At 38.9% G+C, this 144,179-nt stretch overlaps 1 protein-coding gene and 1 pseudogene across 1 annotated transcript; one reads left to right on the top strand and one right to left on the bottom strand.

The window, feature by feature from the left end:
• Window positions 1-6,911: 6,911 nt before the first annotated feature.
• Window positions 6,912-120,256, top strand: TBL12 (trichome birefringence-like protein (DUF828)). Its single transcript, XM_089420693.1, has 4 exons — window positions 6,912-7,734; window positions 46,904-47,044; window positions 118,971-119,220; window positions 119,523-120,256. The coding sequence occupies exons 1-4, from the start codon at window positions 7,085-7,087 to the stop codon at window positions 119,829-119,831; spliced, it is 1,350 nt and encodes a 449-aa protein (XP_089276819.1). The 5' UTR covers window positions 6,912-7,084; the 3' UTR covers window positions 119,832-120,256.
• On the bottom strand, window positions 32,026-35,093 carry LOC149260415 (uncharacterized; annotated as a pseudogene).
• Window positions 120,257-144,179: the final 23,923 nt, after the last annotated feature.

Below are 144,179 nucleotides of genomic sequence, written 5' to 3' on the forward strand. Positions count from 1 at the left end.
GTCATTAGATCCAGTCCCCAAAAGTATCTAATTACTAGTGTTCTATCAAGATTGAATAAAATGCCCCCTTCTCTCCTTCTTGCCACCTCTTATGACAAAAAAAATTAATTTGGGTTATAAATTGTAAAAGGTTTTAACATCGAATAGAGAGATAGAGAAAGTTCTTATTCCATTAATAGGTACTTTCTAATTCAAGGCATGACGAAGATTTGTAATTCCTTCGATGTTTATATATATATATATATATATATATATTAAGAAATTCAACATTTAATAAAATATTAATAACAAAAATAATTCTATATACTATTTTTGAATATGAGGTGGCATATATTAACATTTTAATCTGCAAAATGTGAATCATAAATATAATATTTCAATTCCAACTATTTATATATTATCTATTATAAGTGAAAATAAAAATATTCTTATAGTTAAAGCATTTTATTAGTGTGTTGATCAAAAGCAACATAGATCTAGCTTAACATCTACAAATAGTTGAGAGGAATCAAATCTCTAGAGTTGCAAACCTTTCCTCAAGTTTTGCACTCATAAAAATTTTGCATCTCAAGATATTTCATCCTTCTCGAGGCTTGGTGGATTAAGAGTTAAGATGGATATATGTCGATTATTTACAACTACATTTTGGTTATTTGATAATAAATAAAATGTAAATAAAATATATGGATATATGTTGCTTATTTACAACTACATTTTGGCTATTTAATAATAAGTAAAATGTAAATAAAATATGTTGAAAATATTTCTCCCGATCGGGATGCGAGCCAACAAATTACCACATTAAGTTGGGATTAATGGTTAGTACTGCAAGGTACAGAGCCACTGCCCCCACACGCTCGAGGCGATGGGTGCAGTGGCCCTTTGCATGATGTCAATCACTGCATATAGGAAAGGTGGCAATGGGAGGAAGGGGAATGTTGGAGTTTGTAATTCTCTCGGCGAGAAGTTTGGTGAGTATCAGAGTGATTGTGGGCAAGGAGACTAGAGCAGTAGGTTGGTTCTGTGGTGCCACGAGCAACAATAACTCCATCAGCTACATGCGAAGGATTATAGGTATGTTATCAACCATCTCTCTTATCTCATTATGCTGCCCTGTTTCGGGTTTCATTTGAGGGAGAGGGCAGGAATCTTGGGGATGGATCGTATGGTTGTGGGGGGCTGGGGGCGTAGGCTGGTGGCGTGTGTTTGCTTTTGCTTTTGTCTTTGGCACCCGATAGGAACCCTCTCCATCTCGCTCTGCTTCAAGATTCTCCTCTCCCGTATGGGAATTTGGATGGCTCTGGGCAGGGGGCATAGTGTTGAAGCATGCAGGTGTATTGTTGGAGAAGCTGGGGGGTTGGGCTATGGGGATGTCTGCAAGTTCACCCGCACTACGAGAGGAAACCTCTATAACACAACCATGTGCAACTAGAGGGGGGTTTGCAAAAGCCTGGGAATGGGGGAGAAGGAGGAGAATTATTGCGGGTGGAAAACCTGGCAGGGAATTGAGATTGGCTATGGCAGGAGGGATGATGATGGCAGAGTTATGGGGCTCAGGGATGGGTGGATACCTATGTTGGGTCCTCTTTTTTCTAACTGGGTGGAGAAGAATGGGCATGCAAGCTAGGTTAGGCCGTTGACCCGTAGGTAGTTGCACCTCTTTACCTAGGACGTGGGAGACATTGCATGCTGGACAGCTGCTAAGGGGGGTGTCTTTTGCGAAATGCAACCTCTGGTGCAGGTCATGGGTTGGCCCCTTCTGTGGAACCCGCCTGCAACCATGAGGAGCATTGTATTGCAATTAATAGAGGGGGGTTGGAAGTTGGCGGTATGGAGCAACATAACCCTACCACCTGTGTGCATGCACCTTGTTATAATACTTTGACATTTAATTAGGTTGTAGTTTGCCTCACTGTACAAGACTAGGCCACATAGACCATGGCATGACCTGCAAAAATCCGAGGTTGTAGTAAGAAACCTCGCGCGACAAGGAAAGACACGGAACCAGGGCCATCAGGTGGTCGACGAGGTCGGAAGTTTGTTGAATGGTTAATTAGCGAAGCAACAGTCACTTACCAAGAGGGAACCAATGAAGAAATCTGAAATTTGTTAGAAGAATGGGAAGCATAAGTGAAGTAGGAGAGTGAGACATATATGGAATTTGAGGACTGGAGAGTCCTCGTCCCGGACCCTGGAAATAGAAGAGGCAGAATCACCTAATTCAAGTAGACCCTCTACCTATATTGGCTGATGAAAAACCTGTTGGGAAAGGCAATGGAGCAAATCTCGGTAAGCATGGCAGTTACAGTTCAAGGAATGCCGAATTACAGGCAAGAATTTCAGAAGGTGCAGTTTCAACCACAGAAACAGGATGTCCGCCTTGGCCGAAATGAGCGGCACTTGCCATGTATCTTGGTCCAGACAGCGCTGCTTGGTACGAATGCCAAAGATCCATCACTGGTGGAATCAACATCAACTAAACAACATGAATAACATGCCTACTTTCTAATAGTTTTGTTTTTATATGCAGATAGCTTTTAAATTTGCCTATGCAATTATATATGTATATAGAACTCTAGAGTACAGAAGTGGATAAGAATCTGAAACTTATATTGCTTGGATAAAGAAACTTCATTTTTTTTACTATTGGATGGCATATAATGCGGGTAGGTGGCCAACAAACTTGGTTTCCCATTGGGCAAGTTGAGGCCACTTAGCCAGTTCTATGTGGTGTAAATTTACTCTATAATTAATGAAAAAGGAGGATCTACCAAGCTTAACAAAAAAAAAATATGTTGAAAATATTTATAAATTATGATATAGTTTAAATCCAAAAATTTTAATATAATTATGATGAATACTCAAAATTTATACATTCAAATAATAGATATTTCTCTCTTCAAAGATTTTACTATATAAATCTTATTGTCTTTATCTTTGATTTGTGTGAGTTATTTTTATATAATATTTGTTCTTGTTATTGTCAATTTCAATAAAGATTAATTCAAAAATTAGAATTGAAAATTAACCAAAAATCAAAATAGTTACTACTCTGGTTTCAGGGGATATATATATAATGAAGGTAGTTAGAGCTTTGTTGACAACAAAAACATATCTTTCAAAGGTGTGATGTGTCATTGCAAGCTATTATTATATTGATGTTTCCGATGTATAATGCGGAGTCAACACATATATTTTGATCTTGACACTTATGATTACATGTGGTTTTTGCATACAAGTGATTTAGGACAACAAGTTTCATGAGGTTGATCTTTCTTTCAGACATTACAATTTTTTTTTTTCTTTTTTGGGCTGTGGTTCACGGACACCTTGGTCAACGAGTGGCCACTACATCCACAGAAAAATCTGGGCTAATCGACCCCGAAGGGAATCTAGCCCCGCGACCTACTAGCAAGGCCTAGCCCTAAGGGCTTCGGGCAGAATGGACCCTGTGACCTCCCGAACGACGAGGCATTGATTTTGACCAACTGAGCTAACCCTTGGGGCTACAATTTTTTTCTTCTATGTAACTAAGCATCTTACTTTCCAGTCTGTAGGTAAGGGTAATACATTCTTTAGGGTTCAAAGATGTACAACAAGAAGACTCAAAACCATTACAACAATATACTCAATATGAGTTCAACATATCACTTGAGAAAATATCACTTCGATAGAAAAATAACAATTATTCCTCACAACTACCCAAAATAAACCCAATTAACAAACATTACAACTCTACTTACATATCTTTGATATAACAATCACTATACATTTTCATTAAAAATATATTCCTATAATAAATATAATATTATATTAAACCACCCACCATAATATAATTTTCTAAAAACATATTTGTCACAACTTTAAAAAATACAAATTTGACACCACTTTAAAAAATAATACCTTTATATTATAACAACATAATTAAATGTAAACTTCACGTTATTGAAGAGTCCAAGATGAAGTAGTTTATATAAAACATTGTGATTCACCCTTAACAAACCTAAATACATTTATGACAAAAGAGCAAACCATGAAAAATCATTTAAAAAACACTATGCATCTTTTTACCCTCTCATACTTTTCTTAAAAAACACTATACATCTTTTTACCCTCTCATATTTTTCTCCAACTATCAAGGTTCTCAAGATGATGGAGGTGGTGGATCATTGTTACTCTTGATTGAGAGCAAATGGAAAAGTTGATAAAAATAGAGAACATGTCTACTACATGATAATATCAAGGAAATTGATTAATTATTAAGGATATTGAAAATTATCAATTTTAAAGGAAAATGTATACCATCATAAATGTAAATTTGGGTAAGTTTGATTTAATTTTTGGTAAATTAGTTTAAGTAAAAAATAATATAAATTTATGAGAAAAATTTAAATTTTGAATTTTATGGTTTACATAATATTTTATCACACACTAAATTGCCACTAAACTACATATGTATTATCAAACTTTGAATTTTATGGTTTACTTAATATTTTATAACACAACTAAATTGCCACTAAACTACATATGTATTATCAATCTTATGTTATTCTTTTAATAAATAATAAATAATATATTATATTAATTTATATATACATATATTTAAAAAGTGTGTAGTTTTTTTTTTAAGTTTCGCAAGACTACATCTTCATCATGTTTAATATATCACTTCAATTGAGGTGAGGAATTGAACCAATGACTTCACATCAAGGAGTGCCTTAACAGAACACCCAATCACCATCTATCCAAGACCCCATGGACTAAAAAACAATATTATATAGTTGCATGAAAAATGGAAGAACAGAAGAATGGAAGAACTTGAAATTCCTTTGCATTATAGAATTGTTGTCCATAGGCTTATGAAGAAGTGAAAGTCAAAATTAGAACTTCAGCAGGCATTTCAGAAAGTTTTAGAAGTGACACCGGAGTCAAGCAAGGTTACCCTTTATCCCCTACTCTTTTTGGTTTATATATTGATAAATTGGAAGAGTGACTAAATCTGCAAGGTGGGGATGGTGTTCGGTTGGGGGAGTTTGTGATAAAACTTCTTTTATATGTTGATGACCTTGTATTGATTGTTAAATCGGTCGAGAGATTGCAAATGCACTTATATGCCCTTGAGCATTTTTGTAAAATAGTGGGGATGCAAGTCAATACCAGCAAGACCCAAAATAATGATTTTCTCAAATAAAAAGAAGCAGAGCCAGCATATGTTCTTCTTTCAAGGCAACATTATTGAAGAAGTAAATTAAAACAAGTACCTCAGGATTGATTTCAACAACAAGCTTAATTGGGCGCATTGTAGAATGAAGAGAATTTTAGGAGGGTGGAAAGCATTATATGCTCTGCAAAACAGATGTAGAGAAGCAAAGTTATGGGATTGGAAAACAATTAAAGTGCTTTTTGGGCTCCTAGTTTGTCTAGTGATATTATATGGGTGTGAATTGTGGGCTAGCAACATCCCTGTCTCAAAAGGGAAGAAAGTTGAGAAAATCCAAAAACGCTTGACCATGAGCAAGTTTAAACTAAAAAGTTCAGTTTCTTATGAGATAACGCTAAGTGAAATAGAAGCAACTTCTATTGAAGCAATTGCTATGGTGCATCTCATAAGGTATCTACAAAGAATTAAGCAAATAGGAGAAGGTAGATGGCCTAAAGTTATCTTCAATGAAGGAATGAGTGAAAGAAAGAAATCATGGATGAGACAAAACAACAAATGGTTGCAAAAATGGAATATTTACCTCAATGCATGTCCCACAAATAGCAAGGATTTAAGGAGTTTTGTTATGGAGAAGTTTCGTAAGTGTATATGGGGAAAAGAGTTGGATAGAAAGAAGTACTACTTTGTTCAATAATTCAACCCCACTTGTGATCTCCAACAAAAAGAGTACATTTGAGCTAGAACTAACTCACATAAACTACGGTGCGAAACAGGTCGGTGGAAAAGACCTAAAGAAGCTGGGGAAGAATGAGTGTGTACTTTTTTCACTTATGGGGCAGTGGAATTGGAAAAACATTTCATTTTGGAATGTGATGCTTTCAGAGACATTAAAAAAAGTTACAACAATACGTTAACATCGATTCCTTGACATTGTCTTTTCAGTGAGGAGACTATTAGAAGGTTGGGTCAACTCATCATTAATTTGGATAATAAGAGGATTGAATTACAAAAGACAAAAAATATGGAAGCTAGTGGTCCCATTGGCTATATCTAATCTCGTAGACGTTAAAATTTCATTTCATTTCATTTACATGAAACAATCTTTCTCATTGGCATGAATGATACAATTTCAAGCAAGATTTGATATTTTGTTGTTAAAAATACATTTTTGAATACATAAATAGATTCAACACCCTAAAACTCAAATTTTTAAAAATCTTAATTAAAATTAACTAAGAAAAAATGCCAAAAAAACCATTTCATCTATTAAATAAACTATTATTTTAAAAATAATAAATTATAATAATTAAACCAAATTACAACATAAAATTCATTGATACTTTTGAGTAAAAAAACCCTAAATGAATTATTTTAGAAATCATAAATGCAGAAAATAAATATATGAAATGACTATGGATCCATTTCGAAAAGGCTAAAGGAAGTGTGGGAGGAAAGGGTATGCATTTTTTGTTCTTCCCGAAAAGTGGAAACAGAAAAACATTTCTAGCTAGCTCTGGGGATAATCTATTTACCGAGGGGTTTGTCGAGACGCTGGAAGCGTTTATTGTAAAACTTTCACAGAAAAAAGACCAAATACATCAGAAAAAGCGCCAAATCCCTAAAAATACAATTATTGTAAAACTTTCACAGAAAAAAAACCAAATACATCAGAAAAAGCAGCGAATCCCTGAAAATACAATCTGTCCCATAAGCTATCTTTTAACCGGTTAGACATTAAAATAATTTCTTCATCCTCACCACATTATGAATTTGTAATTGTTAACCCTGCTTAGTTACCGTATCTCAAACAGAAGATGACAGACACCCATTAATTCCATTCTTTCTCCCTACGTCCGTGTTCGGTTGATTAGATCTATGGGAGGCTTGAATGCTAACAATTCAAATTCCTAGTTATGGGATGCTATGGCTTCTTCATACTCAGGATCCAGTCGTCCTAAATACTTTCATTTCAACCCCAACACATTTCTGACTGCATCTTCCATCTCCTTGTTCCTCATGTGCTGTATGCTTCTCGTCTTCCTATTTCTCTCTCTTTCCTCTCTTTATGGATCCTTCCCATTTCTCAATCAAGTGCCAGAGGGCACCCAATTCATCAGACCGGTTCATGGCAGCAACAGAGATAAGCCCAAGTCCAAATCATGCACTGGGTTGCCTTTAAACCTCTGTAAATACCAAGAGGGCAGCTGGATTTATGACGGCGCGAAAAAACCTCTTTACAATGAACAGTGCCCTTTTCAGAGGAATGCTTGGAACTGTATAAAAAACTCCAGACCCAATATGGACAAAATCTCTGGTTGGAAATGGGTTCCTAAACGCTGTGAATTGCCTCAAATCAATCCACATCTGTTTCTGAAATCTGTTAGGAATATGAACATTGGGTTCGTTGGAGATTCATTGAATGAGAATTTGTTGGTATCCTTTCTGTGCATTCTCCGAACAGCTGACGAGGGAGCACGGAAATGGAAAAGGAAGGGTGCCTGGAAGGGAGCCTATTTTCCAAAGTTCAATGTCACTGTTGGGTATCATCGAGCCGTTCTCCTTGCCAAATATGAGTAAGTCCATTTTCTCTCTTCTTGTATCATGTTTTCAAAGAGTTGGTTCTGGAAGGCCTTACTGGTTTGGTCACGAAAGAAATTAATTTCTAAGGACAAGTCATTAATCTATTTAGCTTTTACATACTCTATGTAGAGGAGAAAATATATTAATCTTTTGGACTATACAAGTAAGATAGTTTGATCGTTGTATTTAGGTCCTATAATCTGCGATCTCCGCTGTTAAATTCACCTAGATCACTGAGCTTCTGAGTTCCTAGAAGATGCACAAGATAGTGTCATGAAGTTATTAACATTTTGAAATAGCATCTAGTAATTTCAAAGAGATCTTTTACATTGATTTATTTGAGCTGGGAAAATCCAGGGCTCAAACATAACTCCATGCTTATCGGAAGCCTCGTTCTCATCATGGCTGGGGCCGTCCACACCATCCACTTATGTACAGCAATATACACCTAGTTATCCGTTTCAACAGAACTGTTCAATGACATTGATCAAAGACTGCTAGAACAGAGTAGTGGTTATTCTTATTGTGATTCAAGCTTGACTACAGGATATACGAGCTAGATCTCATATTCATTTTTATAAAATGAATTGTATCCTTTACCTTTCCAGAATATACAGTAGAGCACAGAGATACAAAACTTTTAGAGAGCTTTTGCGAAATTGGTAGTTTCCCTAATTGGCATCCAATCCAACCAGAGTAGGTTTGATAAGAGTATCAAAAAGCTACATGACGTCAGAGATATTAAGACCAACTTCACTCGTCTCCATTTTGAGGTTAATATTGATTCATTAAAATTTAAAAATCGCACTTTGTTATCACACAAACTTGCACTTTTTGAGATAAACTCTAAAAGCTCAAGTGCAATCCGAGTGAAACTCAAGAGGGGGTCACTATCACCACACAACCCTCTTCTCAGTTCAGGCTGGGTCTCCTCCAACTAAAGTGGGGCTTCCCTAGGTTAAGATTGCAAGGATTTAAGGCAATGAATTCCAAGATGTTATGAAGAGTAAATCAGCGGAACGTTTTGATAAAACTTTAGGGTATTAAGGTTTGATGGGAGGATTAGAGACTAATGTCTTTTCATTATGTGCATAGGGTCAACTAGGTCTTGCTTGAGAATGTATGAATGGATTAAGGGTGATGACTAGGGTTGTCCACTGCTAACCCTAGTAAGTCCTCCTGTTGCTTCTTACAAGCTCTGAAATAACTTCAGGGTAATTTGCTTCACTAGAACACTTTCTAGGGTTTACGAGATAATATCTATCTAAGAACAATATAAAGATAATGCACCCTCACCACTAGATAAGTACATTTGTAGTTGATATATCCAACAAATAAATCCAAAAGACTTAGAGAGACTACTTACTCAGGAAATTGTCGATCATACATGAACCCTAGCTATGAAAATCAAAGAAGTTGCAAAAATCATCCACAATGAGGCACATTAGCATTCTATCCATAGGACCAGATTCATTACAAAAGTGCTCCAACAAGATTTAAGCGATTTTAGAATTTGCTAAAGGATTTCTTGCCTAATCCAACCACGAGAAAATAATGAGAAAGTGCATCTCTATTTATATGAGATGCTCAACTTCCTTTACATAAAAGTATTGATTTTTTAGCTAAAATCCACAAATCCAGTCTATGAAGAGGCAAAGGCCCTCTTCTTTAATTATTTAATTTAAAATATGAAAAAGGGTTGTTTAAGCCACATGTACAATGGTCTAAAAACATAAGCTCCCAATGAGTAAGACATCTCCTCAAATGAGGGAAAAATGAACTTTGAAGGAACTACATTGGCCTCCAAATGCTCTCCAAGTGTGGGCATTGTTGATTTTTCAAGTGAAATAGATAGAAGCACTAATTTCTAAAATAATATTAATTACATCGAATGATGTAGCTCTTCTTTTAACAATTCCAGTTTATCATTAAGCAATTATGCTTTAGAAATTCAACCATAAAAGCACAAGGACAATAAATATCACAATGCACAAAGAGAACATAATATTTACTTTGGGAAAACCCACTTGGGGGAAAAACTCATCAACCTTTTCCTTAGAAAAATTCTTCAGTGACTAATGGAACTAATTAACTATGTGGTCAAACTGACCAACAAGACTATGGTCAAACATGTTCAATCAACCCTCTTGTCAAGTCAAACTTCTGCCCTTCAACAATGGCCATCTTTGATCTGTGTAGGTTGAATTTAGACCTCCCATAATATGCCTAGAAACTCGGCCCTGCTGCCCAAAATTTCAGCCCTGTTGGCCATAAAATGCTGCCCATAAATTACACTATTGCCCAGAAAGTCACACGTGCGAAGTCAAGAGAGAGAGAGATAAATGCTAGCGATGAATTCGTCCTTCTTATTCTTTTTTGTCGTTCTTCTCCTTCATTTTGATGCCTAAGAATTGTCTTTTCTTGTGAGAAGTTGAATGGTGCCTTGAGGAGGAGGTTGAATGCTCTTTATATAGTGATTTGCTTGTTCGCATGGGTGTGTCTCTTCATTGGGGCTGACTTGACTTGAGGGGGGGCTAACTCGACAAGTTTGGAGCCAAAAATTCAAAATTCAAAATTCTCTTTTAAATCCGACATGAAGAACATGTCTTATAACAATTATTTCAAGGGCTAAACAATGAAAATGACATGAAGAACATGTCTTACAAATTCATTATACATTACAAGGGCTAAAATATAAATTATGAAGACTGACCATAGCTACAAAATTCAACACTCTCTCTTAGCTAGGGAGGTATTCATAATGACTAGACAAATGTTCTTTTGTTGACAAATTTCTCTAAGGTAAGGTTATAAGAAATCATCATCAATTACCATAATTGGTTCAACAAATGTGACACATGGTAAATCAGTAGCATCAATCAATTACCATAATCTGGTCAAACAACTTTGACACATGGTAAGTCAACAACATCAACAAGTTACCATAATTTGGGTTAGTACCTTAGACCTATGGTATATCCTCACCATAATTCATGTCGGTACTTCAGAGTCTAGACACATGGTACATCTTCTAGCATCAACTAATGACCATAATTTGGGTCGATACTTGAGACATGGTATCTAGACTAGTCTTGGTTCACCATCATTCGGGTCAATATCTTTGACACATGATGAATCTCCAAAGGCCACACTCTAACTGAGTAATTCGGGGCTTGATGCTAAATGAACCTGATGCTCTAGGACCATTCTTCCTCATTCGGGTCAACATACTAGACACAAGAAGAATGACTATCCTCTGTCGGACCATTCTCCCTAATTCAGGTCAATATACTTGACACAGGGAGAATGTCAGTCCATGATGCTATCTCATCAACACTCCCTCTCACTAAGAGAGGCATTCTCAACAAGTCCAAGCTTGTCCTTGAAGTATACAAACTTCGCTTTGGATAGAGGCTTTGTAAGAATATAAACTATCTTCTCATCAGTAGAGACATACTAGAGCTTCACTGCTCCCTTCTGCACCATGTCATGAATGAAGTGGTACTTGATCTCGATGTGCTTCGACCTGTCATGGAAAACTGGATTCTCTGTCAGCTTCACACAACTTTGATTATCACAATATATCACGGTCGATTCAAGCACATGATCAAATAGTCTTGTGAGTAACTTTGTTAATTTTAGGTATGTTCTATGCTGAGAGCAAATTTACTTCAATTTTCCATATTAGCTTAATATCAATTCCAGATTAGCAATCACATTTAGCATGATAGTAAAATGCAGATAGAACATAAACGTAAATCGCAAAAGACAAGCCAAGACAAGAGGACACAAGATGTGGCGCCAGCCAGGGACAAACCCCAATGTGGGGAAACCCTTGATCAATTCTTCTTATGTTCTTCAATAGTTCAGCAGAGAGAGAGATAGTACATATACATCAAAAGTCAACATTTTGACTTGTCAAAATAAGAGCAGAGATCTTCTCCAAGAAGATGACACAGGAGATAGCAGATCTAAACACGTGATTCCATCACCATGCTGTACCCATCACTGTGCTACACCATGCTACACTATACTGCACCATTCATGCTGCACTTTCATTACACTATGCTGCACCTGGCTAGCTGACTAATCCTCAATGCAATGATACCAATCCATGGCAATAGTTCTGTCCATATCATATTGCAACAACATCATACAGCCTTCTACTGGTCAGTAGTATGACAACTCCCTAGTTCAACAAAGAGAGAGATAGTACATATACATCAGAAGTCAACATTTTGACTTGTCAAAATAAGAGCAGAGATCTTCTCCAAGAAGATGACACATGAGGTAGCAGATCTAAACATAGGTGATTCCATGACTGTGCTGCACCATGCTACACTATACTGCACCATTCATGCTGCACTTTCATTACACTATGCTGCACCTGGCTAGCTGACTAATCCTCAATCCAATGATACCAATCCATGACAATAGTTCTGTCCATATCATATTGCAGCAGCATCATACAGCCTTCTACTGGTTAGTAGTATGACAACTCCATGATTTGAACCTTCAAAATACCCATACGAAATATTGACTGTGGTGTTATGGCCTGCGGCCTAACACACAGTTTTCCTGTAGCAGCTTATACTCTGTTGCTCACAAGGAAGCCTGCACCTTCATACATGATCAACTCATCAATCTGGTTTCTAACAATGATGGAGCTCCAGCAAGGTCACTGAACATAGACCCAACAAACATCAAATGCTGCTCCAAAAAGCATATATCAGTTCACTGTTTTAGGGCTCTTTGTTTGCTGCATTGCTGGACTGGTTAGGGCACTCTAACAGCAGTCCTGACAGCCTTCAAAATGTGGCCAGAATAGCCCTCCTCAACTGCGGCTGCCTTTCTAAGAGGGGAGGAAAGCCTTGGCTGCAATGCTGGGCTGTTCCAACCCCATTCCACCCTTCAGCCTCCTCTTATCCACTGCGGCTTGCTACAACAAGCTGTCCCTTAACTGCGACAACCCTTCTAAGGGCTATTCCTTCACCCAACCACCCTAAAACAATCCCCCTGCCTCTCAGCCTCCAAGATATGGGCTGCGGTCCTCTTCAACAACTCCTTGGCCTCCTGAAATAGCCTCCTAACTCTTCGCTGTTCTCTTCTTGGCTTGCTGCGGCTAGGCAGAGAAGTTTGAACTCTTTCCTTGTATTTGTTGCCCCAAAATGGATCCTAACTTGCTCAGAAAATACCCTAAGAAACTCGGCCTTCCTGCAAGGTTTACTTGGCATCCAAACAGTCACAAAGAGACCCAAACACAACCTCTTCTCCTTCGCTGGAATCAGCCCTAACCTGCGGCCCTAAAACATAAGTGGTCTCCTCCTCCTTGTGCCTCCATGACAGCGTTAGGAGTCTTCTTCATTAGGGCTTCTTTATTGACTGCATTTGGAGGCTTCTTCATTACTGTTAGGGCAGCGTAGAGGATTCTTCATTAGGGCAATGTTAGAGCTTCATTAGGACAACGTTAAGGAGCTAGGGCATCTCCTTTAGGGCAGCGTATACTCTTGGTGACTTCTCCTTCCACCAAAACCCAAACGAGTGGAGAGGAAGAGATCACAAGAGTGTGTGTGTATCTCAAATGACTTGCAAACCTCTTCTATTTATGGTGCAACGATGAGGATAAGTGGGGGTAATTTGGTTGCTGGCCGACCTTGACGAATTGTCACATAACACAATTAAATTCATATCTCCATGAATACATGTCGGAATCGGATGATCTTTAGATCAATCCTGCACCTCTCAACGAGAGGAATCCAAGAAAAATATCAGCTGCCATGAATAAGTAGACCCACATGGAGTTTGGTCCTAGTTACCAGTTTTAACAAACTTCTGAAGCCACACTTCTTCAAAACTCCCTAAATTGGCTACAATATATTCTGCCTCGATAGTGTTGATTGCAACAAAATGTCTGCTTCCTGCTCATCCATGAAATCATAACGGCTCCCAAACTAAAGCAACCTTCGGATGTACTCTTTCTATCTTCAACAATCCTTGCCCAATCTGCATCTGTATAATCCTACAACTGTATATCACTGTTTGAGACATATCTTAAACCATAATCAACTGTACCACACAAATATTTCAATATATGCTTTGCTCCAATCCAATGATCATGTCTTGGTTCCACTTGGAACTGGCTTAGAGTGTTTATAGCAAAGCAAATGTTCGGTTTGGTATTAACCAAATACATCAATTAGCTAATTAGCTTCCGGTACATGGATGGATCTACCAAATCTTACTTAGAGTTTCTCAACTTTCTTAGATTTGTCACCATTGGAGTTGCCATCGATTTACAGTTGATCATCTCAATATTTTTTTTTGTTTTTGTTTCTGGATCTTGATAATATATTTTCCTTGACCAAGGAAGATTTCACCAGGCTTCTACCAAACTTCTAGACCCAAATAGTAGTGCTTTAAACCAGTGTTGATAATATCGGTATCGGGAAAATATCGGCGAGGCTCCAGAAAATATCTTATCGGCAATATCGGCGAAAATATCGGCAAAATATCGGCAAATATCGGCAAGCATAAAAAATGCATAATATATTCATTTTTTAAAGATTTACAAACATATAAAGCAATAACAACATGAAATAAACACATTGGCACATAAATATGAAGAAAACACTGATATATATGATGTCAAATAGAAATGATACATCAAAGGCGATACCAAATCCTGCTGATCCCTGATAATTGTCCATTCAAGGACTCAAATGTGGAGAACCAATACAAAATAACATCACATATATAAAAGTATCTCATCATCATGAGTTATATGTAGCATAACAAATAAAACTAGCAGCTATCTATCTGAAATCACTGCCCTCTCCCCCTTTTACGGGAAAACATGATGGGCTGTTTGCCAGGCCTGCCCCTAGTAGTAGGAGGCCCTGACCCTGCCTCTGCACCTAATGTCAAATAATGAGTGCTAGGTATGGGGCTATGCTCTCCTATATCTATAGCAGATGGTGTTGATGCTGATGCTCCCGCAGTGTCCTCCTCCTCCTCCTCCTCCTCCTCCTCTGAGCGCTGCTGCTCCTCTGACTCCGAGTCCTCCTCTTGTTGCCCCTGCTCTAATGGATCATCTGCCACTGGCTCTAACCATGAAGGTGACTCCTCCAAGAGGGGCTCCTCAGACTCCACCCTCCACAGAGACAATACATCAATATTGTCTAAGCTAAGTCACATGACACGAGGACACGAGACACGGAGGACACATAAATATGAGTATTCAATACGAAACACAACGACCTGGAAACAAGACACAGGGGACACGTTTTATATATATATATATATATATATATATATATACCGAAATATAGTTTTTTATCCATATTAAATTGCAGGTTGCAGCTTATCTAATCAAATTAAAATATAATTACTTCTCAAAGTTCATAGTTCACTTTAAAAAAATAAATAGAATCAAAATTTACTATTTAGAAATTAGAATGTGAATATTCAATGTTCATTGTTCATGTACAACTTACAAGCACATAAGAAAATAACTAAAGTCTAATCCTATTGATTTCCTCTGCCCCTCTTGCGAGAAAATGCCACAGTTTTCCCTTTCCCTCTAGATGTAGATGCTGGTGCTGGTGGAGTTGGCAGTGGAGTTTGCTATGCTCTAGAAGCTGAAGAATTAGAAGTAGGAGCTATAGGAGGTAGACCACGTCCTCTACTGGTGGCAGGGGTAGCCCGGGCAGGTGGTGTCACCTGGAAACATTACAATCTCCCAATCCTGAAATCCTAAAAAACTGATAAGTCTGCTGCATTTTGAATGAAATCTAAAATTCTACTTTCTCCATATGAAATCCAATGAGGCCGGAACCACTCTCAAACATCCTGAGTCATTTCATGGTAATGTTAAAAATTTAAGTAAAAGGATGAAAATGAAGATTAAGGAGAATGTCACTTTTACTTTAAGAATTTAACATTACCATGAATAGCATATCAATACTAGGGCCTAGAACGCTCAAACCCTCCTTGGCAGCAACCACATAGCTCTCCCCTTCCTTCTCCAGCAATCAGAAATGAAAATGATATGAAAAAAAACCAAAATCAGATTTTTATAGGCCATGCAGAAATTTTTTACAGTCACCGGGTGATATTTTTGATCGTCGCGCGATATTTTCCGAAATATCGGCGATATTTCGGAAATCGCGCGATATTTTCAAAAGCCGAAAATATCGCGATATTTTGTCGGCGATATATCGGCTCGCCGAAAATATCGCGATATTTCCGAATATCGCCGATATCTCGGCGATATTATCAACATTGCTTTAAACCAATATCCTTCATATCGAATTCAGAGGCCAACTCCCTCTTACACTGAATAACGAGATGCTCCATACCTGTTGGAAATAAGTCATCAACATATAATGATAAAATGATAGGTTCATTCTTCTCAACCTTGATTACATGTTTGGATCAACATCTCTTTTGGAGAAACCAAGTCTTGTTGGGTAGATGCCAATTCAAGAGTACTAGGCTCTAGGTGCTTGCTTAAGTCCATACAAGGCTTTCTTCAATATGAAAACATGAGACTCTCTTCCATGAACCTCAAAACCTTGAGGTTGTTCTATGTACACTTCTTCCTCAATCACACCATTGAGGAAAGCAATCTTTACATCCATCTGATGTAAATTCCAACCCATAGAAGAAGCAATGGAAATAATAGATCTAATGTTAGTGTACCTAGCAACCGGAGCAAAGGTCTCATCGTAGTCCTTTCCTCCTTTTGGGAGAACCCTCTAGCCACAAATCTCGCCTTGTATTTGTCAATACTTCCATCCATTGCATGCTTGATCTTGTATACCCATTTGGAAGTTACCACTGACTTCCCTTTAGGTCTTGGCACAATCTCCTATATATCATTCTTCATAATCAATTGGTATTCTTCCAACTTTGCATCCTTCCAAATTTGCTGGCTAGCTGCTTCTTCAAAGGTGGAAGGTTCGTAATCAATGAGATTAGTCATTAATGTTGCATATCCAAAATACCTCTTTGGTCTCTTGTTTTCTTTGAAGGTGCCACGTGGTGTTGCATGTCCTTCTGCTTCCTGCAAAGTGGATCTAAGCTAGGTTGGTCTTTTCCTGATTTTAGGAACAACAACTAGGTCGACTGGATTGCTAAGCCCTTCTGGCTCTTCTTGATGATCTATGGGATGTTCTGAAGAATTGGATGGACTTGAACCTTCTTCCTTGGGAGCTTCATGTTCTTCGTCCTCATCAGAGTCCATAGGAACTTCTTTAGATTTCCAATAGGAAACATTCTCATCAAAGGTCACATCCCTGCTGACTTCAACCTATTTTTTTCTTGGAACATAAATTCTATAGGCCTTTGATGACTCACTATATCCAACGAATATTCCTTTCTTTCCTGAAGGCTCTAGCTTCTTTCTTTTATCTTTAGGTACAGGACAACCAAATATTCTTAAATGTCCAACCTATGGTTTCTGTTTGGTGAATGCTTCTTCAGGAGTCTTGTCTTCCAAAATTCGATGAGGACTTCTATTTTGAATATAGATAGCTGTCATAGATGCTTCACTCCATAGAAACATAAGCAAGTCTTGATCATGCATCATTGCCTTAACAAATTCTTCAATGGTTCTATTCTTTCTTTCAACAACTCCATTTTGTTGTGGATTGTAAGGGACTATCAACTCCCTCTTAATCCCAACTTCTTTACAAAAGGCAACGAGATCCTTGGAAGTATATTCTCCTCTATTATTAGATCTTAGGATCTTGATTTTCTTTCCCTTCAAGTTTTCCACTTCAGCCTTAAATTCCTGAAACTTGTTGAAGACTTCGTCCTTAGTCTTCATGAAGTAAATCCATGTCTTGCGAGAGAATTCATTAATAAAAGTTAAATAGTACAAAGAGCCTCCAAGAGATTTCACTAGCATGGGACCGCACACATCAGAATTAACTAGATCCAAAATTTCCTTGGATCTACTTTTGAGGCTTGGAAGGGGCTTCTTGACATTCTTCCCAAGCGCACATCCTTTACAAACTTCTTCATGTTCTACTTGCAAATCTGGAACACCCGAAACCATTTGTTTTAAAGCAGGCAAATCTCTATAGTGAAGGTGTGCATATCTATTATGCCAAAGTTCACATGTATTGATGTTATGAAACCAGCTCAAGAAAAGATAGAAAAGATAGATCAACGCCTTAGAATTCAGCCTCTTCGAGGAGGCAACCTCCTTTACATTACATAAATGAACAATTCTTGGATGATACAAATGAAAAGACCTCCTTTCTATATATAGGAGTCTAAGGGGTTATAACATAATCAGAGCCGACATAACAATAATAATGTAAGGGCACAATAATAACAATAGTGGGCTTCTATGGGGCACAATAGTAACAATATGGGCACTACATGGATACATCAATATAATAAGTGGGTTATACTAATAACAATAAGGGGTTACACTAGTAGTATAGGGGCCTAACATGCCCCTCTCCTTCAAAAAGTGTTGTCCTCAACGCTTGAGTAGTTCTTGATGCTTCTGTATAAAATTCTTGTCCTCCCATGTGGAATATTCAGCGGATAAGTTCTTCCACTTGATGAAATACTCTGAAATTGATCGATTTCGTAGCTGTCGGGTTCTTGTTTCTGTGACTGCTCCAGGTTCCAATATGATTTTTCCTTCCTCTTCAATTTCTGGCAATATTGCTTGAATTGGGATCTTTTGCAACTTTTGAATAAGTGGCCATACTTCTTCGTCCTTCTTCCATTCATCCCTTGCTTCGTTTATCCAATCTGGTTGGATAATATAAATAGCACAAAACAATGCTTCCACATCCTCATCCTTGAAGAGTCTTCCCATTCGGTAAGGTCGCCATTTTTTAAGTGCATGTAGTATTGCCAACATTTCCTTCTCATAAATAGCTTGCTTGAGATGTAGCAGTAAAAATACCCAATCACCTACATCAAAACATTTTTCACTACGATGTTGATCTACCTGTTGTTTCGTTTGATTTTGCACCGAAGTGGCGTTATCCTTTAAAAGTTGGAGAACTTGCTGTTGATGCTCGATGTGATCTTTCTCTGCTTGAACCTTTTTCTTCTTGATATGTCCTTCTATCTTTTGAGGAGTGTTAATTTCTTCCAGTCCTTTACAAGATATGGTCGGATTCATTTCTTGATGCTCGATGTGATCTTTCACTTCTTGAACATTTTTCTTCTTGATGTGTCCTTCTATCTTGATAGTTTGAGGAGTGGTAATTTCATCCATTGAATTACAAGATATGGTTGGATTCATTTCTTCTTTCTCGATGTGATCTTTCACTTCTTGCACCTTTTTCTTCTTGATATGTCCTTCTATCTTGAGAGTTTGAGGAGTGGTAATTCTTGCCAATGCTTTACAAGATATGGTCTGATTCATTTATTCTTTCTCTGGGGTGGTGTCCTGGCGTATATCCTCTTCTTTTGATGTTTCTTGATCCTTTTCTTCCTCCTCTTCATATTCTATGTAAAATAATTTCTTCTCAGCACACCTATGACCTTTAGTGCATTTGCTATCACAATTGTAACAAAGCCCTTTTTCTCTTTTTTCTTCCAATTGTTGTGGTGTAACCCTTGTAGGTTGTGAAAGGCTGGGAGAAACAACACTTCCATCTTTATAGTTGTGAGGGGTATGCTTCCTGGTTTCCATAATTTTGCTTTCCATTATGTCACAAAGCCCTTTTACTCTTTTCAATTGTTGTGGTGTTGCTCTAAAGAAGGTGTTGCTCTTTGTATCCTCATAATGTGCTATCATTTCCTCCGTGAAAATTGACCACGTAATAAGTTTTTTACGAGAACAAAGCCCTTCATACCATAAAAATTGATCTGGTTCTAAATATGAAGATGCAATACATACCTTTTGTAACAGTTGTACACCATGTAGATCAAAATATTGCTCCATCTGAAGTATCCAATTTACCGGATCCTTGCCATCAAACTTCCTCATCTTGCTTTTTCTTGATTTTAGGAGCTCGACCTTGAAACGACTGTAACTCTGTACTTTCAGATCTTTAAGTTCTGAAATTGTGAACTATAGTAGCCCTCTGTGTCCTCTTTCCAATGCCACCAGTCTGATCCAAATTGGATTCTCTAAGAAAGAGTTATGCACAATCTCCCAAGATGACCTGATTATAGACCTTTCCAGAAGAGCGAAATTGTATGAAGTGCCACGTGTCACTGTTTCAACCTTTAGATCTGAAAAATGCATACAAGAAACTACAGTTTATCCTCTTTCTGTACCTTCTTACGAAATTTCAATCCGATCCCTAGAGAGAAAGTTATGACGATTTTCCCCAGTTCACCTGTTTTGAATGTAATTCAGGAGTCTGCAAAAAGACCAACTTCCTCAGATCATATCTCCGAAAATATCGCGCGAAAAGCTTTGAAATTTGGACCGAAGGTTCAGTGCGATTTCTTCTCAAATGGGTTTTTTTTGCGACTTCTGAAACGTCACAGAAAAAAAGTTATATCGAAAATGCCACAATGACCTGTTTGGAGCAGCAAAACCCTAGAATCTAAAGCTCTGATACCAAATGTTATGAAACCAACTCAAGAAAAGATAGAAAAGATAGATCAACGCCTTAGAATTCAGCCTCTTCGAGGGGGCAACCTCCTTTACATTACATAAATGAACAATTCTTGGATGATACAAATGAAAAGACCTCCTTTCTATATATAGGAGTCTAAGGGGTTATAACATAATCAGAGCCGACATAACAATAATAATGTAAGGGCACAATAATAACAATAGTGGGCTTCTATGGGGCACAATAGTAACAATATGGGCACTACATGGGTACATCAATATAATAAGTGGGTTATACTAATAACAATAAGGGGTTACACTAGTAGTATAGGGGCCTAACAATTGATGTCATTATGTACTAATGCTTGAGCAAGTTGTTTCAAGAGTCTATACAACCTTCCTTCACAAACTCCAATTACTCTAGCAGAATCTATACTAGATCCCTTAGGCCATACAAGAACTTTGCCATCAACAAATGCTACTCTATCTCCCTTATCTTCCAAGCATGAAATGGAAACCAAATTCTTTTTCAAACTTGGTACATATAGTATGTTGCTAAGATGAATGTTTTCACTTGATTCTAGCTCAATGGAAGTCTTCCCAACGCCTTTTATTGCATAACTGTTGTTGTCTCCAAGTTCTACCTTTTGGGATAGTCTCCCTTCCATTAGACTTGTGAGGTTGTCACGATCTCCTGTCATGTGTCTTGAGGCACCACTATTTGCTAGCTAGAAATCTTTGCTATCTGCAATAGAACCTGTAAGAGAAAAAAAATAAAAGAAATCTTTAGGCTTAGTAACCTTATGTTTCACAATACCTAAGAGATGATTCTTTGCAAGGAGGAAATCAATCCTTGTTTTCCAAGCCCTAAAGTTTGTATGTTAATTTTAGGTATGTTCTATGCTAGAGCAATTTATTTAATTTTTCACAGTTTGCAATCACATCAGCATTAACATAAACTGCAGATAGAACATAAATATAAATCGCAGAAGACAAGCTAAGACAAGAGGACACAAGATGTGGCGCTAGCCAAGGACAAACCCCAATGTGGGGAAACCCTTGATCAATTCTTCTTTTATGTTCTTCAAAGTTCAGCAGAGAAAGTGAGAGAGATAGTACATTTACAACAGAAGTCAACCCTTTGACTTATCTAGATCAGAGCATAGATCATCTCTTGTAACGATGATACATGAGATCAGTTGAAGACATTCTGCTTCAACCGATTCTCCAAGATGACGGCTTCACTTATCGTTGCGTTGCATTTCGTCCATTTGCTGCACTTTACTGTGTAGCACCATCATGCTGCATCATGCATCATTATGCTGCTCATGATCACTATGTTGCCCATACATCATGCTGTCCATACATCATGTTGCCTATGATCTCATCTATCATGCTGCCCGTGATCATTATGCTTCATGCTGCGCATGCATCATGCTGCCCGTTCATCATGCTGCCCATGATCTCATACATCATGCTGCCCATGCATCATATCATCATACATCATTATGCTGCTCATACTCATGATCTCATTCATCATGATGCTGCCCATTATGACAGTAACTTTCAGCCTTGCTAACAACCCTTCAAGCCTTAAGGCTGCCTTATGTGCCACGTTGTCACCTACAATACTCAAGGGTTTACATGCTGTCCACTACCTCACGCTGTCAACAGGCTTCAATTAGTATAATGACAATTTCATTTCAATGCTTTGGCCCAGAACGTAAGATGCGTTCTAGCTGCATATATCTTGACAGCGTATATGGTGCTCTCCATGCGTATGACAACGTTATTCTCATGACTGCGTATAAGGTTTCATAATTGCATATATATGTCTCTATCAACAACGAATTAGGGTCTTCATGTAGTTGTGCGTTTGCTTCATTGCTGCGTATATTACATGCATTCTAGACAGCATATAGAGTCTTCTCTTCTACATCATTTAGGGCTGGCTGTAGTTTAGGGTTACATAGGGCTGTAGTTCACCATTGCGTTCATATTACAGTGGCTACCTTCATATTACTGTGGCTACCTTCATATTACTGTGGCTACCTTCATATCTGCGGTTACCCTTCATATTACTGCGGCTACCCTTTGTGACCTGTGTGGACAGCGTATTAGTATCAGCGTTTAGAGTATGGTAAGATATCCCTTAACTGCGGCTGTGGATAGACCCTTCTTCTTGCTGCGTGTTGCTTCTGCATTTAAGATCTAGGGCATTATTTGCACATAGGCCAGCGTATCCTCTATGTGTTTTTCCTTCTCCAAAAACCCAAGACGTGGAGAGGAGATCACACATGAAGAGGATGAGTATATCAAATGATTTCAAGTCCTCTATATTTATACTAAAACGTGGATGGTGAATAGACACGTCTATTGGGCTTCTGAGCCTACTCAAGTTGCTGGCCGACTTGACAATTTGATTTATAACATAAATAAATTCATAACTTCATAAATACTTATCGGAATCGAATGATCTTTAGATCAATCCTACACCTCTCGATGAGAGGGATCCAATAAAAATATCAGCTGCCATAAATAAGATGACCCACATGGAGTTTGGCCCTAGTTGCCAATTTTAACACTCCCTCCCAACTAGGGAAAACTCCTTCCGCTGATCCATATGTCTGCCTGTACTATCTCTACCATCAGTGCCCTGCACTGCTCTGCTCAGCTCTGCTGGCTTTGCTGGCTCTACTCTGCTCTGCTTAGTTCTGCTCAACTCTGCTAGCTCTGCTCAGCTCTGCTCAACTCTGCTGGCTTTGCTCTGCTCAACTTAGCTTTGCTGAACCATGAGAAGAAGAATTAATCGAGAATGTGTCATACCATTCTCCACTAACCCGAAGTCAGTCTCAGAGTGCGTACCACTGGTCCCAGACCAGTCTCAACCGACCCAAAGTCAGTGTCATAGTGGGTACCACTCCTACTACTGGACCCAGACCAGTATCATCAATCTCAGGGAGTGTACCACTGGTCCCAGACCAGTCTCAACCGACCCGAAGTCAGCGTCATAGTATGTACCACTCTCACTGGTCCCAGAAGTATCATCAGTTTCAGAGAGTGTACCATTGGTCCCAGACCAGTCTCAACCGACCCGAAGTTAGCGTCATAGTGTGTGCCACTCTCATTGGTCCCAGACCAGTATCATTGATCCCAGATCAATGAAGGTCATCCTAGCATAGGGAGTATGGTAGATACAACGATGCGTCCATCGGTACTACTATGGTCCCTATCCTCATTTCCCTGCTCATTGATCAGATGAGAGGTACTTCCCATGAGTCCCGGATTGCATGGGTAGGATGCCTCGACAGGAGAACTAATCAATCCTGTCCTCACAGAAGAACTAATCATCTTGCTACACAATCACCATGGAGAACACATCATCCAGGCCTCACAGGAGAGCTAATCATCCTGCTACATAATCGTCATGGAGAACACATCATCCAGACCTCACAGGAGAACTAATCATCCTGCTACATGGTTGTCATGGAGAACACATCATCCAGACTTCACGAGAATTAATCATCATGCTACATAGTTGTCATGGAGAACACATCATCCAGGCTTCACAGGAGAACTAATCATCCTGCTACACAGGAGAGCGAATCATCCTGTCCCACAAGAGAGCGAATCATCTTGTCCCACAAGAGAGCAAATCATCTTGTTCACAGGAGAGCGAATCATCTTGTCCCACAAGAGAGCAAATCATATTGTGCCAGTGCGCACCACCAGGGGAGGGTGAGTCACCCTGTGGTTGTATGTTGCTCCAGTAAGAACCGGAAGCCCCCAGAGCTCCCAGAGTTCAATGTATGCAACATGTAGGACCCTTTTACAAGGGTCTCTCGACGACTCCAAGTCGTTCGGGAAAATCACAAATTTGATCTTTCCCCGGGGCTCTGACAAAGTGTAGCGACTTGTACATCATCTCAGTGCGATGGAGCCTCCTTGCTCATCGACTTACCATATCCCAGATAAGGCAGTATCTGATGTCTATCTGCTGGAGCAATCATTGAATACTGGATTCCTCAGTAATCGAATCCCACCTCTGGTTGTCATAGAGAATCACAGTGGTATTCATCATGTGTACTCACTGAAGAGTTTCCATAACCAGGCAACTTCATACGAGGTCATACTCGTAGGTATGTATCCGGTCTCAGTGGTACTTATAACAACCGACTTCTGCTTCCTGCTCATCCATGATGTCGAAGCAGAATCCAAAGAGAACCAGCACTGAGATGTGCTCTAGGTTTCTTCCACACTGCCTGCCCAGCCAACATTCGAATAATCATGCAGTTTCATATTTTCGGCAGTGTATCTCAATCCATGAGAGATTGTGCCCTGAAGACATCTCAGAAGATTCTTGGCACCAATCCAGTGAGGCTCAACCAAATATGAGCTCCCCGTGCTAACTACAAAACATATGTCTGGAATCCAACTCCCTCTTACTTCTGCAAATGAGAGGGTCTGCACTTGTCAGAAATAGTTCGTCTACATAAGGTGCTGGTATGAGAGGTCTATCATCCACAACCTTCGGATAATGGTTTGGATTGGTTTCACTCCTAGTGAATCTCAACTTCATCAAACAGCTATCAATCCTCTCATACTACACCTGGGGTGTTTTGCTTCAAGCCATAGAGGGCTTTCTTCCACCTGTATACATGAGATTCCCGTTCATGAATCTCAAACTCCACGGGTTGTTCCAAACTTGTGGTCCTGCTACATGAGGGGAATGGTCCCCTTGTAAGATTTTCCTTCGGTACATCTCAGACATGTACCTTCATGCTCTTTTTGAATTCAGGCATCCCGGTCACCATCTGACTCACAGACCTCCGGTGCTGAGTCAATGGACATGGTCCCTAGTGGACTTGATACACCTTGAACTATAAAACATCTTTGAAAAATCTATTTTCAAACACGAACCTTTCCATCGATGAGTGCCACCCTGAAACCTTTGACTTCCATTTCCGAGATGGACACCAAGTTCTTCTTGTGATCAGGTACTTAAAAGAGATTCTGGGGTTCCTTGCTTTCTTTGAAGAGTCGACCATTTCCTTGATGACCTGCATTACTTATCATTCCTCTGATCATTGAAGATGTCCCTGGAATGATTATTATCTTCATCAAGAGATGTGTCCCTGTCCTTCGGACACTCCTTCGCATGATGGCCGAACTTATTGCAACCAAGGCATCTGCCTTTCCTTCCACCCTTAGATCCGAACTTCCCAATGAAGTGATCTTTAAGTAGGCCATCAGAAACTTCTGTTGCGCCATTTTGATAATATTCTCTACTTTGGTGATTGCTCTTTCACTCTTGCTTGGGCATTGTCTTCACCTCAGCTCTGATACCATGTTAATTTTAGGTATGTTCTATGCTAGAGCAATTTATTTAATTTTTCACAGTTAGCAATCACATCAGCATTAACGTAAACTGCAGATAGAACATAAATATAAATCGCAGAAGACAAGCCAAGACAAGAGGACACAAGATGTGGCGCCAGCCAGGGACAAACCCCAATGTGGGGAAACCCTTGATCAATTCTTCTTTTATGTTCTTCAAAGTTCAGCAGAGAAAGTGAGAGAGAGTACATTTACAACAGAAGTCAACCCTTTGACTTATCTAGATCAGAGCATAGATCATCTCCTATAACGATGATACATGAGATCAGTTGAAGACATTCTGCTTCAACTGATTCTCCAAGGTGACGGCTTCACCTATCGTAGCGTTGCATTTCGTCCATTTGCTACACCTTACCGTGTAGCACCATCGTGCTGCATCATGCATCATTATGCTGCTCATGATCACTATGCTGCCCATACATCATGCTGTCCATGATCTCATACATCATGCTGTCCATACATCATGTTGTCCATGATCTCATCTATCATGCTGCCCGTGATCATTATGCTTCATGCTGCCTATGCATCATGCTGCCCATGATCTCATCTATCATGCTGCCCGTTCATCATGCTGCCCATGCATCATATCATGATACATCATTATGCTGCTCATACTCATGATCTCATTCATCATGATGCTGCCCATTATGACAGTAACTTTCAGCCTTGCTAACAACCCTTCAAGCCTTAAGGCTACCTTATGTGCCACGCTGTCACCTACAATACTCAAGGGTTTACATGCTGTCCATCTACCTCACACTGTCAACAGGCTTCAATTAGTATAATGACAATTTCATTTCAATGCTTTGGCCCAGAACGTAAGATGCGTTCTAGCTGCATATATCTTGACAGTGTATATGGTGCTCTCCATGCGTATGACAACGTTATTCTCATGACTGCGTATATGGTTTCATAACTACATATATATGTCTCTATTGACAACAGATTAGGGTCTTCATGTAGCTGTGCGTTTGCTTCATTGCTTCGTATATTATATGCATTCTGGACAGCGTATAGAGGCTTCTCTTCTACAGCATTTGGGGCTGGTTGTAGTTCATCACTGCGTTCATATTACAGCGGCTACCTTCATATTACTGCGGCTACCTTCATATCTGCAGTTACCCTTCATATTACTGCGGCTACCCTTTGTGGCCTGTGTGGACAGCATATTAGTATCAGCGTTTAGAGTATGATAAGATATCCCTTAACTGCAGCTGTGGATAGACCTTTCTTCTTGCTGCGTGTTGCTTCTGTGTTTAAGATCTAGGGCATTATTTGCACATAGGCTAGCGTATCCTCTATGTGTTTTTCCTTCTCCAAAAATCCAAGACGTGGAGAGGAGATCACACATGAAGAGGATGAGTATATCAAATGATTTCAAGTCCTCTATATTTATACTAAAACGTGGATGATGAATAGACACGTCTATTGGGCTTCTGAGCCTACTCAAGTTGCTCGCCGACTTGACAATTTGATTTATAACATAAATAAATTCATAACTTCATAAATACTTATCGGAATCGGATGATCTTTAGATCAATTCAACACCTCTCGATGAGAGGGATCCAATAAAAATATCAGCTGCCATAAATAAGATGACCCACATGGAGTTTGGCCCTAGTTGACAATTTTAACATTGTAGCTCCTTCCAATTTGTTTTCTGCCTTCATATAGGAACCTATAGTCATAGATAAGCAATTAGATTGTAGATGAGGTCTTCAAGGCTCTTCCTTTTACAAGTATTATTCAAGAGTGATCTCAATTTCCTTTCCTTCACCAAAGCTCTGATACCATGTTGATTTTTCAAGTGCAATGGATACAAGCACTAATTTCTAGAATACTAATAATTACTTCAAATGATGTAGATCTTCTTTTAACAATTCTAATTTATCATTAAGCAATTACACTTCAGAAATTCAACCATAAAAGCACAAGGATAGTAAAGATCACAATGCACAAAGAGAACACAAGATTTACCTTGGGAAAACCCACTTGGGGGAACACATAGCAACCTTTTCCTTAGAGAAATTCTTCAGCTCAACAAGAGATACATCTAATGCAACTAGTCAACTATGAGGTCAAATTGACCAACAAGACTATGGCCAAACCTGGTCAAATAACTCTCTTGTCAAGTCAAACTTTTGCCCTCTTTGATCTGCCTAGGCCAAATTTAGGTGTCCTAGAATATGCCCAGAAACTCGGCCCTGCTGCTCAGAACAATCTGCCCAGAATTTCGGCCCTGCTGCCCAGAACAATTTGCCCAGAATTTCAGCCCTACTGCCCAGAATTTCGGCCCTGCTGCCAAGAAACTCACACTGCTGCCAAGAAACTCACACTGCTGCCTAGAAACTGCCCAGAAAGTCACACGTGCAAAGTCAAGAAAGTCAAGAGAGAGAGAAATAAATGCTAGAGATGAATTCGTCCTTCTTCTCCTTCGCTTGGATGCCCTTAAATTGCCTTGTCTTTTGAGAAGTCGAATGGTGTCTTAAGGAGGAAGTCTGATGCTCTTTATATAGTGATCTGCCTGTCCGAATGGGTGTGTGTCTTCATTGGGGCCAATTTGACTTGAGGGAGGGCTGACTTGACAAGTTTGGAGCCAAAAATTCAAAATTCAAAATTTTCTTTTTTAAATCCGACAGGAAGAACATGTCTTATAATAATTCTTTCAAGGACTAAACAATGAAAATGACACAAAGAACATGTCTTACTGTTAAAACTGGCAACTAGGGCCAAATTCCACCTTGGGACAGCTCATTTGTGGAGATGATGATTGCATTGGATTCCTCTTTTTGAGAGGTCGAAGATTGATATAAAGATCATCTCATTTGGACAAGCAGAAGTGTGATTTTGAATTTATTCCATCACATGTATGAATTGTTCAGGTTGGCTTCAGCTTAATGTAGGCTCAAGAAGCCCAATGGATGTGTCTCTTCACCCACAACACAGTGTATAAATAGAAGAGACCTCACACCTCTTTTGGACATTATTCACTCACAAATTCTTCTCTCTCTTCATCAGATTGGTTCGTGTAGCTTGGGATTCTGCTCTCTCTCTCTCTCTCTCTCTCTCACATGTGCATCTAGGAGGACAGATTTTCTAGGTTAAAATAGAACCAAAATTTCAGATTGTTGACTAGCGTTGACTGAGGCTGTTTTCACTGAATTTGACTGCGGTTTTAAGGGCAAAATTTCACTTTCTTAAGGCCGCATTGATTGGCACGGAAATTGAGAAGTTTGGGGTTGCTTGACTTGCGTTGACCATAGGGTTGACTTCTGTTTGACCAGAGTTTGTGGGACTATTGGGGGTCTAAGTTGCATTGAAATGGATACGGGGTTTGAAACGGATATGACAAATTTTCAAAAAATCTGGATATGATACAACAAGGAAATGACACACACACACACACACACACACACACATATATATATATGAATTTCATATTACCATTCATCCTTTAGAATCTAGATTCTATATCTAAAAATAAATAATTATTATCATTATTTCAACATAAACATATCGTCATCATCAATTCAGCATAAATATTGTCATCATCATTAGTGATTATTATAACATTCAACATATTGTCATCATCATTAGTAATGTAATAAAATATGTTACAGCCTAAGTAGCAGGAAACGCTGGGCAGGGGTCCGTTTCCGTACGGAAACGAAACGGAAACGGGTTTCCCCGTACCATACGGCGTGGAAACGAGTTTCCGTCCGTACGGGCGCGTTTCCCGAGATGGAAACGCGCCCGTACGGACGGAAACTCGTTTCCACGCCGTACGGGCCCCGTTTCCTGTAAAAAAGCACTTGTTTTTAAAAAAAAAAAATTTCCTAATTAGTAAGGAGGGCATATCAAAGAGAGCAAGATGAGGCGGATGGTACTAAGAGGAGGCATGATGAGCATACTCAGGCTACATCTAACGTTGAGCCAAGGATTGTAGTTGAAGCAAGAAAGAGGAGAGGTGGTCTGGGTCACAGTCAAGAACATGAACAAGCAGCACCCAAACATACCAGAGGCTCAGGGGCATCCCAATCAGTTCAGGATAGCAGAATTGCTAGATTGGTGAATGTGCAAGCAAGAGAAGAAGCTGATTCCAGAGTTGCCAGGTGCATTTATGCATGTGGTATCCCATTCAATGTTGTTCGCTCTCCTTACTGGCAAGATATGTTGAGGGCAGTTAACAAAGCTCCTCAAGGGTACAAGGGGCCCAACTATGAGAAAGTCAGAACCCAGCTTCTCAAAAATGAGAAGGAACTTGTGGAGGACGTTTTAGCTCCAATTCGTTCTTCCTGGAGTAGCTCTGGGGTTACCATAGTCTCAGATGGTTGGACAGATATGAGGCGCAGACCATTGATAAATATCATTGCTCATGAGTAAATGTGATCATTGTGATGTAAATTTAATCTTAATGTTAAAATGTTTAAGTAAATGTATCATTAATGCTTTATGATTGCAGTCTTGCACATATATATATTAATAATTTTTAAATGTTTTTAATATATATATATATATATATTATTATATATATTTGCGTTTCCCCGTTTCCAAAATTCGGGGAGGTCGCGTTTCGTTTCGCTTCCGCGTTTCGTGTCGCTTCCCCGTTTCCCCGTTTCGTGCAACTTAGGTTACAGCCTTTGTGCTTTCGGGTCCAACTCCTTCAAAGAATGTGTCATGCATGGCAGATGGTATCTATCTTCCCTGCATGGCAATTACAAGGCCCATGGGATCATTGGGATATTCCGTCAAGACCTATTTGAACATTGCAATCTTGTCAATGTCAGCTTGGTCTTTTGACTATATGTAGGCAAAAGATTGGCTAGAGAAGATTTGTTATATTGGAGGGATTTATGAAATCAAGAGCAAAATCAATGACAATTAACAAAACCTTAACCAAACTGAAAATTAATCGCTCAAATAAATCTCTTTATGAAGCAAACCCTTCTGTTTGCATTTTTGAACATCTATCTTTTTTTGAGTAGTAAGAATCCTTGATAAATATATGGAGTGTTGTTGTTTCTAAAGATTTAGAAGAGATGTTATGAGACTGTGTTTATAGTGAGTTTATTTGCAAATCTGATTTCTTCATTTTTATTATTTATTTATGGCTATACAAATTTTCACGCTTTTTAACATTTTTACGGTGGATTGCGATCACAATTTTCACGGATACAAAAAATTTAAAACCCTTGGAAACGTATCCAATTCCAAATCCGAAGTTTCCGATTTTTTGAAACGACACAAAAATGTTTTTACAGCTTTTTGGACAAGGATCGTGTCCAGCAAATTCCTCAGGTGTTTCTGGTAACTTAGTTTTGGGTTGACTTTGATCTTTGCTGGAGGCCGAATTGGACTACCTTTGATCGACCTTCAAAGGAGGTGTTTTGCTGCTGATTTGACCAACGTTGACTTTTTGGTTAGGGCTGAAGTTTGACTGCAAAATTTGACAGGGTTGATTTGACTTTGTATTGGGTTAGTCTATTTGACTTTTGTACTCTCTCTCTCTGCTGAACTATTGAATAATAATAAGAAGATTTGATCAAAGGGTTTTCCCCACATTGGGGGTTTTCCCTGGCATCCGCCAAATCTGGTGTCCTCTTGTCTTGGCTTGTCTTCTGCATTTATTTTATGTTCTATCTGCAATTACTGTCAATGTGTTTAATGGTTAATGTGATTGCTACTGGAAATAATTGGAAAATGTTATTGGGTTGCTAAGGAACATTGAAGTAAACTGTGCTAAGTATAGAACATACCATTGTTATCTAAAATTAACACTTACAAATTCATTATACATTACAAGAGCTAAAATATAAATAATGAAGACTGAGCATAGCTACAAAATTCAGTAGGCATATGGGGTCTGATGATCAAATATCTCCATCAATAGGGGTTGGCCCCTCAATATCGACTCCAAACATGTAACACTTAACATTAAAAACCTCCATGAAAAATGTGAGCAATACCCCAAATGCAAGGATACTCAGCTCCAAATCCTCAAAATATACAAATGGGTTCTTCCTAGCTTCTTCCAAATGGATGTGCAGGTCCACAATGATCAGGTCTTCAGTAAAGCTATGAGCAAAGATCCCTGAAAAAAGGGAAAGAACCCTCCACTTCAGCTCCCAAATCCAAGTCATGGTAGATTGTGCAACCAACAAAACCACTTCTCATGGTACATGTGGCATCCAAAGTGGACAAGTTGGCTTCCAATCAAACTGTGTTTAAGGTTAGCCTAGTCAGAACTCTTTTTTTTTAAAGGGTGTCTTATCATACATATATGTATAGGCGCCTTCAAACATATATTATAACATCCATCTGCTCCGCTTTCCTCTGGTTACCTTCATGTTGAGAACTCATCCACTGCATTCAGTAAGGAGTCGAGTTTCAGGGAATTGAGCGTTCCCATAAAGATGATCTTTGTGAATATAAGCTTCCATTCAGAGAACCTCAAGAGGCACCGAGTGAAGCCAAAAACTAAGAGAAGATCTGGTTCTGGTCCTTCACACCCAGCTGCTTCCTATCGTCTGTTGATATCAGCCTTTGTCATCTTTAAATATATGTGCTGTCTATCTGAATTAATCTGCAGAGTATTTGCATGGATATATCTGGCAGCCTTGCAATACCCTCTTTCCATCACAGATAAAAAGGAGTTCTATCGTCATTATTGACCGTTCTGTAATTTGAGATTTGCATGTCCATTTTTCATGCTCCTCCCATGTGCTGACTAAACATATCTGTGTGTTTAGATTACCCAATGTCTTCTCAAGACTCCTCTTAGATTGCTTCAATAGCCCTTCCATAGTGATAGAAGCCCCAACTCCCTAGTACTCTAGAAAAACATTCAATTTTCCAGCTCCAACTGGAAGGACACTCCAATGCCATAGCACCACCCTACCACCCTGAAGTGTTTTCAGGCTCCAACCTGAAGGTAACTTTAATTACCTGCCTAGCACCACCCAGCCAACTTGAAAATAATATTGAGTTTTATACAGTACTGTGGACTCTTGTTCCCATACCAGGGAAATGGTCCACTTAGAACGAATTTCAATAAGCCCTTTTCACCAATATCCTTCAAATGTATGATGATCTTCAGACAATGATACCCTTATTAATGAATTGCAAAACTCGACTGCACACATACCTCTGCTGCTGCCTCTGTTCTCAATATTCTGAATCTTGTCTTTGAAGCCCTAATCAGACCCCTTACTGTGCTGCAAAACAATCTTACTGACAGGTGCTGCTACAGGAGATGAAGTTCCAACAAGTAGTTATTGCACAACTTAAATGATGAAACCCTTATATTATTTCAAACCCTTTCTGCTGAAGGCTTGTTTACTGTGGCCAAAGTGTTGATGTCACTGCCTCTGATCAATCCTTCTTTGCATCAACCACAACTGTACTGCTCCAATTCTTACTGAATTAATTTGATAACATATCTTCAACATTCTATCTTCAGTCCTCAGTCTGTTGAAAGATGTATAAACAAAAGCTACTTAACAATTGTAACCCATACCTCTTTAGTTGTTGACCGTTGTACCATTCTTCATATTATAAGATTGACTGTTGCTTGCAAAGAGGTTGGCCTAATTTCTTTGATCTGGAGCTGTATGCAGTGTCACATATGCAGGATTAATACATCTGTAAAAGTGCCTCATAACTTGAACAGCGCAAAGGAGATATGCCAACATGAATAATTAGTTGCTTGATAGGACTGTAGAAAATAGGGCTTGAAAAGTAGACTGACATTCTTCAAATTATATTATTGTGATGCTTCGGTTAGATTCTCCATAAAGTTGCCAAATAAGACTGCAAGGATTGCCCTATAATTGCAAGAATGAACTGTCTCTTGTGTTTAGAAATTAGGCCGACAGGAACCCAGCCTTCAAGTGATGCATGCTGATCAACAGAGATGATGCCATTCAGAATACTTCTCGAGTTTGTAACGATAATGGATCCTAATCAAATGATGCTTTTCTGCATAATGCTTGCGACAAGGAGGTATGCTGAGAGTGATAAGAAAGCTGCCACAGTAGATAAGGCTGCAGAAGTGATGCACTCAAAGATTAGTTTGAACTTCTTATAATCAATGTTTTAAGAGACTTCCGAATTGCACAGATGATAATTCCAGGCCATAGAGAATACATCAAGGAATCTGTACCCTATGCTTCCATTCCTGCTTCAGATCGAGCCCTAATATGAGTTGCAGACTTGATTTTGAGGGCCGCAAACTTGAATTATATCTATAACAAGCCTTAGTTGATGAAGCCGCAGAACCGGTGAGGTTTCTTTACTGTAAAGGCACAGCTTTTGATGCCCTAATGAGGGCCGAATAGTTATTCCTTCAATCCAACAAAAACCTCAGAAAATGAAGCCCTAAGGAGGGCAGAAAAGGTTGTGCTACTTTTTTAATCAAATGAGCTTTTGATAGCCCAGAACCTCAGTCTTCCTAAAACCAACCTAAAACAAGACTCAAAAACCCTCTCGTCTGATCTGTCTATTTCTCCACAGGGGCTGAATAGAAATTCAGAGCTTAATCACTAGAATATTGCGGTAAAGTGCATACTTGAGGAAGGAGGATACATGCCTTCTTATATTTTTTGGAGGGGTTTCCATAAGGCAACCGAATTCCCTTTTTGGAGGGAGAAATTTGAACTTTAAATTAAGTTTGTAGAGGGAAAACTCCTCTGGGGTTTTTAAATTCAAAATATCTTTAGGACCAAAACCCCTTCATTAGATACACGAATTAAAATTAAATTTTGAAGGCCCTTTAGAGTAATCCTTTTGCAATATCCTTATTTGTTGGAGAAGAGACATATGGCTTGACTTTTTGACATGGTCAAAATAGAGCTGCCACCTTGTTAACCTTTGGGGTTTTGCCCACAAATTTGGTCCTTCAATTTCAATCAAGCGTAACTTACAAACCGTGAAGGCTCTCGTGACGTGCCATATACCACCAGAAACAGCTCGACGAGGAGAATCCATCAAGGATGATCTTGACACGAAAAACCATGAATTGCCATGTCATATTAGTCGACAAAAGAAGGGGCATCTTCTGGTGCTGCTTGGGTTGACATCAATGACAACCTTATATCAGCACTTACAAACTTTGAACATTTCAACTTCAATTTCTTTGCTTTCTAACACCACACCCACAATTTGAGGTTTATTTCTTTGTGAAGCCCTAGATTTTATTTAAAAGATTCCTTGGCAAACAAAAGGGACCATGATTTGTTAATAATATTTGCAATATAGCCAATGCTAATGAATATCAAGTGAAGAATATGCCAGCGGAACAAGGCCAAAAAATAAAATATTCCATATTTCTCTCCCTCCTGTCGTCTTTACAGGTGTACCCTGAATAAGTTCTGCTGAGTAAGCTGTGTCTTTGGCTTGCAATGACATATCCATGATAAGATCAGGAGTAGACTATTTCAAATTTCAATGCCAATAGAAGTATGTTTAGTTTTCTATCTGTCTGTGACTCTTTGGCTTGCAATGACATATCCATGATAAGATCAGGAGTAGACTATTTCAAATTTCAATGCCATTAGAAGTATGTTTAGTTTTCTATCTGTCTGTGACTCTGTAATATGTATGCCCAACACAAACCAACTCTATTGCCTGCTCCATATCCCCCTAAATTATTTATGATAAGTGCCAGAGCTTCTCTGCTCAACCTGTTGGAAATCTACCACAGGGACCGTACCGTATTTAAACAAAGAATGATGCTTGTGTCAGCACCCTTTACCATATATAAATATGCATTCTTCTAAGGGATATGTATAGGTTGTGTTTCCAACTTCATCATGACCATCCTCAAAGGATGACTTCCGGGTCCTAAAATTTTTTCAGACCAAAATGGTGGATAATGCACCTGATTCTTTCCTGTTTTCCCTTGGTGAGGTTCATCTTCAGGGTAATTTGATATTCAGCCATGGATTCCAGAACCTCCCTTGAAATTTGATATTTTATGTGGTTATTTTCAGGTTCTGATTGATTGCACTCCTTTATGATGGATTCCTCTGCTTTCAGCTTGTCCAGAGATTCCGACAGGTGGTTTGCAGCTGTTTTCAACATAAGGAAGTCCATGAAAATGTCATGGATGTCATTCACAGTCCCTCCTCACTTCCTTACAATCTCTTTTTCTACTCTCCTGCCAATGCATTGACACTAGGCCTCCCTCTTTGCCTTGATGGGAAGCAGGATTCTTGCTTAGACTCCTTTCTACTACTCTCTCCCATCAGATTGCAGCCTGCTGGAAAGCTCATCACAAAGAGAAATAATGCAGATTATGAAACTTGACTCTTTCCCATCAGGTTGCAGCCTGCTGGAAAGCTCATCACAAAGAGAAATGATGCACATTGCAGATTATGAAACTTGAGAATGGAATGAGACAGATTATGGGACTTCATATAAATTTAATTTGGGGCGGTCATTCATTCATCATTCACAAATTCCAAGCACATTCCCCACAGAGAAGGACCATATTATCTAATTTTCCATCGACAGAGACAATTCAGATTGCAATATGGACTGTTGCAGAAAGAAACCCACGAGCTGATACAAGACAGTCTCTAAGATTGTTGCTGGGGCTAGAGTTCTCTGTTTTCTCATTAGAAAGGTCGAGGAACTGCAGTTTTTCGAAGGCCAAATCACCATAGACTGCGAGAAAAGCCTCTCACAAGAGCAAATAGAGGAGCTGAAGAAGATCTTCGCGAGGTTCGATCTCGAGTCAGAAGCCTGAGATTATATGTTCCGCTGGTTATGAACTCCGATATATGCATTCCTCATTCACCGTTGACAGAGAGAGCACGCGATTATTCTCTGTACGCTGGTTTGTGCGTTGAATTCTGTGATGTCACTGGTCAATACAGTGTTGATGCGTTGGAATGTAGCCTTGAAGACCTGCTGGTATGTCAAATGCGTTGAAGCCCATTGATTGAAGCCCTGCTCGTCAAATTTTACAAAGAAGTTATCAAAATCGTTCAAAGACGTGGAGGAGTCATCCAGCTAACTAAATGGCATAATACCACCTATTTTTTTGTGAAACTTGACACAGTCCACAGACATGTATATTGCGGGATTCTCAAAATTGAGTGGTGGCCAGTAAATGCACATGACATAATCTTAGTCGTTCTACGAGCTTGTTCTGATGAAGCGGGCAATACATGGGCAGAGTATGCGTGGTTTCAACCATAATAACAGAGTTAAAAATTATAATTGCGAAGATATGAGTGCATTCGGTTTACAAAATGGTCTTATCTATCTTCCGGCTTTGAAAATTGAATAGTAATGTTTTGACAACGGCACTCACTATTTGAAGGCAGTTTTCAGATTGTTATAATGTAACTCATTTCTCAGCAATGAACATGGTGAAGTATATATGTGTATGGGTTTACATGTGCGTTGGGTTCATTCATGGTCTATATGTGTTGGTTCATATTAAATGTTTGAGCATGAGTTAGGTGCTGGAGTGTGAGTTTAGTGGAGTTGATAAGTTTTGTAGAGATTGATGAAATATGTAACTAGGTTCGGTCTTCATAATGACATATGTGATCTTAATGTTATGTATCTGATGTAATGAGAAAAATAAATTTATTATTGTTGCTCTTGAGGCATGGGTTTCATGCTCAAGGAAATTTATTTTATAGGTCAAGCTCCCATTGAGAAATTTTTTGTATAGTCAAATATGTCAAGAAAACCCTCCAAGACCTTGTCACAATGTCACATCAAGTAGGCCATCAAAGGAGTACAAGTCGGTCTGCCTAAGAAGATCAAGTTGACTTATTAAGGCCCAGAAGAAGCCTATAAATGAGCAACCTCGACCTCACTTGGAGGGGAAATACAATCACCCAAGAAATTCGATCAAGACAAAAATAGAATAATAAAAAGGAAGCCAAAATACTTAGCAGAAGAGAGGAGAAAGATAACGATGTTTTGGACTGTCTTTTGGGCTCAAACTGTTCACATGTGCGAAAGTGACAAATTCTCATGTACTACAGCAAAAAAGGGCATTACAGTTATCATCACTAGCCGATTTTTGGGATAAAAGAGGTCTCCTTCTCAAGTCGAGTTGACAAGGAAGAAAAGTGAAGACAAGCGAAAAAGATAGAAGACAAAGTTGTCCATGTTTTGATCACATGGGTTGTCCTAGGGTTTATGAAGAAGAGATTGAAAATTGTAGGTCAGAAGACGTCGAAAGTTACAAGTCAAGGAGCATGTCCAAACTTATGATGTAAAGAAGAGACTTGGGTTGACTTTGTTAAAAGTCAAGTTCTTCAAGAAGAATTGTGACTTGGTCTTGGAGGCGTGTCATTTGATCAAGGGTCATAGGTCTTGGAATTTGTCAATTGAAGGTTTATAAGAAGAGAAGAATTCTTGTGGGTTTTCCTCTCAGTTGGAGAGGTTTTGGCCCTGGCTGATCGCCTACATCTTGTGTCCTGTTGTCTCATTGTTCTTTAATGATTTGGTAGCTATTTGATGATGAAAACATTAAATATAATCAAGACAAAGAAGAAGCTAATTAAGATAAGTAAAAATACTTCAAAAACCATTATCAAGAGAAGAGAAATCACCTAACTTGTTGCCCCCCTTAGATTTCTCAACATGGTATTAGAGCTAAGGTAGCAAGATAAAGAAAGACAACTTGAAGAGAGGCATCAAAAGGAGTATCAAGAAAAGTCAAGGCATCAAAGAGAACATTGAATCTTCAAGAATGCTTAAGGGTCGAGTTCAAGAAGAAAGCTTGATAAAATTCTGGGCACAAAAATTCTCAAGGCTTGATCTCAAAATGGCTAAGAAGTTACAATGAACTACATATCTCTCTCAAGACATTGAAAAGAACCAAACTCATTCGAAAGTCAAGCAAAGTTCTAGCTACAATATCAACCCTTCACCAAGTAAGTAGACCTACAAATTGTGTGCATAATAAAGTGATTTTTGAGGGATACTATATCACTGTTTCAAGAGGTCGAAGGCCTAATTCAAATATTCAAAACAATCCGAGTCCTCTGGTAAGAAGAACGAACATCTGAGCCTTGAAAGAGAGGATTGTTTACATTTCCTCAAAAGGACAATCCTACTAGAGCAACTTCTGAATCAAATTTCCGGGCTTCCTCAGAATCAAACTCCTTAGAAAGACCAAATAGTGAAGGCAGTCAAGATATATCATATTCCTATCACTGATTACAAAACCCAAGTTTGTGGTGAATTAAAATTCTATGGCACTAAGAGTGCAAACATCAGTCATTCAAATATACTTATTCTCTATAGTACAATCAGTCATTCGAGAAGGCTAACCTTCCAATGGAATTGCCTTGATAATCATATATACATTTTGAAAAGTGGTGAAAACAAGAATCACAGATAGTAGATAAATACAACAAGAAGAATCTCTATAGTGAAGTTCTGTAGCAAAGAAGTCTTGTAGCTGTCAACATAGTAGAAAAGAGCTCTTGGAGAAGCAGGTCCCATCAAAAGAGCAGTAATATCCCTGGTTGAAGCCTCATTAAAAGGAAGTCTTGAAGATAGCAAAGGGTCTATAAAGACCAAAGTACCTTTGTGAAGGAACCATGGCATTCTAACTTACTAAGCACTACAAGTACGTATCCATGAGGTATGTATGATATTTTTTTTATTTTTAAGAGTCCACCATAAGATGTTTTAGGGTTGAACTTATGGCTCTAGGGTTTGTATTTTGAACTATAGATGGCTTGTAAGAAACCCTAATCTTAAGGTACTTGTTCCCTATGATTTGATTTCTAGGGTTTGTTAGGATTCTAGGGCATGGGATAAACCCTAGTATGACATGAAGAGAAAATAATATGATCTAGGGTTTGAACTTAAGAAACCCTAGGATGACCTCTTGATTGCATGAAAACCCTAGAAAGATAACTTGACATCATGTTTTGGTATCGTATACTTTGCTTGGGGTGCTTGTCAATAAATATTGTAGGTACAAGAAGTAAAGATGGATGGGCTGATCCTTTGTTTTGAGAAGCATGATGGAAGGAGGGAACTATACAGACCCTTAGATCCTCAGGCACTATTCATGATGTAATTGTAGAACTATGGATGCCTGGTTCATAGCAAGGAAAAGTAGAATGTGGAAGACCTTTACCATGGTTATGAATTACAGTGAAAAGTATGATAGGAGGCATCATATTAGAGATGACATCATATTAGAAGCATACGAGTAAAGAAAGAGCTCGTGACATCTTTATAGAAGCTCAAAAGATAGCTGAAGTAGAAGCCTACATCGATGTATCACTCATCATAGAAAATAAGCAACTCTTGGTAACCTCATGAAAAGCATAAGTAGTACTTATGGGTAGAAGAAAGTCATCTAGCATAGAGTTCATCATACATCATCATCATTAGGAAGGAGCATTTGCAGGATGATGATAATCTAGGTCCTCCATTAGAATCTTCATTAGAAGGTTCACCTCTTGGAAGAAGCAAGTGTCTCGTTGAGAATTCCACTTTGTATGGGATTCATTGTTTGGAAGAATGATGGCATGATGACAAGAGAATGCAACATGGTTGAAGAACTTTCAAATAAGGAAAGGAAGATGCTGAAGGAAGCCTAGATGACCAGAAGAAGGAAAGAGGTATATATGCATGTATTTGATTGAGTCATGTCATATGGTTGCATGGGCAAATGCTCTAAATCAAAGGATCTCTTCGTTTGGAAAGATGCATAAAGGCATGGTTCACATATTGATTAGATGAAATCAACATAATATGTCCTCATATGAAATATGAGGTGGTTGAAAAAGATGAAGGAACTGTGGATGGAAGTTCCTAGGGAGCAATATGTAAAGAAAGAAAAAAGAGATCGTGAAAGGTGCAACTATGGTAACAAAGAAAAGGAAATCAACATCCAATGACTAGAAAAATTGGCCATGACATCTCCACAAAAGGCATGAAGACCCTGATAAGGTTTGTAAAGAAAGGAGACCCTTGGCATTGAAAGTCTTGGAGATGTGCTTATGAATGTGCAGGATCTTGATGTTGCAAGCAAGATGTCATGATGAAAGGTCATCACAAAAGGTAACTTTGACTTGATGTTCTTTGCACAACATCTGGATGGGTTGATACAGAGCTACCCGAAGAGAGTTGTAGATGTCGCCTACAACTAAGCACTCATGTGGTTGGATGAAAGGTCTTAAAGGAAACATGACTTGGAAGAGGCAACTGTATTAAGAAAAGCCAGGCGTGGATTAGAAGATCACTTTTCGATGAAGAGAAGGATGACATGACTGATATGGTTCGTGAGGGAATGTGATGGATGGCCGATGCCTATAAAGAATTCCCAAAAGAAGAAGGCTCCACAATGATAAAAGATGAAATTCATGACATCGAAATGAGGAGCTCTACAAGCAACTAAAAGGTCCCATGATCTCCACCAAAGGTAGAAAGATGTTGTTGAAAATCAAGTCCCTGGTTAAGAGGGAGCTTGGGTCCATTCCTTTTATAGGAATGGGTTTATCCTCCCTAGTTGAGAGGGAGAGATAGACACATCATTCTTGTCTTCACTTTGGAAGAAAGAATGGAGGATTGGGTAAGCATCTGACATCTGATACTCTTTGAGGATGAGGTAGGGCATCCAAGATAAGAGTAGTTGTAGAGGACTGATATTCTTTGAGGACTGGGAATCCAAGATAAAAATAGTCTTGGGAGGACATACCCTGTGAACACCCAGGTGGGGTATGTGCCTTGAGAGACAATGATGATGGTGTCTATAAATCATTGGTCTCGCTAGCATTATGCTTTGATCTTGTGGAGAGATAGAGCTGTTAGTCAAGGCCTTGCTATGTGACAATGCTGGTTGATATAATGCTAAACAGATGGGATACCGATCCAACTCTTATGAGAATTCTTCAGATTAAGAATGTCCAAGTACCTTGTGGATTATGAATACCTCCCTAGTTAAGAGGGAGTGTTGAAATATGTAACTAGGTTTGGCCTTCATAATGACGCATGTGATCATAATATTATGTATTTGATGTAATGAGAAAAATAAATTTATTATTATTGCTCTTGAGGCATGGGTTTTATGCTCAAGGAAATTATTTTATAGGTCAAGCTCCCATTGAGAGCTTCTAGAGCTTTTCATTAAATCTACAAGTCAAGAGAGTCATTGTCATGTATTAAAGACCCATTTGGGCATGTTACATATTGTAAAGAAAAATTTTGTATAGTCAAATATGTTAAGAAAACCCTCCAAGACCTTGTCACAATGTCACATCAAGTTGACCATCAAAGGAGTACAAGTTGGCCTGTGTAAGAAGATCAAGTTGGCCTATTAAGGCTCCAGAAGAAGCCTATAAATGAGCAACCTCAACCTCACTTCGAGGGGAAATATAATCACCCAAGAAATTTGATCAAGACAAAATAGAAGAATAAAAAGGATGTTGAAATACTTAGCAGAAGAGAGGAGAAAGATAACGATGTTTTGGACTGTCTTTTGGGCTCAAACTGTTCACATGTGTGAGAGTGACAGAGTGTCATGTACTGCAACAAAATCAAGGATATTGCAGTCATCATCACTACCCGAGTTTTGGGATAAAAGAGGTCTCCTTCTCAAGCCGAGTTGACAGGGAAGGAAAGTGAACACAAGCGAAGAAGATAGAAGACGAAGTTGTCCATGTTTTGATCACACGTGCTGTCCTAGGGTTTCTGAAGAAGAGATTGAAAATTGCAAGTCAAAAGAGACCGAAAGTTACAGTCAAGGAGCAGGTTCAAACTTATGATGTAAAGAAGAGACTTGGGTTGACTTTGCTAAAAGTCAAGTTCTTCAAGAAGAATTGTGACTTGGTCTTGGAGGGGTCATTTGGTCAAGGGTAATAGGTCTTGGAATTCGTCAATTGAAGGTTTAAAAGAAGAGAAGAATGCTTGTGTGTTTTCCTCTCAGCTGGAGAGGTTTTGGCCCTAGTTGATCGCCTACATCTTGTGTCCTCTTGTCTCATTGTTCTTTAATGATTTGGTAGCTGTTTGGTGATGAAAACATTAAATATAATCAAGACAAAGAAGAAGCTAATTAAGATAAGTAAAAATACTTCACAAACAGTTATTAAGAGAAGAGAAATCACCAAACTTGCTACCCGCTTAAATTTCTCAACAAAGATAACATTGTGGTTTGCGGAAGTGACCTGCTGAGAACTTTAAGTGCCCTCATAATCATCAAGATGACTCAAAGTCAGACTTTGTTAGAGCACTTAGATATTGCAAGAATCAACAATTGGCTGGTGGAAAGTAAAAATTTCAAAGTCAAGTTCTAAAGTAGTTTTAATATCTAATCTCCATCTGGTATGTGAGATATTTATATATGCATTGTATGATAGTTTGGTACAGAACTAGTATTCTGCATTTTTTGGAATCTTCATATTCTTCTCTAGCCTTGCTACAACTTCCACTAGGATTCTTAAGCCTTGTTTTTTTGCTGAGAAAATGGTTTTAATTGGAGAAGTATTAGAGTTCCTGAAAACTCTGATACATTCTACTGGTCATGATACAATAAAAGTAAGCAAAGTGACTCTCACAGACATTCAAACATGTCTACAAAATGCACAAGAGAAAATTAATTTTTTGCAGCTTGAATCACAGCTACAACAAGATGAGTTACATAAATGACATCATCCTCAACTTGTTTTTGTTCAGAACAATCCCCTTTTTGAGACCAAAGTTGAATCCTATCAGTTGTCGGAAACTAATCAAGTCATTGAAAGAGCAAATTTGCATGCAGGTGCAGAAATTCAACTTGCACTTCCCAAGCCCATCATCAAACCTTGGGAAGAGCTTGTCATCAATAAGAAAACAACCGGTCTTGGATATGACAAGGTCTCATTTCACACTACCGATTATTCCAAGCCCATCTAGTTTCATAGTGTTGGGTTTCTTCATGACGATTCATATTCACCTATACCTACTCCTCATTCACAGTGGATTATCAAATGCCAACATTGTCACAGAGTTGGCCATGTGAATGATCACTATTTTGATCTTCAGCTGTGTGAGTATTGTGGTCAACACACTCATCATTCAAACAAATGCTTCAAAAACAAGCCTCCTGCAAGATGATTCACCTTGGATGGATCTCTTCTTGGCAATGGACTTCAATAGCCAAGAAGATAGTTCGCTCATATCACAGGATTTTTTCTCGAGTATTAAAAAGTCTTGCAGTTGAGTTTTCTTCATCTTCTCACCTTGTATTTGACAGGGGGGGGGGAATTGATGGTCATCTACAAGCTTCACAGATACATCAAGTGAGCTTGAGCCACAACCTGAACCTGTTGCCTGAGCCTACAACCAGAGACAACCATACCCAGATTCAGAGTTGTAGCCAGAGACAGAGAAGCCCCTAAGCATGCCTTTGGTTGGTGGCCTTCCTTAAACCACCGCAGGTTGAAGACCTCCCTTTTTCCAGGTTGAAGGTCTCCCTCTTCAAAGCATTAAGGAGCACTTCCTCTAGTAGAAGACTTTAGCTTCTTGCCAGATTTGGAAGAGTTCTGGGAATCACACTAAGCATTCCAGGTTGAGACCCAAAGGTCTCCCTTTTCACAAAAATTGGGAGCACTTCCTCTAGCAGAAGACTTCAGCTTCTTGCCAGATTTGGAAGAGTTCCAAGAATTGCACTAAGCGTCCCAATGTTGGCGGTCATTCTTAAACCACCATCGGTCGAGACCTCGAGTTCTCCCACCATATACCTTCATCAGAGAGAGCACATTGAGTCTATTACTGTTATGCATTATTGTATATTTGTATTATAGCTCTCTTCTTGGACTCGTATATACCCCTTCGGATTAGGGGGGGGAATGTTGGACACCTAATTCGTTAAGGGTTATGGTGTGGAAGTTGAACAGTCATTGGAGTCCAAGAGACCTTGGAATACGAAACCAACAGTCATGAAAATGTATAAATGCGTATCATTGTTAATAGTAAATGCATTCAATGTTTTATCATTCATATCCTGTCCATTATTTGTATGTTGTTTAACAAACTCCTTCCTTCTTCTTTTCCCATCAGGCTACAACCTAGAGCCTGCTGGAAAACTCATCACAAAGAGAAATTTGTGAGGCTATGGAATTTGAAAACAGAATGAGTCAGATCGTGTAACTTAAACAATTTGATTTGGGGAATCTTTCTTTCTTCTAGCATAAAAGTTTACATGGAGACAGAGATTTTAGTACTTTATATCTCTTACATGCTCTCCATATGACATCATATGCGTGATTGAAGAGTTGGTTCCTCTGAAGAACTTCTAAATACTGAAAGGGTGTCTAGAAATGAAAATTAAAAAGCAGTGTGTGAAAACCTGTTTACCTTTCATATCCTTGGAGCGAAACTCTCAAGGTTTGCCATCTGATCTTCTTCTGCCTTATTGTACTCGAGGAGCCCTTCAGTTGGATATCCTACAAGTAGGTAAAATTTGAATTCAAATTTCATGGCTTGTCCCAAAGTGCTTGCATTAACAGATTATAATTGGTTCATTTACTGTTCATCAAATTGATGGCATGATTTGCATGAGGAAACGAATTTATAATTTATTGAAAATTTGAATATTTGGAGTATGTGTTTTTGTAGTTGAAGCAGTTGAAAGCCGGTTTTATTCACCATTCACCATTCATCATTTTATGTTGCATAAATTACATATTCATTATACCAAGGGAATTGGGGTATTAAAAATCTGAGCAAAATGAAAGAGGAGAAAAAACAATACAAGAAGCTGCACAAGAGATTCTACCCTGGAAACCCTTTACTAGGAAAAACAACATCAAAAATATATATTTATTAACCTTGGCCAATCCAGCCAAGCAACAGGCCGCATGAGGCCTTTTACAATGGAGAGCACTGAGCCTTTAAATAGGTTTCATCACATGCTAATACCAGGGGTTAGGAAACCTTGTGCCAGTGTAGAATACCCTACAGTAAATCCATCACTGAAGTACGCAAGGTTAATTAATCTTTGACCAAGTCATGATTCACCCAACATGGGGTGCACGTGTGTTTAGGGGTAGTCCGTTTTTCCAGTTTGTCGGTGTTGGTCGTGTCAGTTAGTTCTTATTGTAATTGTGTTGATATTCATATTACTTTCTTGCTGATTTGTCGATTTGGTGTAATAGTGGTGTTGCTTGAGCTCTTCTTTTGCTTTTCCTGCTGATTTCTTTACCAAGTGTAATAGTAGCATCAAGTTTGAGTTGAAGCACTCTCTACAAATTCTTTTTTTTTTTTTTTTAAGAAAGGATTTTAGGTTTCCATAGAGTTCAACAGATTTGTTTTTGAGTAGTTTTTAGTGTCACCTGATCTAATGGGATGTCAGGTAGATGGTCTTGACTCTTGAGTCCCTTGACATATCATATTTGTAAAGTTTATACTATATAGTTTGAATATTCCATGTGTGTACCTTTTTTTGTTAGCCTGACCCACGGGGGATTCGAACTTTGAATTTCATGGTTTACACAATACTTCATAACAAGGCGATTTCCAATTGAGCTACCCCCTGTGGGCATGTGTGTCCCTTAAACACGAAAGGAAGTCTTGAATTTTGATTACCTACAGGCTACCATTAAAAGTTTCAATGCCGTGAAACATATATTTATTCATGTATATTTCATACAATATTTGATTTGAAAGTAACAATGTTTTTCTTAACTGGAAGAAGGTAGTTTATGGTATACAATTTTTGACCTTGTTGTTGTAAGCCTTGCCTTAGGCTTATTATAAACTATAATCGCCAATGATATTAGGGCAGGTTTGCGCTAGAAGGAGTTTGGTGCTTTTTTGAGTTTATTGGCACAAATATTTGCATGGTTGTGAGGCCCGGGTTTTCTCATGGATGTTAAAAATTTCTTTGAAGACTCTTTTTGATTCTTTGGTAGATATTCTCCTATATGCTGAAGACTGTTCCAAATATTAAACTTACTTTTCCTTGGTGTGGACTTCTGTACTAGTACTTATTGTTGAATGGAATATTTGTTAAGTGCTACGATTGGCATGTATTTCCTGATTTTATTCACAAGGAATGATATTTATATAGCATAGGTCAGTCTGTGATGCCGTAGTAAACATATAAAGAAATATTTCCTTTTTATTTCACTCAGAGTCAAGAAAACATTTGTGATTTACTCTTCGTAAAAGCTTGCTTTTTAACAACTCATTCAATGTGTGGGTTATATTGTTAATATTGTGCTTAATGTAATATTACTGATTATGTAAAGGTGGCAGCCTGCAAATGTGACCAGCCATTCAGTGCAACATGGAGTGAAAGGAACTTACAGAGTTGATGTTGATATTCCTGCAGACGACTGGGTCAATGTCACAAACTATTACGATGTATACATTTTTAACACTGGACACTGGTGAGGATGCTTGTCACTATTTATATATCATTTTTCTTTTCTTCCTGTGTCTTTGAGAATTATTTCATTGTTTTGAAGAATTGTCTAAGTGAAACTGGATCAGGGTTGAACAACTGTTGGATTATCACATGCTTTACCCTTTAGTTAGGTGACAAATTAATGGCTTTCTTCTGTTTTCCTCCTCTTTTATTCTTCAAGGCAAATTAATTGCTTACAAAGAAAAGCTTGTTTTGGAATTCAGCAAGCTGATTCTTGAGATACAAGCCCTGAGGGTATTCTACATTCTTGAAACCTTTTCCACTAGGGATTCTATAAGATGACATTTTGTCTTCTGTTTCAAAAAATGATTTATAAAAATTAATACGTAATCAATCATTTAGTGTTCTAACGAGTGTTAAATTTTTAAACCCTAAAACTTGACAAATTATTTCCTTGTTATTTCCTTGCTGAAAATGAAATTAATACAGTTCACAGAATAAAATGTACATACTGGGATTTTTAATTGGAAAAATAAAAATTATATGGAAGTAAATGAAACCAATTTCCACAGTAGCATGCAGGAAAGATTTTCCCTTCAAATCAGCTTCTAATTAATTTACTTGAAGCTTACAAGGGTTTTTCCAAACTGGGAAATAAATTGCCTACTAAGAAAAATACAAGCTACCGCAAAACCTGGTGAATTTCTGGCTGAAGAAACATCTGCTCTCTGCTGCCTGTGACCCTGCTTGCACCCTTTTCCTGCTTCCTGCGGCTGCTGTATGATCCGTGGTCTCTTCCTAGCTACCTGTGGCTATGGCCGCGGGCCAATTGTATGGCACAACTGTACATAAATATGGCATGTATGGCCTGCAATCTGCCCACTCTTAGCTTGTATGGCTTCCCAGAATTTGTTCTTCAATTTCTGGTGGCTGGGTTTTCTCCTTTTGCTGTTGCTTGTGCACTTTCCTCCTTTGGACTGAATTCCTATGAGTGAAAGTCCTTTATCACTCTCTCTTGAACACTAGAGCAAAGATCCTTCTTCACTATAATGTCCAAATACTCTGTCTTTTTCCTTCACTTACCCTTGCTTTTATAATCTTGAGTTATTGAACGTATCAATTAACCATTGACAACGAAGTCTCCATAACCTGAATCTCTCATTGAGATTGACGGTTGAGATCAAGTCCCAACCAACAATCTAGATTCATTTAATTCACTAATGTGAAAACGTTTACATTTCTTTAGATTAAACTCACTTTTGGAAAAAACACTTCACTTTAATAATTCCTTTAATTAAAGTGAATTTGTTAAGGTGAAGACTTTGGATGACTTCCACAAATCTTGACACTTAGACCCATGTGGGAGTACCTGTCTGAGCTACAAGGATCAACGAAGAGTGCAGTATCGGAAGGTGCGGAAAATGTGTTAGGATAAGTAAAGCCATGAAGTTTAAAGATAAAATATTGGCATTGGATATCCATGTACTTGAACCCAGAATAAAATGAAGCTACCTAGTGCCTCATCATTGTACCAAAATATATACTAGGATTTGAAATTTGAAATGTATATCAGGTGGTCAATTTGTAACTTAGCTCATTTTTTTTATTTTTATAACTTTAAGTTGGTGAAGTTTAGGGTGTGTTACCCTTCATTTCAGCAGGGGTACCTATAGCCATTTTTCTTTTTGGCAACACCATTGCCAGACCAGAGAATGTAAGTCAAAAGCCTTGTAGGCCATGTGGTGGTTATGTATTATGATATCCTAAGCTTGTTATGGTTGGCCATGCTTTTTCCTTTTAGTCTCCACTCTTAAGTCCTTTTGCTTGTATAGGATTGAAGGCCTTAAGATGGACCTAATTGGACACATGGTTGAGGGGAGCCATTGGTTTTGTAGGGGTGATTGCATTATGTAGTGTCAATCCAGCCCATGTCTTGTGCGCACCTATGTCTGTTCCACATGGTCATGCGTCATAGAGTTTGTATGCATTTCTTTGTCCTTGGTGTATTATCCATTTTATAGTTTTCAACATGGCAATTTCATAGTTCACAACATTTCACATTTTTTTGAGGTAGTCTGTGGATTAAAAAATCAACAAGGTTTCAAATCCTGAATAATGTGTATTTGACATGCCATGTACAAATTTTGGCAAAAGGTGAAGATATCAAGCAAATATCTCTATTTAAAGGTGGTCGTACCCTCTCTTTTGGCACATGTGTGATGATGTTTAAATGAAGTGCAGGGATCCTCTATTTATATGAGGTCTATACCTTCACTTTTACAAAAAATTGAAGAAAACTAACAAACTAATAATACACCCATAAAATAAATATTAGACATATAGAAAAACTAGACATGGCGGAAAAGGCCTCAACCTTACAACATTCCTCACATTCTCATTATTAAAATAATGTTTATGATACATATAAATACATGAGGAAGTTGTCTCAAGATAGTGCATCTATCTTGAACAAACTTGGTTGAGATACATTCTCAACAAAACAATAATCTAGGAGAACTAGTTGGAGAGAATCTCTCATCCTAACTAAACTCCCTAGTTTGAGGAACTAACTCCTAATTCTCAAGATTTGATTTATTTAATTATAATTTTGGATTTATAATTGTTTTATTATGAGAGTGAGGCTAACATTGCCCCCCTCAATGATAAATCCAAAATAAGAACAAGGAACCCTCTTCCAAGTTCTCAAGTTGATCCTCAAAAACATTTGCCTGAAAAACCGCCAAAGCTGGATGCTGAAAAAAACTCTAATCCGAAGAGAACATGAGTCAGTTGCAAGTTTGAGTCATCTCTGAAATTTTGCTTGACAACTCCATCATGTGCCAAGTTGCAAAAGGATCCATCTGTCCTTTGCTTTCAATCTGCATCCTTTGTTCACTGACAAAATGTTGATGACACCCACTGGCGAATTTGCTTGTCCACTGACAAAATATGGAGAATGCCCATTGGCGAATTTGTTTATGATGATCGCCCACTGGCTGATGACGCTGAAAAACAACTCACTGTTGCTTTTGCTGTGTTTGAAAACTACTCACTGCTGACTTTGCTGTCGATCGCCCACTGGCGAATTTGTTGATGCTCACTCGTTGATGAAAATGCCCACTGGCTGCTTTGCTGATGTTGTTGAGACTTTTAGTCAGACAACCACTGTCAATTTCATTGAAATTTTCCCCCCTTTGTCAGCTGAAAGGAGATAATCTTCTTCATATTATTTTTGAACTCCCCCCTTCAGGTGTAGGAGTGTTTCACTGGTGTACTCCCCCGTTCAACTGCACGAGAGTACCATATTCATTTTTACTGTTGGCTGCAATATGTGTGAGTGAATTCAATTGTAAAAATGAATATGGTACTCTCGTGCAGTTGAACGGGGGAGTACACCAGTGAAACACTCCTACACCTCAAGGGGGGAGTTCAAAAATAATTTGAAAAAGACTGTCTCTCCTTTCAGCGGACAAAGGGGGGAAAATGTCAATGAAATTGACAGTGGTTGTCAGACTGAAAGTCTCGACAACATCAGCAAAGCAGCCAGTGGGCATTTTCATCAGCGAGTGAGTATCAACAAATTTGCTAGTGGGCGATCGACAACAAAGTCAACAGTGAGCAGTTTTCAAACATAGCAAAAGCAACAGTGAGTTGTTTTTCAACGTCATCAGCCAGTGGGCGATCATAACAAATTCGCCAATGGGCGTTCTCCATTTTTTGTCAGTGGACAAGCAAATTCGCTAGTGGGCGTCATCAACATTTTGTCAGTGGACAAAGGACGCTGATTGAAAGCAAAGGACAGATGGATCCTTTTGCAGCTTGGCACATGATGGAGTTGTCAAGCAAAATTTCAGAGATGACTCAGACTTGTAGCTAACTCATGTTCTCTTCGGATTAGAGTTTTTTTCAGCATCTAGCTTTGGCGGTTTTTCAGGCAAATGTTTTTTGAGGATCAACTTGAGAACTTGGAAGAGGGTTCCTTGATCTTATTTTGGATTTATCATTGAGGGGGGGAATGCTAGTTTCACTTGCATAATAAAACAATTATAAATCCAAAATTATAATTAAATAAATCAAATCTTGAGAATTAGGAGTTAGTTCCTCAAACCAGGCAGTTTAGTTAGGATGAGAGATTCTCTCCTACTAGTTCTCCTAGATTAGTGTTTTGTTGAGAATGTATCTCAACCAAGTTGGTTCAAGATAGATGCACTATCTTGAGACAACTTCCTCATGTATTTATATGTAGTATCATAAACATTATTTTAATAATGAGAATGTGAGGAATGCTATAAGGCTGAGGTCTTTTTCGCCATGTCTGGTTTTTCTATATTTCTTCTATTTATTTTATGAGTGTTTTATTATTAGTGTGTTAAATTTCAACATAAATTAAGCCTACAAGCCCTAAAACAAGTTTGGCTTTGAGTGTTTGACAAGACAAGGGGTTACAAGCCAACCCCATAGCTCAAAACAATAAAATAATGCCATGCCCACGTGTGGGTCGATGTCCTCCAAAAGCATGATGTCATCTCCTTTTCGAATTATAAATGCCACAATAAGGTGTAGGATGGGCCAAGCAGATGCACCATCACCATAATCAACTCCAAGCAGATGCACCATCACCATAATCAACTCAAAATCTTGAGGGGAGACCTAACGAAGTACCTCAAGGTGCCTCCATGTCCAAAAAGCATGCTTTGGATGCCCCATGTCGCCCTCTCAAGGGCTAGATGGGTGATGTGGCACTTTCTCTCTCCAACTTTGGGGCTCCAAGAGTGAGTACAAGTCCTCCCTTGTCATCTCGAGGTTGACCATCATCATCTCGACTTTAGAACAAACAATGCACATCAAATAGTGTGAAGGCCACCTTGGGGCGTCTTGGGTCTGCTGGTACAACATCAAGTAAATCCAACACCAAGCAAGAAGAGCCTAGTGTTTTAGCGTTTGCGGGTACTCTAGGGTGTCGATCATCATTTGGAATCATCAAAGTGCCCAATACTATGCTCTAGAGAGGCAATGCTGCATATGCAGGGACATTACTACTCTTTGGAAGGTGCAAAATGGCCTGGGCAAGATATATAGTGGAGTGATGTAATGTGTTGTCAAATGCCTTTGCTACTGTGTGAAGAGCCACCTAGCACACCCATCTCAAGATCAAGTGAAAGCCACTAATCATTAGGGACAATGACCATAAATGTATCATAATGGATTGTACTTAATTGTTAAGGGCATAATAATATTTCAAATTGAGATCACCTTCAAATCTCTAACTAGATCATGTCTCGTAAAAGTGTTCCCTACTTGTGCTAGGGATGGCTAGATGGTCAACCCTATTAGGTGTTTCCATCCCCTAAGGGGAGGTGATATTACTTAGGTCAACACTTAAATCCATGGGTGTTTGTGATAATAGTGGAAATGGAGGGGAAGGACTTTGGGGCAAGGTGCCATGGCCATGGAACTAATTGATGGAGGTCCATCATCCTGAGTGTATAGATGTAAGGAGGGAGCAATCGTGGAGGCATGAGTTACCCCTTTCCTCGACTTGCTTTTTCCACCCCTTCGGTGCACCTTTTACTTCATTTTGATCATGCTTTGAATGGGAACATAACTTAGGAACCCAACCTTGCTTTTAATGATTTAACATTTATTTACCCCTTAATGATGAGTTAGTTTATCGCTCATTAGGGTTGGGACATGTAAGAGTTCCTTTACTATGTGATGGAGCATCAAGTGCTCAAGGAACTGGGTGATGGCTAATGAGGGTGGTAGAGCTCATGCTAGGCTTTTTCCCATGCACTAATTAGTGTACCGGCCATCTTTTGCATTTTAACTCAGGGTTACGAGGGAGCCCCCCCCTCTGAATCCGCTCCCGGAGCGCGCTTCGCTCGGGAGTGGATAGGGAGAGACCTCGGGAGCACGCTCCCTTTGTTTAAGGGAGCGAATGAGGGAGCGGTCGCTCCCTGACAGCTCCCTTTCGCTCTGGAAGCGAATTTTTAAGGAGGGAGCAGTCTCCCCAACCGCTCATGATCGCTCCCTCCTTAAAAAATTCGCTCTCGTCGGCGAAAAAGCCGCGTGGCGGACAAACAAGGAAGGGGGGGGAAGAAAAGATAAAAGGCCTTCCTCCCCTCCCATTATTCACCATTTGCATAGTGAGAGAGTAAGAGAGGAGGGATTTTGGAATTGGAGGCTTGGAGCTTGAGTTGAGGAGGGAGATTGAGAGAAAGATTGAGAGGACTGCTTGGCAGCTTGCAAGTGAGATTTGAGCTTGGGATTGAAGGCCAAAGTGGTAGGATCTACACTCTAATCTAGCATTTGTGTTTTTTATACGTTCTTTGCTAAATGAAAATATTCTCCTCTCTCTTTCCCATTCCCATTCCTCCATTCTATTGCAGGCTCAAATTTCAAACATCATGGCTATATGGCTTGGCATTCTCTTGTTGTTGGTTCCTTTTTTTGTTATTATAGTGTTGGAGAGTAGAAGGAGGAGGGTTGACATGATGAAGAGGATGAAGAGGTGGGTTTTAGTGGATTTGATGAAAACCCTGGAGAGGAGGAGTACCTTGGTGAGGAGGAAGAGGAGAGTGGAGATGATGAGGGCACAAAAACAAACCAGACCAAACTCCATTGTGGAAATATGTTTCTAGGCTTGTAGGAGGGAATGGGAGTGGAACCACTAAATTTACCTGTCTCCATTGCAAAAACACTTACACAGGTTCATACATCCTTGCCAAAAGGCACCTCTGTGGGAAAAGGCCATGGGATGGAGATAAAAAAATAGGAATCAAAGCTTGTTTAAGTGTGTTAGCAACACGAAGAGACAAATACTTAAGGGAAGAGGAGGAAGCCCAATACAAATCTAAAAGATCAAAGGGTGTCTTTGAACATAGCCCACACTCACATGCACAAAGAACTCCATCAACATCCTACCATGGCAGTGGATATGGAGGTACAGAAACAAACATCTCTTTAAGGCGTAGAACCATATCAGATTTCCTTGACGAAGGGTGTAGGAATGATGTGGATTAAAAAATTTACTTGTTTCTCTATGCATGTGGGATACCATTTAATGTTCTTCGCTCACTTGATTGGCATGAAATGGTTTCTGCCATTAATGATGCCCCCAAAGGATACAAGATCCCTGGGTATGACAAGGCTAGAACCATAGGACTTGATCATGAAAAAGCAAAATTAGCACATTCATTGGGTAAAATGACAAATTCTTGGAATGAGCATGGGGTGTCCATTGTATCTGATGGATGGACAAATGTAAAAGGCAAGCCATTGATAAGTGTTTTCGCTGTGTCTATTAATGGTGTAATCTCCCTTTCAGCGTATGATTACCTAGAAAAGTTCAAGACCGCCATCAACATTCGAGAACCATTACTTGAAACAGTTGAATGTATTGGGCCATACAATGTCATCCAAGTCATCACTGATAATGCTTCTAATTGTAAGGCAACGGGAGCAATTATTGAGGATAGATACCCCAACATATTTTGGTCTGGGTGTTTGGTTCACACAATGAACCTTTTGATGTATGATATTATTAAGAACAAAAACCATCAATACAAATGGATTGGTGATTTGTACAAGAGAGGCAAAAAAATGATAAAATTTATTACAAATCATAGCAATACCCATGGGCTTTTTCGCAGTCACTCAATATTGGAGCTGTTGAAGATTGCGAAGACTAGATTTGCTAGCTATTACCTCACCTTCAGGCGCCTTTTGAAGGTAAGAGAGTCATTGGCTAGCATGGTATCAAGTCAACACTGACAGGTATTAAAGGACAGGGCTCCAACCGCAGTTGACAGGCAAGGTTTTGAACAAGCGAAGGAGACTGCTCTTGATGGTTTGTTTTGGGCACGTGTGAGGGAAGCTTTGCAATTCACTAAGCCCATTTATATCATGATTCGTTTTGCAAATACAGATAAACTAGTGATTGGGGAGGTGTATGAGCAGATGGATAACATGTTGGGGCAAATAAAAGATATTGTTCAAGAAAATGATCTCAACTTGTATACAATGATTCACAATTGTTTGTGTGCACGGTGGAATAAACTTAATGCTCCACTACATGCCTTGGCGTATATCCTTATGCCAAAATAATACTCTCCATCTTGGTTGGGCCAACCTGCACCTGGGGGTGGGGTTAGGATCAAACCCCATATAGATCCAGAGGTATGTAAAGGATATATGGAAGCATTAGACAAGTTGGTCCTTGACAAGGAGGAGTGTGCTAATCCGCTTCTTGAATTAGGCAGTTACTTCAGTTGCACTGGTTCATTTGGTTCTTTGCATGCAATGGAAGATAGAAATAGATTTGATGCTCTCACATGGTGGGAGCGGCCAAAAAATTTTGCGAAAATTGGCAAAAAAAGTGCTCTCACCGGTTGTAAACTTCTTTTACAGGGAGGTGTTGGAGCACCTACAACTTCATCCATAATGTGAGAAGAAACAGAGTCAATGAAAACCGGGCAGAAAGCTTGGTTTATGTGCACTACAACTTGAGGTTGTTGAGTCATTATTGTGATTGGGCTTATGAGGATACATCATATAAAACTTGGGACAACAACCCAGAGGACGATAATTTGGAGGATGGCACTATACATCTAGAAGAATTGGAAGCAGAACTTTTGAAAGATGATGATGAAGCAACAACAACCATGCCACCCCCATCTAGTAGCAGTTTTCGAGTTCCAACCACTGTTCCTTTGCTGTTGCCGCCTCCATCTACATCCTCACGTGGAGGGCATGTGCCTTCTGGTTCTGGCCGTGTGACTATGCGGGAGGAGACTCCTAGAAGACCACCACAACCTACTCATAAATTAGACATTTCTTGTGGCGACAAGAGGCCCAAGCATTAGCAATAGATAATAGATTTACTTGTCTTTTCTAGTTTTTATAACTGTTGACTCTTTCATATTTATTATGATATTTTTTGTAAACAATATATGATAATTTAAGTCTGAAGTTTGAAGTTGGCAATTATAACTCATTGGTAATGAATTATGAATATGATGCTTCGTGAAGGTTGAAAGTTGTTTCATTTCATTTCATTTTATAACATTTCATTTCATGTTAGAATTTTTATATAATTTTGGTGATCAAAGATGATAAATGTTGTGTATTGAATTTTGAAAGCTTGAAACTTTAAGATTGATGAATCATGAGACTCGATATTTTGTATGTTACTAACTTGTGAACGTGTTTGATGAAGATTATAACTTCTAGATGATTGATGTTATATGGTTTAATCTATGTTTTTATGCTTTTTATATCTAATTCATCATTCTACATGCTTTTGTTGACATATATGCATCAAAATATATAAAAATATATATTATATAAAAATTCGCTCTTGATTCGCTCTCGAACTTGGAGCTTTTGAAAATGTCGCTCCCGGCTCCAGCTCCGGCTCCTGCTTCTTGCTTTCACTCCCGCTCCCAAGTAACCTTGTTTTAACTTCATTTTTCTTTCATTGTGGCCATTTTATGCTTTTAACATTCTTTTAGTTGCATCAACTTCTAGGGCAAAGTTTCTGGCCCAAACTCAAGGATGAGGATAAGAGAGTGCCAATCCTAATGAACCAATGACCACAAGCTCGAAGAATGGAGATGAAATCTGGGGAATGATGGAAAGTGGTAAGTATGGAATATCATGGACACACTACTTCAATCCAAGTCTCCCAAGTAGTGCCCCTCCTATAACCCTAAGGCCTTGAAGGAGGTCCCACTAGGGTAAAAAAATAACCTCTTTGGTAAAGTGAGAGAACAAGTTTTCAGTCGACATCGGTCAATCATCTAGATCACCCCTTAATCCATGTTAGAATGCCCAAAACATTAAGTAAAAGCACATGATTGGAAGATGGTTAAAGTACCTGTCGAATGATGACCCACCTTCGTTTAAGAGGAATGTCGAATGGTGAGAGGTGCTCGACCTGTGCAAATGGTGGAAGATCATGGCATAACATCATGTACTGAGCAATGTAAAAGTTTGCTGGTTATCCAAAGAAGGAGAAAGTTTTCTCCTATGGGGTTGCCCAGATTTTGGTGGGTAACATTTGGCTCCAACTTGGGGACATGTGTTCATCGTAGAGCGTATGATCCATATGCTTGAACGGGGAGTGCATGAGAACCACAACAATCCCTGGGCTCACAGACCTATTATCTGTACAATCAAATCAACTTCTTGATAACATTTGATCAAGGTGATGATCATCACCCTTGTGACTATAAGATATAAATAAAACAATACTTGAAATAAAAGTTAGCTAAATGCAATCTAATCTATAATGCACACATCAGTATGAATAAGGAATAAGTAGGATGCACAAACAATAATGCAAGCACACAAATGCAATGCAACTATCTATATGTAAATGCATTAGGTTATACTAGGGAAGTATTATTTTAGGAATTGTCCATTCACTGGTAGTGGGATGGTTCTCCTTCTGGGGTTTCAATGCGTTATTCATTAATACTAGTCGGGCTAGTTATTTTGTAAGGTCCTATCCAAAATTTGTCAAATTTCTTATGTATTATGGGTTTTTTCTTTCCTTTGCCCCATAATAGTACCATACTTCTTGGGTCAAATTCTCTCGCTGGCTAATGTAGCTTTGATTTTTGTTGAAATTTGGCAGCTAAGGGATGAATTTCCTTGAATGAAATTTCATTTTTGACTATTCTAGAGCAACTTTATGAAAATAGAAAGTCATGTCTCTCATTGCAACCATGACTTTCCAAAATTAGTAAGTCACATTGTTTTAATTTTATTATCATATATATATGATGGAAAATCACTTAACATATCCTTAATCAATCTCAATTATTTAATTTTTAATTCAATTATCAATATATTTAATAATATTATTATTATCCTTATGATACTATAATATTATTATTATTAAAATGAAATTACATGTAACCTCCCCTACTTGGCACTCAATCATGCCACCTCCTCTCTCTCTCTCTCTCCTTGATGGCACTCGTACCTTTCTCTCTCACTCAATGATGTGTTATTCTCTCTCTTAATGGATTCATTGTAACTCTTCTTACACCCTCTTACACACATTAAAGTCTTGTCATAAAAAGATTCTTTTACACACTCTTCAATGCACATCTAACTCCTCTTAATAGCATGAGTTACTAAGGCATGCGTACTCCTCCTTATGGTACATATGCAAGATTCCGCCCTAAATGGAAAATGCGAGTTACTCCTCAAGGCATGCGATGTAACTCCTCAAATTACTCCTCCTCAAGTCATGCATACCTCCTTCCTCCTCCTATATGTGTGCCTCTCATCCTCTCTTTACACTCACTTGTGCATTGTGAAAGGAGAGTACAAACTTGAGAAAGAGAGAGTTAGAGAGACTAGAGAAGAATTGTGTGAGAGAGAAAGAGAGAGAGTCTTGAAGAGTAACAACAGATCTTGGGGAGCCAAAGTGATATAGTGTATGCGTCAGCTACTACAATCAAAGATCTTCTTCTGATTTGGGTGAACTTCTTTTTTCTCTCATTGTATTCTGTATCTCTGCTGAACAATTGATTTCTAATAGAAGAAGACCTTGGTTGGGTTTTCCCCTTGTGGGTTTTTCCTTGGTAATTGGACCTAATTCTCTGTGTCTCCTTATGTTCTTGGCTGTCTTCTATTTTTCATATGGTTTATATGGTGTATGTTCTATCGGCAATTGCTTAACTAATAGTGCAAAAGAAAGAAGTTTTGGAATAAATAATTGTTGCAGCATCAGACTTCAAAATTTCAATAATTTTCTCTCCATTTTTACCCATTTGGTCTCAATTGAGGCATCAGGATTCATCTAACTCAATGATTGGTCAAATTTGGATTGCACGTATCCTTGATCAACATAAGCTTTTAGGCATTGTAAAATGGGTAATAGTACTTGGAATAGGAACCTTGCTTCCATCTCGTATTCAAGCTCAAAAGGGATAAATCTCGTAGATGCCTTTACCGTTGTGTGATTAGCCCAAAGTGCATACTTGATTTTAATGTCCCAACTCTTTTTATAATCCCTTGTTGTCTTTTAAATAATTCCCGTAAGGTTCTTGTTATTTGATTTAGCTTGACCATTTCCATATGGATAATAATTAGAAGAATGGACTAGCACAATCCCATATTTACAAAAAGAGGAGGCAAAGGCCGTAGAGTTAAAGGATTTAGCATTGTGAGTTACATTCTTAGCTGGCACACCAAATCTTGTATTAAGTTGATCGTCCAAGAAATTTATCACCACTCTATGTTAAAATTGGCAACTAGGGCCAAACTCCATGTGGGTCATCTTATTTATGGCAGCTGATATTTTTCTTAGATCCCTCTCATTGAGAGGTGTAGGATTGATCTAAAGATCATCCAATTCCGATAAGTATTCATGGAGTTATGAATTTATTTGTGTTATAAGACAATTCGTCAAGGTCGGCCAACAACTAAATAACACCCACATGTGCTCAACGTTTTAGTATAAAAAGAGGTGGCTTGCTAGTCATTTGTACACACTCTTCTTGTGATCTCTTCCTCTCCACTTGTCTTTGGGTTTTGGTGGGAGGATAGATCCTAAGAGATATGCTGCCCTAGATGTTGCCATGGGGAAGAAGGATCTATGCAACTCCTAGAAGATGATGCCCTAGCTCTATGTGCCCTAGATCTAGGACGTTGTCATGGTGAAGCTGCCTAAGACAAAGTCATGTTGAAGCTACCCAAGTGACAAGCAGATTTGGAGGGCTGTTCGAGGATTGTTGAGAGGAGTTTAGGGCTGCCCAAGTGCCCTAACTAGAATAGTTTGGAACAACAAAGTGACAAGCATATTTGGAGGGCTGTTCGAGGACTGTTGAGAGGAGTTTAGGGCTGCCCAAGTGCCCTAACCAAAACAGTTAGGAACAGCAAAGTGACAAGCAGTTTTGGAGGGCTGTTCGAGGACTGTTGAGAGGAGTTTAGGGTTGCCCAAGTGCCCTAACGAGAACAATTAGGAACAGTAAAGTGACAAGCAGATTTGGAGCAGTGTTAGAGGTGTGTTGGGTCAAGGATATTGACCAAATTTGGATCAGATTCGGAGCAGCCTGTGGGAGCCACGTGTTGGAGTGTTAATACCCCAAAGGTGTGCAACATGATGTGATGGATGCAACAGTATTGTATATTGCAACAACATGGTGCAGTAAGGTGCATGGAACAACATGTTTATATGCCGCAGTTGGACAACAACAAGCAATGCAAGGGACAACAAGCTAATACATGAGACAGCTGCAAGCATAGTGAAACATGGGACAACTACAAGCATGGTGAAGCATGGACAACAGCAAGAAGCTTGGGACAACTGCAAGCATGGTGAAGCATGGACAACAACAAGAAGCATGGACAGAAGCAACATGGTAGGGCTAGGACAACAACAAGCACAGTGCTACAAGTACATTGGGACATCAGTATAGTACTTGGTGCAGCGCGGACACAAAGCAGAAATGGTGCAACAAGCACATGGGTGACAACATGGTGCAGCCGTGGCAGTAGGTACATCAGTGCTAAACACTGGGGCAACAACAACATGAGGTCCAACATTGTGATGATGGGTGCAACATGGTGAGGTGCAACATGGTGACGAGATGTAGCACAATGATAGGTGAAGGAGTCACCTTAGAGAATCAGTTGAAGTAGCTTGTCTTCAATTGATCTCACGTATCATCTTCCTAGAGATGATCTATGCTCTTATCTAGATAAGTCAAAGTGTTGACTTCTATTGTAAATGTACTATCTCTCTTTGCTGAACTATTGAAGAACATAAAGAAGAATTGATCAAGGATTTCCTACATTGGGGTTTGTCCTTGGCTAGCGCCACATCTTGTGTCCTCTTGTTTTGGCTTGTCTTCTGCGATTTATATTTATGTTCTATCTGCAGTTTACTTTAATGCTGATGTGATTGCTAATCTGGAAAAGATATTGAGCTAACTATGAAAATTGAAATAAATTGCTCTAGCATAGAACATACCTAAAATTAACATGGAATCAGAGCTGAGGTGAAGACAAAGCCCAAGCAAGAGTGAAAGAGCAATCATTGAAGACAGTTGGGAAAGGACAAAAGGATCAATGGATTCCTCATCCCTCTTCTAATTCACCAAGGGTGAAGTCGAAGCAGAGAATATTATTAGAATGGCGCAACGGAAGTTTCTGATGGCCTACCTAAAGATCACTTCAATGGGAAGTCCGGATCTAAGGAAAGGCAGATGCCATTATGCGAAGGAGTGTCCGAATGGCAGGGACACATCACTTGATGATGATAACAATCACTCCAGGGACATCTTCAATGATCAGAAGAATGACAGTGCAGGTCATCAAGGAAATGGCTGACTCTTCAAGAAAGCAAGGAACCCCAGGTATGAAGAATCAAATGTTGTTTTTGATAAGATAAAGAAGTGTTATCTTGTATTGGCCCTCTCCTTCAGATTCTTTAGGAATCTAGCTTATTGATTGTAGTGCTTCAAGGCACTCCATCAGATAGAAGGGTGCTCTCTCTCTAATTTGGTAGAGATGAAAACATTCGTGGGATTATACTTGGAGTTGATGCCACCTATCCGAGAAAGGGTGTTACCCCTCAATTGAATGAGGGTAACTCGATTCATTTACAGAATCTCTTTTATGTACTTGATCACAAGAAGAACTTGGTGTCCATTTCGGTAATGGAAGTCAAAGGTAGCGGGGTGGCATTCATCGATGGAAAGGTACGTGTTTGAAAATAGAATTTTCAAAGATGATTTTACTCATGGGTTCAAGGTTGGCAATTTGTATCAAGTTGCAGGAAGTCCATTGGGGACCATGTCAGTTGACACATAGCACTGGAGGTTTGTGAGTCAAATGATGACAGGGATGCCTGAATTCAAAAGGAGCATGAAGGTACATGTCTGAGATGTACCGAAGGAAAATCTTACAAGGGGACCATTCCCCTCATGTAGCAGGTCCACAGGTTTGGAACAACCCGAGAAGGTTTGAGATTCATGATCGGGAATCTCATGTGTGCAGGTGGAAGAAAGCCCTCTATGGCTTGAAGCAAATCACCCCGGGTTTGATATGAGAGGATTGATAGCTGTCAAATGAAGCTGAAGAATGAAGCCGATCCAAACCATTGTTTGAAGGTTGTGGATGATGGACCTCTCATACTGGCACCTTCTGAGAACGACCTATTTTTGACAGATGCAGACCCTCTCACTTGCAAAAGTAAGAGGGAGTTGGATTCCGGATGTGGAATGGTAAACTGCAAGCCCGTGACTACCTCGAGGATCTTAACTTTCAGAAGTTATATGGTGGTGATGCCGGACCAGATTTGGGAAATGCCTCTGAGTTTCATAAACTCATTTGCATTGATGTTCTTGGTGAACTTCCGTTCGGATATATGTTTTGCAGTTAGCATGGTGAGCTCATATTTGGTTGAGCCTCACTGGATTGGTGCCAAGAATCTTCTAAGATATCTTCGGGGCACAATCTCTCATGGATTGAGATACACTGCCGGAAAAATGAAGCTGCATGATTATGTTGACTGGGCAGGCAGTGTGGAGGATCACTAGAGCACTTCTCAGTGCTGGTTCTTTTTGGGTTTTGCTTCGATATCATGGATGAGCAGGAAGCAAAAGTCGGTTGATATAAGCACCGCCAAGACCGAATACATAGCCACGAGTATGATCTCGTATGAAGCTGCCTGGTTGTGGAAGCTCTTCAATGAGCTGTTTGTACACATGATGAATACCACCATATCCTCTGTGACAACCAGGGGGGGATTCAATTGTTGAGGAATCCCGTATTCGATGATTGCTCCAGCAAATAGACATCAGATACTACCTTATTTGGGATATGGTAAGTCGATGAGCGAGGAGGCCCCATCACATTGAGATTGATGTACAGGTCGCAGACAATTTGTCAAAGCCTCGGGGAAAGGTCAAATCTGTGACTTTCTCGAACGACTTGGAGTCGATAAGGGTCCTGCATGTTGCATGCATTGAGCTCTGGGAGCTCTGGGGGGGCTTGGGGTACTTACTGGAGCAACACACGACCATAGGGCGACTCACCCTCCCCTAATGGTGCGCTGTGTACAGGGTGAATAGCTCAACCTTCCCCTGTGATACCCCGAGGCGACTTTGGGACATGATGATTCGTTCTCCTGTGAGCCAGGATGATTAGTTCTCCTGTCGAGACATCCTACCCATGCAGTCTGGGACTCATGGGAAGTACCTCTCATTTGATCAATGAGCAGGCGAATGGGGTTAGGGACCATAGTAGTACTATCGATGGATGCGTCATACGGTCATTGTATCTATCGTACTCCCTATGCTAGGATGACCTCCAATTGATCTAGGATCAGTATGAGTGGTTTGAGACACTCTTGTGATATTGATCTGGGATCAATAAAACTGACTTCAGGTCAGTAAAAGTGATATGACACACTCTCTTCATATGGAACTGACTTCAGGTTAGTAGAGAATGGTATGAGACATTCTCGATCAATTCTTCTTCTTCATGGTTTAGTAGAACAAAGCAGAGTAGAGCTCAGTAGAACAGAACTGAGCAGAGCTCAGCTGAGCAAAGCAGAGCAGAGTAGTGCATGGCACTAATGGTAGAGATAGTACAGTCGGACATATGGATAAGCGGATGGAGTTCTCCCTAGTTGAGAGGGAGTGTTAAAATTGGCAACTAGGGCCAAACTCCATATGGGTCATCTTATTTATGGCAGCTGGTATTTTTGTTGGATTCCTCTCATCGAGAGGTGTAGGATTGATCTAAAGATCATCCAATTTTGATAAGTATTCATGGAGTTATGAATTTATTTGTGTTATAAGACAATTCATCAAGGTCGGCCAGCAACTAAATAACACCCACATGTGCTCAACGTTTTAGTATAAAAAGAGGTGGCTTGCTAGTCATTTGTACACACTCTTCTTGTGATCTCTTCCTCACCACTTGTCTTTGGGTTTTGGTGGGAGGATAGATTCTAAGAGATATGTTGCCCTAAGAAGAGTTGCCCTAGATGTTGCCATGGGGAAGAAGGATCTACGCAGCTCCTAGAAGATGATGCCCTAGCTCTATGTGCCCTAGATCTAGGACGTTGTCATGGTGAAGTTGCCTAAGACAAAGTCATGTTGAAGCTACCCAAGTGACAAGAAGATTTGGAGGGCTGTTCGAGGACTGTTGAGAGGAGTTTAGGGTTGCCCAAGTGCCCTAACCAGAACAGTTTGCAACAACAAAGTGACAAGCATATTTGGAGGGCTGTTCGAGGATTGTTGAGAGGAGTTTAGGGCTGCCCAAGTGCCCTAACCAGAACAGTTAGGAACAGCAAAGTGACAAGCAGATTTGGAGGGCTGTTCGAGGACTGTTGAGAGGAGTTTAGGGCTGCCCAAGTGCCCTAACCAGAACAGTTAGGAACAACAAAGTGACAAGCAGATTTGGAGCAGTGTTAGAGGTGCGTTGGGTCAAGGATATTGACCAGATTTGGATCAGATTCAGAGCAGCCCGTGGGAGCCACATGTTGGGTTAACATGGAGTGTTGAATACCCCAAAGGTGTGCAGCATGATGTGATGGATGCAACAGTATTATATATTGCATCAGCATGGTGCAGTAAGGTGCATGGAACAACATGTTTAGATGCAGCAGTTGGACAACAACAAGCAATGCAAGGGACAACAAGCTAATACATGAGACAATTGCAAGCATAATGAAACATGGGACAGTTGCAAGCATGGTGAAGCATGGACAACAACAAGAAGCTTGGGACAACTGCAAGCATGGTGAAGCATGGACAGCGGCAAGAAGCATGGACAACAGCAGCATGGTAGGGCTAGGACAGCAGCAAGCACAGTGCTGCAAGTACATTGGGACAACAGTATAGTACTTGGTGTAGCACGGACACAAAGCAACAATGGTGCAGCAAGCACATGGGTGACAGCATGGTGCAGTCATGGCACTAGGTACATCAGTGCTAAACACTGGGACAACAACAACATGAGGTCCAACATTGTGATGATGGGTGCAGCACGGTGAGGTGCAGCGTGATGACGAGATGTAGCACAATGATAGGTGGAGTCACCTTAGAGAATCAGTTGAAGCGACATGTCTTCAACTGATCTCACGTATCATCTTCCTAGAGATGATCTACGCTCTTATCTAGATAAGTCAAAGTGTTGACTTCTATTGTAAATGTACTATCTCTCTCTCTCTATGCTGAACTATTGAAGAACATATAAGAAGAATTGATCAAGGGTTCCCCACATTAGGGTTTGTCCCTGGCTAGCGCCACATCTTGTGTCCTCTTGTTTTGGCTTGTCTTTTGCAATTTATATTTATGTTCTATCTGCAGTTTATTTTAATGCTGTTGTGATTTCTAATCTGGAAAAGATATTGAGCTAACTGTGAAAATTGAAATAAATTGCTCTAGCATAGAACATACCTAAAATTAACACTCTATTTGCAGCCTTTTTAGTGGGAATGGCCTCCACCCACTTGTCACGTAATTAGTCGCTGTTAAAATCAATTTGTGAACATTACTCAAATTACCTTTGAATTCACTGATGAAACCAATACCCCGTTGTTGAAACGGTGATTCAATGATTACATATTTCAAAGGAGGAGCTGGGAGTTGTTTATTACCAACAATAATTGACAAGGTTGACAAGCCTTTACATGCTTGTGTGTATCAACGAAAATTGTATGCCAATAATAGCCTGCTTTCAATATTTTGTGGGTGGTTGTTTTGGCTGCATAATTTCCCCCATAAAATCCGCATGAAACTTAGTAATCAACTTTTTTTTCCTCTTCCTTGTTTACACACATAAGGATCCACCCTGCTAGGGATTTTCCACCATAAACCATCCTGTGTCAAATCATACTTCATAGTTCTTAATCTTAAGTAGTATATGATGTCAAAATAACATTCATCAGTTTCCAGCTCAATAGCGGCAGCATTGACTTGCTATTTTTCTCCTAACTGGAAAACTTTGGTATTTTCCTTAGTTAACATATCAGCTAGTCCTTGACCTTTGTGAATTTTCTTTGGTCTAATGTCTAGATCATATTCTTAGATAATCAAGCTGGGTAAAGACATCTTTGACAATAATGTAAGGGACGTATGCTAGAATATTTATATCCAAAATATACCCTAAAGTGCTTGAGGGACTTTACTAGGGCATACGCTTGTTTCAGTGATGGTATATCTAACCTTAGCATCCCACAAGGCTTTGCTCATAAAGGCAATGGGTCTCTTATTTCTTTCCTCATCCTTTTGTATAAGGATTCCTGTTATCATATCTTCAGATGCAAAGGAGTAAATGATGAAGTCTCTAGAGTAATTAGGAATTATTAAAACAAGAGCAGTTGTTATTTGTTCGTTAATTTCTTTGAAGGATTTAGTTCTCTTGTCATCCCATACAAAGGAATCATCCTTTTTTCGGAGATCATTCATTGGTTTGGCAATTTTAGCAAAGTTCAAAACAAATCTTCTTATGGAGTTTGTCTTACCAAAGAAAGATCTCAAGGCCTTCTTATCTTTAGGGGGGACTATAGCTCTAATTGCCTCTATTCTTTCTGTTGGAAAAAGTAACTATGTTCGGTCTTCAGTAATGTACTTGAGTCATTATGTAATGTACTTGTCAAAAGAATAACAAAAATAATTTTTATTATTGTAACAATGACTTATTAAAGCATGGGTTTCATGCTTGGGTCATCATTATATTAGTCAAAATCCCCATTTTGGACTCCTAGGATTAATATTGAGTTTATAGAGTCGTTGTATATTCGAAGAGACCCTTCTTGGGCTTTCTAATCATGTAAAACGGTTTTGTATCAAGTCAAACATGAATTATGTGTCCTCGACATCATGTCGGCCTAAGGACCCCCATTTGACCCACTAGAAGCCTCTATATTGAAGGATGTTGAAGTCATTTGTAGCACTCACTCTAAAGCAAGTTCGATATCTCAAGAAGAGCTAGAGAAGTGCGAAGTCTGTTGCCGGGAGGACGAAGGAAGTGCGAGTTTGGGGGAGTGTCTAGAGAAGAAGAAAATCAAAACTTGGTGCCTCTATCTCTTTGTTTCGTGCTTTGGGTTGGGAGATCGAAGTCTCCCAAGATTTTGCTGTTGCCGTAAGTTGCTGCCTAATCGAAGTTGCTAGAAGGAGTTGAAGATTTTGGAGGTTGACATGGTGTGGAGGGAAAGTCTGGTCTTGGTCTAGGGTAAAGAGTCTCAAAGAATACTATTGAAAGGAAGAATTATCTTGATTGGGTTTTCACCTCAAAGGGGTTTTTCCCTGGCATGTGCCTATATCTTGTGTCTCTTGTTTTGTGATCCTCATATATGTATAATTGCTTGATGAAAGATAAGATAATAAAGAGGTAAAAGAAGTCAACACACTCACAAGTAATTATCAAGAAAGGAGAATCAAACCCTAATATAATAAAGTACAGGTTAGGGTTAGCTGCACTCTTGGTGAAGCCCAGTCCAAGAAGATAATTGTCTATGCGTGAATACCACTCCTTTGGGGCCTGTTTGAGCCCATAAAGAGCTCGCTTGAGCCTGCACACGTGCGACTCCTTGCTATGTGTCTCAAACCCCTCTAGCTGCTCAATATAAATTTCCTTCTCAACTACTCCATTGAGAAGGATGTTTTAACATCCATCTAGTGGATTTTCCACCCCATCCATGTCGCTAATGCAATAATAGTTCCGATGGACGAGTAGCGAGCAACTGGAGCGAATGTTTTGTCATAGTCTATGCCCTCAACCTGAGAGGAGTCTTTGGCCACAAACCTGGCCTTGTATTTCTCTCTGCTCCCATCTGTCCCATGCTTAATTCTGTAGACTGACTTGGATCCAATCACTGACTTGTGCTCTGGTCTTGGCACAACGTCCCAAACACTATGTTGCAGGAAATGTTGGGCAGAAGGTTGTTTTTAGCAAAAAACGAAACAGAAACTCGAAAATGCATATTGGCCTTGAAATGTGTTTTAGGACATACTGGCATATTTCACAAGCCCGAAACGTGGCTCAGTACGGCTTGAAATGCGTTCCAAGGTCGTATGACCTCGTTTCCGGAAAATTTGCCTTTTTTTCTTCTTTGTTCGTTTTTATTTTTTTATTTGGTGATTAAAATATTTTGTGGATGTTTCTAGATGACTCTCGCAAGTTATAAAAAATTCTCGCCGCATTCCCTCATCACATGAATTGAGCAAGTCATTTCACTTGGAAAGGGGCGATTTTAGCAAGGAGAAAAGAGGAAGAGAGCAGTGGTTTCAGCTAGGGCGTTTTCAACAGTGAGCAAATGAGATTTCAACAACAAGAAATAGAGATTTCACAAGCAGATTTAGGGTGGGAAGTTTCCAATTATGAAATTCGTGGTTTTTGGCTCAACTACAACCATCTTTCTCTTGTGTTTTATGGCATTTTGGGGTAGCTTTAGCTACAAAAAATTAATTTGGGTAAGAAGCATTCATTTTATTAGTTTTTTCCCACTATTTCTTCTATTTTTAAGGGTTTTATTTGTTGTTGATCATTTTGCTGGTTTAATCAAGAAAATCATTGTTGATGGGTGGAACAATTTCAACACTCCATTGCACACTTTAGTACACACCTTGAAACCGAGCTTTTATGATGAGGAGCTTATTGCTCAAAGCAATGGGAAGAGGAAGGTACCCCATATGGATAGAGAGGTGGATAATGGGGTGAAAAAAGCCCTTATGAGAATGTTTCTAGCTCATCTACATAGTGAGGTGAAGGTAGAATTTGCTAGTTTTGTTACAGGATTAGATGCTTATTCAGATATATCAGCTTTGGATGAGAGAAGCACCATGAATTCAGTTAGGCGGTGGATTTGTCATGGAGCAAATGGTGTACATTTGCAAAACCATGCCATTCGTGTTCTTTCACAAGTGGCAAGCTCTTCATCAACAGAAAGGAATTGGAGAACCTATGGTTTTATTCATTCTGTGAAGCGCAATAGGTTGGGCTCACTGAAGGCAAAGGATCTTGTTTATGTGCACTCCAACCTTCGCATTTCTCCGTTTCCAAAATTTGGGGGGGGGGGGTCATGTTTCGTACTTGTGCTCGTTTCGAAAACTCGTACCCATTTCCCCGTATCGTGCAACTTAGGTCAAACATCATTATGCATAATGGAGTTATACTCCTCAACCATAGCGTCTCTCCAAACTTGTTGTGACTCAATTGTTGAGAAATCTAGTGGTAGCTAGATTAGGTGATTTCTCTTACTTTGATAATTGCTTGTGATGTATTTTTACTTAACTTGATTAGCTTCTTCTTTCACTTGATTATAATTAGGGTTCTTATCATCAACCAACTACCAAATAATAAAAACAATGAGACAAGTGTTAGAAAATCAGAAAGGCGGAAAGATTTCTCTTGTTAATAATTACTTGTGATTTCCTTGAGTTATTATTATCTTTCTTATGTTCTTCTTTTATCTTAGTTTATTATGCAATTACCAAAATCAAAACACGAACATCAAGGACACTAGGTGTAGGCGCACAGCTAGGGCAAAATCCCTATATAGGTGAAAACCCAGTCAAGAACTCTTCCTTCAGTGATTCAAGTAAGATAGACCAAGACCCTAGACCAACAGACCTTCCTCCTCCGCCAAGTCAACCCTTAAACTATTCTTCCAATCTTCAAAGATCAATTGCAATGATACTGCATCAACCTTGCTTCAATACTATATCAAGGACATATTTTCGACCCTACTGCATCAGAATTTCGTCCAGCTTCAAGATTGCAATTTCGACCCTCCAGCAGCTTCAGTTCCTTCGCACATGTGAGACAAGGGAGAGAGAATTTCGACTTCCTTAGTAAAATATTGACCTCTATCTTCATCGCTAGCCCTTTTATTCTTCCTTAAATTTCACACTCTTTATTGCTTCCAGCTACTACAATCCAAACTTTTGTGTGTTCTCCTCCAAATGAGTCGAGTTGTTGCTTATATATAGTCCTTCTAGGTGATCAAATTCTTACCTTGAGGCTGACTTGTCCTTCCTTGAGGCCGACTTGGTGGAGGAGGCCTAATTGACCCATTTAACATAAAAATAAATTTCTTTCTTGACAAATAATTCCCAAGAAGGGTTCTTTACATTATGACATGGACAAGGACACTTGACATAAACCCTAGAAGTCTTCAATAGAGACTTTGACCTAAAAACAATTGACCCAAGCATGAAACCCATGCTTTAATAAGTTGATTTATTTAATAATAAAATTTCTTTTTCTTTTTTTTTTGACAATTATATTTTAAATATAATTATAAAGACCGACATTAGTTACATTCTTCAACACTCCCTCATAACTAGGGAGGTATTTATAATTACCTATATTTATAGAGGTACATGGAAGATCTCCGAAATGAACTATGAAGAGTTCTGGCACACTCAGTGCCTTGGACTAGATACCTGATCAGGGTTATCTATTTGGGTGCGACTAAGATGGACTAAAGCTTTCAACTAGTCTAGGTACCATTAGTCATAATTACTAACCATCAACTCAGGGATCTAGGTGCGTATCCAAGGTTAGAGCTCCAAGACCAACGCCACCCTCCCTCTTCGGGATCTAGACATCAAACACACATAGGCCTATTAGATGTCCTCCCAAGCATCCGCTATTAGATGCTTCATCTCTCCCTAATAAACTAGATATATCCATTTGTCCAAGCATGCTTCCCAAGTGTTCATCCTTCTTCATGGAGAGACTTACCTGTTCAAATACAAACCCTAATCAACAATAAACTTTCAAATATACATATACAATTAAACCCAAACCTTCGGGGTCCTCAATCATCCTAATGCCACTTATATCAAGTTATTCATATGCAACCAGTTGTAAGCTTTTCTTCTTTCATTTCTTCAGCAAGATCAAGGCATCCTCAATACATTGTAGTGCTTTCATTTATTTTCTGATTTCTTCTTCAAGGTATCCATCATGACCATCATAATATGCCCTCCCTCTCAACTGGGGAGATGTATTCTTTTTTTGATCCAGGAGGATTCCGTTGATTCAGTTGCACAGGTGTTCAAGTGTCGTCATCACTTCCGTTTAGCTTAGACAGTTCGACAGTGTTTATTATGGATTAGGTTGTTCAAATAATGTTTATGGTTTCATGACGTTTAGTTGAGATGGTTTAGCGCCTGGCTGTCGACTTGTGTTCATCGACAATTCCGTTAGGATTGGTCGACAACATGTGTCGTGGCGTGTCTCGCAGGTTGGTGTCGACATGGTTTTTGTTGTCCACTCGTTAGGTTGATTGTCGACATGGTTGAGTTGTCCATTACAAAGGTTCGATATGTCATCAGGGTTGTCGTCGCAAATGTAGCTGGTGTCGACGATGTATGTGGTTTTATATCCCATTGTCGACAAGTTTGTCATTAGGTGACAAATGTCGCTATTGTCACTTAGCGACAATTGAGTGTAAATGGGTAATCAATTTCATGTATTAAAACCGTAATCCTACATCTAAAACCTCAAACCATAATCATAAAACCCTAAAGACCTAAGTCCTAACCCTAAACCTATCACTATGTATTAAAAAACATGTTTTGAACCCTAAACCTAAGCATATATCCCTCTCGGCCTTTACATATATTAATACATTGTAAAAAACATTACAAATACATTAAAACAGGCCATAACCGCCAATTGACCATGTGATCAACGTTCGAAAACCGTCGGAGGTTAACGTGACAGTCAGGTTATAAACTGCGCAGAGATCATCAATCATGTGAATAGTTGATAGGCCGTCGGGTTATGTAATCGCCGGAGTCTTAGCCGGAACCACAACCGCGACGGAAAGACGACATGTGAACGGGAAGCGGTCAGTCAGAGGTTAACTGTCGGCGGGTTGGTCACCAGAACTGTGGGGATAACCCTTCCAGGTGGCTGCCACGGGTTAGACCGCTTGGTCACATGCCAACGGTCCATCCAAATCCACGCTGTCATAACTGCTAGCCGTTCAGAATTTAATATAATGTTTTATTTTGGGTTTTTAGAATAGTTTATGGTTGGAATTAATTCGGTGACCATGCCAACCTAGTCTAGGTGGCACTAAACCACAAGACCGAGTTTGTAAACCCAATATGAAGCAACCAAATGCATCTACAAACCAGCCCAAGGTGGTTTTCATGAACCTGGAGGCCTTTAAAAGGCGAATTTCCTTCATTAAGCAGAGAGAGTGGTTTTTGACTTTTGCTTGCAGATTCTGGAGGTCATAGGTAGTTTTGTTTTCAATGTTACAGGAGCATCCAAAGTCGGAATTGGAATCCATAAGAGGCGTTGGAAAGCTGGTTCAGAGGGCTATCTAATGACAGTGATCAGAAGTGCCTGTGTGCACATTCAGACTGATCAAATCTCTATGTAATCAACTCCTTCTTTTCATTCCTAATAAAAATGGTCGCCCATCTTGAAAGCGGACCCGGAGACGTAGTCCATCAGGGACGAACTCCGTCATCAATCTCGCTGTCTGGTATCACTGTGTTTTTACTGTTTTCACTTCTGTTATGCATCTTTATTATGTTTAATCAGCTGTCGTAAAGTCTTCTTCTCAAGTAGTTTTCCTCGATTTCCGCACTTTCAACTAACATTCAAATCATTAATGGTTAATCAATTCTACATCAGTTTTAGTTTATGATCATTTCAGATCATATAATTTGGTATCAGAGCAGGTTGCGTTTGTAGAATTTGCCATTGAATGTTAACTAGGTCAAAGTCGCAACGAGGAGAAGGAATCCTTGAGCAGATCGATCCAGAGATTGGAAAGCGACGAGTCATTCATAAATCGACCATGTCAGGACCTGATGCAGGTGAAAACACTGAAACTAAGATGAGTGAAGAACAGTTTCAGCAAGCATTCTTGACTATGCAGCAAATGTTGGGAGAATTGTACGAAGACAAGAAGGCGAGAGATGCAACTTCTTCTTCAAAGACATCGAAGAAGGACAAAGGTAAAGGGAAGACTGATAAACCACCTTCACCTCCATCATCTCCATCATCATCTTCTTCTTCTTCTTCTTGCAATGCAGAATCTGAAACGGAAAAGAAACCTAAGAAAACATCTCTTTTGAAACTTGATGTGAAATTTGAGTTACCTATATATGATGGCGAAATGAATCCTGAAAAGCTAGATAACTGGATTAAGCAGTTAGAAGTGTATTGTCGCATTCAGAACATTTCTAGCGATAAAACTAAAATTCAGTTAGCTACACTTAGAATGGGGGGAACAACTTTAATCTGGTGGGAAAGTAAAACTCAGATAGATGTAAAGCGTAAAGGAAAAGTCATCTCTTCATGGTCTAAGTTTTTAAAAGCTCTTAGGAAACAGTTCTATCCTTTAGGATACATGCAACAAGCTATTATTGATTGGTAGCATTTGAGGCAAGGTAAAGGGTAGAGTGTTCAGGAGTTTACTCAGGAGTTCAGAAAGAAAGCATTGGCGCTTGGTATTTCATTGGATACACGTGAAACTTTGTTAAAATACATCGACAGTTTACATTCATATTTGTAGCATACATTATTGATGTTTAATCTTGATGATTTTGATGAGGTGTGTGTTCAGGCCATACATATTGAATCAGGTGGCAGACCATTCAAGTTTTCATCGTAGTCATCCAAAGAGTTGGAAACCAAAGATTCCAGTGACAGTAAGGGGAAGAACAATTCGAAGAGAAAGAAATCAACGATTGTTCAGAAGGAAAGACCTACTTGTTCTCATTGCTAGAGAATCGGTCATGATGAATCGAAGTGCTGGAAACTTCATCCAGAACTTAAGCCCAAAAAGTTCCTTAAGGAGAAGGATGAAAAGAAGGCCATTGCAGTAGTCCAGCAGGATCTAGGTTCAGATTCAGGTGATGAAAGGAGGATAACCGCCATGGTTACGACAGGTAAAACTTTTGACATTGGTTCAAGGTTGAAAACCATTGCATCTTCATCAAACATAAATCCTTCAAATGAGGATAAAAGAGTTGAATTGTTTAACGTAAGGATAACTTATAAGCACTCAAAGATAGATACAATGTTTGACATTGGATCACAAGCGAATTTAATCTCTGAATATTTAGTTGAAAGTTTGGGTTTGGAAACACGGAATCATCCAAGACCTTACCCATTAGGATGGCTAAATAAATCAACTCAGATAACAGTCACCAAACAGTGTCGATTAAGATTTGCCATTACAACTAATTACATTGATGAAGTGGAATTAGATGTGGTTCTAGTAGACATATGTGGAGTTGTCTTAGGAAGTCTTTATCTTTATGATCATGATGCAGTATTTTACAGGAGAGAACATAAATATCACCTTAAGAAAGATGGGGTTGAATTTATTGTCAGGGCAAATCAAAGTACAAATCACTTGAATTCAGTTAATGTTAATTCGATGAAGCGATTAATAAGTTCAAACAAGAGGTTTGTAATCATGTGTTTAAAGGATCAACATAACAATCAACATGATTCTTGTTTAAGTTATGAGACTCAGCTTAAAGATGGTTTGATTAAAGAGATAGAAACTTGTTCAGTTCTATGTAAAACCAAACATCTTATTCATAAGCAGGGAATACAACATGAAATACAGTTTGTGTCTAAAGCTCCTCTTCCTAATGTCAGAATGAATCAATTCAGTTTAAGTTTGGAACTTAACAGTTGCAGGGATACAGATCAGTATTGGGGAAAGTCAGTGTTCAATTTCTCTTGTATTGTGTCGCCATGTCATGTCTCAAACAATTTGGAAACCTCTTTTCAAGTGGAGAGGAAATCTATTTGTTTTCATATCAAAGCCTTTTCTAAAGCAGTATCAAAGTGTCTAAGGGAAACTTATGCATCAGGGGAAAGTGCTAATCAATGGAAACATCATGTAATGAATGAAGGAAAAGTGATTCAAACAAATCAACAACTAAATCAATACTTTCAAAGACAAACTAAGTTGCAGCAAATTTCACCTTACAGTTGGATAGGTTCATTGCAGCAAGTTCACTTAGAAATCAGGGAGCAGGAAAATATGTTAAATCAAATAGCTGGTTTAATGTCCAAAGTATCTTTGGTTGTCTCTCTCATTCCGCAAAATAGATTGTTTATACATGTTGATGGTATTAAACAACATCCAGTAGACACTGTTTTCAAACATTGTGAATCACTAACTCATGGATCTTCGTGGAAAGAATTCGATTTCCATGATTATAACAGGTTGTATGCCCATCATCGCAAGTTGTTCATATTGCGGATGGATGAAACAGGTCACCGACTCAAAAAGTGCCATGGTCAGCATCATCAGGGTCATCACTTGCAAGTGATTGATCGAATGTATTGGTACATCGTCAAGTCAAGGTGGAAAGAGAGGGAGTTCTACCCTCATCGAGTATTTTGATTAGTCAAACTTTTGTGTCGTCATCAGTGTTCAATGTCGTCATCACTTCCGTTCAGCTTAGACAGTTCGACAGTGTTGATTATGGATCAGGTTGTTCAGGTAATGTTTATGGTTTCACGGCGTTCAGTTGAGATGGTTTAGCGCCTGGCTGTCAACTTGTGTTCATCGACAGTTCCGCCAGGATTGGTCGACGACATGTGTCGTGGCGTGTCTCGCAGGTTGGTGTCGACATGGTTTTTATCGTCCACTCGTTAGGTTGATCGTCGACATGGTTGATTCGTCCATTGCAAAGGTTCGATATGTCATCAGGGTTGTCGTCGCAAAGGTAGCTGGTGTTGACAATGTATGTGGCTTTATGTCCCATTGTCAACAAGTTCGTCATTAGGTGACAAATGTCGGTAATGTCACTTGGCGACAGTTGGGTGTCAATGGGTGATCAATTTCATGTATTAAAACCCTAATGCTACATCTAAAACCTCAAACCATAATCATAAAACCCTAAAGACCTAAGTCCTAACCCTAAACCTATCACTATGTATTAAAAAACATGTTTTCAACCCTAAACCTAAGCATATATCCCTCTCGGCCTTTACATATATTAATACATTTTAAAAATATTACAAATACATTAAAATAGGCCCTAACCGCCACTTGACCGCGCGGGTAGCCTAACCGCGTTGGGGGCATGTGATCAACGTCCGAAAACCGTCGGAGGTTAACGTGACAGTCAGGTTATAAACCACGCGGAGATCATAAGACGTGAACAATTGATAGGCCATCGGGTTATGTAACCGCCGGAGTCTTAGCCGGAACCGCAATCGCGACGGAAAGATGGCATGTGAACGGGAAGCGGTCACGTCAGAGGTTAACCGTTGGCGGGTTGGTCGTCGAAACTGCGGGGATAACCCTTCCAGGTGGCCGCCACAGGTTAGATCGCTTGGACACATGCCAACGGTCCATCCAAATCCGCGCTACCATAACTGCTAGTGGTTTGGAATTTAATATAATGTGGGTTTTTAGAATAGTTTATGGTTGAAATTAATTAGGTGACCATGCCAACCTAGTCTAGGTGGCACTAAACCACAAGATCGAGTTTGTAAACCCAATCTGAAGCAACCAAATGCATCTACAAACCAGCCCAAGGTGGTTTTCATGAACCTGGAGGCCTTTAAAAGGCGAATTTCCTTCATTAAGCAGAGAGAGTGGTTTTTGACTTTTGCTTGCAGATTCTGGAGGTCATAGGCAGTTTTGTTTTCAGTGTTACAGGAGCATCCGGAGTCGGAATTGGAATCCGTAAGAGGCGTTGGAAAGCTGGTTCAGAGGGCTATCTGATGACAGTGATCAGAAGTGCCTGCGTGCACATTCAAACTGATCAAATCTCTGTGTAATCAACTCCTTATTTTCATTCCTAATAAAAACGGTCGCCCATCTTGAAAGCGGACCCAGAGATGTAGTCCATCAGGGACGAACTCCGTCATCAATCTCGCTATTTGGTATCGCTGTGTTTTTACTGTTTTCGCTTCTGTTATGCATCTTTATTATGTTTAATCAGCTGTCATAAAGTCTTCTTCTCAAGTAGTTTTCCTCGATTTCCGCACTTTCAGCTAACATTCAAATCATTAATGGTTAATCAATTCTACATCAGTTTTAGTTTATGAACATTTCAGATCATTTCTTCTAACCATGCTCCCTCTTAACTTGGGGAGATCAACCACTTCCTTCTATAACATCGGAGAACCTTTCATGGCTCTTATTATGACATAAATTCCTTCATCATGCTTATATGAACATCTTCATCATCTGAAGATTATGTTCCTACAAATATTTAAACAAGTACAACCAAATACAGACATACATAAGCATGAAGTTAACTATACCCAAAATCATGTCGATACAATGGAAGCATCAAAACATTTAAACTTTTGACATCAAGTACCTTAACCTAGTTAGGTTCACGAGACACATATGCTAGACATCAACTTCTTGCTAGGGTTTTGTCATAAAACCTAGACTTCATCATTAATACTTTGAGCAATTCAATTAAGATATCGGTCTCATTATATCTAGGGCCTCAATATTACCTTCAGATATATATCAGACTCTACTATGATTTACTGCAAACCCTAGATTCCAACTTTGAGACACAAAGCCATAGATATTAGTAGTTAATAACAATCCTAACATGCATTTAAGGTTTCAACAATGTTAGACACTATGAGGGTTTATTTGCAAACCTTAGATTTTATCATCAAAACTAAATCATATCGGAAAACAATATTATCATATCCTAGAATATCAATTACTATGGATTTGTTACAAACCCTAGAATTCACAATCTTTGAGTATCAATAATTAGGTCAATTGCAAATACATATCTAGGATTTGAAGCACTAGCAGTACACACCTATATCTACACAAACATCAATACATCAGAGTTAGACATATAACAATTTTGATAAGGCTAGGGTTTCAATCAGACAGACAAACATATACCTAGGGATTCATTCATATGACCTTGCTATAGATATTATACATGTTTAGTTCATAAACCCTAAATTACCAAACCCTAAAGATCTAGGGTTTCAATACATGACTTAGATATTAACAACAAACCCTAAAGGGCTAGGGTTTCTATAACAATTCCAAAACATCAAAAGAATATGAATTCTAGATTTCATCAACAACCCTAAGTAGACTAGGGTTTCAATATTAGCATTGACATACCCTTAGGTTAGGGTTTTACAGTGAACCTTTTTAGGGTTCCACAAGAATGATAATATAATGAGGGTAGATTCAATCTAATGATTAATCACCCTAACAAGAATATTTGTGATTCAAAACCCTAGACATAACAATGTCAGTGATGTAAAGCAAATTTGAAATAGAATGAGCATACCTTTTATGAAGAGAACTTTATTGGCATACCTTTGAGTTGTTCCTTAACAAACCTTGTAGGTCATTAAATCTTGACGGGCTTCAATAGAACTTCTTTCATGCTTCAAGTTTGTCCTTTGAAGTCGCCTCCATAACCCTTGAGCAATAAGCAAGCTTTCATATCCAAGGAAAATAGAAAGGTTATTAGTATATAATACAAACAAATCTTGATGTAAGGAGGAAACCAAACATGAAAAGATGAAACCAAGAATATAATACTTATCTTTTGGTAAAATGGTGGAGGCTCCTTCTTAACCCAATCCTTTTGAGGGATACCTACAACCTTATAAAAATGAAAAATGTTCTAACAAGACATGTTAGACCCATAAACTCTAGAAATCAAAACATAAAGGAAAAAAATTCAAACAAAATAAAAGATTGAGAGGGCTATGTGAGAGAGAGAGGACTTAGTAGTATAAGTCCTTGACTTCTGATTCTTCGATCTTGTTCTTCTTAGGTGGATCTTCATCAACAACATTCACATGTTCCCTCTCTCTCTTCTTATTTCTTGGATTCTCTGGACAATGGCTTTTGTAGTGACCCATCTTGTGACAGTTGTAACATTCAATCTTGGATAGGTCCACTTTCTTCTTTGGTCCTTTGAACTTCTTGAAGGTTCCCTTCTTCTTGTGATGAGCAGAATAGGCATTCGAGGTGTTTTCTTCTTCCTCCTCCTTGTTGTTTACTAACGATATTTTGGCTTCTTCTTGACTACATGCATTCCACATTTGTTCAAATGTTGGAGTATCCTTCCAACTGTTAAGTCCTGATGCAAAGGCACTCCAAGATTTTGGTAGTCCTAGAAGGGCAGTAATTACGAGCTCCTTTTCTGGGACAACTTCATCTATTGCTTGGAGTTCATCTTTGATTCTAGATATCCTTATAAAATATGATGAAACGGTATCATCATTTGTCATCTTAATAGTTCTTAGCAATGTTGCGAACATTGGCATCAGGATAAAATCAACAAGGGTCTGGAAAACCAAAATATCGTAAAAATCGGCAAAATCAAGATACCATCAAATTATCAGTAAAAATCAGCAAACATCGGTTAGGCCAAAAAATCGTGATTTCAATATAAAATCGGGATGTTATCGAGATGTTCGCAACACTGGTTCTTAGTTCATTCTTGAGGCTTGCTATTTGACCAATGTTCTTGATTGTGAATAACTTGGAGAGAGCCTCATACATTTCTTGAGCGGAATTTATGTTGGATATGTATGGAATTAGGTTATCCTTAACTCCATCCACTATAAGGTTCATAGCCAAGATTTCGATTTCTCTAAACTTTGCTTTTTCTACTTCACTTGATTCATCTGTAGGCTTCTTGATTTTTCCTTGAACGAGATCCAAAACTTTGTTCTTTTTGAGAATGAGGTCTATCCTCTTTTTCCAGGCCCTATAGTTGGAGGCTCCTTCTAATTTGTTTTCTCCCTTCATTGAGTTTGACATAGTTTCTATAGATAGTAGGCTTTTCACTATATATGATCCCCCTGAACTTTCCTTGATCTCTTTTTCCTCAATAGATCTTTAACCTTCCTTTTCCTTCCTTCTTTACCTTAGCTCTAAAACCATGTTAGAAAACCAAAAAGGCATAAATTTTTTCTCTTGTTGATAATTACTTGTGATTTCCTTGAGTTATTATTATCTTTCTTATTTTCTTCTTTTATCTTAGTTCATCAAGCAATTACCAAAATCAAAACACGAAGATCAAGGACACTAGGTGTAGGTGCACAACTAGGAAAAAACCCCTATATAGGGGAAAACCCAGTCTAGAGCTCTTCCTTCAGTAATTCAAATGAGATAGACAAGACCCTAGACCAACAAACCTTCCTCCTCCACCAAGTCAACCCTTAAACTGTGTTTCCAATCGTCAAAGATCAATTGCAATGATACTACATCAACCCCGCTTCAATATTGCATCAAGGAAAATTTTAGACCCTATTGCATCAGAATTTCGGCGAGCTTCAACACTGCAATTTCGGCCCTCTAGCAGCTTCAGTTCCTTTGCACAAGTGAGACAAGGGAGAGAGAATTTTGATTTCCATAGTAAAATATTGACCTCCTTCTTCTTCCTTCTTGAATTTCACACTCTTCACTGCTTCGAGCTATTGCAATTCGAACTTGTGTGTGTTCTCCTCCAAATGAGTTGAGTTGCTGCTTATATATAGTCCTTCTAGGTGATTGAATTCTTCCCTTGAGGCTAACTTGGTGGAGGAGGCCTAATTGACCTATTTTACATAAAAATAATTTTCTTTCTTGACAAATAATTCCCAAGAAGGGTTCTTTACATTATGACATGGACAAGGACACTTGACATAAACCCTAGAAGTCTTCAATGGAGACTTTGACCTAAAAATAATTGACCCAAGCATGAAACCGATGCTTTAATAAGTCATTTTATTTAATAATAAAATTTCTTTTTCTTTTGACAAATATATTATAAATATAATTATGGAGACAGACACTAGTTATGTTCTTCAACAACAAGAGGACACATGATATAGGCTATTAGCTAGGGCCAAAACCTCTTCTCTTGAGAGGAAAACCCACAAGAACTCTTCTCTTCTTATAGAACTTCAAATTTTGAATTCCAAAACCTACGACCCTTGACAGAGACCCCTCTAAGACCAAGTCAATCTTCTCCTTGAATCACTTCCTTCTCACCAGTCAAACTAAGTCAAACTTGCCTTATAACAACCTCCACTTCTCCTTTGACCAAGAATTTCGACCTACGACTTTGATTGCAATTTCGGCCTCTCTTACTTGCAACTTTCAGCCTCCTGCAATTACCGCATTTCGCACGTGTGACATATTTGGGGCAATTTTGATCTCTCCTTTCCTTTGCTTGGGAAGTACTTCCTTCCTTGATAATTTGGCTTCTTAAATTAGTCTTCTTTGGATCCTAAATTGGGCTTCTATATGGTGATTGTACTTCGGCTTTGCTGCAAAAATTCTGCCCTAGTGTCTTTGCACGTGTGATAGGTATTATCGCTAAAACAATCCTCAACGATTTAATTTTCTTCCTTTTTTGATTCTCTCTTCTTTGCTGGATATACTCATGCTTCTTGTGCTTCCAATGAACTTGATTTATGCCCTTTACAAATGAGGTTGAGCTCTTTATATATATGCTTCCCGTCACAGCTTGTAGGCTGATTTGTCACTGTTCCTAGGCCGACTTGTTGTAGCACTATGACAAGGTCTTAGAGGCTCTTTGACTCAAATAAATTTTTCTTTACAATATGTAACTTGCCCAAAAGGGTCTTCCATATATGACAATGACTCTTATGACTTGTTGACTCAAAGACAAGCCGTAGAAGCACTCAATACGTGCTTGACCTATAGATCAAATAACCTTGAGCATGAAACCCATGCCTCAAGAATTTCTCTTTACATCAAATACATAATATCATGATTGCAAATGTCATTATGAAAACTGAACCTAGTTACATATTTCAACACTCCCTCTTAACTAGGGAGGTATTCATAATCCATACAAGGTACTTGGACATTCTCAAATTGAAGAATTCTCATAAGAACAGTCGGATTGGTAGGCCATCTCATAAGCTACTTTCTTAGCTTATGCCAAAGCATCTCATCATACCAACCAACATTGTCACATAGCAAGGCCTTGACTAACGACTCTATCTCTCCACAAGATCAGAGCACAATGCTGGTGAGACCAATGACTAATAGAGACCATCATCATTGTCTATCAAGGGACATACCCCACCCGGGTGTTCAAAGGGTATGTCCTTTTAGGACAATTCCTGTCTTGGAATAACACATCCTCATGGAATTTCCTCTTATACTACTCTTGCCTATTGGATGTCTTACCACACCCTCAAAGAGTATCGGATTCAATCTCAAATGCTTACCCAATCCTCTATTCTTTCTTCATAACATGAAGACAAGGATGATGTGTCTATCTCTCCCTCTCAACTAGGGAGGATATACTCATTCCTATAAAAGAATATACACAAGCTCCCTCTTAACCAGGGACTTGCCCAAGCTCCCTCTCAACTAGGGACTTGATTCCAACAACAACTATCAGATTTTTGGTGGAGATCATGCTACTACCAGTTGCTAGTAGGGCTCCTCCTTTTATGTCATGAACTTCATCTTCTTCATTATGGAGCCTTCATCTTCTAGATTTTCTTCGTAGGGCATCGACCATCCATCACTTTCCTTCAACGAACCATAGGGTTGAATTAATAGTCATGCCATCCTTCTTTTCACCGGAAAGTGATCTTCTAGTCCACATCTGGCTTTCCTTCATACAATTACCTCTTCCAAGTCATGTTTCTTTCAGGATCTTCCATCATGAGTACTAGTTGTAGGTGACATCTACAAGTCTTTTTTGATAGCCATGTTTCAACCCAACTAGATGTTGTTCAAAAAACAAAATGAACATCAAATTAAAGCTACCTTTTATGATGGCCTTTCATCATGACATCTGCTTCTAGCAACATCAACATCCGACATATTCATGAACACGTCTCCAAGACATTCAATGTCAAGGGTCTCCTCCCTTTACAGACTTTATCAAGGTCATCATACCTTCTCTATGGAGATGACATAGCTAATTCTTCTAGTTATCGGATGTTGATCACTTGGTCATCATACCTTCTCTATGGAGATGTCATAGCTAATTCTTCTAGTTATCGGATGTTGATCACTTGGTCATCATACCTTCTCTATGGAGATGTCATAGCTAATTCTTCTAGTTATCGGATGTTGATCACTTATCGTGACAATAGTTGCATCTTCCACAAACTCTTCTTCCTTTCTTCACATATTGCTTCCCAGGAATTTCTATACATAGTTCCTTCATCTTTTCAACCACCTCATATTCCATATGAGGTCATATTATGTTGATTTCATCTTATCAATATGTGAACTAGTTCAAGGCATATGCCTTCATGTATCTTTTTAAAGGAAGAGATCCTTCTTCTTCAATCATGCTCATGAGATAGAGCATTTAACCATGCTATCAACAACTATATGATGACATGACTTAATCTATCAAATATATACATACCTATTTTCTTCTTTTGGTCATCTAGACTTCCTTTGGCAACTTCCTTTCCTTGCTTGAAAGTACTTCAACCATCTTGACATGCTGCACTCCTTTGTCACCATACCATCATCCTTCTAAACAATGGATCCCACACAAGGTGGAATGTAGACTATTAACGAGACACTTGCTTCTTCCAAGTAGAGGTGAATCTTCTTATAAAGATTCTAGTGAAGGATCTCGATGATCCTCATTTTGCAAATGCTCCTTAATAATGATGATGTATGATGACCTTTCTATCTTTTGTCATGCTAGATGATTTTCTTCCAACCATATATACTACTATTTCAGTTGTCTTTTCATGCTTTTAATGAAGATACCATGAGCTACTTCCTTTCTATCACGATGACAACTACAACCATGTAGACTTCTACTTCCGCTTTCCTTTCAAGCTTCTATAATGATGTCATGATCTCTTTTCAACTTCAATCATGTGCTTCTAATATGGTGTCATCTTTTAATATGATGCATCTTGTCATACTTACAATGCTTCTTATCCTGACTGCAATCATAATAGAGGTCTTTTCATCTCCTACTTCTTCTTACTATGTACCTAAAGATAAAATGTGTGAGAGACCTTAATAGTGAAGATCTGTTTCTTCCTTCTTGGATTCCATAGATGCTTGATACAAAGTTGCCCCATTCATCAGGCAGTGCATTGAGCACAACGGTGGTCATTTTTTTGCCGGACATTATTTCCCCTAACTCTTGTAGTTGGTCTCTTATTTGTGACACTCTCATAAGATATGAGGCTATCCCTTCTTCTTTTGATACCTTCATCTTGTATAACTCGGTTCTCAAAGATATAACTTCTCCTACAGTGCTTACGAAGAACAATTCTACCAGCTTATCATAGATTTCTTTTTGATTTCTCCAACTTTGCCACATAAGGGATGAGGGAATCCTTGATTGATTCTATAAGGATTCTTTGAGCCCTTATTTCCCCTTTCATATACTTTGATAGAGCTTGAGCTTCTTCTTGTGGTGGTTTAATGATTGAACCATTAACATGTCCAATAACTTTATTTTCTATGCGGATCAAATTTGTTCTCTTCTTCCATGCAAGGAAATTTGATGACCCAACCAATTTATTGCTTTCCTTGCAGAATGAAGTCTATTTGATAGTAGATTCAAACATAGATATAAAGAACTTAGTTGTCAAGTGAAGATGCTTCTTTGATGATGACATCTTCAATTTGATGCCTTTCTTGATTTTGATGAGATTTGATGATGGTTGCTTCCTTGAAGAGGACAATACTTCTTCTAGAGATGCCTTTCTACAAATTTGAGATGTGATCCTTTCTTCAAAGTGAGGGAGATCACCTTGATTTCTTTGATGATGATGGCATTGCTTCTTCTAGCTTCCTTGGGATGTAGAAGTGTAGAATATGGAGACTTTAATATGCTTCTAATGTGTAGTCCTTCTTCGGAGGTAGGGTCCTTCTTGAAAGTAGAGTATTTGTGGTCTTCTTCTTGATGTTGCTTCTAGACGGTATGATCCTTGTGATGAGATGAGTGGTCTTCCTTGATGCTCCTTAGATCCTTCTTGATGGTTTGATGTCCTCTTTGATGTCTTGACTTTCTTGATATTCCTTTTGATGGTCCTTCTTCAAGCTGCCTTTCCTTGTCTTGTCACCTTAGCTTTGATACCATGTTGAGAAATCTAGGGGCAGCTAGATTAGGTGATTTATCTTACTTTGATAACTGCTTGTGATGTGTTTTTACTTAACTTGATTAGCTTCTTCTTTCACTTGATTATAATTAGTGTTATTATCATCAAACAACTACCAAACAATAAAAACAATGAGATAAGAGGACACAAGATATAGGTTATCAGCCAGGGCCAAAACCTCTCCTCTTGAGAGGAAAACCCACAAGAACTCTTCTCTTCTTATAGAACTTCAAATGATGAATTCCAAGACCTATGACCCTTGACAAAGACCCCTCCAAGACCAAGTCAAACTTCTCCTTGAATCACTTCCTTCTCACCAAGTCAAACCAAGTCAAACTTGCTTTATAGAAACCTCCACTTCTCCATTAACCAAGAATTTTGATCTGCAACTTTGACTACAATTTCAGCCTCTCTTACCTGCAACTTTCGGCCTCCTGTAATTACTGCATTTCGCACATGTGACAAATTTGAGGCAATTTTGATCTCTCCTTTCCTTCGCTTGGGAAGTACTTGATAATTCGACTTCTTAAATTAGTCTTCTTTGGATCTTGAATTTGGCTTCTATATGGTGACTGTACTTCGGTTCTACTGCAACAAATTCTGCCCTAGTCTCTTCGCAAGTGCGAAAGGAATTAGCCCTAAAACAATCGTCAAGGATTCAATGTTCTTCCTTTTTTGATTCTCTCCTTTGCTGGATATAATTGTGCTTCTTGTGCTTCCAATGAACTTGATTGATGCCCTTTACAAATGAGGTCGAGCTCTTTATATATAAGCTTGCTGTCACAACTTGTAGGTTGACTTGTCACTGTTCCTAGGCCGACTTGTTCGAGCACTATGACAAGGCCTTGGAGGGTCTTTGACTCTATTTTGACTCAAATGATTTTTTCTTTACAATATGTAACATGCCCAAAAGGGTCGTCCATACATGAAAATGTCTCTCATGACTTGTTGACTCAAAGACAAGCCCTAGAAGCACTCAATGGGTGCTTTACCTATAAATCAAATAACCTTGAGCATGAAACCCATGCCTCAAGAATAATAATAATAATTTTAATTCTCTTTACATCAAATACATAAAATCATGATTACATATGTCCTTATGAAGACCGAACCTAGTTAGCCCCACGGGGGTAGGCGAGTTGGTAATCACAATGCGGTGAAGTTCATTAGAAAGGCGGGCTTCGTATTGAAGGTCACGAGTTCAAATCCCCCGGACTAGCCCGGAGCTGTGGAGAGGGGCGGGAGCAGTTCCCAGGGGTTATAGTGGTAGTGGTCAGAATTGACCCCGTGTTATGCGAATTGCGAGGTTGCTCCAGTTGCCGATTCCTCTATAATAAAAAAAGATGAAGAAGAAGACTGAACCTAGTTACATATTTCAACATCAGCGTCTCGGAAGCTAGAAGGGCCCGAGTCGATTTGCTCTGTAATAAGTGCCATGTAGCCATAGTACCTCTGTGGCTATTTTCTCTACCCGAAGTTAGAGTTGGGTGCTCCAACCCTCTCTTAGGCCTCTTGAATAAGCTTCTTGACCCACTTGGTCCTCCTCCTCCCTATACTGGGAGTCACTAGTTGAGTGGTTGCTTCCAATCTCTCATCTCTCTCCTTCTTGTCCTGCACTATCTCCTCGTCACCCTTTTGTACAACTTGTCCGCCCATTGATTGTGACTGCAATTGAGAAGTTGGTTGAGATTCTTGCTTGGGAGCGTGCTCCTCCTCCTGCTTTGCACACTACTCATGCTCCAAGACTTCCTAAGAGCCCTTGCCTCCTCAAATTTCACATCACGTGTAATCACTGTTTTTCTCAGTGCTGGAAAATACACTCTGTACGCCTAAGATGTCTCGCTATAGCCCACAAATATACCCTTTTCCGTTGTGGGCTCTAGCTTCTTCTTGCTATCTTTGGGCACATGGTAATACACCAAACTACCAAAGATGCGAAAGTGAGATAAATTAGGTTTTTCTCTTGTGAATGCTTCCTCTGGTGTAACTCGTCCCAGAACTTTTTATGGACACCTGTTTTGTAGGAACATTGCTGTGTATGTTTCCGCCCACAAAAACATAGGCAACCTTTGGTCATGCAACATGGCTTTGGCCGCTCCAACAATACTATGGTTCTTCCGCTCAGCTACCCCATTCTGTTGAGGATTATGGGGAGTTGTGAGTTCTCTCCTAATACCTTCCTTGGCACAATGGTCCTCGACGGAATTTGAGATATACTCTCTGCCATTGTCACTTCTCAAGGCCTTGATTTTTCTACTTGACTGGTTTTCAACTAGGGTCTTGAATTCTACAAACTTTGAGAAGACTTCCTCCTTTTTCTTCATGAAAAATATCCAGGTTTTTCTAGAATGATCATCAATAAAAATGACATAATATGAAATTATAAATAACCCATGATAGAAGGAGAAGAGAAAGGGCCACATGCATCTGGGTGTACCCGGTCCAGTACGGCTGCAACTTTGCTATCTCGGTTGGGAAAGGAAGTCTTTGCATACTTTCCGAGTGTGCAGCCCTTGCACATGTCATGCTGGTCCACATTGCGTTTCGACATTGTTGGGGCTATCTCCTGCAATATCTTCAATGCCCCATGGTGCAAGTGCCCCATCCGTCTATGCCAAAATTCCCTTGCGTCCTTGTTCTGTTCACGTCCAACCTTGCTGGTCAACGTTGTTGCTGTGTCAAACTGCAATTTGTAGAGCCTCTTCACCCTTACTCCAATTTGCTTGGCCTCTCTTGCTGAGTTAGAGGGTTTCAAAAAGGATTTCCCTTTGCTGAAAATGACATCATACCCCTTGTCTTCAAGTGCTGAGACTGAAACAAGATGTTTCTTCAGCCCTGGTACATAGAGGACGTCCTTGAGAAAGAGGGGATTGCCTGACTCCCTCTCAAATTTGATAGTACCCATACCCATGGTTGAGTACTTGCCATCATCACCAAGCTCTATGGTGATTCTCTAGTCCTTTTCAGTAAGCTGGCTGAAAAAATCTTTACACTCGGTCATATGACGTGAAGCCCCACTGTCTATGAACCATACACTGTTGGACACTGAACTTGCCATGCATGCAATGAGAGAAAATTCCTTCTCAAATTTGGAATTGAACTCATCTATTTCAGCAACAACTACTACTTGGTCCTTCTTGGACCCTTTCTTTCTCTGTGGACACTTAGTAGCATAGTGTCCAAATTGATGGCACTGGAAACACTTTATTTAGACAAGGCTTTCTTCCCCTTTGGGCCTTTGGAGTTGGACTTGGCTGGTCCTGCATGTTTCCACCTTTTCCTTTGCTCCCTTTGCTAGCTAGTGGAAGTTCTATTTGTCCTTCTGCTTGACGTGAGTCCTTGACCTTGTTTGCCTTCTGATTTCTTCCTGCATGCAGTCACTCCATAGCCGCTCCTAATCTGGAAGCTTTTCTCTCCCTCTGACTGCGTCATGGAAGTTATCCCACGACTTGTGAAGCCCTGATAATGCAAGGCTCACTAGGTCATTGTTTGAAACAATCTCATTCACCCCAGCAAGCTCATCTTGGACTTGGGTGAACTTGGTCAAGTAGGACGCAATGGACTCCCCCTTGGCCATGCATGTTGCCCTAAGTTTGTCCTTTAAAACCAACTTTCTCGCTTCACTGGTGCCTTGATATAGATTTAAGACTGCTGTCCACATCTCATGCACTGTCTTCTTGCCTGCTATGAGAGGAATAATATGGTCTTTGACCCCCTCATGAATTATTCTCCTCGCCCTAGCATCCTTCTTGTTATGCTGAGCTAACTACTGAAGGTCTTGAGGCTAAGCCATGAGATTTTTTGCAAACTCCTTGACCCCTTGGTCCTCCAACACCACAAGCATCCTCTCTCTCCAAGAACAAAAGTTGGAGGCTCCCTCCAAACTATGTTTTGGTCTCAAACCCTGATATGCCATCTTTTTGGTCAACTTACGCTCAAGCCCTAGCATTGGTCTGGGTGATTTGCTGCGCCGTTTGGCTAGTTGAATGCACTCTCTGGTGCATGGAAGCTCTGAACTGTACCTTAAACCCTAGCGCCGCTCCCTCTTCCATTTTGCTCATTCCTTGGTGACTAGACTTTTTATAGAGCCTCATTCTGATACCATGTTAGTTTCTCTAAAAACTCAACTAACTAACTTCATAAAATCACAAGTAAATAACAACATTGAAATTTAACTTTTCACAAGTATGCTGAGTTTTTGTAACTAAACATGCAATGGAAAATATTAACTAAAACCTAGAAATAAAAACACAGTCACATCACAATAATGACACAATGATTTACCTAGGAAATCCAACATAGGAAAACCTACTTGTTTGGTGGCTTCTATTAAGGCTGCCTCAACTAAATTTTTGAGAGAAAATATTACAATGGGAAGGAAGACCTTCCTTATGATAAAAATTTTGACCTAGAAATCAACTCAGCCTTGTTGGAAAATAACCCTGCTCATGGCCTCCCTGCGTACGATGTGCTGTACTAGTTTTGTATAGGTTGTACGACCCTCTTACGTGCCTGTTCTTCGCTTTCTCTAAGTGTTGGGTGCTGCTACTTGCTCCTGTAGCTGTTATGCTCTCTTTCTCTTGTGCCCTAGTGTATTGCTGAAGCCCCTAGCTACGCTGATGCCTTTCTGCCTTCTTGCTAAAGCTCTCATCAAACAATCTGATGCACAATCATTGCATACAACCCCTTTTTCCCTCTCAAATTGACCTGGGCCCACACTTTTGATCTCAAGGCTGAAAATCAAAAGATCCAAGGGTTGAGATTAATTTGCTGCCCACGTAGGATAATTTAAAAGTTTCCTAAGATAAACATTAGAGAAAAAATAATTTTAGCTTTAGTGGAGTTCTTGTGGGTCTCCTGCCAAATTTAGTGCATCTCTAAATTTAGCTAGACCACTTTCTCTCTAACTTCAACATGTTGGCGATGGTCTTCCATGTTGAAATGTGTAACTAGGTTCGGTCTTCATAAATATGAAATGTACTTTTGATTCTTGTATATTGTAGAAAGAAAGAAATTTTAATATTGTTATTTTTGTAGCATGGTTTTCATGCTCAAGGTCTTTTATTTAGAGGCCAAGCACCCGTTGAGTGCTTCTAGGGTTTGTCCTAGGGTCAAGAAGTCAAAAGGGTCATTGTCATATGAAGAAGACCCCATCAGGCACATTCTAACATGTAAAAATAATTATTTTTGTATTTAAAAGTGTCAAAATACCCTTCAAGGCCAAGTCGGCTTGGCAACTAAGAAGTCAGTGTCATTAGGGCATGTCGTCCTCCTTGGAAGCCTATATATAGGAGGGAACTCGACCTCCTATGGACACACACTCATCTTCTCATCATCTAAGCAAAGGAGAAGTAGAAGAAGGCTAGCGAAGAAGGAAGAAGGACGAAGGATGAAGTTTTGGGTTATTTCTCTCTCTCTCTCTCTCTCACACATGCGAAGAAGGCTAGGTTTTTGATGCTGCAAGATCGAAGTTGAGGAAATTGCAGAAAGAAGGTCGAAGGAAGGTCTATTAGGTCACCTACAAGCCCTAGAAGAAGGAGAAACCCAAGCAAAGGTCAAGGGAAGCCTTGGAAGCCTTGAAATTGCTCACACGTGTGGAAGCAATAGCTTTTGTAGGGGATGAAAATTTCAGACTTGCAGTGGAAACCAAAATTATGTAGTTGGGGGCTGAAGTTGTGCAGCTGGAAGAGATTTGACTAGATTTGACTTGGACAAAGGAAGCACATCATCAAGAAGGTTTGACTTAGTCTTAGAGGGGTATTGATCTTGGTCTAGAGGTCTTGGAATTCGTCATTTGAAGAATCTATAAGAAGGGAAGAGATTCGCAGGTTTTCCTCTCAAGTGGAGAGGTTTTGGCCCTGGCTTGCAACTTACATCCTGTGTTCTTGTGTATTGTTGATCTTCTTGTTTTGGTAGCTGTTTGATGATAAGAACAACATAATAATAAGAGAAGAAGCTAATAATCAAGAAAAATAAAAATACATCACAAGCAGTTATCAAGTTGAAGAGAAATCATCCTAATTGCAGCCCTATAGATTTCTCAACATGGTATCAAAGCTAAGGTTGGCTAAGGGCATGATGAAGATCACTACATCATTGAAGAAATCATTGAAGCAATGTTCTATGGTGGCAAGTCATCTCAAGCAAGGTATCAAGGCATTGTGGAATCTCCTATTATCCATCAAGAATAGTATGACCAAGACTTCTATAAAGGACAAAGGGCTATTCTCAGCGCTTACAGGTATGTTTGAAGATGAAAATATTTGGGTAATCGACATTGGAGCATCAAGACATATGACAAGTGAGCACAAAGTTCAAACAACTAAATACCTTGTTGAAAGGACAATCTTCCTACAATGTTGAACTTGGTGATAAGAAGAGCTATCCTGTAAGAGGAATTGGATCAACTTCGCTGAAGCTGGAAAACGGAGGAAATATTCATCTCAATAACATTCTGTTCGTGCCAGGTTTGCAAACAAAAGAACTTACTTTCTTTTTCATGTCTAGAAGATAAAGGAGATAGAGTCACTTTTATAGATGGAAAGGTTGTGGTATGGGATAAAATATCTAGCATCGACAATGCAAAAATCATTGGGATTCGTGAAGGATGACTCTACAGATTGCTGACCCCTCTCTCTCAAGCTTTGGTTCACATTGAAGTATTTCCATGTGAACTTTGGCATAGAAGGTTCGGACAACTTCACTAAAAAATCTTACCAACTCTAAATTCGATGGTGAATGGCATCCCTGAACTCAAGGAGGATCATGAAGGAGTTTGCAAGGGATGTGCATTAGGTAAAAATGTTAAGAGACCATTTGGAAGCAGTGCTTCAAGGTCAAAAGAAATTTTGGATCTCATTCACTCTGATGCCTGTTGTCCTATGTCTAAGAAGTTCTTGTAGGTCATCTATACTATGTAACATTCATTGATGGCCACTCAAGGAAAACTTGGATCTATTTGTTGAAGTCCAAGGATGAAGTATTCAACAAATTTCAAGAATTCAAAGCTGAAGTAGAGAACCTTACAAAAAGGAGGATAAAGGTACTAAGATCTGACAATGGAGGAGAATACACATCTAAGGAACTCATAGCTTTCTATAAGGAGGCTGGGATTAAGAGGGAGTTGATAGTCCCATATAATCCTGAACAAAATGGAGTTGCTGAATGAAAGAATTGATCAATTGAGGAAAGTGTTAGAGCCATGTTACATGATCAAGACTTGCCTAAATTTTTGTGGGGTGAAGCAACAAAAACTGCTGTGTATGTTCAAAATCGAAGTCCTCATAGATCACTAGACAACATGACTCCTGAAGAAGCATTCACTGGGAAGAAACCAAGCGTAGACCATCTTCGAATATTTGGCTGTCCTGTCTATATTCACATTCTGAAAGATAAGAGAAAGAAGTTGGATCCTACAAGCATGAAGGGAATATTTGTTGGCTATAGTAACACTTCAAAGGCATATAAGATCTACATAAAGGAAGGGCATTGAATAGAAGTAAGTTGAGATGTGATCTTTGATGAAAGTATTGCATTTAAGAAATCGAAGGACCTCTCGATTGAATCTGATGATGAAGAACTTCCAATATTTGAAGAAGAGTGCACTAGGGAGGAAGAAGATTCAAATCATGAAGAAGTAGGTCCCAGTGAACTTGTGCAACAAGTCATCATCCCCAAGAGTAGAAAGAGACCTAATTGGTTAAAGTCTACTCTTCTAGATGCGGAGGGACATGGAGCAGCCAAGGGTATGTTTAGGGAAAGTAAGAAGCCCAAAAGATATTCAGGGTATGCAACCTATATGACAAAGTTAATTGAAGTAGAACCATCCACCTTTGAAGAGGCTGTCAAACATCAAGAATGGAAAGATGCCATGAATGAAGAATATCAATCAATAATGAAGAATGGAGTTTGGGAAATCGTTCCTAGGCCTGAAGACAAATTTGTGGTAACTTCCAAGTGGCTCTACAAGATTAGAGATGCAGTAGATGGAAGCATTGATAAATACAAGACAAGCTTTGTGGCTAGGGGTTTCTCCCAACAAGAAGGCATCGATTATGAAGAGACATTTGCACCTATAGTAAGGTATACAACTATACGATCGTTGGTCTCTTTAGCAAGTATCGATGGGATGGAACATCCATCAAATGGATGTCAAGACAACATTCCTGAATGGTACTATCAATGAAGAAGTATATATAGAACAACCCTTGGGATTTGAAGTAAAAGATAAAGAGACTCATGTTTGCAGGTTGAAGAAGGCACTTTATGGCCTTAAACAAGCACCAAGGCGTTGGTATGCAAGGATGGACACATACCTGTAAAGATTGGGCTTCTCGAAGAGTTCTATTGATTCAAATCTCTATATCAAGGTTGTAAAGGATGAACTTGTAATCATTCTTCTATATGTGGATGAGCTTCTCATGACAGGTGTGGAAGGTCGTATTCAAGAGTGTAAAAAGCAATTGGTAGGAGAATTTGATATGAAGGATCTAGGGTTGATGCACTATTATTTGGGGTTTGGAGGTTTGGTAAGGACCTGATGAGATATATCTAGGACAAGGAAAATATGGGATCGAGATGCTGAAAAGGTTTGACATGATGGATTGCAAACCCATAACAACCCCTATGATCACTAATTTAAAAAGGCTAAGAAGTTCCAATTCAAGCCCTGTGGATCCGACATGGTATAGACAATTGGTTGGCTCGCTGATGTATTTGGTAAATACTCGACCAAACTGATGTCTACTTGATTGGATATACAAATTCTGACTGGGGAGGCAATGAGATGGATGGGAGAAGCACTAGTGGAGGATGTTCTAGTTTGGGATCCTCCATGATACCCAGGATGAGTAGAAAGCAAGAGTCAATTGCTTTGAGTAGTGCTGAGGCTGAATACATTGCAGTTTGTGAAGTAAGCAGAGAAGTTGTCTGGTTGAGGAAGCTACTGCTCGACTTGTTTGAAGGATCGACAGAGCCTATGGTGATACATTGTGACAACACCAATTGTATAAGGTTGTTTGAAAACCCAATATTCCATGGAAATACAAAGCACATAAATAATAAGTATCACTACATACGAAAGCTAGTGCAAGATGGAGTGTTGCAGCTACAGTATATCTCCATTGATGAGCAGGTAGCTGACATCTTGACAAAATCTCTTCCTAATAAGAAGCTTGTGTATTTGAGAGACAAGCTTGGATTGGTTGATATATCCTCCCTAGTTGAGAGGGAGAGATAGACACATCATTCTTGTCTTCACTTTGTGAAGAAAGAATGGAGGATTGGGTAAGCATCTGGTTTTCGATACTCTTTGAGAACAAGGTAGGGCATCCAAGATGTAAGACTAGTCGAAGAGGAAATTCCTTGAGGATGTGTTATTCCAAGATAGGAATTGTCCTAAAAGGACATATCTTGTGAACACCCAGGTGGGGTATGTGCCTTGAGAGACAATGACGATGGTGTCTATCAGCCATTGGTCTTGCCAACATTGTGCTCTGATATTGTGGAGAGATACAACTGTTAGTCAAGGCCTTGCTATGTGACAATGCTGATTAGTATGATGCAAATAGATAAGCTGAAATGATAGCTTATGAGATGGCTTACCAATTCGACTCTTCTTATGAGATCTCTTCAATTTGAGAATGTCCATGTACCATTATGAATACCTCCCTAGTTAAGAGGGAGTGTTGAAATGTGTAACTAGGTTTGGTCTTCATAAATATGAAATGTACTTTTGATTCTTGTATATTGTAAAAAGAAAGAAAATTTATTATTGTTATTTTTGTAGCATGGGTTTCATGCTCAAGGTCTTTTATTTAAAGGTCAAGCATCCATTGAGTGCTTCTAGGGTTTGTCCTAGGGTCAAGAAGTCAAAAGAGTCATTGTCATATGAAGAAGACCCCATCAGGCACATTATAACATGTAAAAAGAATTATTTTTGTATTTAAAAGTGTCAAAATACCCTCCAAGACCAAGTCAGCCTGGTAGCTAAGAAGTCGGCCTCATTAGGGCATGTCGTCCTCCTTGGAAGCCTATATATAGGAGGGAACTCGACCTCCTATGGACACACACTCATCTTCTCATCATCTAAGCGAAGGAGAAGTAGAAGAAGGCTAGCGAAGAAGGAAGAAGGACGAAGGTTTGGGTTATTTCTCCCTCTCCCTCTCACACGTGCGAAGGAAGGCTAGGGTTTTGGTGTTGCAAGGTCGACATTGATGAAATTGCAGAAAGAAGATCAAAGGGAGGTCTATTAGGTTACCTACAAGCCCTAGAAGAAGGAAAAACCCAAGTGAAGGTCAAGGGAAGCCTTGGAAGCCCTAAAATTGCTCACACGTGTGGAAGAAGTAACTATTGCAGGGGCCAAAAATTTTAGGCCTGCAGTGGAAGCCGAAATTCTGTAGCTGGGGGTTGAAGTTGTGCAACTGGAAGAGATTTGACTGGATTTGACTTGGACAGAGGAAGCACATCATCAAGAAGGTCTGACTTGGTCTTGGAAGGGTATTGGTCTTCGTTTAGAGGTCAGGGAATTTGTCATTTGAAGAATCTATAAGAAGAGAAGAAATTTGTGGGTTTTCCTCTCAAGTTGAGAGGTTTTGGCCCTGACTTGCAGCGTACACCCTGTGTTCTTGTGTATTGTTGATCTTCTTGTTTTGGTAGCTGTTGTTGAGAAATCTATAGGGCAATGGATAAAATGATTTCTCTTTACTTGATAACTGCTTGTGATGTATTTTTAACTTTTCTTACTTATTAGCTTCTTGACTTATTATTATGTTCTTATATCATCAAACTGCTACGAAAACAAGAAGAACATTAATACTCAAGAACACAGAATGTAGGTTGCAAGTTAGGGCCGAAACCTCTCCACTTGAGAGGAAAACCCGCAAATCCCTTCTCTTCTTATAGATTCTTCCATTGACAAATTCCAAGACATCTAGACCAAGACCAATACCCTCCAAGACCAAGTCCAACCCTTCCGGATGATGTGCTTCCTTTGTCCAAGTCAAACCCAGTCAAAGCTCCTCTAGTAGCACAATTTCGACCCGAAGCTTCAAATTTCGGCCTCTACCGCAGGTCTGAAATTTTCGGCCCCCTGCAACCACCACTGCTTCCACACATGTGAGCGAAATTAGCCTCCCAAGACCTCCCAACAACTTCGCTTGCCTTGCTTCCTTGTCTAGGGCTAGAAGGTGACCATTTGAGTCCTTTCAACAATTTTGATCCTCGTCCAACAAATAGAGAATTTCGACGTTGAAGTAGCAAAACCCTAGCCTTCCTTCTTTGCACGTGTGAGAGAGAATTAGCCCAAAAACAAATCTTCTTCGTCCTCTTCTTTCTTCGTTGCCTTCTTCTTCTTCCTCCTTCACTTGAAAGAGTGAGTGATGAATGTGTTCCAAGGAGGTCGAGTTCCCTCCTTTATATAGGCTTCTTAAGGTGGACGTGTCTCCTCAAAATTGGCCGACTTCTCAGCTGCCAGGCCGACTTGGTTTTGAAGGGTATTTTGACAGTTTTAATAATAAAAATAATTTTCTTTACAAGTTACATTGTGCTTGATGGGGTCTTCAACTTATGACAATGAATCTTTTGACTTCTTGACCTAGGACAAACCCTAGAAGCACTCAATGGGTGCTTGACCTCTAAAAATAAAAGACCATGAGCATGAAACCCATGCTCCAAAAATAACAATAATGATTTTTCTTTCATTTTACAAAATACAAGAATCAAAAGTACATTTCATATTTATGAAGACCGAAACTAGTTACAGATTTTTCAACACTCCCTCTTAACTAGGGAGGTATTCATAAATGGTACATGGACATTCTCAATATGAAGAGATCTCATAAGAAGAATCAGATTGGTAACCCATCAGTTTAGCATCATAACAACCATCGTTGTCATAAAGCAAGGCCTTGACTAATAGCTCTATCCCTCCATAAGATCAGAGCACAATACTGGCGAGACCAATGATTTATAGACACCATCATCATTGTCTCTCAAGGTAGATACCCCACTTGGTTGTTCACAGTGTATGTCCTTCCTTGGACTATTCTTATCTTGGATAGCTAGTCCTCAAAGAATATCGGTCCTCGACTACTCTTAACTTGGATGCCATCCTCAGAGTATTAGATGCCAGATGCTTACCCAATCCTCCATTATTTCTTCCCAAGTGAAGACAAGAATGATGTGCCTATCTCTCCCTCTCAACTAGGGAGGATATATCAACCAAACCAAGCTTGTTTGTCAAATACACAAGCTTCTTATTAGGAAGAGATTTTGTCAATATGTCAGCTACTTGCTCGTCGGTGGAGATATACTGTAGCTTCGGTGGAGATATGCTTACACACCATCTTGTACTAGCTTCCGAATGTAGGGATACTTGTTGTTTATATGCTTTGTCTTTCCATGAAACACTGGGTCTTCAGACAATCTTATACAACTAGTGTTATCACAATGTATCATTGTAGGGTCCATTGGTCCTTCAAATAAGTCGGACAACAACTTCCTCAACCAGACAACTTCTCTTCTTACTTCATTGGCTGCAATATATTCAGCCTTAACACTATTCAAAGCAATTGATTCTTGCTTTCTGCTCATCCATGAGACCATGGAGGATCCCAAACTAAAACATCCTCCTGTAGTGCTTCTTCCATCCTGCTCACTGCCTCCCTAGTCGGAATCTGTATATCCAATCAAGTGGACATTATTCCTCCTTTCATATTTCAGGCATTAGTGGATTGTTCCTTGTAGATATCTCAGTATATGCTTGGCTGCTATCCAATGATCATGCTTCGGCTCCACTTGGAATTGACTGAGAACATTCATTGCAAAACATATTTCTAGTCGAGTATTTACCAAGTACATCAGTGAGCCAATCAATTGTCTATACTTGGTTGGATCCACTGGGCTAGATTCAGAACTCCTTAGTCTTTTCAAGTTTGTGATCATTGGGGGTTGTCATAGGTTTGCAATCCATCATGTCAAACCTCTTCAACATCTTGATCACATACTTCCCTTGACCTAGATAGATCTCATCAAGTCCCTGCCAAACTTCTAGTCCCAAATAGTAGTGCATCAACCCAAGATCCTTCATATCGAATTCTGTTGCTAGCTGCTTCTTGCATTCTTGGATTCAACCTTCTACACCTGTTAAGAGAAGATCATCCACATACAAAAGAATAATCACAGGCTCACCTTTTACAACCTTGATGTAGAGATTCAGATCAACAAAACTCTTTGTGAAGCCCAATCTTTGTAGGTATGCATCCATCCTTGCATACCATGCCCTTGGTGCTTGCTTAAGGCCATATAATGCCTTCTTCAACTTGCAAACATATGCTTCTCTATCTTTGACTTCAAATCCCAAGGGTTGCTCTATATAGATTTGTTCATCAATTGTGCCATTTAGGAATGCAGTCTTGACATCCTTTCGATGAATATTCCATCCCATTGATGTTGCCAAAGAGACCAGTGATCATATAGTTGTATACTTTGCTATTGGAGCAAATGTCTCTTCATAATCAATGCCGTCTTGTTGAGAGAAGCCCCTAGCCACAAGTCTTTCCTTGTACTTGTCAATACTTCCATCTGCCTTATGTTTAATCTTGTAGAGCCACTTGGAAGTTACCACGTACTTGTCTTCAAGCCTAGGAACGATCTCCCATACCCCATTCTTCATTATCGATTGATATTCTTCATTCATGACATCCTTCCATTCTCGGTGATTGGCAACTTCTTCAACGGTGGATGGCTCTGCTTCTATTAGTTTTGTCATATATGCCACATACCCAAAATATTTTTTGGGCTTCTTGCTTTCTCTAAATGTACCTTTAATTGCTCCATGACCCTCTGCATCTAGAAGAGTATATTTTAACCAATTAGGCTTCTTTCTAGTCTCGGGGATTACCACATGTTGTATAGGTTCACCGGGACCTTCATCTTCATGATTTGATTCTGCTTCCTCCCTAGTAACTTTTTCGTCAAATAATGGAAGTTCTTCATCATCAGAGTCCATAGGGAGACTGTTTCATTTCTTGAAAGCAATACTTTTGTCAAACATCACATCTCGACTAACTTCTATTTGGTGTTCTACTTTTATGTAGATCCTATAGGTCTTAGAAGAATTACTGTAGCCAACAAATGTTCCCCTCATCCTTGATGATTCCAACTTCTTTCTTTTGTCCTTTGGTATATGAATATAGATAGGACAACCAAAAATTCAGAGATGATCCATGCTTGGTTTCTTCCTAGTAAATGCTTCTTCAGGAGTCATGTTATCTAGTGACTTGTGGGGACTTCGATTTTATATGTACACAACTGTCTTCGTAGCTTCACCCCACAAAAATTTCGGCAAATCTTCATCATGTAACATGGTTTTCATACTTTCTTCAATGGATCGATTCTTTCGTTATGAAATTCCATTTTGTTTGGGATTGTATGGGACTATCAACCCCCTCTTAATCCCACCCTCCCTACAAAAAGCTATGAGCTCCTTTGAAGTATACTCTCCTCCATTATCGGATCTTAGGATCTTTATTCTTCTTTTTGTAAGGTTCTCTACTTCAGCTTTGAATTCTTGAAATTTGTTGAATACTTCATCCTTGGATTTCATAAGATAAACCGAAGTTTTTCTTGAATGGTCATCAATAAATGTCAAATAATATATGACCTCCAAGTGATTTTGGGTTCATAGGACCACATGCATCAAAATGAATAAGATCCAAGATTTCTTTTGATCTCGAAGCACTGCTTCTGAATGGTCTCTTGGTGTTCTTACCCAATGCACATCCCTTGCGTATTCTTCATGATCTTCTTTTAGTTCAGGGATGCCATTGACAATAGTATTTAGAGAAGGTAGAATTTTGTAGTGAGGATGACCAAATCTTCTATGCCAAACTTCAATCTATAAAGTCTTCCTTCACGAATTCCAATTATCCTTGCATCTTCTATACTTGAGTTTTTACCCCATACTACAACCTTTCCATCAATGAAAGCAACTCTATCACCCTTATCTTCTAGACATGAAATTGGAAGTAAATTCCTATGCAAACCTGGAACAAATAGGATATTGTTGAGATGAATATTTCCTCCATTCTCCAGCTCCAACGAAGTTGATCCTATTACTCTTACAATGTAGCTTTTATTATCACCAAGTTCTACTAAGTAAGAGGACTTTCCTTTTGATAATGTCTTTAGTTGCTTGTGTTGACCAGTCATATGCCTTGATGCTCCATTGTCGATTACCCAAATATTCTCATCTTGAAACTTACTAATGAGTGTTGAGAATAGATCTTCGTCCATTGTAGATGTCTTAATCACCTTTTTCATAATCGAGAATAGGAGATCCCATACTTCTTTCATGCCCTTCTTGAGATGACTTGCTACCTTTGCACACTTCTTCAAGAAATTCTTCCATGTAGATGATATCGTCATCATGCCCTTAGCGAGCCTTTGCTCTGATACCATGTTGAGAAATCTATAGGGTAGTGGATAGAATGATTTCTCTTTACTTGATAACTGGTTGTGATGTCTTTTTAACATTTCTTACCTACTAGCTTCTTGACTTATTATTATGTTCTTATACCATCAAACAACTACCAAAACAAGAAGAAGAATAGTACACAAGAACACAGAATGTAGGTTGCAAGCCAAGGCCAAAACCTCTCCACTTGAGAGGAAAACCCACAAATCTCTTCTCTTCTTATTGATTCTTCAATTGACGAATTCCAAGACCTCTAGACCAAGACCAATACCATTCAAGACCAAGTCCAACCCTTTTGGATGATGTGTTTCCTTTGTCCAAGTCAAACCCAGTGAAATCAGTAGCACAACTTCGACCCCCAACTTCAGAATTTTGGCCTCTACTGTAGGTCTAAAATTTTCGCCCCCTGCAATTGCTGCTTCTTCCACACGTGAGCGAAATTAGGCTTCCAAGGCCTCCCAACAACTTCACTTGCCTTGCTTCCTTGTCTAGGGCTAGAAGGTGACTTATTAAGTCCTTTCAACAATTTTGATCCTCATCCAACAGATAGAGAATTTCGACCTTGAAGCAGCAAAACCCTAGCCTTCCTTCTTCGCAAGTGTAAGAGAGAATTAGCCCAAAAACAAATCTTCTTCGTCCTCTTCCTTCTTCGCACGTGTGAGAGAGAATTAGCCCAAAAACAAATCTTCTTTGTCCTCTTCCTTCTTTGCACGTGTGAGAGAGAATTAGCCCAAAAACAAATCTTCTTCGTCATCTTCCTTCTTCACCGCTTTCTTCTTCTTCCTCCTTCGCTTGAATGAGTGAGTGATGAATGTGTTCCATGGAGGTCGAGTTCCCTCCTTTATACAGGCTTCTTAAGGTGGACGTGGCTCCTCAAAATATGTCGACTTCTTTGCTGCCAGGTCGACTTAGTCTTGAAGGTATTTTGACACTTTTAATGACAAAAGTAATTTTCTTTACAAGTTACAATGTGCCCGATGGGTTCTTCAACTTATGACAATGACTCTTTTGACTTCTTGATCTAGGACAAACCCTAGAAGCACTCAATGGGTGCTTGACCTCTAAAATAAGACCTTGAGCATGAAATCCATGCTCCAAAAATAACAATGATAATTTTAATTCATTTTTCAAAATACAAGAATCAAAAGTACATTTCATATTTATGAAGACCGAACCTAGTTACACATTTTTCAACAGCTGTTTGATGATAACAACAACATAATAATAAGAGAAGAAGCTAATAATCAAGAAAAATAAAAATATATCACAAGCATTTCTCAAGTTTAAGAGAAATCATCCTAATTGCAGCCCTATAGATTTCTCAACATTCCATTTCTTTTGATGCCACATTCAAGTCATCTTGATATATTTCCATGTTCTTACCAATGAGGTCTCTAAAAGCAAAATCCATGGCTTTTTAAAAGTTGATCTCACATTTAGCAAACCAAATGGCATTCTTAAAGTATTTATATGTTCCCCATGGCATGGTGAAAGCAATTTTCAATTGGTCCTCTTTTTTTACCACCACTTATATCCTAAAAATCCATCTAACATGAACATTATTCCAGATCCTATGATTCATTGTAGGAGGTTTTCCATGTTAGGCAGTGGGTAATTATCTTTATGGCATGCTTGGTTTAGATCTTTGAAATCTACACAAATTCTAATGCTATGATTCTTTTTTTCTGGTAATTACTGAATTAGATATCCATGAGGAATGGCTTATAGGGGATATGATCTTGGCATCCAACATCTTTTGAAGCTCTTCCTTAACTAAGGGGGCAAGCTTAGGGTATATGTTTCACAACTTTTGTCTTATTGGCTTGGTTCCTTCTTTTAAAGGAATGGTATGCGGGTGACATCTTTGCTATAAGCCTTCAAATCTTGGTATGACCATGCAAACACATCTTTGAATTCTTGGAGAAGCTTCTCAAGTTCAATTCTTTCATGTTTGGAGGTTCCTTTTCCTATTTTAATTAATTGGGGATTAGATTTCGCCCCTAGATTGATCTCAACAATATCAGGGGATTCATCAACTACTTTACCCATCTTACACTTATCATTCCAATCGAAAGATTTTTCGATGGATATTTCCTTTTTCGTGTTAGAGATACAATGTTCATTCTTCCCTACTTCATTCGAATTATTGTCTTGGCTATTATTTTGGAGGAAGCCTACAATATGAGCATCATCCTCAAACACCTGCTAGTAATCTTGATTGTTAGGTATGGCTGGCCTAAAGATCACTTCCATGGTAAATTCTCCCAATGTAGTAGTGGTCTCATTGGGTGGTTATAAAGTAGTGGTCGATATGGCCAAGGAATTAGCTATGGCATTCTTTTCCTTGGGGACAACATCAACACTGAAAGTTTCAAACCATTCCACTGTGACATACTAACTCCTTGTACTTCTTGAGCTTTTCATTTTTGGCATTAAATGTGTTGAAAAAATATGGTAGCCATGGTCGATATTTTCATCTTGAAAAATAAATGGAAATTAAAATTTTTAGGTTTGCCTCCAAATCTATTAGGTCATGTGAGTGGCACCGATTTGACCCCCACTTGAAGGCTATATAAAGGAGATCATTTCTCCTCATTTGGACACATCAACTTGGTCTCATGCATCTCTGATCCAACGAAATTACAGGAGGGCCGAAATTTTAGGAGGGCGGAATTTCAGGAGGAGGTCGAAATTCTAGGGAGGGCCGAAATTTTAGGGACTTGGATTTTGACATGGCACTTGATCATGATTTTGGTTACTGGTTTGGCTATTATTTTGCTATTTGTTATTTATGATGTATTGATAAATCTGGAAACTCTCTCATAAGGAAGAACTTTTACTGGGTTTTCCCCTTATGGGTTTTGCCCTGGTTGTGTACCTAATTTTTTGTGTCTCTTGTCTCTTTGTTTCATGGTTACTTTACTACTCTTTCATGTTTATTAGTTGATGTTTTTCTTCTGTATAATTGCCTAAATGATATTGAATTTAATTCTATGTGAAACTAATGTTTAATTGATCATTGAAGTAGTTATTAGGTGAAGAAAAACTTAATTCTAGCAAGTGCCCTAGAAAATCAACATGGTATCAGAGCCAGGGAAGCATTGAAAATTGAAGAGCAGGAAGGATTACCTGTTTACAAAATCTGTGTCCTTGGAGGCACCTTCTGTTCTCTTTTTAATATTTGACTGAGGCCGAGTTGGTATTGGTTTATGGCATGGATTTTGGGCTAGTCTTTTGTGATAAGGATTGTGCTAGGGTCAAGTATTACAAGCTGTAACAATCAGGGCTGAGTCCCTTATATTGGATAGATAAGAAGGTCTAGTACAGTTTGGTTTCTTTCCAAGTCTAACAGGTTAATACAGAGCCCAACAAAGGTATGAACACAACAAACAAAGTTCTGTTGTGACTAAGTTTTTCTGATGAAACCCTAGGTCGAGCTCACCTGTAGGACTGAGTTCATCTGTAGTGAAGCAAAGGAGGAATATGACTATTTTCTTGTGGTAGTAATTGTGGAAGGATTGAAGTAACTAATCACAGGATCGAGATTCTTCTAGCCTGTAAGAAGAAGTCGTGTGGCTGTGTCTTTAAGAAAAGAAGTTGCTGTGATAATTCATACAAGCTTCTGTGGCAACAAGGGAGAGCCAAATTTTGCTCAGTAGGCCAAATTCCTTTCTAAGGAGGCCGAAGGTCTGTATTTTGTATGCAAGTTCTCTTGTGACATATACAAGTCCGAAATCCTCTCTCTCTGTGATACAAGTATGAGCATACTGTTCTGAGACATGGATGAGTACCCTCTTCTTGTTACAAATCTTTGAGACTAAGTCATCTAGTCCATCATGCTACAAGCCTTCTGTGATCCAATAATACTGTGGAGATCCGAGATTTTGGTCCAAGTCTATGTGATGATTCAAATTTATGGGATCTAAGATTCTGAAACAAAGAACTGAAGTTCTGAGTTACATCCTTGTGGTAGCTAGATCTCTGGTAGATGTTCTTCAATGCAACAACTAATCCTAGGTCATGTCCTTCTGTTGCATTTCATGATCCAAGCTTTAGGCCTGTGGTAAAGTTTGAGACTTATTATTATCTTGTGCTATGATTGATCTACACCTGCCAATCCTAATCAGTCATATGAAGTGCTAAAGAAGAATAATACAAGGGCTTAACTAGTATTAATTCCATCTCTAGCTGGGCTATGTGGTAATCTATGGTGAAGGAAGATGCAAAGCTCTTATGCGAGAATCCTTGGGCACTTGGAAGCCCGAGTTCTCTGAGGTCCGCCTGTAATGGCATAATCTGTTGATTGGATTCTCATCTGAGTATGTTGCAGTGGTTACCTCCTGAAGTATTTTCTGTAAGCAATTTTTGACACATATAGTAAAGTGTGAAGGAAAGTGTCAAGCCCTACTAGAAAGTCGACATTGAAGGTATTTGGTTTGAGCTATGACATTATTATCAGAGATATAAATTGATTTCCTGAGGTTGATATCCTTGTATGAGTTTTGTGATAGCATGGTTATTAAGGAATAGTCTGAAAAGAAGTCAAAATAAACTGTGGATCAATGTTAAGCTTAAGGATTTAGCTTTTATGAGTTTATCACTGTCATTTCTGAATTCTTCATCTATATATATAGAAGAAGGTCGCCTTTCACTTCATAAGTTTGAAGATTTGAAATTGAGATAGGTTGTGAAAGATATTGTCATGTACTTGTTGACAAGTTTGAGGAATAGTAGATCTCTGCTATGAGATTTCAAAAGGTTTACCATATGCTTCTCGTCTAGTAAATGCTGACATGAATGAGTAAACAAGAAATTTTATTAAAGGTAATGTTGTTTTTGTTGTCTCCTATTGCAAAGGATATCGAGAGTTGATGAATCTGCTATATCTAGGGTTTAACAGTCGAAAACATTTCTAGGATCTTTTATAAAGGGTTTGAACAAGAGAAACCCTAAGGGTTGTACATTTTTTTTAAAGATTGCAAGGATAAGTTTCATATGATTTTTGACACTGATTTGACTAGGGTCCAAACCCTAGGTTTGATGATTGACATTAAGAGTCACAAATGCGGGGATGAATGTTTCACATCGAGGGTTTGTAAACCCTAGGCCAAATTTGAGTTATTAGGGGTTGAATTCAAAACCCTAGCAAATCAGATTGCAAACCCTATCAAGTCAGAAGGGTTGGAAATGAAAGCCTAGGGCTTATGGACTCAAAGATTGCTCGCTGCTATTGAATGAAGTAACATGATGAAAGAAGGCAATGACATATACATATGCTGAGAATCTGAGGCTTTGTAAACTTGAAAATATATTAGGGTTTGATGCTATAATCCTAGCTGTTTACCCTACCTCGATATAAGTGGTTGAGAAAATGTTGGGCTTATGAATTGATTGCTAAAAGATCTGACATCTTGATGTTGAGGCTGATTTGCTGCCAGCTGGTTGGATTCTAAAGGGACTCAGGACCAGGAGGGAGTTATCTTGATCTCAAAGATAAGTATCTTGTGTTTCTTTTGTTGTTTCAATCAATACTGACATTGGATTGTCTATGATTTGTAAAACCCTAGGTTGGGTTTGGAGAAGAAAATCTAAGTCTAATGAACCTAACCCTAATTCCTTGTTGATGATATGGACTCATTAATAATGATGTGGATTTGTTAATAATGTGAAGTCATGTTTTGGACTCGTTAATGATATAGAATTCTTGATGATGTGGATGTGAACTCTTTATTGATGTTGATGTAAACTCCTTGAAGATGTGGATGATGGACTCCTTGATGATGTGAACTCTTTGATACTGATATGGACTTCTTGGTGATGTGGAAGATGATATGGACTCCTTGAGGATGTTGATGCAGACTCCTTAATGATGAATGATGCATACTCTATGATGTTGACAATGTGTACTTCATGTTGATGATGATAAGTACTCCTTGTTGAGAATGATGTATGACTCATTGATGATGATATGATTGGACTCCTTGATGGTGATTTGAACTCCCCGATGATGTTCATGATGATAATGTGGATTCGTTGATTACATGGACTTGTTGATGACATGAACTCATTGATGATAATGATTTTGACTTGATGATGATATGGACTCCTTGATAATATAGATCATATGTACTACTTATGTGGAATCTTTGGTGATGTGGACAAGACTACTTAATGATGATGAAGATATGGACTCCATGATAATGTAGACTCCTTGATGATGATGATGATATGGACTCCTTGATGACTTGGACTCTGTGAACTCTTTGTTGATGATGATAACTCCTTAATTATGATATAGATTCCTTGATGACCGGGACTCCTCTTTGTTGATGATGATAACTCCTTAATTATGATGTGGATTCCTTGATGACTGGGACTTCTTGATGATGTGGAATCCTTAATGATGTCAACTCTTTGATGATGATATGGATTCCTTGATGTGATGGGATTGACTCGATCAGAGAAGGCTAAAGATCAAGAGGGAGCTGACACACTCTCAAGAGATAAGTATTATCTTGATTGTTTCTATTGATTATTTCATTATGAGTCTCTTGGCTTGCTTGGTTGTTCTTGTTCTTCCATAGCCTCCTAGTGAGGTTTGCAGGTACATAATGGAGACTGCCAAGATGTGGAAAATCGTTGGAAATGATGGAAGAACAATGTGACAAAAAGACTCGTGATAGGCTCTATACTCAGAGGGAGCAGACAAGATTAGCTTGATTGAAGCATGTTTCTATGAAGATGACTAGAAGTTTTTAAGACTGATGTTGATCCAGATATGCTAAAACTGAGCCCACAACTTTTCTGCTATGTAGAGGACTTCTATGTAAGAGGGAGTTGCTTTTGTAAAGGCATGAGCCTGGTGTCAGGTGATATCTTTGGCATGATGGACTGTACGTCCGTTGATATCTCTCCGATTAATAATTTGAAGAAGCTGCGAGACTCTGATATTGATCCGGTTGATTCTCTGATTGGTTCGTTGATGATGATGTTTATTTCCGCTTAAGTCTATTGTTATCTGCTAGATTTGATTATGGTGTGTTGGATTCAACTATGGTTGTTGATGCTTTCTTTTGTAAGAAGCCACTTGTTATCCATTGAATTCGATTATGGTCCACTGGATTCTACTATGGTTGTTGATGCCTGCTTCAGTAAGAAGCCACTTGTTATCTGTTGGATTCGGTTATGGTCTGCTAGATTCTACTATGGTTGTTGATGCTTGCGTTTGAGAGAAGCCATTAATTATTCACCGGATTCGACTATGGATACAGATATTCACTTCTGTAAGAAGCCACTTATTATTTGACTCTACTATGGTTGCCGATGATTGCTTCTGAAAGAAGCCGATGTTGAAGTCTATTATTGTTTGCTGATAACTGATGATGTTTACTTATGATAGAAGCTCTGGTTGAAGCTGAATAAACAATTGAATGCCGTTGTTAGTTGAAATGGTTGAGATCCACCATGGCTACATTTATGACATTGAACTGGTTGATGATGTAAAGAAACTGGAATGAATGAGAATCTCCTTGAAGAGGGAGAATTACATAGCATCATATTATGGACCATCTCCTGTAGGTTGTGTGTCGTGAGACCTTGAGGTCTGGGAAATGTATTGTTGATTCCTCTTGTAGGCTGTGTCGTGAGACCTTGTGGTCTGAGAGATGTATTGTTGATTCCCCCTATAGGCTGTCCCCCTATAGGCTGTGTGCCGTGAGATCTTGTGGTTAAGGAGATGTATTGTGGATTCCTCTTGTGGGCCGTGTGTCGTGAGACCTTGTGGTCTTTGAGATGTATTGTTGATTCCTCCTGTAGGCTGTGTGCTGTGAGGTCTTGTGGTCCTGGACATGCATTGTTGATTCCTCCTGTAGGCTATGTGCCATGAGACCTTGTGGTCCGAGAGCTATATTGTTGATTCCTCCTATAGGCTGTGTGCCATGAGACCTTGTGGTTCAGGAGATGTATTGTTGATTCCTCTTGTAGGCTGTGTGCCGTGAGACCTTATGGTCCGAGAGATTTATTCTTGATTCCTCCCTTAGGTTGTGTGCTGTATGACCTCTTGGTCGGGGAGATGATTTGAGATGGATGGATGCTATGTATCTTTCCTTATGATGAGACTAATGGTCTCTCCCTTAGGTTGGGTTGTGAGACCTATAATTAGTCGAGGAGATTGAGCCTGTTAGAGAGAGAGATTTGTATTTGTGATCCCTTCCTTAGGTTGTGGGCTATGAGACCTACGATTGGTAAGAAAGAATGACCTTGAGAGAGAGAATGAAAAGTACCTCCTTGGCTAAGAGGGAGTGTTGAAAAATACGGTAGCCATGGTTGGTATTTTCATCTTGAAAAATAAATGGAAATTAAAATTTTTAAGTTTGCCTCCAGATCTATCAGGTCAGCTAGGCCCCTAAGTGGCATCCATTCAACCACCACTTGAAGGCTATATAAAGGAGATCATTTCTCCTCATTTGGATATGTCAAATTGGTCTCATGCATCTCTGATCTAATGAAATTACAAGAGGGCCGAAATTTTTGGAGGAGGCCGAAATTCTAGGGAGGGCCAAAATTTTAGGGACTTGGATTTTGACATGGCACTTGATCATGATTTTGGTTACTGGTTTGGCTATTATTCTGCTATTGGTTATTTATGATGTATTGATAAATCTAGAAACTCTCTCTCTCTCTCTCTCTCTCTCTCTCTCTCGTAAGGAAGAACTTTTACTGTGTTTTCCCCTTGTGGGTTTTGCCCTGGCTATGTGCCTAATTTTCTGTCTATTGTCTCTTTGTTTCATGGTTATTTTACTGCTCTTTCATGTTTATTAGTTGATGTTTTTCTTCTAAACAACTTCCTAAATGATATTGAATTTAATGTTATGTAAAACTGATGTTTAATTGATCATTGATGTAGTTATCAGGTGAAGAAAAACTTAATTCTAGCAGGTGCGCTAGAAAATCAACAAAAGGTCCCTTGATTTGGGAAACAATTAGGTTTGAATCCCCTTTCACTTTCAAATATTTTATCCCTTTTCCAAGAGCCAAATCCAATCCTAAAATAAGAGCCTCATACTTAGCTATGTTATTAGTGCATTGGAATACAAGCCTGCATGAGAACATAGTATGCCTCTTAGAGGGTGATATCAAAACAATCTCACCCCTTGAGCCAAACTTGGAACAAACTTCATCAAAATACATGGTTCAAATTCTATCCATTTCTTGCTCAAGTGATGTTACTCTTTTTGATATCCTCCAATCTCCACACTCACAATCCTCTTCTTGGTCTCTATCATGGATAGTACACCCCCATTTCTGTCCCCCTTTAGGGTTTCAAACGGTAACCCCCACCCCCCAAAGGGATCAAGGGACAACCCATCCCACAAGGATAGGCTGGGAGAACCGTCAAGGTTGTCCCTTTAGGGACCACTTGAACACGGTGGCCCCATAATGGTAAGGCAAGGCAACCTTGCTCCCTAACCTCAACCCCAAAAAGGGGTGGGGCTGGTACCCAAAAGGGACACCCCATCCCACAAGGATGGGCTGGGATCCTGGTCGCACCCTCAGGTCCACCAGTTATTATACCTCGACGAGTGGCACCATTTATGTGAGGCAAGGCAGCCCAACTCCCTAACCAGGGACACCCCATCCCACAAGGATGGGTTGGGAGAACTGGTGGGGTTGCCCCCTTACGACCATCGTCATGAGTGGCACCCTAGTAAATAAGGCAAGGCGACCTTACTCCCTAACCTAAACCTCAACTCCGTTAACCCGCCACCTCTCGTCCGCCCGTTAAGAGTGGATACTCGAAGAGAGGCTAGGCGGTCCCATCAAGGTGCCCCTAAATGACACCAGCCAGTCAAGGTTCCAACAAGTCATGGTGTTCCTGAGTTTGTTGCCGTCTCAGGAATGAAATTGGCTATACTCGTACGCTGCTAACTCAATGCTGTGCAATATTGAGCTTGAAGCAATAATGAGCGCTTAAGTCATTAGGGTTCATACAATAGTACACCACAGTGACCACACTTTTTGTTGCTCTACTAAAGGCCGGGTTGAAGGTCACCTAAAGATTAGGGCATAAGATTGTTGTCTCATGGGAATTTTTATGTATGACATGTCCATTTGGATGGTGCCTTCCAAGTTGGCAGCCCACTCCTTGGACAACATTTTCTATGCATCAAGAATATCAATTACAATCATATTCATAGATATTTTCTTTTCAAGGTGCCCGTGCAGTGATGCATGCATATTTTCAATCAATCCACATACTTCAATGGATTTTGAGTCAATCTCACATACATTCGTATATGGTCTTATAACTTCTAGCCCTAATTGCTTCATGATCTTCAAATGCACTATGTTAGTTGATTCCCTTGAGTCAAGCATGCAATTATGTAGCAAACAACTATTGATCTCAAGAGTTATGAAGAATGAGGGGTGGCTTTCATCAAACTTCGTGTGTATAACACAATGGGAGGATCAGTTTCATCATTCTCATTAGTGTGATGTTTTTCAAGGTGCTCATTGGGAATTTGCTGCTCGATGTTTTGATCTTATTCTATTTTGTTAATTTGATCAGCAATGGCTTTGTAAGTTTTCATCATAATGGGCATCCATTCTCCAAATATGCATTTAGCATTTTTTGTGAAATTTATTGAGGAAACATATGCCGTTTCAGGCTCATGATGTTCTTGTCTCATGAGATCATATATCTTGATAACATTGTCTTGGGATTGTGAATTTGTTGTAGGATCCTTATCCTTAATGCGATATGACATTTCTCCTACAAATTCCTGAAGGTATGAAAAGAGGACCAACTCATCAAGAGGTATTAATTTTTCAGGTATCATGGCTATTAAGTGGTTAAACCTCTAGGTGAATTCCCTGATAGTTTTAGATAGTTTTAGTTTTTAACTAAGAAAAAATCATGTTATAGGTCCACAATGTTTGTTTCTTCAATCCACCTAATTGAGAAGACATTTGTTAGGTCACTCCATGAGCGTTTACACTTGTTAGGGGGGTTTGGAACCATTCCTTTGCGTATTCCTCTAAGGATAGAAAAAAACGTATCATTACCACATCATGTTCAATTTCCTTACTTAGGTGAGAAGAACAAGCTATTCCAAAGTCTCTTAGTGTTTCTTTGGATCATGAGAAGTATCTCCATGAAACAATGGTAACTATTTGTAATTTTTGGGCATATGATGCAGATATCCTAGGATTCCTTGTAATTTAAAAGGAGACATAGTGTAAATCATCCAAGGCTTCATGTTAATTGTTGTATTCAATCTATCAAGGACAAGAATCTTAGGGGAATTTGTCCTTCTTTGATATGTGAGGATCACACCAAGATCTTCTCCCCTCATGACAATGGAGTCGTTAGATGAGAACTTATGCTGTAGTTTTTAGACCATTCTCATCAAGTTTTTGTTGAAGCTTAGACTTCAAATTACAAGGAGGTTGAGTCAACTCCTCCCCGGCAACTACGCCAAAAATGTTGCCACAAACTCTAGTAGGCCTTGTGAGGGGAATCACAAGGCAAGGGCCAGACCCTATGGCAATAATGAGGAAGGATTGCCACTATCACCTCAACGATCTTCTTCCCGTGGTTTAGTGGAATTTCACCGCAAGGGAGGCTTCACTATATTCACCTATAAGGATATTGAATATCCTAATTAGAGGGATCAAGGTGATATAAATAGACTAGGGAAAGATACCATAAAGATGGAATATGCTCAAATTTTCTTTATAAAGAAGCAAGGATTCTAACCCTAGACTAACTAAGGACTACTACAAGCTAGGGCTTATTAATATGCAATGATAAAAGAATATCTAGACATGTAGAAGTCAAAGAAAGGGTTCTTGTAATGATTAGATCCACAAAGAAATAGGGAAAACCCTCAAGTAGGCTTCAAATTGAAGCTTGGCTAGGGGTTAGGGTTTCTAGAAGCACAAAGGAATTTGGTAAGGATGATGTCAGCACTACTTAGGGAAGTTTCACCACAATCAAAACTAGATTTTGCGTCTAAAAGGTTTGTAGAGGGAAAACTTGGAATTTCATCCATAAGCATCCACTGAAACTAGCCCTACAAGCAAATTGGCTCTAGAAAAACCTTAGTGACTTTCCCTAAAAAGCCTAGGAGAGATAAAAGAAACAAAAATATATTTAGGTTTTAATAATTTTTGATCAACACAACCTTGGCTAGTGCCTAATCTAACATGGGAAAATGGAGTTTTAGGGAAAATTCTTAAAGGAAGATGAAAATTGATTAGAGTAAGGGGAGAAATATAATTTTCCCCTTGTAAAACCCTAACTATATTTTTCATTGAGGGGAAAAATTAAATATAGAAGATGCACCCTAGGAGTTCTTCTATAGGTTTCAACGAAAAATAATTTTTATGTGCAAAAATTTACTAAGATCTCCAATAAACAATATGCATTTAGTCATGGAGCATTTAGAAGCCCTAGCATAAATTCATTCACATGCCAAATATAGAAAAAATAGCAATAAAATTACAAATTCTTCCAAGAAAAGCCTTCTTTCAATCCCAAAAGGACATCTCCAATGCAAAAATCAATTTCCAGTAATAAGATGCTCCACAAAAATCACATTTTTACCAAGTATAGAAGCAGACAAGGCAATTCACACTCTGAATTCACAAGTGTGATGATGTCTAAATGAAGTGGAGGTATCCTCTATTTCTATGATGTCTATCTCTTCACTTTTTACAAAAAAATAAGCCTAAAATCCCTAAAACAAGTTTGGCTTTGAGTGTTTGACAATGGGTTACAAACCAACCCCATAGCTCAAAACAATAAAATAATGCCATAGATGCCCATACGTGTGGGTTGATGTCCTCTAAAAGCATGATGGCATCTCCTTTTTGAGCAGGAAATGCCACATGAAGGTGTGGGATGGGCTAAGGAGGTGCCCCGTCACCATAATCAACTCCGAATTTTGAGGGAAAACCTCAAGAAGTGCCTCAAGTTGCCTCCATGTCCAAAAACCATGCTCTAGGTGTTCTACATCACCCTCCCAAGGGCGAGATGGGTGACGAAGCACTTTCTCTCTCCAATATTGGGCTCCATGAGTGAGTACAAGTCCTCTCTTGTCATCCTGAGGATGATCATCATCATTTGGACTCCAAAATAAGAAACGTCTATCAAATAGTGTCAAGGCTAGCTTGGGGCATCCTGGATTTGCTTGGTACAACATGAAGTAAATCCAACACCAAGAAAGAGAAGCTCAACCTTTTAGCATATGGGGGTACTTTGGCATGATAGTCATCATTTGGATTCATCAAAGTTCTCAATGCTTTGCTCTAGAGGCGCAATGCTTGCATCTGCAAGGTCATCATTGCTCTTTGGAAGGTGCAAAACGGCTTGGACAAGCTATATAGTGGAGTGATGTAATGTGCCCTCAAATGCCTTCGTTGTTGTGCGAAGAACCACCTAGCAAAGCCATCTCAAGGGAAGGTGAGCCTCCAATCATTAGGGTCAATGACCATATATACATCATAGTGGACCATATTTAATTGTTAAGAGCATAATAACACTTCAAACTAAGATCACCTTCAAATATCTATCTAGACTAAGTCTCGTAAAAGTGTTCCCTACATGTTTTAGGGATGGCTATATGGTCAACCTTATTAGGTATTTCCAAACCCTAAGGGGAGATGACATGTCCTAGGTCAACCCTTCAATCCATAGGTGCTTGTGATAATAGTGGCAATGGAGGGGAAGGACTTCGGGGAAAGGTGCCATGGCCATGGAACTAGTTGATGGAGGTCCATCATCTTGAGTGTATAGATGTAAAGAGGGAGCAATCGTGGAGGCATGCGTTACCCCTTTCCTTGGCCATCTTTTTCCACTCCTTTGGTGCACCTTTTACTTCTTTATGATCATGCTTTGAATGGGAGCATAACTTAGGAACCCAAGCTTGCTTTTAATGATTTAGCATTTATTTACTTCTTAATGATGAGTCAATTTATTGCTCATAAGGGTTGTTATGGATAAGAGTTCCTTTGTTATGTGATGGAGCATCAAGTGCTCAAGGAACTATGTGATGGCTAATGAAGGGGGTAGAGCTCATGCTAGGCTTTTTTCCACGTGTTAATTAATGTATCATCTTTCTTTTCCATTTTAACTTTCTGTTTCTTTCATTGTGGCCATTTTATGCTTTTAACATTCTTTTCGTTGCATCAACCTCCAGGGAAAAGTTTATGGCCCAGACTCAAGGATGAGTATAAGAGAGTGCCAACCCCAATGGACCGATGACCACAAGCCTGAAGAATGGAGATGAACTCAGGGCAATGATGGAAGGGGGTAAGTATGGAATATCATGGACATGCTACTTCAATCCAAGTCTCCCAAGTAGTGCCCCTCCTATAACTTCCCTGGTAAAGTGAGAGAATGGGTTTACATTCAAGATTGGGAAATCATCGAGATCTTACCTTAATCTATGTTAGAATGCCCAAAACATTAAGTAAAAACACATGATTGCAAGATGGTTAAAGTATTTGCCGAATGATGACCCATCTTCCTTCAAGACGAATGCTAAATGGTGAGAGGTGCCTGATTGGTGCATATGGTGGAGGATCATGGCATAACATCATGTACTGAATGATGTAGGGTTGCTGGCTGGCTAGCCAAAGAAGGAGATCTTTTTTTCCTATGGTGTTACCCACATTTTGGTGGGTAACATGGCTAATTTGCTATAGCCTATGGGTTAACTCCAATAGATGGTCTTGATAGGTAGTATTTAGGACTTACCAAAAAGGTTTAATCTAGACATTAGTTGGAGATGCAATCTAATAATTTTGGTTATAACCTTGAGTGTCCAAACACTTGACACCAACCTGAACGCGTCATATAATTGTCCTTCTAGCTACATGATGAGAAGAGTTTAATAATCCCATATAGTAGACAACTTTTGGCATAGCTTAGTACACAATTCTAGCACTTCTGTGCACAAAATAAATTTTAGATGCTCTAGAGTACCTTAACTACAAGCTTAACTTAAGAACATTTAGTCCATTGCCAGGGCCCAACACATACAATTCAAACACGAGATGAGTGATAAAGCTCAATTGGCTTTGTCGGGCAATAACACCTGATCATAACTTAATACAATAGCGTGTTTAGCAGGAAAGAGGCTTGTATGAGTACATACTACATGCTTGGAAATAATGATCCTCTTTGCTTAGTATATCCCCTGTCTAGGCAACAAACGCTTTGCAACATCTTCTACAAGAGGCTCTAGATGGTTCATTTGTTCTCTGGCACATTGAGGAACCAATTGGACCATACATCAATTCAAGGTTGCGGAGGAGTGCGCCCCCCCCCCCCCCCCCCCCCACCTCTTGCTCACGCACCCAATTCGCGCTCCAAGCGGGAGTGGCTTCGGAGCACCTCGGGAGTGCGCTCCCTAAAAAAAAATGCTCCCTCCCTTTTCGGGAGCATTTAACCTTTTTTGCAAATTTTTTTTGCAGTAATGTTCCAAATGCAATTTTTTTTCACAGAAACAAATAAGTTTTGAGTGGGGTAGCTTAATGATCAAGCCTATGGCCCTAGTATTGATATGCGATTCATGTAATGTTAAATTCTTAAAAGTGACATTCTCCTTAATCTTCATTTTCATCTTTTTACTTAAATTTTTAACATTACCATGAAATGACTCAGGATGTTTGAGAGTGGTTCCGACCTCATTGGATTTCATATGGAGAAAGTAGAATTTTAGATTTCATTCAAAATCCAGCAGACTTATCAGTTTTTCAGGATTTCAGGTTGGGGGATTGCAATGTTTCCATTGAATTTTGTCATGTATTAGGGTATGGAACTCGTATTTAATCAAGAGCACCAATCCCTCTATGTACCTTGATGTTAGTGACATTGGTTGTCGAACTCCTCTATCATGACCCTCCTAAAAATGTACGCATCACTCAAACAAAATCTTGACTTGACATGCTATGCTTTTTCTATCTTATGTTAATGCTTAGAGGGTGATATTAATGACAAAGATCCCTATACAGATACAGAGGTAATGACAAAGATACCTTTGGATATTAATTCTTAGAGGGTGATATTAATGACAAAGATCCTGATTTTCCAACAAGACTAGAAAATTAGATATTTCTCGTGGTGGCAATAGACCCAAGCATAAGCAATAAATAATAGATTTACTTGTCTCTTCCAGTTTCTAGTAGTTTTTATAACTATTGACTCTTTCATATTTATTATGATATTTTTTTAAACAATATATGACAATTTAAGTTTGAAGTTGGCAATTATAACTCATTAGTAATGAATTATGAATATGATGCTTCATGAAAGTTGAAAGTTGTTTCATTTTATAACATTTCATTTCATGTTAGATATTATTTGTTGTAATGGTTACACTTAGCTTACAAGTACAACTTTGGTGATCAATGATGATAAATGTTATATATTGAATTTTGAAAGCTTGAAACTTTAAGATTGATGAATCATGAGACTCAATATGTTGTATGTTACTAACTTGTGGACGTGGTTGATGAAGATTGTAACTTCTAGATGATTGTTGTTATATGGTTCAATATATGTTTTTATTTATTTATTTATTTATTTATATCTAATTCATCATTCTACATGTTTCTGTTGACATATATGTAAATATAATATATATATATATATATATATATATATTATATAAAAAATGCTCTGGAATTCGCTCCCAAACCGGGAGCTTCTGAAAATGTCGCTCCCACCCCTGTTTTCGCTCCCGCTCCCCGCTCCCGCTCCCACTCCTAAGTAACACTGCATCGATTGAATGGTTTATTCTGTATGACATGAGAAATAGTTGTTTTGGACTATTGTACGTTATCCACATACAATATGAATATTCATTTTTTTTCAATTATCATGGTTGCAGATTACTCTTGCTGTCTTCCCTGGCTTGATCACTAGATGAAAGTCCTTTATCACTTTTGTTGAGATCACTTAATGCCTCTTTTGTATGTTTTTCATTCACCTAGCCTTGCCTTAATAATTTTGAGTTATTGATCGTATCAATTAACCATTGATGACTAAGTCTCCATAACCCTAATTTCTCAATGAGATTGACGGTGGAGATTAAGTCCCGATCAACTATCAAGATTTATCATTTATCTAATTCACTAATGTAAAAAAAGGTACATTTTATTAGATTATAGTCACTTTTATAATAAGCACTTCACTTTAATAATTCCCTTAGTGAAAGTGAATTTGCTAAGGTGAAGACTTTGGATGGCTTCCACACTTCTTGACACTTGAACCTGTGCATAAGTACCTATCCAAGCTACAAACATCAACATTGCTTATCAAGTCAAGCAATCTAGAATAGCATTGAGAAGATTGGGAGAATGACACTTTCCACAATCACATGTATATACATGGAATAGCAGTGAGAAGAATAACATTTATTATAATAAACTCTATGCACAAGTAATATCAATACTCAAGTTTTGTATCGATACTTGTTCAAGTATATGAAAGTGTGTCCATTTGGCTGTGCTCCAGTGGTTGAGACAGGGTGTTGCCATCTTGGTGACCCAGATTCAAACCGTGACAGGCATAGAGGCATGGAAATTAAGTTCTCGGCCAAATATGATGGTGTTCCATGTGCATCATCCTATAAAAAAAAAGTACATGAAAACATAGATGAAACATTTCCATGTGTTTTATGTTCAATTTCTTCTATCCAGGCAATCCAGAATAGTTTAATCATGTACTGATTGAAGAGGCGAACTTAATGCTTTAACATTGCAGTGGAATCTAGTGGATGCCATACTCTAAAAATGCATATATTGACATGCAATAAAGCCTGCCAAGAAAGAAAAACAGAAAGTTAACTGGTTGATATTCGATTCTCTTGTATGCGTTTCTTCTTCTTGCATATTCTTGTTTTCCAGCAGTAACAATGTTATGAATTAATAATATCATACATGTAAACCAACTTTTTCCATGCTTTGATTATTGATTATTAGCATTTCTCACACCTAAAGAGAGCAGAAAAGTGTTTGGTAGTTTCCTGCAGCAAAAGGCAGCTGTTGTCATGAAACACTTTATGCAATTAAAATTTGATGATATGATATCCAGTATTTGATGATAAATTTCTAACACAGCTAAAATCTATAAATACATATGGACCAACCCACTGTTCTTTGCCTTGTATCTCTAGATGTTCTCACTGAGTAATTGATTTGATGGTATAAGCCAGTTTATTGAGAAATTACAACTGTAAAGAGTACCCAGCCACTCTCCATCAGCCTTTTAGACTATCACATGTAAAGGTTATGTCAACATGAACTTCTATTTAGCAAAGTAGCCTATATATTTTCATTTCAGCAACTACTAGGATGCTTAAGTGGTTGCAAGTCCTTATTTTTCCTTGATTTATAATTTCAGGTGGAGTTCAGTTAAATTTCCTAAAGAGACACCACTCATGTTTCACAAAGAAGGAAAGCTTATTTCTCCCACATTAAGTATAAGAGATGGACTTCATATTGTTCTACAAAGCATGGCATCATATATTGAAAATACAATTCCAAAGGATAGACTAAAGCTTTGGAGGACACAATCCCCAAGACATTTCTATGGTGGTGAGTGGAATCAAAATGGCAGTTGCACATTTGACACACTTCTTGATGAGATTAAGGTATGGACAACCAATTAATGCATATTCTTTACGCCTTGAATCCCACTGCCAAAATGCTGCATAGTTCATGATTCTGTAAAGTAACTTCATGATTCTGTATTTATGTAATAATCCAGCTGTCAGCACCAAAATGTGTAGTTCTTCATATCTGAAAGGCAGTTTCCTTTGCTGTCAATGTTTCATGTGCAAACAAGTTTTGTTGGACAGATTGTCATATTTGAAGCTGTTTTTATTGTGTAGAATTTGGTAAGTTCAACTTTTCAACAGCATCCACTGATGATTTGCACTTCTTTCTGGCACAGTTGGATGAATGGTTTGACCCTAAAAATGGTGGAGTAAATCGGGAAGCGAGAGAAGTGAATTCTATTATCAAATATGCCCTGCACAGAACAAGTATCCATCAATTGGATTTGACCCATTTAAGTGAGCTTAGAGCAGATGCTCATCCTGCCCTATGGCTTGGAGGAAAAGATGCAGTCGCAATATGGGGTCAAGATTGCATGCATTGGTGCCTTCCTGGTCTACCTGACACATGGGTTGATGTGCTGTCAGCAGTAATCATAGAGCATTTGAATGCTAAACGTCAGTGCCTCTTGAGCTTAGATAAGTGATAACTAAAGTAATCTCCTATCACGTTTTAGCAGATGCAACAATGTCTGTTTCCTCACAAGCATGGATCTCAGATATGTCGCAATTTCAGTACTTGAGTTAGCATACTTTTTTCGGAGTTGAGTTTTATGTCACTCCTGTATGTATCATGTTGTTTGTAGTTTAGACAACTGATAGATAATTGACCCTGGAGACCAGGTATCAAACTGTTAGAAATTTATTTGGCTGTCAATGGGGGTAAGAACGGATGGAAAATATTCCATCATGGTATGTCAGTGATTGAATATAAACGACAAAAGTAGAGTTTTCCATGAACTGTACTTTACAGGAATCATTGATCGATAAACAGTTAATGCCTTTTGTCTCTTATTGTGGTTATGAAATATGCAATGTGAACAATGTCCCGTTCACCTCACCGATTTTACCAGCTTTTGTTTACTGAATTATCTGATACCTACATGCTTTATTCCTCAACTCTTAATGGTGTATGTTGCTGACACAATTCAACTTCAAACCCATTGGAATGCATTCCTTCTAGAAATTTCTTCACAACATGCACCTTTTGGGCCCCTACAAACACCCTAGCTGGTTTGTTTATGAGTATGATACTGTAACTATTTCCAACACTTTCTCTCTTAGAAAATATTTTACTGGTGGTTTTCTTTTCGTTTTTCCTTTTTGAGCTGGCAGAACCCAAGTCACATGGTTCCAGCTTGACAATGATTAGATTCGTTTCGAGATCGAAATTTTTGATGAGGTTCGTCATTAGGTTTGTCTATATACATGTTTTATATATATACATATATTAACTCTAAAATGAAATACAACATAAAATAGTAAGAGATCAACATCAATAAACATGAAAAATGCTGTCTCGGAGTTCGAAATTGCAAGGACAGATTACAAACTTGAGTTTGGACATGAGGTTATGAGTTTTGATCTATGGACTTGGTCAATGGCTATGAGGTTCGTTGAACCTTGATTTGTTTTTTAGGTTCCCCAAATTTCGAATCTCTGACTTAAATTAGGTTAATAGCATTAGTGCTTGCTTGTTAACTATGCATAGTTGAAATATATTTAATCTATCTCTGAAAATATAATTTCACAAAATCAATATATCTGTCCAAATCTAATTACTAACATTTTCCATCAATAATTCTACTTGTATATAATTGGTATTACCAATATATACATATATTATACCTCTGGTAGGCTTTCCCAATGACCAACCTGTAGCCTATGAGTGCTTTCGAAGCAAGTTTTTAAACACTTACCCAAGCTGCACCAAGTATACTATTTTATTTTCTTCCTTTCTTCCATCAAAGAAATTGTGAAGGATTTGCAAAATTAATTAGTGTGGCATTCTTTATCAATGAGTTCCTAGGAAAATGGAAATGGCCGGTTAGCTTATTTAGATTATAGCTAACTAATATGGCATGGAATTAACCCAAAGCAATAAAGGGGGTTGGATGTTATCTCTCTTTTCTACACACACCTTACTGTTGCTTCAGGTAGCGACTTAGGTACTGAATACATAGAAATCAATGGGGTGCTTGCATAAAAGCAAGTGTTATGAAACTAGCTCAAGAAAAAATAGAAAAGATAGATCAACGACTTAGAATTCAGCCTCTTTGAGGGGGCAACCTCCTTTACATTACATAAATGAACAATTCTTGGATGATTCAAATGACAAAACCTCCTTTCTATATATAGGAGTCTAAGGAGTCACAATATAATCCAGTCGACCTAACAATAATAATATAAAGCCACAAAAATAACAATAGAGGGATTCTATGGGGCACAGAAATAACAACATGGGGGTAATAGGGGCACAACAATATAAATAAGGGGTATAACTACAATAGTAATGGGGTAATCACTAGAATTATAGGGACCCAACATGCCCCTCTCCTTCAAAAAAGTGTTGTCCTCAACGCTTGAGTAGTTCTGGATACTTCTGCATAAAATTCTCATCCTCCCATGTGGAATCTTCAGCGGATAAGTTCTTCCACTTGATAAGATACTCTGAAATTGATCGATTTCGTAGCTGTCGAGTTCTTGTTTCTGTGACTGCTTTAGGTTCCAATATAATTTTTCCTTCCTCGTCAAGTTCTGGAAATATTGTTTGAACTGGGAGCTTGTCGCCTATAACCTTCTTTAAACATGAAACATGGAAAACTGGGTGCAATCGAGAAGCTGCAGGAAGCTCCAATTTGTATGCCATAGTACCAATCTTTTGCAACACCTTGTATGGACCATAATACTTTGGTGATAATTTATTATCCTTCTTAGCTTGCTTTAGGGACATTTGCTTATATGGTTGTAGCCGTAGGAATACCCAATCACCTACATCAAAACTTCTTTCACTGCGATGTTGATCTGCCTGTTGTTTCATTCTATTTTGTGCCAACACGAGGTTATCCTTTAAGAGTTGGAGGACTTGTTGTTGATGTTCGATGTGATGTTCCACTGCCTGAACTTTAGAATTTTCTCTTAAATATGATGTGATGGATGGTGGTTGATACCCATAAAGTGCCATAAATGGGGTCATTTTTGTTGCTGTATGGAAGGAAGTGTTATACCACCATTCAGCCAGAGGCAACCATTTGACCCATTGTGTCTGTTTATCAGATACAAAGCAACGAAGATATCCTTCCAAACATTTGTTTACTATCTCAGTTTGCCCATCAGATTGAGGATGATAAGATGAGCTATGAGCTAACTGAGTACCAAGACAAGAAAATAATTCTGTCCAAAAATTTCCAGTGAAAATGGGATCCTTGTCACTTACAATAATCTTTGGGTTTCCATGTAGCTTTTGAATTGTTTCCATAAATGCAGTAGAAACTGTACTGGCTTTAAATGGATGTGATAATGCACAAAAGTGTGCATACTTGGTAAGTCTGTCAACTACCACCATGATGACACTCTTTCCCTCAGACTTGGGTAAACCTGTGATAAAATCCATTGAAACCTCCTCCCAACGTTGGCTTGGAATGGATAAAGGTTGTAATAGACCCGGTGTCTTAATTGTTTCAACTTTATTTTGTTGGCAAACCAAACATTCCGCCACAAACTTTTGAATATCTGATTTAAGGCCATCCCAAAAAAATTCCTTCTTAAACCTGTGGTAAGTTTTTAAAAATCCTGAGTGCCCTCCTAAGGGAGAAGTGTGCAATTCCATAAGAATCTTTTGTTTTAGCTGGGAATTCTTACAGAGGTATAAGCGATCTTTGTACCATAACGAATCATTTTGCCAGCTAAATGTATCAGACGTACTGGAATCTTGTTGTAGCTTTCGAATAAGTGCCCACACTTCTTCATCATTCTTCCATTCCTCCCTTGCTTCGTTTATCCAATCTGGTTGGATAATAGAAATGGCGCACAACAATGCTTCCACATCCTCATCCTTTCTTGAGAGTGCATCTGCCACCACATTTTGCTTCCCTTTTTTGTAGATGATTTCAAAGTCATAACCCAACATCTTTGTGACCCACTTTTGTTGCTCTTCAGAGGATAATCTTTGTTCTAAAAAGTATTTAAGGCTATCATGATCCATTTTTACCTTGAAGTGTCTTCCCATTAGGTAGGGTCGCCATTTCTTAAGTGCATGGAGTATTGCCAACATTTCCTTCTCATAAATAGCTTTGCTTAAAAACTTTCCCTTGATTGGACGACTTTCAAAAGCAATGGGTCTTTCATCTTGCATTAGAACAACACCAATTCCATTTCCTGAAGCATCACATTCCACAATAAAGGTTTTTGTGAAGTCCGGTGTAGCTAAGACCGGTGCTTGGCACATTGCCTCTTTAAGATGTTCAAAGGCCTTTGTTGCTTCCGGAGTCCATGAAAATGCATCTTTCTTCAATAATGTTGTTAGAGGTGCTGCTATTCTCCCATAATTCTTAACAAACTTGCGATAATACCCTGTCAACCCAAGAAATCCTCGCAGATGCTTTATGGATGTGGGGATTTTCCATTCCTTAATGGCTTTAATTTTGCTAGGGTCTACCTTAACTCCTTCATGAGATACAATATGACCCAAATATTCCACCTCCTGGACTCCAAAGAAACATTTGGATCTTTTTGCATATAATTGTTTCTCCTCCAATAGTTGTAGCACCTTGTCAACATGTTCAACATGATCCTTCCAAGACTTGCTGTAGATTAGTATATCATCAAAAAATACTAACACAAATTTTCTAAGGAATGGTTTGAAAATTGAATTCATCAAACCTTGAAATGTTGAAGGTGCATTGGTAAGGCCAAAAGGCATGACCAAAAATTCATAATGACCCTCATGAGTTCTAAATGCCGTTTTCGGAATGTCTTCAATCTTCATTCTGATTTGATGATATCTCGAACGAAGATCCAACTTGGTGAAGTAAATTGATCCATGCAATTCATCCAGTAATTCATCAATGACAGGAATGGGGAACTTATCTTTAATAGTGAGCTTGTTGAGCTCCCTATAATCCGGACACATGCGCCATGATCCATCCTTCTTGTGCACCAATACTACTGGAGCAGAGAAAGAACTTTGACTTGGTTGAATTATACCAGCCTCTAGCATTTCTGCAACCATACGTTCAATTTCACTTTTTTGGACATAGGGATATCTGTACGGCCTGATGTTTGGAGGAACACTTCCTGGAATCAGATGAATAGCATGATCATGATCACGCATAGGTGGGAGACCTTTGGGAGTCTCAAATACCTTGGAATGATTGTCCAGGACTTTTTGGAGATCTGGAGAAATAGATGATTCCAATGTGGAAACATCTAGCGAACATAATTGTGCAATTACACCTCTTTGCTCCTTTTTTAGAAGCTTTGTCATACCATTAGAGCTGATTATCTTTCCTGGTTTCCCTGCAATACCCCTTAATTCAACTTCCTTTCCTTCCGTAGAAAATTTGATGAAAAGTTCTTGAAAATTAAAAGCTATTGTACCCAAGGATTGTAGCCATTGGACTCCTAGTACAACATCAGCACCTCCCATTGGAATGGAAAGCATTGGGCTAGTCAATACATATTCTCCCATGGATAGCTTGATATTATGGCACTTTCCAGAGCAATTTATTGTTCCTCCATTTGCAATCATCACTTGACACTTTGGTGCTGGATATAGGAAGCAATTCAATTCTTTTGCTACCCTACAATGAATAAAATTGTGGGTGCTTCCTGAATCAATCAACACTATTACCTTTTTCTTCTTGATTTGTCCTTCTATCTTGATGGTTTGAGGAGTGGTAATTCCCGCCAATGCATTACAAGATATGGTCGGATTTATTTGTTCTTCATCTAGGCTTTGTTCCTGGAGTATATCTTCTTCTTTTGACCTTTCTTGCTCTTTTTCTTCTTCCTCTTCACAATCTATGTAGAATAATTTCTTCTCAGCACACTTATGACCTTTAGTGTATTTGCTATCACAACTGTAACAAAGCCCTTTTGCTCTTTTTTCTTCCAATTGTTGTGGTGTCAACCTTATAGGTTGTGGAAGACTAGGGGCAACAACTTTCGTCTTTATAGTTGTGAGTGGTATGCTTCCTGGTTGCCATAATTTTGCTTTCCATTTTTCTTGCTAACCTGAATGCCTTCTCTAATGAATCAGGTTCCCAAAGGCGAACATCATGTTGGATATTATCCTTTAAAGACCCTATGAACACATCAATCCTATGCTCCTCTGGAATATCTTTTACCCTTATGTTCAATTTTTGGAACTCCTCAATGTGCTCCATTACTGAACCCTTTTGTTTGAGACTTATCAATTGGCTAAAAAAAGTGTTGCTTTTTGTATCTTCATAATGTGCTATCAATTCTTCCGTAAAAATTGCCCAAGTGATAAATTTTTTACGAGAGCAAAGCCATTGATACCATACAAACTGATTTGGTTCCAAATATATAGTTGCCATACGTACCTTTTGTGTGTTTTGCACATTATTGAGATCGAAGAACTGCTCCATCTGTAATATCCATGTGGCGGGATCCTTGCCATCAAACTTCCTCATATCGATTTCTAGAATATGGTGGGTCTTCAATCCAACATTAGAGTCTATGGAATCATGATTAACATTACTTTTGTTCACACCATGAGTTTCATTTACAACCTTTTCACCATTAGTAAGTATTTCTTGTAGAAAATTTGTCAAATCTGTCTTCAAATCTGCCATGTCTGTCTTCAAATCTGCCATGTCTCTCTTCAAATCTGTCTTCGAATCATCCATCTTAGCTTCCATGCCCTTTATCTTAGATTCCATGCCATTTATCTTAGATTCCACGCCATTTATCTTAGCTTCTGTTAGCTTTTGTGAGCGTGACATATGTTGCACTTGTTCTTGTAATTTTGATATATCATGTAGCATTTCTTCCTCTTCTTCATGAGTCATGCTAGAGCTTTTAGGTTTCTTACTAGGTGTTTGCATTTTCTTTCCTCGGGGCATCAGTTACCGATCATAATGCTTTACTATGCCCTTTGGATTTCGTTAAACCAAGCTTACGCAAAAATTTAAAAAAACCTACACACTTTTTTTCACTTTATAGAAGCATGATATTGAATCTGATGTATCTCTGTAATTTCGGATCATCCAGTTCTGAAATTGTGATCTGTAGTAGTCTTCTGCGTCCTCTTTCCAATGCCACAAGTCTGACCCAAATTGGATTCTCCAAGGAAGAGTTATGTGAAATCTCCCATAGTGACTTGCTTCTAGACTAGTTCAGTAGAGCGAACTTGTACGACGTGCCCCGAGTCATTGTTTCAACCTTTGGATCTGAAACATGCACACAAGAAACTACAGTCCGTCCTCTTTCTGTAACTTCTTACGAAATTTCAATCCGATCCCCAGAGTGAAAGTTATGATGATTTTCCCCAGGTCACCTGTTTTGAATGTAATTCAGGAGTCTGCAAAAAGACCAAATTCCTCAGATCATATCTCCGCAAATATCGCGCTAAAAGCTCTGAAATTTGGACCCAAGGTTCAGTGTGATTTCTTCTCAAATGGGTTTTTTTGCGACTTCTGAAACGTCACAGAAAAAAAGTTATAGCGAAAATGCCACGATGACCTGTTTGGAGCAGCGAAACCCTAGAATCCAAAGCTCTGATACCAAATGTTATGAAACCAGCTCAAGAAAAGATAGAAAAGATAGATCAACGCGTTAGAATTCAGCCTCTTCGAGGGGGCAACCTCCTTTACATTACATAAATGAACAATTCTTGGATGATTCAAATGACAAAACCTCCTTTCTATATGTAGGAGTCTAAGGAGTCACAATATAATCCAGTCACAAAAAATAATGATTCACATAAAAATTAAAGTGAAAAATAGATAAGCCAAATAGTAAACATATAACAACAATAATTGAATACTTATTCTTATCATAAAATCTCAAAGTCAAAACATTACAAGTATAACTAATGAATAATTCTCAAAATTGAGCTTGATTTGCAAGCATAAATTAAATTTAATCAATAATATCATATAATACATGTTCATAAACTTCTATAGGTTTTTTAATATATTCTTCCACAGTATTATGTGCTTCAGTTTGGTCATATTCCTCTTTTGATGGATCTTTGATGTCTGCAAATCTCCCAAAGTATCCCTTTCCAATCATTCCATCTAACAGTGGCCAAGGTTCCTTTGCTTTTTTTGTCACACATGATTCATTAAAATACCCTTTCGTCAAAACAACTTCATGTATTGCATCCAAAAGAAATTGAATAGCATTAATTATTTGTTGAATAAAACTACATTGTAGTGAGTCTTTTTCAATGGTTATGCAATTTCTTCTTTTTTGTAGGCAACATGCTAGTGTTGTACTTAATCATCAAATACAAAAGAAATAATTAAGAGAATTAGTATAAACACATGAAAATTTAAAAATAAAATACTGAAATTCAATTTTATGTAATAAAACTTATCTGAACCTGAGAACAAATCCAAAATCCAATCTCCTTCATTTGAACATTATAAGATATTTAATCATCCCTGTAGTTTTTGATAAATGTTAACTATTTCTCCTTTTACATCTTTATCCTCATATGTGAGTTTTCTCATAACAACATCATGAACCAATACTTGGCTATGATTCTTTCCATCTACTAGATTAAGAATAAAATGCTTATAGTTATCATTTTTTGTCCAAAGTTCAACATGAATGAATTCACAATCACTTATAATTAGCTAATCTCTCTGCCCCTTGCTAGGTGGGGGCTGGGGCTGGGGCTGGGGCCGGGGGGGAGGGTGATTCCGAGAATCGCTCCCCCCGTCCAACAGGGGGCAGAGAGGGTGCGAGCGGCCTTGGGAAAGGGCACTTTGTGCCCTCTCACCCCTCTCCTAGGCGAGGGTCGATTCCGAGAGAGAGCACAAGCAACCCTAGATGAGGGTGCTCGTGCCCTCTCGACTCCTTGCTGGGTGGGGGGTCGATTCTCAGAATTGCCCCCCAACCTAGTAGGAGCCCCTGAAATCAACACCTCACCCAACAGGGGTCTATTTTCGGAACCGAGAATCCCCCCCCCCCCCGCTTAGTAGAGGGTCGATTTCGAGAATGATTCTAAGAATAGGCTCGCACCCTCTCCCCCGCCCATCAGTGGCCCGAGAGGGCATGGGTGACCCTGGGTGGGGGCAACCTTGGTTGAGGGTTGGCCGCCACCCTCTCAACCCCCTGCTAGGCAAGGTGTCAATTTCGGGAGTCGGTCCCCCGCCTAGTAGGGGGCCGAGAGGGTGCGGGCGCCCTTGCCCGAGGATGTCTGTGCCCTCTCGGTCCCTGCTGAGCGAAGGTCGATTCTGGGAATCAACCCTCAGCCCAACAAGGGGCTGAGAGGGTGCGCACGGCCCCTACGTGTGCCCTCTTAGCCCCTCGCCTAGCAGGGGACCGAGAGGGTACATGCAACCCTCGGAATCGGTCCCCTGCCTAGTAGGGGCCTAAGGGGCGAGCACGACTCTCACCCCTCTCGACCCCGTGCTAGGCGAGGGGCCAATTCTTGGAATCATGATGTTATTTATTGCTATCATTTGATATACCATAGTTTAAAAAAATGTTGGAATTTTAATTCCCCATCAAAAGGGGATACTTCATTTTGATGGTTGATTTTTAAGTTTTTGTTGCAATGGGATAATTTGTCTTAGGCTAAGATTTAAAAAGAGCTATACTTTTAGCCTTTAAAAAATAAAAATTACTCTTGGAATATTGACTCTTTCATTCAGGTGTTCATTTTAAAATTTTTTTAGTCATTTAGTTTGTCCATAATGCCATGGTTGAAATATGTTGAAAACTTAGGGTTTTTAATTTCATGGTTTAAAAATTGTCAAAATTTTAAGGTTTTTATGAGTTGTGATATTTTATCTTTGACGCTATGGTTGAAAACAATTAAAATTTTAGGGTTTTTTAGAGTCATGATATTTTATTTTTAATGTCATGGGTGAAAATTGTTAGAATTTTAAGTCTTTTTAGAGATGTAATATTTTATCTTTAACGTCACGCCCGAAAATTGTTGGAATTTTAAGGTTTTTCAGAGTCTTGATATTTAATCTTTAACTCCATTACTAGAACATGTGAAAAAAATATGTTGTTCTAGCATCAACACTTTTCGCTTTGAAGGTGTTTTTTCATCTTTTTATTTGGTTTTTACTGTCATTTTTAAAAATGTTGAAAATTTGCCCCGGAAAAAAGGTGTTGATGCAATATCCACTTTTCATTTTTAGGCTATTTTTTCATGTTTTTTGGTGTTTTTTTACTAGGGTTCTCATTTTGAGGGAATAGTTCTAGTTTGATTGGAAACTATGATATCAATGAAGGGTCTAGCTCAGGTCCTTCGCTTTTACATACATGCAACGCTACAAATAAAGAAATGATTCTTGTTGTCATTAAGAAATAAAACTTCAAATTCAAATTAGTTACTTTTAAAGAAAGGAGAATAAGCCTAAAAAACAATATAAATATATATTAGTTTGGATTATGAAGTTAAAAAAAATAGTAAATAATAATAATAATATGTTTTTTAACTATAAATCTTGCATTAGGGCACTAAAGCTATGGTGTTAACTGGGATCTCTGATCCACTATTTTAGACTTTTAGGTTGGCTCTCTTATGTTAAAATGACAACAATTAAAAGATTATAAATGTAATTTTTTACCGTTCATGAAATTGCATAACTATATGCATTTTTTGTAATGGTGCTTTTGTATTAAAATGCTATTTATTGAGATGCATATTATAATATGCAAAGTCATTGTTGACCTTGAATAATAAATAATTCCAATCCCTTGTCTCGTGGAGGTTTCCTTGACACACTGTCATGGTTTTACCATGTAAATTTTGTGCCTGTGTATGCATTCAATTTCTTGTTTTGTACATATTTTTCTCTCTTGATTAATGATTTATGGGCTCAAAATACCAACATATTCTAAGGTCAAGGATGTCCCCTATTGAATAACATATGAATTTTTCCTTTACTTCTCAGTGGAAAGCATTATTTTTCCATTTCCCTTGTTTTGAATATTGGTTTTAGGGTTTCCATGATATATGACATCTTATTGTTTTAATAACCTTGTTCAATTGTCAATGTCAATGGGAATGCACCAACAATTTTTTTATAGTTATAATTATGTTTCTTTATTTTTTTTCTACGTGGTTCACAAACCTCAGATATCAATGACCACTACGTCCATGGAATATTTGTACCGACAGATCCACCCGACACTTCTTGCTGGCTTAACCATAGAGCTTGAACCCAAGAGTTTTGAGAGAATTGGACTTGTGACCTCTTCATAACAAAAATATTTTAACAAAGGGGACTCAACATATTGAGTTAACCCTCGAGGCTTTCTTTATATTAACATTTTAGCACACACAAATACATACACACATATAAGAAGCGATTATAGTTTTGCATTAAAATATTTTGGTTTGAAGGCTAGAACCTTGTACATCTTGGACCAAAATTTATTCTACTGAGATTCAAAAAATCCAAAAAATATTATATACATTTTATATCTTGCCTGCATTCTACTAGACTAAATTGGATTTCTTCCCAAAAAACCCATAAATTAGCTATACATTTACATAACATGAAATAAACTAAGTAAGAGAAACTAGCCTTCTACATTCTCCCCAGAAGTAGCATTAGCTTTATTTTCATTTGATTTTGGCTCTAGTTGAGGAGGAGGGGAAGCCAGGCCTACAATAACTTAAGCTCTAGTCTCTCCCTGTGCATCTGTGATCACTTCTCGCTGCCTCAGGAGTTCCTTTGACTCGTCGTTGCAAAACTCAAATGCCTATTCATCCATCATAGGGAACGAATTGTCTATTTTGAATTTCAATATTTTTGTTTCCAACTATAACCTATCCAATTTAACTTCCATTATGCCAACTTTATGATTTAGGATCTCGAAGTGAGTTCGAGAGTTTGTCAAGATCGTCTTCGCATGTTTCAATATTAAAGAAATGATGAACTCCATAGCCCCCACCAATGAGGCTCATCAATAGGTAAATTATATGGACCTTAGTCCCACTCTCCAGCTTATTAAAATCAACTTTTTTTCACATTTCTTTACATGCTTTATTATATTTTTATTAAGGAGAGGGAGAAAATGGGAATTAGTTATGAAAAATCTCAGGCTAGAGCTTCCAGCGGTCGGCATGACTAGCTGTCTCTGTGTGTACTCTTTGTCGCCTCCACTTATTACAACAAAAAATGTACTTTTCTTGGAAATAAAACAGAATAACAATAGCAATCAAAATCAATAAAACATAATTAACAAGTGAACTGAAATCATGTTCCTATAAAAATATCTCCACACCACTCTTTTTGCTGGCCTCTGGTCCAACCATGCTTCTGCTACATTATGCCTCATGCTCTCTCGACTAGTTCCCTGTCGCTTTCGGTCTCAACAGTTTCACTTCTGCACTTACAAGAACCTGAAAGTGGTTCTGCGTAGTGGCCATGACATATCCTGAACACTACTGCCAACTCATCTGTCCCTCTAGACTTCCCGCGGAACACTATCGGAGCCATACATGCCTTGTGAAATAGTTATACAGTTGTATCAGAGCTCAGGCTGTTCGGGAACTTTAAACTGGAAAAACTTTGTAAAACTGCGAATGTCGATCTCTTTAAGCACCTTTTTCTTTGATTCCTTTCGGTATTTCTGCATCATATGATTGGAGGCTATGACCGGGTGCTTGGCCAAATATCGGAGGTCAGAAAATGTTAGGAAACCGGCTCACAAAAAGATAGAAAAGATAGATCAACGCCTTAGAATTCAGCCTCTTCGAGGGGGAAACCTCCTTTACATTACCCAAATGAACAATTCTTGGATATAACAAATGATTATATTGTGACCTCCTTTACATTACACAAATGGAAAATATGGCGACAATAAGGGCACACTAATAACAATAAGAGATACAATGACAATAGTAATGGGGGAATCACTAGTATTATGGGGACCTAACATGCCCCTCTCCTTCCGAAAAACGTTGTCCTCAATGCTTGAGTAGTTGTGGATGTTTTTGTATAAAATTCTCATCCTCCCATGTGGAATTTTCAGCGGATAAGTTCTTCCACTTGATGAGATACTCCGAAATTGATCGATTTCGTAGCTGTCGAGTTCTTGTTTCTATGATTGCTTCCGGTTCCAATATGATTTTTCCTTCCTCGTCAAGTTCTGGAAATATTGTTTGAACTGGGAGTTTGTCACCTATAACCTTATTCAAACATGAAACATGGAAAACTGGGTGCACTCGGGAAGCTGCAGGAAGCTCCAATTTGTATGCCATAGTACTAATCTTTTGCAACACCTTGTACGAACCATAATACTTTGGTGATAATTTACTATCATTCTTAGCTTGCTTGAGGGAAATTTGTTTATATGGTTGTAGCCGTAGGAATACCTAGTCACCTACATCAAAACTTCTTTCGTTGCGATGTTGATTTTCCTTTTGTTTCATTCTATTCTGCGCTAACATGAGGTTATCCTTTAAGAGTTGGAGAACTTGTTGTTGATGCTCGATGTGATGTTCCACTGGTTGAACCTTAGAATTTTCTCTTAAATATGATGTGATGGATGGTGGATGATATCCATAAAGTGCCATAAATGGGGTCATTTTTGCTGTAGAATGGAAGGAAGTGTTATACCACCATTCGGCCAAAGGCAACCATTTGACCCATTGTGTCTATTTATCAGATACAAAGCAACGAAGATATCCTTCCAAACATTTGTTTACTATTTCAGTTTGCCCATCAGATTGAGGATGATAAGATGAGCTATGAGCTAACTGAGTACTGAGACAAGAAAATAATTCTGTCCAAAAATTTCTAGTGAAAATGTGATCTCTGTTGCTTACAATAATCTTTGGATTTCCATGTAGCTTTTGAATTGTTTCCATAAATGCAGTAGAAAATGTACTGGCTCTAAATGGATGTGATAATGCACAAAAGTGTGCATACTTGGTAAGTCTGTCAACTACCACCATGATGACACTCTTTCCTTCACACTTGGGTAAACCTGTGATAAAATACGTTGAAACCTCCTCCCAACGTTGGCTTGGAATGAATAAAGGTTGTAATAGACCTAGGGTCTTAATTGTTTCAACTTTATTTTGTTGGCAAACCAAACATTCCGCCACAAACTTTTGAATATCCTCTTTAAGGCCATCCCAAAAAAATTCCTTCTTAACCTTGTGGTAAGTTTTTAAAAATACCGAGTGCCCTCCTAAGGGAGATGTGTGCAATTCCATAAGAATATTTTGTTTGAGTTGGGAATTCTTACATAGGTATAAGCGATCTTTGTACCATAACGAATCATTTTTCCAGCTAAATGTATCAGATGTACTGGGATCTTGTTGTAACTTTTGAATGAGTGCCCACACTTCTTCGTCATTCTTTCATTCATCCCTTGCTTCGTTTATCCAATCTGGTTGGATAATAGAAATGGCGCACAACAATGCTTCCACATCTTCATCCTTTCTTGAGAGTGCATCTGCCACAACATTTTTCTTCCATTTTTTATAGATGATTTCAAAGTCATAACCCAACATCTTTGTGACCCATTTTTGTTGCTTTTAAGAGGATAATTTTTGTTCTAAAAAGTATTCAAGACTATCATGATCCGTTTTCACCTTGAAGTGTCTTCCCATTAGGTAGGGTTGCCATTTCTTAAGTGCATGTAGTATTGCCAACATTTCCTTCTCTTAAATAGCTTTGTGTAAATATTTTCCTTTGATTGGACGACTTTCAAAAGCAATGGGTCTTTCATCTTGCATTAAAACAACACCAATTCCATTTCTTGAAGCATCACATTCCACAATAAAGGTTTTTATCAAGTCTGACGTAGCTAAGACCGGTACTTGACACATTGCCTCTTTAAGATGTTCGAAGGCTTTTGTTGCTTCCATGAAAATGCATCTTTCTTCAATAATGTTGTTAGAGGTGCTTCTATTCTCCCATAATTATTAACAAACTTGTGATAATACCCTGTCAACCCGAGAAATTCTCGTAGATGCTTTATGGATGTGGGGATTTTCCATTCCTTAATGGCTTTAATTTTTCTAGGGTCTACCTTAACATCTTCATGAGATACAATATGACCCAGATATTCCACCTCTTGTACTCCAAAGAAACATTTGGAGCTTTTTTCATATAATTGTTTCTCCTCCAATAGTTTGAGCACCCTGTCAACATGTTCAACATGATCCTTCCAAGACTTGTTGTAGATTAGTATATCATCAAAAAATACGAACACAAATTTTCTGAGGGTTTGAAAATGAAATTCATCAAACCTTGAAATGTAGAAGGCACATTGGTAAGGCCAAAAGGCATGACCAAAAATTCATAATGACCCTCATGAATTCTAAATGCTGTTTTTGGAATGTCTTCAGTCTTCATTCTGATTTGATGATATCCTGAACGAAGATCCAACTTGGTGAAGTAAATTGATCCATGCAATTCATCCAATAATTCATCAATGACATGAATGGGAAATTTATCTTTAATACTGAGCTTGTTGAGCTCCCTATAATCTGAACACATGTGCCATGATCCATCCTTCTTGTGCACCAATACTACTGGAGCAGAGAAAGAACTTTGACTAGGTTGAATTATACTAGCCTTTAGCATTTCTGCAACCATACGTTCAATTTCACTCTTTTGGCCATAGGGATATCTGTACGACCTGATGTTTGGAGGAACACTTCCTGGAATCAAATGAATAGCATGTTCATGATCACGAATAGGTGGGAGGCATTTGGGAGTCTCAAATACCTTGGAATGATTGTCCAAGACATTTTGGAGATTTGCAGAAATAGATGATTTAGCGAACATAATTGTGCAATTACGCCTTGTTGTTCCTTCTTTAGAAGCTTTGTCATACCGTTAGAGATGATTATCTTTGCCGGTTTCCCTACAATACCCCTTAATTCAACTTCCTTTCCTTCCGCACAAAATTTCATGAAAATTTCTTGAAAGTTAAAAGCTATTGTACCCAAGGATTGTAGCCATTGGACTCCTAGTACAACATTAGCACCACCCATTGGAATGGAAAGCATTGGGCTATTCAATACATATTCTCCCATGGATAGCTTGATATTATGACACTTTCCAAGGCAATTTATGGTTCCTCCACTTGCAACCATCACTTGACAATCTGGTGCTGGATATAGGAAGTAATTCAATTCCTTGGCTATCTTACAATGAATAAAATTATGGGTACTTCCCGAATCAATCAACACTATTACCTTTTTCTTCTTGATATGTCCTTATATCTTGATAATTTGAGGAGTGGTAATTCCATCCAATGCATTACAAGATATGGTCGGATTCATTTCTTCTTTATCTAGGGTTTGTTCCTGGAATATATCATATTCTTTTGACATTTCTTGTTCCTTTTCTTCCTCCTCTTCACAATCTATGCAGAATTATTTATTTTCAGCACACTTATGACCTTTAGTGTATTTGCTCTTTTTTCTTCCAATCGTTGTGGTGTCAAATTTGTAGGTTGTGGAAGGCTAGGGGCAACAACACTAACATCTTTATAGTTGTGAGTGGTAGGCTTCCTAGTTGCCATAATTTTGCTTTCCATTTTTCTTGATAACTTGAATGCCTTCTCCAATGAATCAGGTTCCCAAAGGCGAACTTCATGTTGGATATTATCTTTTAAAGTCCCTATGAACACATCAATCCTATGCTCCTATGGAATATCTTTTACCCTTATGTTCAATTTTTGGAAGTCCTCAATGTGCTCCATCATTGAAACCTTTTGTTTGAGATTTATCAATTGGCTAAAAAAGGTGTTGCTTTTTGTATCCTCATAATGTGCTATCATTTATTCCGTAAAAATTGCCCAAGTGACAATTTGTTTACGAGAGCAAAGCGATTGATACCATAAAAACTGATTTGGTTCCAAATATAAAGTTGTAATACGTACCTTTTGTGTGTTTTGCACATTATGGAGATCGAAAAATTGCTCCATTTGTAGTATCCATGTTCTGGGATCATTGCCATCAAACTTCCTCATATCGATTTTTGGAACATGGGTTTTCAATCCAACATTAGAGTCTATGAAATCATAATTAAGATTTATTTTGTTCTCATCATGAGTTTCCTTTATTACCCTTTCACCATTAGTAACTGTTATCACTCTAGGAAACTCTCCTAGGTTGCAGCTCGGAGATGCCTGGTAACATATAATCTTCAATATTGTTCTCTGAACTATTGGAATAAATGATGGTTTGGATCAAGCCAGATAACCATTTCAACTATGTTTTTACTCAAGACATGCATGAACACCCTCAACTTACAAGGCTTTAGACCACTAATGCTCAATAGTTTGTAGATTCAATGAATGGATGGAGAATACTGACCATACCAGCAGATGCATATATATAAACACATATGAATGGCTAGCTACAGGCAACAAATGAGAATACTGACTGTACTGGCAGATGCATATATAATAACACATATGAATGGCTAGCTACAGGCAGTAAAGAAGCTTGCAAATCTAATTTATCAATGCAGAGATAAGATGACAATTATCTGGCATTAGATACAAAAGAAACATGAATAAACTATCCAAGTGCAAGCTTAGAACAGAAGAGAAATGGACATTGAACATATAACAACAAAAGAAGCTTGTATTACTAATGAATGCAGATGAGAAGCTTGAGTAGCAAAGTCTCAATAGTCTCTAGAAGTCGAACCCTTGTTACATTTAGTTTTCAGCTATTTATAGCCCTTTACAATGCTCTTGAGCTCTTTAGAAGGCTCGACGTCTTAATCTATCCACTCTGTCCCGTAACTGTTTGATTCCCTGAAGACAAGCATGGCTCGGAGGTTTTCTCCTTCTGACAGAGGAATAACCACCTTCAGGTAATTTGATGTGCTATCTAGGAGCTCTCTCGTGCCAGAGATGCCCCATAATGTTTGTTTTGATGAGCTGTGTTGGGCTATTGATGCGCTGTGCTGCTCCATGATATTTCTGTTTCGGGCTAGCTGTGCTATCTGCTCCATGACTGCTTTGTCAGTTTGGGATGAGCTGCGCGTGCTGTGGCCCTTTCAATTCCCCTTCCGGCCTTTGTTATTTCCTTTCTGGTCTCTATCTCCCTTTGAATATTTAGAACTACTGTTTTTCTGTTAAACAGAGAAAAACGTTGCATATAGCAAAAAACCCGCCTATTTATGCTTTTCTGGACTTTAAAAGTCCTTAAACATGGTTTTGTTTTCATTGGGTCCACCTTTGCAGTGATATCACATCTCCACTGTTGATCTGGGTGCTCTAGATCCAACGGTTGTGATCCGTTTCGGGCAACTCTTTTGTACTGGAGTTAACTGCCCGATGAGGGTGGTTTTCTCTCTCCTCACCCTGGACACGTGGCAGCCACTGTATGGCATTGGGTGGAGCCCGACCAAAACCATTTATCACCCATGACTCGCTCGAAAACCTGCCTGTTTCGCGATTTCTTTTGTGTTTCAAAAATGCGTCAAAACATTGAAAATCATTAAAAAATGGTTCTGGCGGACTTCAAATATTATATATTTTACTTTCTGGACCCTTTCGGGTCCGAGACTCATCGCAATCAGCGCTGCCCTGTTTCCCTTTGTATTTCATTATACAACGAAATACACAAAAAATGCATAAAAAATGGCTTTGGCCCGGACCTGAAATCTTATGTATTTCATACTTATAATTCCGTTGGGTCTGGCTCATCGGGTTGCACACATATATATGTAAAGGCCCCGCCCCTTAAGGTTTCCGCTGATAGCGATTTGGCGATGTAATGTGGGCCGTCGATCTGCGCGCGTGATCGACGGTCCACGTTTAATCGCCAATCGCAATCGCTCATTCCCCTTGGTCTGTGCCGATAACCACCGACTCGCCTCCGCCGATTGCGACTCGCCGATCTGATTGTCAGAGATCATTGATCGACGATGCCTTCTGCCCAGCCTGAAGTCCTCTCTGCTTGCCGATTTGCGATTTGCCACTTAGATCTGGGCCGTTGATCGGCTAGATCTAACGACTACTGTAGATCGAACGACTGTTGTGCATTGCTATGCTCAAGCTTGCGATACTTGGTTTTTTGACTATTTTAATGTGTTTTTGCCTCCCGATAGTGTATTTCCGCTCTTCCAAGGGCTCTTAGCATGCGATGGTTTTGACTTTGAATGATCCTTAAGAGGATTTTGAATACTTTTGGGGCATACTTGGATTCTTTGGCATGATTTTAAGCAAACTTTGGAGACTTTAGGAGTGTTTTGGGTCCATTTTTGGGCCAAACACCTCCAAGGCTAACACTGTCTCCTTCTGGGGATGAAATCCTCCCTGTGAGGTTTCAAGAACTACATAACAATGCCTTCCCTGTAAACAACAAGATGAAATCTTCCTCCTAGTGTTGCAGTGGGCATGGAGTCTATTTAGCATGAAATAAAACTTGAAAACAACATATTTACAATACTAAGGCTTAAAAGCCTTAACTAAAATAAAGTTCGAAGAACAACCCATTGACTGGGCCATCAAAAACATATCCTTCCTTTAATGCATCCCTTTTGAGAAAACAGTCACCAAACTAAAAATTGACCCTTTTTACCTTTCTATCAAAGGTTTCTTTCTCTTGGTCAATGTGTATATTAGCAAAATCATCAAAGACTTGCAAAAGCCTATTGATTTGATCATCTACTTCAATATTTTTCCAGCATTTGGTATTATCAGGCAGAGATGGTCTATATTTCACCTCATCTCTGTATGCTTTTAGCCTTGGATGTTTTGCTTGGAAGTTTTTGCACACCTGCTGAATGATAAGGTCTGCTTCATACTTTGCTGTGTCATTTGTGAGCTAAAAATTTAATACAAAAGATAAGTCAATGTATTCCTCTGTGGGGGACACAAGGACTTCACCTGTTCTTGTAGCTTTCTTAGAGCAAGCCCCATCAAAGAACATGTCCCAAATCTGTGGGGCTTCTTCCTTTGTGATTTGGAAAACTGGTTTTTTAAGCTGCGTAGAGGCCAACTGATAAGGCTTGGTAATGTCAAGATCGAGCTTATCCATGACAGCCTTGGGCATTGGATTATGGCTGGCTCCAGTGTCCAGAAGGAAATTATGAAGGATTTTATCATGAATAGTCAGAGAGACATAGAATGATGGGGAGTTGTCTTCACAATTTCCAATCATTGGGCTGAGAATAACAATTGGTTGGTCATCTTGCAGATTTACATAGTCAGTGAAAGCTTGGATGGCATTAGGCTCAAGAGCCTCAAGGATAGATTTCTTGAAGGACTCATTCTTCATTGGTTCAATCAGAGGCATATATATTCCTAGCTTTTGAATTTTTGATTGAAAATTGAAAGAAGAAGGGGACTTGTCAAGGCCTCTTACCTCTATGGCTGGAGCTTTGAGGATGATAGGATCAACTGCTGGTTGCTTCTGCTTATTAGCTTGCTATTTTGCAGGGACAATAGCTTTATGAGCAGGAGTTTCCTTGACATTATTCATCTTTGACTTCAGATTATATCTGTGCTGATCTTCAGTTTGTAGAACAACTTCACTGTCCCACTCTTTCCTGATCTAGTTGTTGAATAATGACTTCTCATAGGCAGCTAAGGTAAAAAATGGGGCACTGCCTTGGTATTCCATACAATGGATCTCATCGTCCTCTTCAAACTTCTCTTCCTCCATGATTACATTTTGAAGAGGGGTCTTCACCCTTTGGTCTTCATTGGCATCTTTGCTTCTTTGCAAGATCTGCAACTGCTCGTTAGCTCTTCTATATGGATTTGTATTTCTAGGAACAAAGGTATTAGGAACCCTTCCTGCCCTAGAGTGCTGCTCAACCTTTAATTTGGAAACTTTAGAGGCTAATGACTCTATTATCTTGGCCATTTTATTGATCTTGGGATCTGAAGATGATGAAGGCTCAACCCTCTGTCTCCTTCTATTGGAATTACTTTTGAGCTTTTCTGCAGCAATGATGTTTGATTCTACTTCCAGGGCTGCATCTTGCATATCAGCCAAAGAAGCACACCGCCTCTCCCTCAACAGTAAACAGAAGTCAGAATCAAAGGCACTGGCATAGATGAGTCTAGCAGAGGTAGTGGTGGGTTTTACTTCAGCTAGTATCTTGCTGTACATGTGGTTAAACCTCTTATTAAAATAAGACAACAACTCACCATTTTCCCTTTTTAAGTTCCCAAACTCAGTGTGGTAGTAAAGGAGATCCTTCTTATACCCCCAATGCTTTAGAAATGCATCATCTAAAGCCTCAATATCTGCTATAGATCTTGGGGTCAGTTCTCTGAACCATTTTCTAGCCTCTCCATCTAGGCTTTGTACAAAGACTCTCATCCAGACATCATCTTTACTAATGTCCAGGTTATTAGCATAGCTATAGAATGACTCAAGATGTTCTTCAGCTAAAACACCTTTAGTCTCAATGAACTTAGGCATATACTACTGATATTCTCCAGTAGCAACATTCAAAGGAGTGGGCAGTATTAGAGGTCCATATCTAGCAGCTATGATTCTTTCCATTTTGGTAGGTGCTTGTGGACTTGCTATAGCTATGGTGGCTAAAAGAGTATTGGTAGTCTGAATGATAGAGGGCTGAGGAGTGATTGATAAGACTAAAGGAGTATGATGGATAGGAGGTGAGGTTTCCTTTGGGCATACAACAAAAGGAGAACCTAAAGAATAAGGAGCTTTATGAATCTCTGAGAGTTTTTCTTCACTGCTAGTATTAGATGCTATACTCTCAACATGTATTTGTTCTATTACAGGCCTTTCTTGAAGAGATATAGGAGATTGTTTAGGTTTACCTGAACCTAATGCTCCTTTCTGCAATACCTTTCTCTCTTTGATGATTTTTTCAGGGTCAGGTACTGGGTCAACTTGTAGCTTCTGAGGATTTCTCCGAGTATGCCTCACAAACTGAGCCAGAACTATGAAGTGGAGTCGCCAAGAGGTTCGGCCTCCAGTAGAGTCACTAGATAGATGATTACAACCAAAAAAGTACCTAGACTTTGTCTATCATCAAAGCTGGATCTATGTCATTTCCCAGGGAAGCTAAGCTTCAGTTTCCTCTCCCCGGAAACAGTGCCAATTATGTTATCACTCCAGGAAACTCTCCTAGGTTGCAGCTCGGAGATTCCTGGTAACATATAATCTTCAATATTGTTTTTTGAACTATTGGAATAAATGATGGTTTGGATCAAGCCAGATAACCATTTCAACTATGTTTTTACTCAAGACATGCATGAACACCCTCAACTTACAAGGCTTTAGACCACTAATGCTCAATAGTTTGGAGATTCAATGAATGGATGGAGAATACTGACCATACTCGCAGATGCATATATATAAACACATATGAATGGCTAGCTACAAGCAACAAATGAGAATACTGACTGTACTGGAAGATGCATATATAATAACACATATGAATGGCTAGCTACAGGCAATAAAGAAGCTTGCAAATCTAATTTATCAATGCAGAGATAAGATGACAGTTATTTGGCAACAGATACAAAAGAAACATGAATAAACTATCCAAGTGCAAGCTTAAAACAGAAGAGAAATGGACATTGAACATATAACAACAAAAGAAGCTTGTATTACTAATGAATGCAGATGAGAAGCTTGAGTAGCAAAGTCTCAATAGTCTCTAGAAGTTGAACCCTTGTTACATTTAGTTTTCAGCTATTTATAGCTCTTTACAATGCCCCTGAGCTCTTTAGAAGGCTTGACGTCTTAATCTATCCACTCTATCCCTTAACTGTTTGATTCCCTAAAGACAAGCATGGTTCGAAGGTTTTCTCCTTCTGACAGAGGAATAACCACCTTCAGGTAATTTGATGTGCTGTTTGGGAGCTCTCTCATGCCAGAGATAACCCGTAATGTTTGTTTTGATGAGCAGTGCTGGGCTATTGATGCGCTGTGATGCTCTATGATATTTCTGTTTCGGGCTAGCTGTGATCTCTGCTCCATGACTGCTTTGTCGGTTTGGGATGAGCTACGTGTGCTGTGGCCCTTTCAATTCCCCTTCCGGCCTTTGTTATTTCCTTTCTGGTCTCTGTCTCCCTTTGAATATTTAGAACTACTGTTTTTCTATTAAACAGAGAAAAATGCCACATATAGCAAAAAACCTGCCTATTTTTGCTTTTCCAGACTTTAAAAGTCCTTAAACATGGTTTTATTTTCATTGGGTTCGCCTTTGCAGTGATATCACATTTCCACCGTTGGTCTCGGTGCCCTAGATCCAGCGGTTGTGATCCGTTTTGGGCAGCTCTTTTGTACTGGATTTAACGCTCGATGAGGGTGGAGCCCGGCCAAAACCATTTACCACCCACGGCCTGCTCGAAAACCTATCTGTTTCACGATTTATTTTGTGTTTCAAAAATGCGTCAAAACATTGAAAATCATTAAAAAATGGTTATGGCGGATTTCAAATATTATATATTTCATTTTCCGGACCCTTTCGGGTCCAGGACTCATTGCAATCAGTGCTGCCCTATTTCCCTTTGTATTTCGTTATATAATGAAATACAAAAAAAATGCATAAAAAATGGCTTTGGTACGGACCTGAAATCTTATGTATTTCATACTTATAATGCCGTCGGGTCCGGCTCCTCGGGTCGCACACATATATATGTAAAGGCTCCACCCCTTAAGGTTTTCGCCGATAGCGATCCGGCGATGTAACGTAGGCCATCGATCCGCGCGTGTGATCGGCAGTCCACGTTTAATCACCGGATCACTATCGCTCATTCCCCCTGGTCTGTGCCAATAACCGTCGACTCGCCTCTGCCGATTGCAACCCGCCGATCTGATCGTCGGAGATCGCTGATCGGCGGTGCCTTCCACCCAGCCTGAAGTCCTCTCTGCTTGTCGATTAGATCTGGGTCGTTAATCAACCAGATCTAACCGTTGCTGTGCATTACTATGCTCAAGCATGCGATACTTGGTTTTTTGACTGTTTTAATTTGTTTTTGCCTCCCGATAGTGTATTTCCGCCCTTCCAAGGGCTCTTGGCATGCGATGGTTTTGACTTTGAATGATCCTTAAGAGGATTTTGAAGACTTTTGGGGCATACTAGGATCCTTTGGCATGATTTTAAGCAAACTTTGGAGACTTTGGAAGTGTTTTGGGTCAATTTTTGGGCCAAACACCTCCAAGGCTAACAGTAACCATTTATTGTAGCAAATTATTCAAATTTATCTTCAATTCTTCCATCTTAGTGTCCATACCATTCATATTATCATCCATGCCATCCATATTAGCTTTCATGCCATTCATATTAGCTTCCATGCCATTCATCTTGGCTTTAGTTACCTTCTGTGAGAGTGAAACTTGTTGTACTTGGTCTTGCAATTTTGATATATCATGTTGCATTTCTTCTTCTTCACGAGTCATGCTAGAGCTTTCAGGTTGCTTACTAGGTGTTTCCATTTTCTTTCTTTGGGGCATCAATTAATGCTAATAATTCTTCATTATTCCCTTTGAATTCCTTCAAACTAATTTTTCAAACCAATCTTATGCAAAATTTAAAAATACTACACACCCTTTTTTCACTTTGTAAGAGCTCAATATTGAATCTGTTGTATCTCTGTAACTGCGGATCTTGAATATCTAAAATCGCATCCTGCATTAGTCCTTTGCGTCCTCTTTCTAACCCTGCAAGTTTGATCAATATTGGATTCTCCAAAGAAGCGTTATGCCAAATCTCCCACGGTGACTTGATTATAAACTAGTTTAGTAGAATGAACTTCTATGGAGTGCCACATGTCACTGTTTCGACCTTAGTACCTGAAACGGATATACCAAAAACTACATGCCATCCTATTTCTGAAACTTCTTACAAAAT

Source organism: Pinus tabuliformis, chromosome 6, assembly GCF_031772625.1.
Source record: "Pinus tabuliformis cultivar Carrire ecotype Pingquan chromosome 6, CPIR1, whole genome shotgun sequence".
NCBI lineage: Eukaryota > Viridiplantae > Streptophyta > Pinopsida > Pinales > Pinaceae > Pinus > Pinus tabuliformis.

What these genes read in the sequence shown, in the direction of transcription:
- TBL12 (XM_089420693.1), top strand. Translation starts at nt 7,085, where the DNA reads ATGGCTTCTTCATACTCAGGATCCAGTCGTCCTAAATACTTTCATTTC. An exon ending in GTTCTCCTTGCCAAATATGA is followed by an intron (nt 7,735 to 46,903) that starts GTAAGTCCATTT and finishes GATTATGTAAAG; the next exon opens with GTGGCAGCCTGCAAATGTGA. An exon ending in ATTTTTAACACTGGACACTG is followed by an intron (nt 47,045 to 118,970) that starts GTGAGGATGCTT and finishes TTATAATTTCAG; the next exon opens with GTGGAGTTCAGTTAAATTTC.